Source organism: Pongo abelii, chromosome 12 (assembly GCF_028885655.2).
Source record: "Pongo abelii isolate AG06213 chromosome 12, NHGRI_mPonAbe1-v2.0_pri, whole genome shotgun sequence".
Taxonomy (NCBI): domain Eukaryota; kingdom Metazoa; phylum Chordata; class Mammalia; order Primates; family Hominidae; genus Pongo; species Pongo abelii.
In genome coordinates this window covers 71,851,662-71,995,840 of record NC_071997.2, presented here as the reverse complement: position 1 = coordinate 71,995,840, position 144,179 = coordinate 71,851,662, and the positions used below count along the sequence as shown (strand labels likewise).

Below are 144,179 nucleotides of genomic sequence, written 5' to 3'. Positions count from 1 at the left end.
CTTAACCTTGGCAAAATAAACTTTCTAATGCAAATCAAAACCACGATGAGATACCATCTCACACCAGTTAGAATGGCGATCATTAAAAAGTCAGGAAACAACAGGTGCTGGAGAGGATGTAGAGAAATAGGAACACTTTTACACTGTCGGTGGGACTGTAAACTAGTTCAACCATTGTGGAAGTCAGTGTGGCGATTCCTCAGGGATCTAGAACTAGAAATACCATTTGACCCAGACATCCCAATACTGGGTATATACCCAAAGGATTATAAAACATGCTGCTATAAAGACACATGCACACGTATGTTTATTGCGGCACTATTCACAATAGCAAAGACTTGGAACCAACCCAAATGTCCAACAATGATAGACTGGATTAAGAAAATGTGGCACATATACACCATGGAATACTATGCAGCCATAAAAAATGATGAGTTCATGTCCTTTGTAGGGACATGGATGAAACTGGAAACCATCATTCTGAGCAAACTATCGCAAGGACAAAAAACCAAACACCGCATGTTCTCACTCATAGGTGGGAATTGAACAATGAGAACACATGGATGCAGGAAGGGGAACATCACACACCGGGGCCTGTTGTGGGGTGGGGGGAGGGGGGAGGGATAGCATTGGGAGATATACCTGATGTTAAATGACGAGTTAATGGGTGCAGCACACCAACATGGCACATGTATACATATGTAACAAACCTGCACATTGTGCACAGGTACCCTAAAACTTAAAGTATAATAAAAAAAATAAATAAACTTTCTAAATTAATTGAGACCTGTCTCAGATACTTTTTGGGTTACAAGGGTAAAAGAAGGCTGCCCCCCAAAACTATTCTTACCCAGCTTTTGTCACTGACAAACTCCTACTAGTATAATAGGGATAAGAATCATAATAACAACTACTACCATTTTTTGAGCAACTTCTTTGTGTCAGGAGCTTTGCAAACATTCTTTCAGATCCTCACCACAACCCTGGGGAAAAAAATCCACAGAGTTTAAACCACTTCGTCAATGGTAGGCAGTTAGCACATGTCAGAGCTGAGGTTGGAACAAAACTCCTCTCGCTTGTATTTGCTTATTTCTTATCTTCTAGCGGTGTGTGCCTAAACAAACTATTTTCAATAAAGTTAGAATTTATTGGTTTTGTATGCTTTTTATCCCACTTAACACATTATCATGAATATTTTTCCATGTCATTAAACATTTTTTTGAAAACACCATTTTTAAAGGCTGCATAATATTCCATTGTCAAGCAGATTTTCCCTTCCCTTATTTTTCCAGCCTTTAAGCTGTTTCCAGGTGATTTACTGTCATAAATTATGCTGTGATAAGCATCCTTGTACATACATCTGTGATCGCATCTCCGATTATTTTCTTAGGCTAGAGCACTAGAGGAAGGACTGCCAGGTCAAGTTAGAAAACACCTTTAAGTCTCCCGATGCCAGTTGCCAAATTGCTTTCCCGAAAGGTTATACCAATTCATATTCCCAAGGAGATAAACACTTAACTTTGAAAGGAAAGGGTGTTTAAAAGTGTGAGATAAGCCGGCACCTTGTTTAAAGGAACAACTCCTTGAGTTCCCCACAAAGGCCCTCTGAGAACCCCTGTGAACCATGGGCTGAGGAAACATTGTTTGGCCTTCCTGACTGGCTGGTTAAATTCCCAACGTCCCAGATGTCATTTTACTCATGGTTGTAGGAGGAGATTCAGTGGGGTAAGGGGTGAAATGGAAGCATTTGCATGATAATCAACGTGAAACTTAATAATCATGCTTTTATAAAACGTGTATGGTCCTTTCTTGAGACAGCTTTTCCAGAATTGGATGACCTTCTCCAAGGGGATAAGGATATTTTTCACTGCCAGATCTTAAGCTAGGGCATTGAAATTATTTCTATACACATACACAAAGAGAAGGAGGGAGCTGAGGTGCAAATATTTAGCCACCCAGAGAGAGGAGAAAAGACACCACTACAACTGTAATCCTCTAGATGGTACGTAAGGCCAAAGGAAGATTCAGAACAAATTTTTTTTTAATTGTTAAAATTCTCTACCCCAATTTGTTATGCATTGACATAGCCAAAGAACTATTGGCGTATTTTAACCTTTGAAAATTTCTATTTTGCTTCTGTGAATTGGAAGAGGGAGAGAGGAAAAGAGTGTTGAAAAAGACAATGGGTAAAGATGGCAATGGGAGGGAGACAGAAACAGAAGAGGGAGAAAAGGCTATTTTAATTCTCTGTAGTTACTTGGATTTTCACACCATAGGCTAGATCTTAAGAAATCAAAGTCCACTTCCCTTACAGGTCAGGTAGGGCTGGGCCAGCCTGGTATGGTTTTTAGAGGTCAAAAAGATTTCTGTATTCTGCCATTATTTGAAATGCCCTGCATCAGTCAGAGAGGCTCACTGCTGTAACAACCCCAATCTCAGAGGCCCAACACAATAAACTTTATTTCTAGTTTATATCAGTTAGATACAGGTTAGCCAGGGGGCCAGGAGTAAAGGAGGACCTGCTCCACACAGTCATTCAGGGACTCAGGGAAATGGGTATTAAACCAAGACCAGGCCATTCTCATCCATCAGATGGACAAAATTTTAAATTTTACAACAAAAATACATGTTTATATCAATTGTGTGATTCAGATAGATTTTAGGAATTATAATATGGCCTCTAAGTGTTTTGTGCCCTCAGAGAATATAGGAAACACCTCATAAGCAAAGCTAGGGGTAGAAGGAGAATGAGGTGAAAGGGAAGACACTTGAGGGAACCACTTGCTTTGCTCCCCAACTCAAAGCAGGTTTAGAAGAAAAAGGAAAATGGATCTAAGCCATTATAGGCTGTGCTTTATAAAATGAGCTCTTTTAGACTCTACGACCACTCTCAGATCCCTCCATTCAAGAATAACTCACTTAAATCAGGATATCTCAGAATCCCAGGCATGGAATATCCATGCTTATCTCTTAAAGCTCTTGTTTTCTTGTGGTCACACATTTCTTAGCAGCCAGTCAGAGCATCCATTTTGGAAGAAAAAGATTTTTTCGGAAGAAAAGTTGCTCCTTCGCAGGCATGAGGTAAGGGCTTGGGAGACTCTGTGAGAACCGAGGCAGAGGCCCAGCCGCGGTCCCACCTGACTCCTCTGAACCTTCAGCTCCCACCCTAGGACAGGTGAAGGCAGAAGGAGAAGCCTGGGGTGAGAAGGTGACTTCAGGGACATCTGGTGCAAGACAAGCTAGACCAGGTCCAAACTAGCTTCTGGGATAGGAAGTGACTTAGTTACATCATAGGGGCTGGGGGAGAAAGCATTTCATCATTTAAATTTCAGTATTTACTTAATAGGGACCCGAAGAGACTTTAAGGGAAGTCAAGTAATGGCCAAGAAAAATCAGAGTTTTCTAGAATCTTTTTATATCTCTTAGTGATGCTGTCACTTGCCCTGGCACCACCTTAACGCTAAATTGGTGGGAACTGTCCTTCTTGGGGTGGCCACCTGGCTGGTTTGCCCAGTGCTTTGCTGGTTTTAAAACTGAGAGAAGCCACCTGGTCTCAGGCATACCAGCATGGCTGCCCCCATAGATTGTCTACACAATTTTGCTGACAGCATCAACTGGGAGCTATTTTAATCAAAAAGACTCAGCCTGGCACAGTGACTCATGTCTGTAATCTCAGCACTTTGGGAAGCCGAGGTAGGTGGATCACCTGAGGTCAGGAGTTCGAGACCAGCCTGGCCAACATGGTGAAACCCCATCTCAACTAAAAATACAAAAAATTAGCTGGGCATGGTGGTGGGCGCCTGTAATCCCAGCTACTCAGGAGGCTGAGGCAGGAGAATCGCTTGAACCCAGGGGGCAGAGGTTGCAGTGAGCCGAGATCTTACCATTGTACTCCAGCTTGGGCAATGAGAGTGAAACTCTGTCAAAAAAAAAAAAAAAAAAAAAGACAAAGTATTTGGTCTGAACTACTGATCATCTCACCTAGAGGAGTCACAGTGAGGATAGGACAGGGTTGCTGTCTGTGATTCTGGCACAACGCAGCACTGTCTACTCCATGAGGAGACTGAATTTACAACTTTGGCCTCTCATCACAGACTTGGAAGGGAGCTTGGAGATTATCTAGGGTAACTATCCAGATGGCAAATAAGGAAATTGAGATGGAGAAACCTTAAGGAACTCACCTAAAGCCATGCAGCAGAACTGTCCAGGACCAAGTCTTCTTTTCTAATCTAGTGCTCTTTCCAACACATGGCATAGACCCATCACTACAGTGCCCAAGCAACCAAATTAATGGGCCTCAAGAGATAAACATGGAGATCCATCCAAAACCCTATGAGAAATGTTCCCACTAGTCACCACCAGTGGTAAAGCAGAGGATGGCAACAACAGCCACCCCCTGGGGAGATCAAATGTGATGGCTAAGAAGCCACACAATACCACTTGGAGCCACCAGATTCTTCTGGGACTCCATCCCACAACTTCCAACCTCTCCTGTCCAACTGCAGAGTGCTAAACCATCCTGTAATGTCTTTCCCTATCCCACCTTCTTGGGTTTACACAAGTCTGAAAAAGAAGGCCAAAAGAGAGGGAAGAGTGGGCATAGGATGCAGTCAGTTAGAGTCACCACAACAGCCTCCTCTGAGAATCTCTTTAAATAAAGTTTATTGGCAACTTTTGAGAAGCTGAGTTAAATACTTTGTTCAAGTTGACTTCATAGAAATGTCATTTCTGTTCTCTGAAAACCAACCTGGCATTGAGCAATGACCTCTTCAACCAATGAAGCACCTGCTTACCAATGTATTATTTTTTAAGGGAACAGAAAAGGTTTTGATCACGCACAGAAAGGAGTGCTTTGCAGCTAGTAGCATATGGCTCTTGGGAACACAGGGCTTTTAAAATCTCTGCTTTTATGACTCCTCTCATTATTATTTCATCAATTATTTCATTATTGTATCATCTGTGTCATCTGTGTAGATGTAGGTAATTTGGGTTGGTTATTGTTTAAGGAAGCATGTGGAAATTGCTATCAATGAGTAATATTTCATATTCTCACCCCTCCCAGTTCTCCTTCTGGACTTAGAGCTAGTCACTACTAAGGCAGATGAACGTGGGAGTTAGACAATGAAACCACCCTCTTCACTATTTGAGGGTTGAAAGGCCACTCCAGGTAGTTATAATTGAACCTCAAAGCAGGTGACCTTGCAAAGTTAAAGCATCTGCTCCAATTTACCTCTGCATCTCACTGCCCCCAGACACAAGTTCTGCCGCTCTTCTCTATTCACGGTTCCTGCAAATCTTTTCTGTGCTCTGAGACCCAGCTTGAGATCCTCTCAAGACATTGTGCCAAGCCTCTCCAGCTGACATATTCTCCCTTCCCTGAATTCATATAGCTCTTAAAGTAGCACTTAATTACAAAATATGTTATATTGTGCTGTGTTTGGTGATTGTCTGATTCTTCTCCTTAGAGTACACAGAGTGCCCCATGTGGAGGCAGCATGTTTGATGAGAAATGCTCAATTAATATTTCTTAAATTAATTAATTAATAAGAGCATGGATTTTTGAGTCAGAAAGACTTGATTTTACCATGTACTAGCTAGATGACCTTTATCGAGCCACTTAACTAGTTTAAGCTCCAATGTCTTTATCTGGAAAATGGCAACAATGCTACATGGCTTGGCGGAATAACTGAAATACACCTCACAGATGCTCAAGCAGAGAGCATGTTCTTTACACCTGCCAAGTGCCCACTGAGTAGACATTCATTTATTGACTGTCTAAACCAGTTTGTATTCCAGAGTCCTATTTTTCTTTTTAATAGTGTTCATTCCAAGCCATGTCTACCACATTTTTGTTATTTTCACCTATCAATTATGAAAAAGTTTTCAGGAACCAAGACCCAAGTCCCACAACCAAAAGACACAGGTAGGTCAGCATGTAGATGTGTGTTGATGTGACTTCTTATCTGAAAATAAAAATTCCCCAAACTTAATACAATTTGGGAAATGTTGTTTGAGTCACCTGCTGTGGACCTAGTATTGTTCAATTGTCATTTTCCTCGAAACACTCGGTACTGTGTCCTGCAGGTAGTAAGACATAGTGGGGGCCAGGCACGGTGGCTCACAGCTGTAATCCCAGCACTTTGGGAGGCAGAGGCGGGTGGATCATCTGAGGTCAGGTGTTCAAGACCAGCCAGGCCAACGTGTCGAAATCCTGTCTCTACTAAAAATACAAAAATTAGCTGGGCATGGTGGCACACACCAAAAATCATAGCTACTCGGGAGGCTGAGGCAGGAGAATCGCTTGAACCTGGGAGGCAGAGGTTGCAGTAAGCCGAGATCACGCCACTGCACTCAAGCTTGGGCAACAGAGTAAGACTCTGTTTCAAAAATAAAATAAAATAAAATAAAAAGACATAGTGGGCACTCCATTTGTGTTTGTAAACTGAATTATAGCCATGATTCCAAAGTATTGGGAATTTAACTGCCTAGGATGGGATGAAAATGTTTTCAAAAGGCACTTAATTCTCTGCATTCTAAACTATATTTCAACAAGCAAAACTTCCAAACAGAACCCCAAAAGATGCCCAAAGCTGCAACCAAGACAGCCCCAGGCCAAGAATTGTTAAATGGTGTCCTTTAAACTCTGCCTCATAAATACTCCGAGCCTAATGAACCAATGCTCCCAAACAGCCCCTGAACTGGTCTGCTAACCCCAATACATGTTAAATTTATGATTTCTAAACAAGATAAAAGACCTGATTGGATTTATTTTCTTTAAGAAAAAAAAAAAAAGCATTCCATTCCTGACCAAGTTGGGACCCTGCGCTGGTTTGTTTGCTGCTAGCGCCTACTGGTCAATCACTTAGACAAAACCTGCTTGTAAACTTCCCTGGCATTTTGGAAGTTGCCTCCTTCCCCTGACTGGCCTGCACCTCCTTCTCTCTCACCACAGATTGCTCATGGCCGGTGACTCCTCAGTGATTCAGGGATGCCTCCTGTGCCTCTGCCTGGTGGCTTCGTACCTGGCCACCCTGAGCAGCCGCCTCCCAGATGCCCTTCCTGGGTTCTCTTCCAGTGAGAGTTCTGTAGAGTCTAAGAGTGACCTTAGAATTGGTCGGCTCCTGCTACAGATGAGAAAACTAAGACCCAGAGAAGAGAAGAACATGAAATGAAGGAGCAAGGATTAGAGCCCGAGAGTCTTGGTCCTGAATCCAGTGCCATGCCCAGCAGCCATGTGGCCCGAAGACAACCTCAGCAGCCCCCTCCCTGAGACACTCCTGTCAGCTCACATGGGGAGTAGGAGGAGTTTGCCTTCAAGGCCTGGCCCCAACACAGCACCTGGATAGGGTCCCTGCAGCTGCCATCCTCGCTGCCAGTGCTCCTGCCATCTCCAGTCTCATCTCATCTCACTCCCCCACCTTCCGTCCTCTCAAAGTCAGAGTCCTTGCTTCAGGAACCATCAAGGTGAGATGTGCTAAATCTATCTGAGGAGAGGGGAGAAGACTAAAGACCCCTCCCAGATAATCTGAGAATAATAAAACAATGGCCTACTGAAGGAAACAGCTTAGCTATCCTGACCAGAACAGCAACCTCAAAAGAGGGCCTCTGAATTCGGAGGGGAAGGCAGGGGAGCTGGCCAGCCTCAGGAGTGGCCCAGAGGCTCCATTCATCAGTGCCATCAGCTATTGCAAGCTGAATGCAATCACGTAGAACTATGCCTCACTAGCCTGACCCAGCACTCACACTCCGCCTTTCCAAGAAACGGTCTGGCCTGAATTGCTATCACCCCTCCCCGCTCCATGGAAGGGTTAGGACCAGCTCTAGCCTGAGCACTGCAAGAGCTACCCTCCATTCCCACACTCACCCCACAACATCCAACACGCTCCTGCCTAGCCCCCAGCATGTGTCTAAACCCAGGCGTGGGCATGACCAGAAAGGACAAGATTGAAAACCCCAAGGGAAGTCTGCAGAATGAGTCACAATACCTGCATCCTAATCCATGCCTCTTCTAACCAGTTCTGTGGCCTCCAACAAACCCCCAGACTGCTCTCAGCCTCGGTTTACTTCTCTGATAAATTAGGGCTATAGCAATACCTGGGTGGCACAGAGACAAAATGAGAAAATAAAAACTCTTCAGCAAACAAAAGTATTTGTTAAAGCTGTGACTATCTCCTTGCATTGCTAGTAATAATATAGTCACTTCCTTGCCCTCCACCCAGATATTTACTCAGAATTTTCAGAGAATTCCCCAAATTTACCAAGCACCTTGTAAGAATGAGCTTCTCTTGCTGCTCAAATTCCCTTGTAGTTAATCCCAGCTTGTGCCCATCGATTTTCCTTAATAAGATTAAAGGGGAAGGTGTGACCAGGTCATCTCTCAGGACTCAGGAAACAAAACCGTTTGGTAAAAAATAAATTCCAGTCATCTGCCTCTGTCACCAGCAAATATATGCTCAATGCTACCTGAGAGCAAGTCAGTGCTGAATACTTGGCTCCTCTGCGCTGGTTTCAGAATGTAATTTCATTTCTGAAGTGCCTTTACTGTTGAGGCCAGTTCTTGAGCTTCTGGTTCTAAAGCCTGATGACGCTTTAGCCCAGTGGTTCACACCTGTACTCCAACACTTTGGGAGGCCGAGGCATGAGGATCCCTTGAGCCCAAGAGTTCGAGGCCAGCCTGGGCAACATACTGAGACCCCCATCTCTACAAAAAATTAGCCGGGTGTGGTGGCTAGCCCCAGCTACTGCGGAGGCTGAGGTGGGAGGATTGCTTGAACCCAGGAGGATGAGGCTGCAGTGAGCCACGATCATACCACTGCACTCCAGCCTGGGTGACAGAGCAAGACCCTGTCTTAAAAATAAAATAAAACAGAGCCTCATGGCAACAAACAAAACATGTGCCCATGCTCTGCTTTATCTCAGTGTTCACACCTTGCATTCCAGCCTTTTTCATCTACGGACTTTAACCTTCAGGACCGAACAGAGAGATCTACCAGCAGGGGCTGGGTTGTAGCTCTACCATCTTGTTGCTTAAAGGGAAAAAAGAGAGGAGTCCATTCTGAAAAAACAAGGAATGACCATACGACAAATTAATACAAAGTTTAGTCTTCTTGTCTCTGCCAGCCTTAGTCCCTTTTTTTTTTTGAGACTGAGGTCTCGCTCTGTCATCCAAGCTGGAGCATAGTGGCACAATCAATCATAACTCACTGCATCCTCAAAGTCTTCAGCACAAGCAAGTAGCTAAGATTACAATCACACACTACCATGCCTGGCTCCAAGTCCAAGTTTGAAAGCCAGTTTTCCACATTTCCTAACAGGCAGTATGGACAACATGAAACTTTTAGAATGATAAAAGTAGATGTCACAAACTCACAGTAAAGAGCTGGGCCCCAGAGTAGGGAGCATTTTACCTTTGTTGAGAATGTTCCCATCATTTTAAAATCCCCTATTTCTTGTACTTCTGAAGGGCTTAAAAATTATTCAAAAGTGAGAATATAATTAGAGGAAGCAGCAACCACGAAATTTGATGACTTTTCCCAATCTCCTCCTCAAAAGAAACTTTCCACTAAAGTAAATAGCTCTAAGGGCGCAGTTCATCAAGAAAGCACTCATATCAACCCCCGGCCTTAAAATAGACATAAATATTAGGTCAGTTTCACAGTCATTTATCCCACTCTGGGGATAGAACACATAAATAAATTGGAAATGGGCACTTCTCCCGCCCTAGGCATATGATCCTGCCCGGGGGCTCCAGGGCTGCTGCCATGTACTAAAAGAATGCCATCTCTTCTCTGGCTGATACTGGGACAGTTTCCCTGCAGGAGTCTCAGGCCCCAGAGAATACCTCTCTTCCCAGCACTAAGGTATGCGACCCCTTGGGCAGAGCACCACCTGGACCTCTCCCAGAGACACCTTCTTCCTTTCCATGATGTACTGTTGTGTCTTCCACACCAGCCCCTGTCTTTTACCCTTGGGCCCTCACTTCTTCCTTTGCCTCCTTTTTTGTTTTTGTTTGTTCAGTTGTTGTTTTCTATTTGGGTTTGTTTGCTTCCTTTTTTTTTTTTTCTTGAGACAGAGTCTCACTCTGTCACCCAGGCTGGACTGCAGTAGTGCAGTCTCCGCTCACTGCAACCTCCGCCTCCCAGGTTCAAGCGATTCTCATGCCTCAGCCTCCCAAGTAGCTGGGATTACAGGCATGTGCTGCCACGTCCCAGTTAATTTGGGTATTTTCAGTAGAGATGGGGTTTCACCATGTTGGCCAGGCTGGTCTTGAACCCCTGTGCTCAAGTGACCCACCTGCCTTGGCCTCCCAAAGAGCTGAGATTGCAGGCGTGAGCCACTGCGCCTGGCCTGTTTGCTTTAACTGTCTTTTTAATTGTGTTAATATATATAATGTACCATTTACCATTTTAATCATTTGTGAATATACACTTCAGTGGCATTAAGTACGTTCACAATGCTGTGTCCTCATCCCACCATCTACCTCCAACAGTTTTTCATCATCCCCAGCATAAATTCCCTACCCGTTAAACAGTAGCTCCCTTTCCCCATCCCCTCATTAATCCCTTAGTAATCTCTATTCCACTTTCTGTCTCTATGAATTTACCCAGTCTAGGTACCTCGTGAAAGTGGAATCATATAGTATTGGTCCTTTTGTATCTGGCATATCTCATTTAGCACAATGTTTTCGAGGTCCATCCATGTTGTAGCATATGTCAAAATTTCATTTATTTTTATGGCTGAATATTATTCCACTGTGTGTATAGCTCACATTTTGTTTATCCATTCATCTTTTCTTTTCTTTTCTTTTTTTTCTGAGACAGATTTTCCCTCTGTCACCCAGGCTGGAGTGCAACGGTATGATCTCAGCTCACTGCAGCCTCCGCCTCCCAGGCTCAAGTGATTCTCGTGCCTCAGCCTCCTGAGTAGCTGGGATTACAGGCATGCACCGCCACGCCCGGCTAATTTTTGTATTTTTAGTAGAGACGGGGTTTCGCCATGTTGGCCAGGCTGGTCTTGAACTCCTGGCATCAAGTGATCCGCCCGCCTCGGCCTCCTGAAGTGCTGGAATTACAGGCTTGAGCAGCCACGCTGGGCCTCATTCATCTTTTTATGGATGCTTGGGTTGTTTCTACTTTGCATTTGTTGTGACTAATACTGCTATGAACATGGGTGTATAGAAATCTGCTTAAATCCCTGATTTCCATTCTTTTGGCTATACACCTGGGAGTGGAATTTCAGGATCGTATGGTAAGTGTGTAACTTTTTGAGAAACTGCCAAACTGTTTTCCACAGTGATTCCACCATTTGACATACCCACCAGCAATGCATGCAGTCTCCATCTTCTCTACATTCTAGCTAACACTTGTTATTTTCTGTTTTTGTTTGTTTGTTTTTAATAGCCATTCTAGTAGGCATGAAGTGGTGTTTGCCTACTTTTTTGATGGAGGTGGGGGAATAGGGTGGAATTGGTCCTTAACCATCAATTAAGCTGGGGGCCTTAGACCTCTGTGAATTGGCTGTGACAATAGCTAAAGGAGGCTGCTACCTCATACTGGGAAATGTTTCCCAAGTTTGTCACTGGAGAGGGCACCGACCCAACTTATTGTCTTGGAGGGAAGAAGCAGCAAGGCAGAAGACTTGAACTTCTCAGAGAAAAAACAGTCTACAGACTTCATTTTATGCTGTCCTCACACACTACTGAAAGCTCTACCCTGGGGACCTGGCTTGACTTCTAACTAGCTGTGTTATCTCAGGAAAGCTCCCAACTGCTCTGAGTCTCAGTCTCTCAATCAGTGAAACGGAGGCAATAGCACCTGCCTGGCTGCATCACCCCACAGTGCTGCAATGAGCATCCAATGAGAGAAAGCTTGTCACCTGTGTTGCAAACTAAGTTACACAAATGCAGGGAGTAGCAGCTAGAAGAAAATGGTTGGGAATCTAAAAAGAATTAAAGCCCCCCATGAATTTCTTCTCACGCCTCCTCCAAAAGCCAGGGACTGCTTCACCCCCCGCTCCAGGGCTGCTGCTTCAGCATTTCCGGCAGCTGCTGACAGAATGTATGTTGTTTCTGATCCTCAAGCCCAGATGGAGCAAGGGCTCACCCTTCCAAAGGAAGCACTTGGAGGGATGGCTTCTCAAAGGTCACACAGGAAACTGAAGTTAAAGCCTGGATCTAAACTGTAGGAGAAACAGGAGCATTTGAATCCACACATTTCAATGTGGTAATTAGTGATCCCGCTCCCCCGACCCATCCCCAATCTTCTGCCCATCTGAGAGCATTTAGATGATCTGATGATGTAATTTGAACTTCAAAACGCTTGAGAAAAATGTCCACTTTGCTTTTTAAAAATGGAAAGAAAACAAAAGTAAGTTACTCCAGAGACCTGGATGCATGTGGCCGTTCTAGATAACACAATAAGGAAAATAAAATCCATCCTAGGAGAGGAAATTATCCCACCAAAGTTCTTCTTGGCCCTTCCAAAGGCCATTTACATCTGGGCATCTATACAGAGTTCACTCATCACCCAGGAATTACGTGAGGAGGGCTATGCTTGCTACAAGGGAAGCCACGAAGAGTAAGACAGGATCAGATGGAAAAATCAGACATTTAAATATAATGCTCCAATTAATAAAGCCCTAAGAGCCAATCTCCTTTGTATGAAATAACCTGGGTTTAAAAACAAAAAAGCAAAAAGCTTCATTGAAGAATGCAAAGTTGAGCTGTGGTCTTTGCAGCTGCCTGACTGAAATACAACCCTTGCTGAGATGCTTCCTTTCTCACTGTGATGTAAACTAGGCCCCCAGACTCCTGGCTAAGAGGGGAGACTTCAAAATGCACGCTCTGCACCCAACCCTCTGATCAGTTTTATCTGAGTGTTTCCCACACTTGCTCAGTGCACCCCAGCAAAACCAGGAGAGTTCCATGTCTTCACTCCTTGTTGAGACTTGGTGATTGATTGGCTGGTTATTCTTTAACCCATTCACACTTAAGTGTTACCTCAACCCAGCCTTTGTGGGGTAAGCATTTTCTCTCCTAATTGCGTTACAAAACGATTTTCATCTTATTAAGGAAATCCAGACCTTGGCAGTTTAGCGGGGGCAGAGTTAGTCTAAGAAGCCCTTGCAATCACTTTAGGCTCACCCAGTCTGCCTCAAGGTTAACTGAGTTTCATCATTAGGTGACCTGGGGACCCCTGTCCTCCGGCCCCTTCCCCCTCCTCCCTGCTGTCCCTAACTTTCACTCTTCAGGAGGTGGCTGGTGGCCTATTTCTGGAGAGGGTTAGGCAGGGGTAGACCACACTTATGTCCATAGCGTCCTCTTGGGCTTGAGCCAACGCCATCAGAGTAAATGTGTCTCTCAGCAAACATCTCATGTCCTCAAGGGCTGGACGTCCCTTTCCTCCCCAGCCAACATCAAGGTGACCCCTGATGTTATCTAACATAGTGTTAGTGGTATTTCATGCTTGCGCCCTATTGACCTCTGATGCATCCCTACGCTTCTTGCAATAATTTTCCCTCTAATCATAAAAGTTTAACCCCCTAAAAAGGAGGCATTTGGAAGACACTCTCTTAATTCTTCAAACCCTGCAGGCCCTAAATGGTGAATGAGGGGCTCATGCAGTGGTCAGAGGGTAGGAGTAGCACACTTCTCACAAGTTCATGTGTCTCCCTAAAACGCAGATCGTGACTCATAGGTCTGAGGAGGGAGGGGCTGCAGGTTGCCCATTTCACCTGGCTCACAGGTGACGCTCTGTGGCTCTATGGTCCACACACGATCCCACTTGAGTCTCTGGCCGGGAGCTCCCTTCACCCAGAACCCCCAGGTGAGGAAGGCTTCTGAGAGGGGGCAGAGCTGAGGGCCGGTGTCCTCATCTGTGGAGCCCATGGTGATGACCACCTGGAGACACACAGAGTGCATCCTCTCAGTGACACCCTGAGAGGGAATTTACTGACTCAAGGGTGGCAGGAAGGCCACTAATTACCCAGCAGGCTGTTTGTAACACCCAGGGAAAGAGGAACTGACCTTTTTCTCATGGGGAAGTGCGTCTTCTCCTCTCCAAACCACAGGCTCACAAGCAGACCAGCTCAAGTGAAGTTCCTGCAATGACCACTGGGTGTGGGCCTGCTTTTCCGGCCCCTGCTGAGAGGGGTCCCTGAGAGAGGTCCACGAGCCACGCAGGGCCACCATTCTCCTGCCCTGGTTTGGAATCCCAGCCTCCCCCACCCAGAGCCCACTCGCCTCCAGCACACGGACGCTGTGCCTCCCAGCCTAAGCCAGGAAAGAAAGCTGTGTACGCTGACACTTAAATTAGAGCCTCGCAATTATCTCTCAATCCCGGTTTGCCCTGTGCTGCTTTATCACTGTTTTTTATAGCTAAAGTTACTCGCCCTCGTTTTAAGTACATTGTGCATAAGGCATAGGCCAACTTCTGATATATTCCCACAAGCAAAATTAAATACCAGTAACATGTGTTTTAGTGAATTGGGTCCCTCAATTTGCATCTTATAATAAGGATGTTATCATACTGGTTTATGGCTGAGCTCTTTAGTTTTTATCTCTCTGGGGCTAGATTCCCCCTCATGAGTTCAATATAAGTCTATGAACTAATACAATTTTTAAAACACTTTTCTTTTGTGTTAACATTAACACCCTTATGAGTGAAAGGGTTTTACTCCCCAAAGTGTACAGAATGTTTGCATTCACTGGAGGATGTGGTGGGATATTAGCCCTCAGTGATAGCTGTGGTTGCTCATAAGTGAAAGGAGTTGAGTCTGTAATCCGGTCTGCCACTGCGAAGAAGCCTTTTTCACCTCTTTGCAATGAGACATAATCTCTGGTGTGTTCATTCCCTTACATTTAGATTAATTATAAAACATTGTCACCAGAATATTAAAGTAATGTTTAATACACAGAAGGGAATAAGGTATTCTGGAAAATGCATAATTTCCCTATGATGATTTTGCCACTTGCATGCAATATGATCTTTTGATTGCCAGCTATAGAAATATTGTGACTAAGCTTTCACTAGCTTTTTATTTTTGCAACCATCCTGTCATAGCACTTTGAAAACTGTAAGCTTGGCCCATCAAAAAAAAAAAAAAAAAAAAAAAAACAAAACTAAGAGTGCCCATGCTAAAGAGTTCTGTCAGCTTGGTTCCAAAGAAAGGAGATGATAGGAGAGGGTGAGCCTTGTACGGGCAGCACCTTCCACTTCAGCAAGCCTAACACAGCTGGGTGGTGGAGAAAGGATGGACTCTTACCCTCTGTACAGGCCCAAGACACATGCACACCCATACACACACACACACACACACACACACATCCTTTGAACACGGGAAGGTGTCAACATTCCTAAATGGAAGTCTCAAGTCCTCTCACTTGCTTCAGATTTTCCAAGCTCTACTGCAGCCATACATCCCGGAGGAATCATCTGAATCAACACCGAGTCACAGCTAGCAGAATTCTCCTTGCTGGCAGTGGCTGAAATGGGACCAACATTCCCCAGGGGGCTGCTCCTGGGGATTGATTACCTCCCTCTAGATACTGGGCTCCATCCTTGGCTGTGTTGGTTAACAACCAAGTGTCGTTACCAGCGGAGGGCTCCTGTCCTTCGAGGTCTCACTCCAGGTCTCTGAAGGCGAAACTTTTCCATGGTGATAATCATTTAAAAAATAATCACGATAATAGCAGAAGGAGCACTCCAACCCATCAGTCTTCCCAGCACACTCACTGGGCACGCCATGTTTCTGTCACGCCATGCTTCTGTCACGCCATCAAGAATGCTGGTAGAATTCTCAGTGTGTTTTAAAACTAAAATTAATTTTTAAATGTGTTTTCTGTTTATCCATGCCCCCTAATGGCAATGCACCCAACACCTATTATCTTGTTTCTGTTCTCTTCAAGGCCTCCTATGTCTCTCCGACCTCTACCCTCTGCTCTTCAAAAATATACTGGATGTGAAAAGCCCTCTCAACCCCAAAAGGCTCAAAGTCTTGTAGCTTAATTACCTTTCCATTTGCAACACAGAGGCCCCTTGGGTCAGAATTCAATGTGATTTCCAGTAGGAGAGGGGATAGGTTTACTTGGCTCCAGCCCACCCCACATCTGTTCTATAGACACAAGGACCCCCTAGGCCAGGAGAGGATATATGCTAACCTTTGCTGGCCTGGCTTTCTAGCCTTTAACTTTAACTCCAGGAGAAGAGTGGGAGCCCAGAGTGAATACAGCTTCTGAGGATAAGACTACAGAAACTAGAGGATAATGACTATCAAAGATCAAGGCCAGTAATGTCATTGAGATCGTCATAGTCATTACAGATGAGGCATTTTTTTCTGTCTAGATAGATGTGTGTATACAGGTGGCACATGAATATGCATGTGCTATAAATAGATATATACACAAGGAACTATATGTGTGACTGTGCATATGTGCATACTTCCCATACATATACCATGATTCTGACTCATGGGCAAAATGGAAAAGAACGAATCTATGCAAACAGGCCCTTGGAATGCATGCTTGCATTTCCTAACCCAAGTATAGTATATATGACTTTTAGTGATTATGTTTTGCTGAGGCACGGATTAAGCCTTATGCTGACATGAAGAGGGGGTGCTTAGCTAGTGAAGGAAGTTTGTCCGCTCACAGACTTCATCTCACACAGGCCTTGCTTTCCTCCCTGTCCCCAGTCAAGGTCTATACCTCACTTTTTCATTACATTTTACTATATTTCAGTGGGAGGGGAAATATGGGGCGTACTGGTAATAGCAGAGTGTTTTCACACCTCAGGGGAACACTTCCCTGTGTGTTGAACTCCTCAGATGCCTCCCGGCCGTTCGCTTGTGACTGATCCTTAGCATGTATTTACACGCTTGCTCCTAGGCCACCGTCCTGAGGTGGGGGTGTTGCAGGGTGGGCATTGCTGAGACTTGTGACCCTGGCAGATCACAGGAGTGGAGACCACAGAGCTCTGGGAGAAACTCTAGGATGAAATAGAGAGTTTGCAACCCAGCACCAAAAAGGAATTCTTTATATGCCCTAAATATTATGACTTAAGACACTGGACAGTCGTAGACTAGTCCTGCTTCCAGGAGAAACAGGATAGTAGGCATGGGGGAGAGAGATAGGGAAGGACACCAGATGATATGACTTATGACTGCAGTACAAAAATACCAAGTCTCTATTTTTGAAATGCAAGCTCCAAGAGAGTGAAGCCCCAGCCTGCATTGCCTTACTTTGTGCAGAGAATGCTTCTTTGGTTATGTATATACACGCTTGCTTATTCTAATCCATGCCTTTATTATGAAATTCATCTAATGTTGTGGCCAAATGGCAATAAAATAATATTATTACAGGACACGGGCCTGTACCAACAAGCATATTGCAAAGAAAAAACAATATAATGTAACTTTTACAAATAGTCAGGAGAATCAAAAAATTCTTAAATCACCGCTGGGTGGTGGCTCACGCCTGTAATCCCAGCACTTGGGGAGGCCAAGACAGGAGGATCATTTGAAGCCAGGAGTTTGAAACCAGCCTGGCAACAAAACAAGACCCTGTGTCTACAGAAAGAAAAAAATTCTTAAATCTCCCTCCAAAAAAGAAGTCGTTGTACCTCTCTGATGTGCAAAAATCTTGTAGCTGTTCCATTCTTTTTTCTGTTAGGTTTATCATTTTGCTTTGAGACATGATACTAAAGTGTTAAGTACTTAATGAGACATGAAATCGTCCTTTGTGTTGTAAAAATAGTCAATCCCTAGGAACTAACTGACCTGTTTGGGCCTCAAGGTCTTTACCTTTAGGCTGTTTGTGGTGTGGTGTGGTGTGGCGTCAACCCATAAGGAAGAACTTTTTCAAGCTTCTATAGTCTTTGATGGGTCTAGACCAGCACAAATGGGGAATTTAGATACAGCTTCAAACAACAGGGTCAATGTCTATTTGAATGTGTCAAGGATGACTATATAGTTTAACCCAAGTACTGTATGCACAGCAGTATCCTTCTTCAATGAAACAACAAACACCTTCCAGGATCGGCCTTCTACTGGTCTCTTGGCTTGTTTTGAATTCCTTTTCAATCTATTTCATGCCCTGCTACACTCTTCCAAAACTTTTCTATGGACATGATTTTGAATAACCATTAACTGACTATAAGATTTAAGAAAGACTAGGTGTGATGGCTCCCTCCTGTAATCCCAGCACTTTGGGAGGCTGAGGCGGGTGGATCACCTGAGGTCAGGAGTTCAAGACCAGCCTGGCCAACATGGTGAAACCCTGTCTCTACTAAAAATACAAAAAATTAGCCAGGCGTGGTGGTGGGCACCTGTAATTCCAACTACTCGGGAGGCTGAGGCAGGAGAATTGCTAGAACCTGGGAGGCAGAGGTTGCAGTGAGCCAAGATCATGCCATTGCACTCTAGCTTGGGCAACAAGAGTGAAACTCAGTCTCAAAAAAAAAAAAAAAAAAAAGATTTAAGAAAATGTTATTGACTATAAGATAAAATACAAGCCCCTTGGCCTATTGTCAAAATTGCTCCATAACATGACCCCAAATTAGTTTCCCACCTTATGTTCCACTAGCTTCGCAGACAAACCTCTTCCTGCCACACTGGTCTGGTCAGTGCCCTCCAAACACTGCAGTACTTCCTTGAACTGGTTTGTTGTCATCTTTTCTGTCTGTCTTCTAAATCCTACCCTGCCTTTGATGGCTAAAAGCCTAACGTCTCTGTGGGCCCCAGAGAAATTATCTTCCTCTGCATTCCTCCAGTTGGCATCTCTCACTTACGGATTAATCATATTGCCCTCTCCTATTGTTATGTGCTTTTATGCATATAATCTTAGCCCCCACGTAGGACCAACTGTAATCCCTTTGAGGACAGGGGTTGGATCTCGTACCTATTTATAGTTCCCCACAGTGCCTAGAGCGTGTTGCACACTGCAGGCTGGGGGAAGATATTTGCTTATGCTGATGATCTGAGAAAGATAATACTGCAAACGGGAGAAGTAAAGATTTCTTTGTCTTGTTCCATTTGGAATGAATTAGTGGCAGGTAATCAGTTAGAGGTCAGCTCAGAAGGTTAAAATAAATGGACTTATCCCCTGTTACAGGTCTCTTATCTTTACAAAGATTGTGTTCCTGTTACTAACCTCTTTCTAAATCGTTGGTGTTGTTATTCACAAGAAGGACTGGGCCAAATATGTGAGGAAACATCAATGTATACTCATCCCTACCATTTGAAAAACAAGTTTTAAGTGTGTGTACCACTGATGAAGTATGAAGAATAACATTCCCATTCATTCCAGAGTACTCAGGCCCTTTGCCTGGGACTGCTAGCTACACAGGCAAAGTGAATTCTGTATCAGCATTTTGTAAAGCCCACTATTCTCACCATACCAGCTTAACTGCAATCAGTTATTTAATAGGATTCTAATTAATTTAATTCTCCACTGGTAGCAATTTCTGATGCACAATGACTGTGCCTTTTACCTCTTTGCATCCCTTCCCCAGCACTTAACTCAGCAGGTTGCATATAGCAGGAACCTAATAAATATTTGTTGATTGAACAAATGAATGAGCCATACTGCAGATGGAGAAGACTAGAGAGTGAATTCCTCAGATATGCCTCACAAAACCATACTGGTCCTCCCAGCACCAGAAATGGACAGAAATGCAAGCACCACAGCAAGAAATGGCACCAGCCTTGCTCCATCGTCTGCAGAACCAGAGCCCTCAAAGCAAAACCACTTTGAATAGACTTCTTAATCAGTTTAATTAGCACTGTTGTTAATTTTTTAAGATGGTAAACTCAGCGTTGGCATTACAAGTGGTGACAAAATTTCAGGATGAGGTAGATACTAAGAGTCAATATGTAGAGGTTGGGAGTAAGCATTCTGGAGTTATATGACAGTAGTAGTAATACTAGTTGCAAAACCTTAGACATGTCATTTAGTCTCTCTAAGCTTCAGTAGAATGAAAATAATAATAGTACCTATCCCACACGATGATCAGGAAGAAGAAATAAGAACATGCATGGAGGCCAGGCACAGTGGCTCACGTCTGTAATCCCAGCACTTTGGGAGGCCAAGGTGGGTGGATCACCTGAGGTCAGGAGTTCGAGACCAGTCTAACCAACATGGTGAAAGCCCGTCTCTACTAAAAATACAAAAATTAGCTAGGCATGGTGGCACGTGCCTATAATCCCAGCTACTCTGGAGGCTGAGGTAGGATAATTGCTTGAACCTGGGAGGTGGAGGTTGCAGTGAGCCGAGATCGTGTCATTGGACTCCAGCCTGGGCAACAAGAGCAAAACTCCATCTCAAAAAAAAAAAAAAGAACATGCATGGAAAACCCTTATCACTGTGCCTAGAACATAGTAAATTCTCAATAAACATTGGCTGATACGATTATTTCTACTTTAACCTACATTTTCCTCTTTACCAAGCTCTGGGCAGTCTGCCAATCAAGGATGAGAAGGGTTAGGTTCTCAGTCAGAGATCACATTTCAGAAACATCTGGGCCTGGATCTCCAGGCACCCGGAGAAGTTTGGTGCTTTGCCACCCTCAGTGAGATGCCAAGGCCCTGTGGGAGAGGGCTGCCCTCCATGCTACCCTCCAGCAGGAAAAGGGGTAAAGAGGGACCCCCAACCTTAAAGTACAACCAAAGTGATAAGATGCACCCTGAGCACTGCACAAGCAACTGTGTAAAAAATGTGTGCATGATGACGGCTTTAGTTTTCGAACAAAAATCACTTGCTGCTTTTTTTCTGTGACATAAGCTTATAAAGAAAAATGGGTTTACTAGCCAAAAGCAAAGGAAAGCCCACACTTAACATGGACCACAACCCCACATCCCTGTGGCCATCAAGACTGGATGTCAACACTCCAGTCCCAAGAGGCCGGAACACATGAATGTCTCCCACTGCTGTGACTGTTGTGTGCTGCTGGGAAGTAGGAGGTAGGAAGCAGATTGTGTCCTTTCTTCTTCAGAGGGAGGAATGGGCCTTGAATGTGTCACATGCAGAGAGAGGGGACAGCAGGTGGGTCAGCATGGCAATGATAAAGCCAAGATCATAACCCTGAGCTGTGGGCTCAGAGAACAGCACCATTTACCAGTCCAAACCAAAACGCACAGGAACCCCATCCTCATCCTGCCCCCAACACATAGGCTTGTGTCAGAGGGAAAAGAAAATGTGCTCTCAGAGAAGCTGAAAAATAAAAAGAGTTCCACAAATAAGGCATATTGGCTGTAGGCAAATCCACACAAAGGACCACTTTAAAGAAAAATCTCTTGTGTTCCTGAGTTCTGAGCTTTGGGTGAGTTTCTGAAGAGGAATATTTGCATTTTGGGTTTTCCCCTTTGTGTGGTGAAGCAACAGGTAAAATCAGTCACTCTGAAATAGAAGCGTGAGCAACTCTGCAAATCTTAGAGCCCAAAGGAAGCTAATCTCTTCCTACCTCTCAACTGGCTTTCTACATATTCTAGAAGAGGGACAAATCAGCAGGGAGAGAGAAGCAGAAGGTTCAGAAATGGCAGCGGGAGTTGCCTGCTTGCATTACCATCTAAGGAAATTCAGGGAACTATCACTGGGGGGAAAAATCAGGCAAATTACTTCATCTCAGACCATCCTCAACAGGGATGTTTGATTTGCTGTTGCTCAGTGAGGCTTCCCGCTGTCTTTCTCCTATTTCAGGGAGGGCTTTGCCTGTGCAGGCTCTAAACAGCTGCTGTGCACAGCAACTGCTGCCCTACCAGGCCCCAAGATATTCAAAGTCAACCCATGTCCACTAGAAATAAATGTGAATCAAGGGGTGACTGGCAAGAAAAGAAATGGCCACAGGGGACGGGTATGGTGGCTCACGCCTGTAATCCCAGCACTTTGGGAGGCCAAGGTGGGCGAATCACCTGAGGTCAGGAGTTTGAGACCAGCCTGGCTAACATGGTGAAACTCCATTTCTACTAAAAATACAAAAAATTAGCTGGGCATGGTGGCGGGTGCCTGTAGTTCCAGCTACTCAGGAGGCTGAGGCAGGAGAATCGCTTGAACCAGGGAGGCAGAAGTTGCGGTGAGCCGAGATCACGCCACTGCACTCCAGCCTGGGAGACAGGGTGAGACTCCATCTCAAAAAAAGAAAAAGATACAGGTTATGCTATTGGTTATTTAGATTCTCTAACAGGATGTGATGTGGCATCGAAATTCAGATTCAGTGGCTGTTTCTCTCATATTTTGTCTAGAGAATGGAACAGATTGTGAGACCCACTTAAGTCATTGGAGATGAATTTGGTTTGATGAGCAGCCCTTTTAACTTTAAAAGCTGTCTCTCAGCAATTCTTGGTCTCCAGGTTTATTTCTACCATTGGAGGGGTGAATTAAAGAAGAATCCATTCAGGTTGTGACCTAAATCTTCTCCGTCATAGGAATACTATTTTAGAAACCCGTATTCCGTATGGGGCAGGCTGACATGTTCCCTGCTAGTACTGGCACTACCAAAACAAGCTTTTGGGTTTGTTCTTAAATCCTTCTGAAATGCATACTTTTCTGCTATTCCTATTTCTGAATTTAGTGGGTCACTAGGGAGAGATTTGCCACTTGAATTCCTCTGCACAGGAGCTAGGAGACTTGGGTTCCAACTCTGACTCAGCCACTAACTGTGTGGTTTCAAGCTTGACTATGATGTTTTTTTCACACTGTGATCTTAGGTACTTCGCTTAATCTTTGGGCCCTTATTATTCTGATCTCTAAAATGAGTGATTACTAGGATTCCTTTCAACTTCAGTCTATTCTTTTCTTATCTAATTTATAGAATCACAAGGAAAATTGATTCTATCATGTATATAAAAGTATTCTATAAACCTTAAATACTTCCTGGGAGCATTTTTTAAAATACAAAGCAAAAAGAAAGGCCATGTGGTTAGTAATAAGATATCCTAATTTAAACTAAGATAGAAAAACAGACAATGACTGCTTCTGGATTTTACTGGAAGTGAGAAGTTCCATGACTTAATGTAACTCCAGGGGAATGCAAACTGAAGACTACTGTCTCTCCTAGGCAGTCAGAGGAAAGTAATATAATATTGTTTCTCTGCTGGTTAGGAACTCAAGATGAACTCTTGAAGAAGGAAGGTGTGCTTGCATCACCGGTTGTTTCGGAACTTCCACCAGACTCAAAATTCCTCAAATCTGCTTCCTTCACACTGTACTCAAAAAGGAGTCAAAGCTATGTGGCATACTGTAAGAAGAGAACCAACAGCCTACAAAATACTTCCATTCTAATCCTACTATGACTTCCGGGGACACTGATTTATAAAATAAGAATTATAAAATAAGAATTTTTAAAAATAGGAATAAATATAGCCATCTTCGTCAATGTTAACCTCACTATCAAAAAAAAAAAAAATCATGTCAACGCATACAAAACCTGAAAGATATTCCTGACCACTTGAAGGGCTTGGTTTTAATCTGAATGCTCTTGGAAACTCCAAGCAAAAGTGCCCAGAAAATATGCTGCCAAGGTTTGGGGCACTCAGTTAGACCTCAGCAGATTCCAAGATTGCACTCCTTGCCTAAGAGTTTTCTTTAAATGATCACCGGTTTTTGAAACAATTATTTCTCAAACAGGCTGATATTCAACAGGCTGGATGCTGGGTGCTGCAGGGGCTCTGAGTATCTTTCTCTCCCATCATGGACCCCAAAGTCTAACAGATCTTTTTTATATAGTAGTGTAATAATCTTGCCAGGCGCGGTGGCTCACACCTGTAATCCCAGCACTTTGGGAGGCCAAGGCGGGTGGCTCATGAGGTCAGGAGTTCGAGACCAGCCTGACCAACATGGTGAATCCCCGTCTCTACTAAAAATACAAAAATTAGCCAGGTGGTACGCACCTGTAATCCCAGCCACTCTGGAGGCTGAGGCAGGAGAATCTCTTGAACCCGGGAGGTGGAGGTTGCAGTGAGCCAAGATCGTGCCATTGCACTCCAGCCTAGGCAACAGAGTGAGACTCCATCTCAACAATAATAATAATAATAATAATAATAATAATCTGAACAGACCACAAAAGGCTTGGGAAAGTAAAAACAATGCCCTGTATTTGGTCTCCTCCATCCGAGTGGCTGGGACTCTGTCCTCTAGTCTGTGCTCATGTCAGGCAACCAATTTATCTCTCTGCAATCTGAAGTTCCACTCTGCAGAGAGGACACAGTGAGAACCCCTGGCAGATTTGTGAGCCTCTTCCCTGCTTCTGCCATTCACGGATAACCATGATCTTGACTCATCACACAGAGAGATGTCTTCCCAAATTATCAATCTTGTATGGGGTTTCAAAAGTCTCGCCCTAGGCCAGGTGAGGTAGTGCAACGCCTCTAATCCCAGCACTATGGGAGGCCTAGGAGGATGGATCACGAAATCAGGAGATGGAGACCATCCTGGCTAACACAGTGAAACGCCGTATCTACTAAAAATACAAAAAAAATTAGCCGGGCGTGGTGGCACGTGCCTGTAGTCCCAGCTACTTGGGAAGCTGAGGCAGGATAATCCCTTGAACCCAGTAGGCAGAGGTTGTGGTGAGCTGAGTCCTTGCCACTGCACTCCAGCCTGGGTGACAGAGCGAGATGCTGTCTAAAAAAAAAAAAAAAAAAAAAAGGCTAGCCCTAACACAATACCATTTCCTAATAAATTCTGTAAATAAATTTTTGTTTTCTTTCAACTTTAAAAGCCATAGGAAAAGATAGTCTTTTTGTTTTGTTTGTTTTGGGGGGGGGTTCTTCTCCACAGTGAAGAGGATAAAAAGATATCCTTTATCCACTTCCATTATCCTCTTGCCCCTTAAAAATCCCATTTTTAGAGATATCCACTTATTTACAAACTGACTCTGAGAAGAAATAAAAAGTGGGGGTAGAAACACAGACCAGAAATCAAAGTGTAGTGACCACCAAGTGCTGTTACAAAGGCTGAACTTGTCTCAAGACCCAGGATTGTTGTTTCAATTCTGGCCTCCCTTTGGAAGTGGTGTCACTCTTTCTAGGCATCAGCAAGGAGTTCAGCACATTTAGGGAGGATGCCATTACAGAAACCCTAATGGTCTTATGTTTCAGCAACACATAGTCAGAGCATGGGGCAGGGAGAGGGTTTCTTTATGAAATAACTTCTTGTCTGGAAGTCCCAACTAATTGATAGGAAGTCACAAACAGGCCACTTGTGCAATCAGGGTTATTTGTCATGGAAAAGCCACAGGGGAGAGGTGATGGCAAGGAGGCCGCAACCTCCCTTTCTCAGTGCACACATCTTTTGGTAGGAAGAGGCAACTCTGCATGCCTTTACCAAAGGCCATCCTGGGTCTGTATGGGTAAGCCACACGTGTGTGTCTGTGAACATTTATGACTTATGTGCTAACACAGGAAAAGATACTCCCTTCGATCAGTTAAACAGAGTTTGGTGAAATTGGCTCTGGACAAGAAACCAGAAAACCTGGCTTCTCTGCTTTCTCTCTTACTGATGTGGCCTCTGGCAAGCCCTTAACCTTGGTGAGCCTCAGTCTCCACCTCCATAAAGTGGAAGTCAAGAGATCTGTCCCAGAGAGCAGGTGAAATAATGCACGAGACAGCACTGTATACAGTATAAGGTAGTTCACTACTGTAGAGAGTCATTGTTTATTATGAATAAGCAGGAAAGAATTCACATGCCAATTATTTGGCTGTCTTTTCACTAAGCTAGGTAATCCAGCCAGAAGGTGGACGGGTAAGATTTTCCCCACTTAGGTTCACGGCCTGCATGTGAATCTACAGGACACAGGTGTCTGAGCTCTATTATTGACAAACCTATTTTAATTTGCTATATTGTTTCTAATTCTCTTCTGGATCTCCAAGCAGTAAAAATACCAAACTGAGAAAAGTTCTGTGCAAATTAACTGGGCCAGAAAGAATTTTTACCACCTGTTTGTAGAAGTAACTTATTTGTGGCACTAATTTCTAAGGAATGGAGCATTACTGTGATTACAATTGTCTGTTCTGATGTGAACTTCTTTCCTCCTATAATTTCCCCCCTCTAAAATCTGCCTCAAATTTCCTGATGTAAGTACTAAAGAAGTTTTATGTTTGTTTGTTTGTCTGCATTAAGATATATTTCCTAAAGGTTTGGGAACCTAAAATTAGAACATTTAATAAGCAACTACTGACATTTATCACCTTCTTTAGGATTTACCGCTCACACAGTGACGTTATCTTTCCTAAGCTAAATTAAAAGACAAATTCAAATCCTGCATGGTAGCCACCAAAAGCATATATTTGAAAAACAGGATTCGGCGTTCCATATTATGCATTATTTAATGGTATGCAAATTATAAGTCAGACAGTTAGGAAAACCACACTTCAGCATTAATAAACAGCAACACTACTACTACATTAATTATGATATTGCTATGATTTATTCCCAAGTTTTGCATTTTGATTCTCCTTGAAAATGTATGCCATCTGATAAGTGGTAACCTAGTTCCCCTCCTACATCTCCTGCCCATTTCTCAAATCTGTTCCTCCTACCCACCCGATGGGTGTCTGTAGGAAACGGGTGCAGAAATACAAAATCATAAGCAGCCGCATTGTCTTATAAGCATTAAAAATTAAAGAACAAGCAAACACCACCTAAAGCTCCAACATTTATTGTGTCAATGTTAAGCACACTTTTTAAAAGACAACATAGAATGTATAGAAACAAGGGGTTGGGGACTCATGCGCATTTCCACAATACAGGTAATTAGGTTGGCTGGTTTCAGAAGGGCCAGGGCATCACTCATGACAGCGATGGTCCACGGGCCCTCTCTATGGGACTGATTCACTGTTCCAATGTGGGTCTGTTTTTTTGTTTTTACTTTTTATTAAAAAATATAAATAAAATGGCACTGCAGGCCTAGGCTGGAAGGACTCTGCAGGACTCTGTCTTCGCACAACGGCTTCTTGGAGGCTACTGTCAGAAAACATCACAAACTAGCAGGATGACAGACCACGCTGACGTCGACTGGGCGGCACGCGTCCACCCCGCCCCTGGGGGCTTCAAATTTTCTCAGAACTTAAGGGCTCTCGAGCTTCCATCCGAAAACTGCCACACATCTTGAGCTCTCTGGGTACTACGCCGAATGGGGGTGTGTGAAGAACCTAGAAAGAGGTTGGAGACAGAGGAGGGGGAAAAAAAAAGTACAGGTGTGACTTGGCCCAATGATTTTCTGTTCTCTAACTAGCTTTTTAAAAATTAGAACTTAAACCAACCACAGGTCGAGCCACTGGCATCTTAAGCATGATTTCAAACTCAGCCTCCCCTCCCCAAGTATCTCTGACCTCTGAGTGGTCTTCCCATGCCTCCCTCCCTTCCGTCCCCCCAAGGAGGACCCAGGTCCCCCCACCCCTGCCCAATTGTATGGTAGTCCTAATAAACTCGGGACACACCTGGAAGGAAACACTTGCCCTTATGACTGAGAAAACTTAGTAAGAAACAGTCCTTTGGTTGAGGAGAGCGGGAGAGGGAGGAGGGAAAGGGGACACCTTCTCAAAATAATAATAAAATTATAAAGAAACAAAAAATCAAAACTGATGTAAAAGCAGCACAACGAAAACATGAAATGTCATCAAGTTCAACGTCAAAGCAGCCAATGATTTACAAGAGGCGAACAAATCTCTGAAGAGAAAACCAGAACCCAAAAGAGTTGCTCTCAAATTGCACCAAAAACTGCCTGTAGTTTCTTTCAAACATGCAGTTTTCTTTTCTTTTTTGGAAGGGGGAAGGCAATGGTGAAGGGAAGAAGGGAGTGGTTATTTTCCTCCGGGGTTCCTCCCTTGCTGTGGACATTGACTTGAAGCAGCAGAACTGGGAGTCCGGATGTGCCGAGGAAGAGGGCTACCACTGTGGCATTCCAGGCCTCGTTGCCATGGCGACCCGAAGCAGGGGCCTGGGGCCTCCTCTCCCCTGACTTGGCGCCGCAGGAGGCCCGGGGTCTGGATCTCAGCTGCTCTCACGCATCCCACCCCTGAGCAGAGCAGCGGAGACCTGGGCTGAGGGGCATGCTGTGTCCAGGTGGGTTCTGGGGAATCCCATTCCCAGTCCAGCGCTAAGTCACTGTCGTCGAGGCCCCTTTAGCTGATATCCCAATCAAACCCCTTCATCCAACCTGCTACCAATATTCAAATTCTAATAGACAAGGTATATCATGGGCTTGTACCACGTTCACAGCTATTTAAAAGCACAGCCCCCCTATGGGTTTAGGGGCTCCCGCTTTAGAGGATACTTGGGGAAATGGCTTAATTTGCCTTTTCTACCATCCCTATGAAAGATCTGACACACGTGCTCCCTTGAAATAGTTTTTGCCACTTTACAGAAAGGAAAAACGTATTTGGATCAACCATCGAGCTGTGTTCAGCCAAGTTTAGGTTCTTAAGCACAATGACCCGTGTGAACTGGATTGGTCTCTTTCCCATTTGGAAGGGAGGAATTAATGGTATCCCATGACCATAGATGACGCTGGGAAATAGAGAGAGAGAAAGAGAGAGAGAGAGAGAAAAACAGCCCCATCCCCCTAAAGGCTGAGTCACTGGCCTCGTGCTGTATGTAGTAAATGAAACAGCGGGCTAGTGGGATAACGAGATGCCAGCAAGCAGAAGTGCAGACCGGACAACCCCTGTCCACAGTTCATAGCTATAGCAGCCCTAGAGCAAATACACATCATACCAATTCCCTCTATGTGTTCTGATGTCCATTTCTCTAACAATGGGTTCATTTATTTTCAATTGGGAAAGATGCAGGGCTTTAGGAGACAACTAGGAAAATCTGCTAGATGGCTCATGCCTTTTAAAAGTTAGCAGTCTTTTAAGAAACATTTTTCCAAGCAGGTTGAGAGAACTCTGCCAATCCCATCCTCATATCGGCAAAGTTCCCACAATTTTTTTTTATGGGAAGTTGTCTGAAAAAAAGAGAATGGGATGGGTACATTCCTGAACACACCAGGCCCAGGGACAATGGAGTAACAGAATCGTAATGAGGAACACACAGTTACAGCACAGTCATAAGAAGTCATGTTCATGTGTGTACGGAGGGGGAAAAGAGGCTTAAAACAAGAAAACACTGTATTTCCTCCCTCAGTCTCTGTGAGCAAAGTACTACAAGCAGGAGAGGATGGGGCCTGAGGCTTCTCAACTCCTTTTCAGGAAGGCCCGAAATAATCCCAGTACCTTTCAGCAAACTGTGTCTGTGAATAAACCACCTCATTTCCTTATTTCTCCAATTGGAATTATACCTAAGCCATCTCCCGCCACTTCCTTTCAAGTTCTCACTTCTAGCATTATGAATATATACAATATGTACTTATTGCATATACAAAAATAGTATTTAAATAAACAGTTCTATATCTACAGAATGCCCTGGGAAAAACTCAACTACTTCACACTTTCTGCCATGGCCAGTGCAAATGAAGAACTGTGTTCACCTCACTTCTTAGCAACCTTTGTAATGTGTTGGTTCCAGCCTTTTTGCAGGTCCTAAACAAACAGAGGATAGCAAATGGGTTCAGGAAGGAGGTAATATAGGCACTGGAAGAGTTTCTGGTTTAAAATCTGTGAGAAATAGAATTTGCTGTATTCCTGTTTATTAAGTTGTTCTCAAATGAAGATTAAAAAGAACATTTTAAGCATCAGTTCAGGTATGTAGAGAACATTCCATCAGCACGTCAAGCCTGTTACAAAAACTTACTTGAGGATTTTAAGAGACATTAATGTTCTTAGTAGTTCCTCATTTAAAAAAAAAAAAGATCATGAATTCATCTTACTATTGGAAATTTGTATGTTATTTTATATTAAGATTTTAAATTTTAGAATTCTGGATACAAAATATCATTTATAAGTGATATTCATGTTGGCTAGGTTCTCATGCTTCTATCGTTCATCAGCTTCAGAAATAATATTTTATCAGAAGGCTTCAATAAGTCAGGAGACTAAGTAACCTGAAGAACCCGTCTCCCAATAAATTTATTTAACTTTGGGACCATGTAAATCAAACATAATCTGTGATTTATCACCAGATGTTTGCACTCCTCCCCATTCCCCATTTGATTTAAGAAATTTGAACAGACAAGTATACAGTATCCACCATTAATTCTGTCTGTCAGGATGCAAAACCTAATTATGCTAAGAGCATCATATACTGAGAAATTAAAATGAATACTGTATATAAAACCTACACAGTTGCACTCATAGCTCCTAATAAAAGAGTAATAGGGACACACAGGTTTTATGGACATTTAATATGGTGGAGTCGAGGTCACCGCATCTAAAGCTGGCATGGCACTGGGGAATTATTTCTATCTGTCTTGAGCAGCATTTTGGATTCAGTTTTGGAGAAACCTAATCCAAAACACATACAGTATATCTTTTCTAAGTTCAGTGACAAACATCAAGTTCTCAAGGTACCGCACACCCACCCCACCCCAGCTCCTATGTAATATTCTCCAACATCCTTTCTCAGTGGATTCCTCTAGCCCCACTCTCTCCTTCCCACCCAAACTGGCTTTTCAGAAAACATTGACTTTCTTTATACTTTAGAAAGATAAAACTATTCTTGCCTCAGATAAAAGGCATGACATGAAAAGGCCACCTCACAGGCACTAGGGCATAAGAACTGAGCGACAAAAAATGCTACCACAAGAAGACAACAGAACGGCTTTTGTTTTGGTTTTTTACAAAAATAAGAACAATGTCGTATTCATTCATCTACACTGGGAACAGGGACACGATATCACAGAGGTATGTGTTTAGTAAAGCAAATAGATGCTGCAACATGCAGTATTTGTAAAAGTGACAACACAGATTTCTAAGGATTTTTAAAATAGACCTAACTGGCTGGTCAGAAGATAATTGAAGGGTATTCCCGCCCTTATTTGCTGTCATCCAGGAAGACCCTATCAAAACACCTAAAGTAATCTGTAGCATCTAGGGTTCCTGGGATCTCAGAACCACAAGGCAAACCACTATGCATCTCAGTAAATCAGTGGCTGATTCCAAAGATTTCACTACGTCTGGCTACACTCCTAGTGGCTGCTTTCTTTTCTTTCCTCTCTCTCTTTCTTTCTCCCTCTTTTTTAAACAAAACAAAACCAAACCTGGTGCCTTTGTTTCCAGATTTTTAGATTTGAAAAGTGGGGTTATTTTGTTATGAGAAAAGACTCTTACATGGAAACCAAAGAGCTGATTTTTTTTTAAAAAATCTTTTTTACATTATGTTCTAAGATAAAGCAAGGATGGGAGAAGAGAAAAGAACTTTTAGACAACAAGAACAGCAAAAAATTTAAAGGAAATAAAAGTTTAAGATGCTATTACCAGCAAGTTTTTTCACTTATGTTTGAATGGATTTCTGCTAAGAGATGGAGTAAGTTTTTAACATCAGACTGAAAACACCTTCCATTTCTTGAAAACTATTCTAGAACTGTAAAGCCTTGAAACTATGTCCAGGGTTTGAGATATGTCTATTTTAATATAGTAAGTACTTTATGTTCCTTTAGGATATAATACACGCATCAGAATGCCCATAGAAATAATCCTGAAAAAGACTGACTGGCCTTCTCTTAAAGCCTGTTATTTTCTTGAAAGTAATTTACAGAGTGTGTCAAATGAGGACACAAGAAGCTTACAATGTGTACTTTAATTTTTTTTATTTTTTCAATAAAGGGACAAAATGGGTGTATGAACAGGTTAATGCAGACAACTGCCAAAAAAACACAGACAGTGGTTTTTCCAATAGAACTTAACAAAGACCAGAAACAAATACAATAAAAAGCCAGGTTGTAATGACCTTTGGTCATCTAAATAAAAAAAAAATAAAAACAAAGAAAAATAAAAGATCAAATTAAGTGCCTCTGTTTTGAACAGGGCACATAAGCAATAATAAATAGTGACTCCCATAGTAAAAGATAAAATTTCAAGTTACGACAAACAGCTTTCATTACAGGAATAGAAAAGGCCAATAACAAAATATTCTGCATTGCCATTTACAAAAAAGTATTGACTAAAGCGGGCTTTCTCTTTAATATGCTTTGCATATGAAATTCTTTCCAATCTAAATATAAAGCACCATTTAGTTTTTGGCAATGAAAAAAACTGCAAAACATTGGTTTTTTTTTTTTTTTCCTTTTTTTTTCTTTCTTTCTTTTACTGCATATGAAGGTAAGATGCTGGAATGTAGGGTGATAGAAGGAAAGGGACAAAAAGCACACTACATAACAAACCAACGTTATTAGCTTGCAGTACTGCATACAGTATGGCAGCAGGAAAAAGGAACAAAAAAGGATATGTACAACCCCTATGACAGCCATTCATGTGACATTCTAGCAGGCTCCCCCAAACCGCCATTATATGGCTTCTCATCTGTAATGTCACACTTTTTTGTTTCTCTCTTTTTTTTTTTTTTGAAGCATACAAATAATTTGCACTATATTATCCTGCCAAATTAAAAAAATATACTGTGGCAGCCTGTCTTTTTTTTTCCACTACCAAAAAAGGTACATTGATACCTTTTAAGAGAACAAGCAACAGTTAAAAATACAAGCTTCAATATAAATACTATAGTGCCTAACACTAGATGAACATTTAATTCAAATACCATTCTAGAAATACAGAAAAAAGACCATAAATGTATTTTAGCATAGGAATCAACATGAGTGTGCATTTTCCTATATTTAAGTACTATATAATCTTAAACCTTTCCCCAATGTATGTTTTTTTTTTTACAACCTGAAGAGCGGTGTGTATCCAAGGCATAGAATTTCCACTACCATTTTTAAATGGATAACAAGTCTTGTAACACCACCAAGACAATGGAACCCTAAAATGCAGTTCCCCCCTAAACATAATGAAGTGTTTTTTAAAAAAATTTTTTCTTAACATTTATATTTAAAAAAGTTTTGTACAAAAAAATCCTTGCACTGTAGAAGCGAAAGCAATCATTCATTTCTATGTTAAGTGTATTCTGTTTCCATTCACAGCGCTTGCAATGTTGCGTCCAAGTAAGTAAGCTCAATAGTCAAGTAAATGGCTGGCAAAGTTTTTTTTTTTTTTAGTTTTTTAAAAATGCTCCTCAATGAGATTGTGTTCAATTTTTTTTTCAGCATTCTTGCAACTTTTCCCTTAAGTATAGACCTGTAAACTGGGAAAATTGTACAGTGCACTTAATTGTCCTATCTGAGCAGGTTTATTTTATACTCAACCTCTGTATCTCTGATTAGAGAAAAGATACAGATATCACAGGCAGAGTCAAGTGCTATTTGAACACCAACTGGGGCAGATGCTAGCTTAATAAAAAAGAAAAAATTAAAAAAATAAAAATAAAAACAATGAATCCTCTTCCATGTTAACACAAATAGCACACAGTGTATGGAAAAGAAATGAAGTACAACTTTTAGGGAGCACAGACATATATACTGCTACTCTTAAAATTCTTTTCTTTTTTTAAGAATGTCACATTTAAACGCAAGTCTTAAGAATTCATAGTTAATCATCATTGTATCAATATTAGCTTATATACCTGTTCTAGTTTTAAATGGCAAATAGTACCACGTTGTGCTAATAAATCATATTATTTTCTTCTGTTCCCCTCTGTCAAACCTTATTGTCAGCCTCTTCCTTTCAATATGGTATACAAGGTCTTAATGTTTATCATTTGATTGTCCACTTGACAACCAAGTAGATCTGGATCTATTTCTTTTGGTGCCAAAATTTTTAAAAAGACATTATTAAAGCAAATATCTTCATAAAATGAACTCCTTACTAGTGTATTTAATTGCGTTCCAGGGCTTTTGCACATTACACATTCAATTTAATCATTGTTTAAAAAAAATAAAACTTTGGGCAAAACAGCCCATTTCTTTTAAGCTCTCACCAGGAGCAAAGTAGCTTTTATACTGGTATAATCAGTTTTGTTTATAAAATTAAACTAAAGGAAAAATGATGATTAACTAGGACATAATGGGTCATATTTTTAGGTAGCCATTGTTGTGAGAAATACAATATAGAATTATATGCTAGTTCCTAAGGTTTATTACCTCACCCAATGCTGAATTAAGCTACAAGTTTATAACAAGTAGAAAGAACCATCGATGTGGTTTTAATAGATCCAAGGCACTCATATTTTAAAACCAAATGATAGAATAAACTTGTTCTGTTTTTCTGTTAATTTGTCAATTCAAGGCCTTTTTTTCTTCCTCTCCAATTGATACATTTAACCCTTTAGAGACAGACATTTAGCTCATAGAGATTTTTTTTCAGTGCTATCTATTCTGTCTATAGAGGGTTAATCCAAAGACTGTTTTTCTTCCTCACGTTATAAAATAAAACTGTACATGATATGTATTACAGAATGTATGCAGCATGGTCTTTTTTTCTCTCTCTCTCTTTTTCTCTCAGAACGGAACTGGAAACAGCAACATGTTTGCTCAGCAACGAATTAGGGACAATTTAAAATAGCCATAACATACCATACATGCTGTCTAAGTTTAAAAAAAAACATACACAACATGTAAATTATTGCACAAGAGAAAGGCTCAAAGTTTGCGTAAAATGCAATAGTATTGCCCCATACAGATCATGCATTCAAACGGTGAGAACATAAAGGAAAAAAAAAAAAGGAAAAAAAAAGAAAAAGAAAAAGAAAAAGAAAAAAAACAGGTGTGCTGGTGACAAGCACTCTCATATTCTTAGCTTCGTTACTTCTGTTTGTTTGTTTGTTTGTTTAAATCACATGGGACTAGAAAAAAATCCTACAGGGAGTGGGGCTGGAGGGCGATGGGGAAGGGGAGTGGTGAAAAAGGGGGTGTCAGGTGGGAGTGAGGGAGGGGTATTAATATACCTCTATTCAGTTTTTATATCATTATTCAACACTCGATCACTGTGCCATTTTTTCATGTGTTTCTCCAGGGTACTGTACACGCTAAAAGGCATCTTACAAATTTCACATTTGTAAACGTCCTTCCCCACCTGGCCATGCGTTTTCATGTGCCTGGTGAGCTTGCTACTCTGGGCACAGGCATAGTTGCACAGCTCGCATTTATAAGGCCTTTCGCCCGTGTGGCTTCTCCTGTGGACAGTGAGATTGCTACAGTTCTTGAAGACTTTCCCACAGTACTCACAAGTGTCGCTGCGTCTGCCCTCTTTTGAGCTGGGCCTGCCCGGGCCCGGACCACTAATATGGGGCGTGCTCCCTCCACTTCCCGTGCCGCTGCGCCCCGAGATCCCTCCGTCCAGCTCCCCGGGCGGTGTGGAGAAGCGCAAGCTCCCGTTCTCCGAGGAGTGCTCCGACGAGGAGGCAAAAGGCGATTGTCTGGAGTCTCCGAAGCTAAGGAAGGGATCTTTGAGCTGCCTGGAGGCCGCGTAGCCGGCGAGCCACTGCGAGTACACGTTCTCCGTGTTGGGCATCGCGGCCGGGGGCAGGTCGAACTCCTTCTCGAGCTTGATGCGCTTAGAGAAGGGGCTCAGCGAGCTGGGGCTGCCCAGCAGCAGCTTTTTGGACAGGCCCCCCGAGGCCGACTCGCCCGGGGAGCAGCCGCGGCCATTAACAGTGCCATCGTCTATGCGGTCCGACTCGCCGGCCACCGAGTCTTCGTCGCAAGTGTCCCTGTGGCCCTCGGCCTCGGCCAGGTGGCCGCGCTTATGCTTCTCGCCCAGGACCTGGTGGAAGGCCTCGCTGAAGTGCTGCATGGAGCTGAGCACCATGCCCTGCATGACGTCGGGCAGGGCGCGGCTCTCGTCGCCCACGCCCACGACCGCGCCCCGCGAGCTGTTCTCGTGGTGGCGCGCCGCCTCCAGGCTCAGCCCGAAGCCGTAGTCCACCCTCTCGCTCTCCGTCAGCTCCTCCTCCTCCTCTTCCTCCTCTTCTTCCTCTTCCTCGTCGTCCTCCTCTTCCTCCTCGTCCCCGTTCTCCGGGATCAGGTTGGGGTCGTTCTCGCTCTTGAACTTGGCCACCACGGACTTGAGCGCGCTGCTGGCGCTGCCCACCAAGTCGCTGGTGCCGGGTTCCGGGGAGCTGGCGGTGGAGAGACCGTCGTCGGACTTGACCGTCATGGGGGACGATTTGTGCATGTGCGTCTTCATGTGGCGCTTCAGCTTGCTGGCCTGGGTGCACGCGTGGTCGCACAGGTTGCACTTGTAGGGCTTCTCGCCCGTGTGGCTGCGCCGGTGCACCACCAGGTTGCTCTGAAATTTGAACGTCTTGCCGCAGAACTCGCATGACTTGGACTTGACCGGGGGCTGGGAGGGAGGAGGGGCGGATTGCAGAGGAGGGAGGGGGGGCGTCGCCAGGAAGGGCGGCTTGCTACCTGGCTGGAATGGTTGCAGTAACCTTTGCATAGGGCTGGGCCGGCCTGGGGACAGCGGTGGGCTAGACGTGTTCCCTGCCAGCTCTCTAAGTCTCCTAGAGAAATCCATGGCGGGAGGCTCCATAGCCATTGGATTCAACCGCAGCACCCTGTCAAAGGCACTCGGGTGATGGGTGGCCAGGGCCATCTCTTCCGCCCCCAGGCGCTCTATGCGGTGGGGGTCCAAGTGATGTCTCGGTGGTGGACTAAACAGGGGGGGAGTGGGTGGAAAGCGCCCTTCTGCCAGGCCGGAAGCCTCTCTCGATACTGATCCTGGTATTCTTAGCAGGTTAAAGGGGTTATTGTCTGCAATATGAATCCCATGGAGAGGTGGCTGGGAAGGACATTCTGCACCTAGTCCTGAAGGGATACCAACCCGCGGGGTCAGGGGACTTCCGTGTTCGCTTTCTAAGTAGATTCTTAATCCATGAGTGTTCTGTGCGTGTTGCAAGAGAAACCATGCACTGGTGAATGGCTGTTTGCAAGTTGTACATGTGTAGCTGCTGGGCTCATCTTTACCTGCAAAATAATACAACACCAACATCAATGTTTAATCACTGAGGCGGGCATCAGCAATTGCTTATTTATGTTCCACCTCCAGCCTTCCCTGCCCCCACCCCTCAACCCCAAGGCCTAAGCCCTCACTGACCTATCCCCTGTGCCTGGCACGTCTGAGCATGGGTATCCAGTAAATATTGGTCCAATCAGTCTTACTGCCATTAAACTCAGTTCTAGAAATTTTATAACCAATCCCCAAAGCAGAAAAATCCTGACCAGTTCTGGCTTGAGGATGAAGGTCCCTACATTCTAGGCACCTCAACAAATGTCTTCTAAACTTTCCAGTCCCATCAGCTGTAGTTTGGGGCAAGCCATCTCATCTCCATGTGCCTCTGTTTCCTCCTTGTTAAGTGAGAAACTTGGACAAGGTGACCCAAGGAAACTTTTTGGCTTCCTAAATCCCAGCTTTCTATTCCCCCTGGGTAGCAGGCGAACTCTCTAAATAGGCAAGCATTTCATAGAGATATCAAAAAAGGGGAAGAAGGTCAACTCACTACAATGTTCTATGGCCCTAAAGATGCTTTCAGCGTTAGCCTGAAACACATTAATTGTTGATATTGTTAAAATGAGAGGGTACTCATAAAATACTTCCATGGAAAAAAGACTAGCAACATTCTCACACCCCAGACTGTGGGAGGATCAGTGAGTCCCAATTTTGGTTCCACAACACCCCATGGGGACACCCATTTTTATCTCAAAGAATGTTTAAAAAATCTTAAAGAAAAACTTCATTCAGATTTAACGGATAGGCCGTATTCAATCTTTAGGAGTTGTCCCCTGGTCAGACAAATGCAAGTCTGGAAAAGTTAGGAGGAGTGGCTGGTGCCGACTTAAGCAGACACAGCATCCTAGTTTAAGGAACAGTTAAAACAGCCAGCACCATGACAGGCAGCAGGCTGAGAAATGCTACACTATCCTCCTCCTCATTATTTTGAGAGGCTAACAACGTGAACCAAATTATACAACATCCTGCGCCCTCGGCTGAGACTCAGCTCCAGTTGAGAAAGAAACAGAAAGATACAGTTCAGCTAGTCAACTCTGGCCAGTAGCCAAGCCGTCTGGAGAGGGGCCCTACTTAAGTCACATTATTTCCCTTGCTGAAAAGAACCCAAGAGTGGTAAATGCCACTTTGGCAAAGAAGGGCCAGCTTGACTTCACAAAATCTTTCATTTGGGGAGATGGCTAAATTAAATATATATGAGGAGATAGCTACATTAAATATATATATATATGGAATAACTAACCAACAGTTTACTAGTCAACTGCAACATTAAAAAGGGCAGAAGTAATGGTAGCCAAAGGACAAGGATGAGAAAAACAGAAACCTTCCCAGAGATTCTGAAAAAAAGCCTTAAAATATAACTGAGAAATAACAAACTTTTCTCCTTCTTTTAAAAGAAGGGCTGCAAGAGTTCTTTAAGGCCACAGCTAGTATTTGTCAGTAACTTTCTAAGAAGGAAAAAAAAAAATCTACCAGGGAGGTTAAGAGTGAGAATGAGGAATTAATCAATTATATGATGCCTCCATTTAGCAAGTCAGAAAGAAAAGCCGGCAGGGTCTTCTCAGGAGCCCCCAAACACTGGTATTCCAAAACAAGCCAGCCTCGCTCAAGCACTTGTCTAAATAATGGACTCCTGCCCTGACCTTGTAATTTACTTTACAATGCATTTATAATCCCACTCAATATATCCCACTCCTGGGTAAATCTCTTAAACAAGATTAGATGGTAAGATACCAAAATTAGGTTTCAAACATTTGTCTAATGTGGAAGGGGGAAAAAAGGCAGAAAGATTTTGAAAGAAAACGCTGACATTGGTATCACATTATCTGCCTATTTTTGTTTGCCTCCTCTCTTCAAAGGGAAATAAAAAGCTTCATTGAGAGCATTTTTATAAATTTTTTGTTGTTGTTGAACAATGACTTGGGTCCCAAATAGGCTGGAAAAGAAACTATCTGGTTCCAACTACACGATCCTCTGTGGCTTCCTCCTTGTCCTCCCTAGATCTCTGGGTGACTATCATACCCATTTAGCCTGACGATCTGAGTTGGACAAGTAAAAAGATTTGTCTGATAATGCAAGTCCTTAACACGTTCATCACTACAAATGCCTTAAAATTATATTTTACCTTATAAAAAATCGATTGAAATCCAGGACTAGACTCATAATTAGTGGTGCTGGTTTCACATGTGCCATGAATGTAGTCATTGATAAATGCCAAAATCTGTGGCATACAGCACTACATCAAGGATCTCATTTGTATCCTTTCGAAAAGGCTTAAATGAGAAAAGTCCATTTTATTTTGCTGCCCTGAGCATCCTAAACTTTTTTTCAGAGCCATTTATGTGATCATGCTACAGTATGTTAACACTGTGATGTTATCCTCCCCTCTCTCTCATACATCAGGTCAGAGAAAATGGCATTTATCTTATAATGAGCATACAACATACAGTTTTCACTATCGCATTTTAGTATTCCCATCAACTAGATATTCTAGATCATGAGGGCAGCTAGTGTAATCATAATGTCAATGAGAAGGGCTGTTACGATTGAGACTAAAGATTACATGGAGAGAGCTGCTTTGAAACTGGTAATTATTACCAGTCCACTAATAGCAAATGATGCATTACAATTTCACTATATAATCTGTATTTCACTCAGCTCATGCCGGTGTACCATATTATATTACAGTGCTCACAGATTCTAAATTCCTAAACTGCAGTCATCAATAAATGTGTTACTTGCCATAATTTGTGAAATTACTTTGTTCATAACATCTTTGATGATTTAGAAAGACTGGAATTGATTTCCTGCGTGGCAAAATTAGGGCTACATTGATTTAGTGATGTGTAAAATATAATAATATTCTTCATTTACTCTGATGAAAATCAGCTTCTCAATTTGAGAGCCTCATTGGGCATTTACGGGGATTGTTTTGATTTAGAGCAACAAACTGACACCTGGCCCCTAAGCATAGGAACTTGAGGCATCAAAAGGGTTAAAATCAGCTATTAGCCCACCTACTGGCTTTTATTTTATTTCATTTTACTTTATGGGAAGGAATGACCCCCATTTCTAGTATGTCACCAATGTGAAAAAGTCATGTGATCTAAGCCTCAAGATTCAGAAGAACAAGGAGGTCTGAGACTGGAGTCCTAGCTCTATTATTCACTAGATTGTAACTCTGGGATAGTCATTTGATTTCTCTGAGTCTTAGAATTCCTATCCGTAAAATGAGCATAAAAACAGTACCTGTAAGAATTGTTGGGAGGTTCAAATGACAGAAGTATATAAAAGCCATCTGTAAACTATCAGGTCGAACGTGAATGTGAGTTTTCATTACTACCAGGGGTGATTAATTACTGAGGGTAATGACTAACCACATTACACACCCCGAATGGCTTCCAGAGGAAGGTCCCAGTCCCGGCCTTAACCTAGGCCAAAAGGAGGCTCTAGTTAAAGAGCAGGGGTGACTGGCACACAGCAGGGCGGCCACAGGGAAGTGCTATGAGCTCTGGAAGCCGGGGGCAGCAGGTTAATGCCGCCAAGTGGAATGGGCATCAGGTTTGTTCTAGAGCTTTCTGGACCCCCACAACCCACTTCCACATACCTTGTTCTGGTCACTCCTAAATTGGTCCTGCTGGCAGGGGCACCAGCAAACTATGTACCCTCCCTTTGTGGGAAGGTGGGAGAGGACAGGGGTTCCCTATCAAGCTCAGACTTTTCTACCAGTCAAATCAAACTCCCAGCCCTCAGGAAGACCAGGCTGAAGACCGAGAACTATGTTTCCCTGGCAACAGCCCTTGGCCTCTCAACTCCACCCTCCTCTCAACTGCTCAACTCCCTTCTATCCCTTCCCTCCAAAAGTGGCTCCGTTCCCACAGCCCCATGCAGGCCCCAGATGGCCCCAGCAACAGGAGAGCTCTCCCCACCCAGCCAGCATGCAGGGACTAGAAACCATGAGCCCAACCTCCTAAACTCTCTGCAATCTGTGACCTAACCCAGGCTTAGGCCCAGCTTGGGGGAAGGGAGCAGATGAGGTGCTTTTAACCCCTGAACCACCCAGCCCTCAGGACCTGAGGGCTTATGAAATTCACACAATAACTCTTTGTTACCTAGGATTACCTAGGAGTTAACAAAAATAAACAACTGGCTTTGAATCTGGTCTCAGGGTGCATGCCCTGCTCTTCAGATACCATTTACAAGATGGGTAAGTGTCATTTCCCTCCCATCTAAAAACAGTCCCCCTTAGAGCCTTAATTCTGGCATCTTGCTCTTTGTTATTCTCTCTCCATGACCTTTTTCCTTTTCTTTTTTTTTTTTTCTTTCCACAGCAGGTTATTTTTCATTTACTTTCAAATAAAAATTAGATGTCACATTTCTTTTCTTCTTGAACCTACTTTTTTGTGTTTAGGGCGGAATCACTGCCCACCCCCTAACCTTTTAGCCATGCATGATTCATACCATGTGTTCCTACACAGAGACGCAAACTGTATTATTTTCTAAAACAGTATCTTTCAGAAAACATTTGTATAAATGGACAAATTTAAGTTTCATAAAATGGTCCCTACTATAAAAGCTCACTTGAACAAGTAAATGGTGGTGGTGGTGGTGGTGGTGATGGTGGTGGTGGTGGTGGTGGTGGTGGTGGTGGTGGTGGTGGTGGTGGTGGTGGTGGTGATGGTGGTGGTGGTGGTGATGGTACTGGTGGTGATGGTACTGGTGGTGATGGTGATGATGGTGGTGGTGGTGGTGTTAGTACTGGTGGTGATGGTGATGATGGTGGTGGTGGTGGTGTTGGTACTGGTGGTGATGGTGGTGGTGGTGGTGATGGTGATGGTGGTAATGGTACTGATGGTGATGGTGATGGTGGTGGTGGTGGTGATGGTGGTGGTGGTGGTGGTAATGGTACTGATGGTGATGTGATGGTGATGGTGGTGGTGGTGGTGGTGGTGATGGTGGTGGTGGTGGTGGTGATGGTGGTGATGATGGTGGTGATGGTGGTGGTGATGATGGTGGTGATGGTGGTGGTGGTGGTGATGGTGGTGGTGGTGATGGTGGTGGTGATGATGGTGGTGATGGTGGTGGTGATGGTGATGGTGGTGGTGATGGTGGTGATAATGGTGGTGATGGTGGTGGTGATGGTGGTGGTGATGGTGATGGTGGTGGTGATGGTGGTGGTGATGGTGGTGGTGGTGGTGGTGGTGATGGTGATGGTGGTGGTGATGGTGGTGGTGATGGTGATGGTGGTGGTGATGGTGGTGGTGATGGTGGTGGTGGTGGTGGTGGTGATGATGGTGGTGATGGTGGTGGTGATGGTGGTGGTGATGGTGATGGTGGTGGTGATGGTGGTGGTGGTGGTGGTGATGGTGGTGGTGGTGGTAATGGTACTGATGGTGATGGTGATGGTGGTGGTGGTGGTGATGGTGGTGGTGGTGGTGGTGATGGTGATGGTGGTGGTGGTGGTGATGGTGGTGGTGGTGGTGGTGATGGTGGTGATGGTGGTGGTGATGGTGGTGGTGGTGGTGGTGGTGATGGTGGTGGTGATGGTGGTGGTGGTGGTGGTGGTGGTGATGGTGATGGTGGTGATGGTGGTGGTGATGGTGGTGGTGATGGTGGTGGTGGTGATGATGGTGGTGGTGATGGTGGTGGTAATGGTACTGATGGTGATGGTGATGGTGGTGGTGGTGGTGATGGTGGTGGTGGTGGTAATGGTACTGATGGTGATGGTGGTGGTGGTGGTGGTGGTGATGGTGGTGGTGGTGATGGTGGTGGTGATGGTGGTGATGATGGTGGTGATGATGGTGGTGATGGTGGTGGTGATGGTGATGGTGGTGGTGGTGGTGATGGTGATGGTGGTGGTGGTGGTGATGGTGGTGGTGATGGTGGTGATGGTGGTGGTGATGGTGGTGGTGATGGTGGTGGTGATGGTGGTGGTGGTGGTGATGGTGATGGTGGTGATGGTGGTGATGATGGTGGTGATGATGGTGGTGATGGTGGTGGTGGTGGTGATGGTGGTGGTGATGGTGGTGGTGGTGGTGGTGATGGTGGTGGTGGTGGTGGTGATGGTGGTGGTGGTGATGGTGGTGGTGATGGTGGTGGTGGTGATGGTGGTGGTGATGGTGGTGGTGGTGGTGGTGGTGGTGATGGTGGTGGTGATGGTGGTGGTGGTGATAGTAGAGCCTTCACATTTTAACTACAATGATGTGCATTTTTCTCTAAAACCAGGAGAAAAGTAAGTCAAAATTATGTGTGGGCATGTATATATAAAATATACTATGTTCAAATACACATGTAAATACATAAGGAATATGCATTAGAATAACTCTGGAATAACCCTAAACTGACTCCTTTTGATTCTGGCCTTGGCTAAAGATGTGTGCCATGGACTATACCCAAAGTCCTAGATGAGGCCACAGGAGTGAATGTCCAGTAATAAAATGGGCTCCAGAGGCACAGGCATATTCAATCACTAGCCATGGAGCCAGACAAGACCCTGGGGAGAAGACCCACAGGGATGAGCTACTATCAGCTCCCAGCCTCCAGTGAGGAAAGAAAAAGGGGAGGGAAGAAGTCCCTCTGGGGCTGAGTGGAGTGGGGAGCGGCTGCCAAGTGAGTAATGGAATAATACATATGACAATCTATTTTGGAAGTAACTCCCTTCAGAACTTAAAAAGTAAGGGCAATTTCCAGAAATTCTCATCTCTATACACACGGACATTTGTAGAAGAAATAAGTCTCAACTTACAAATACCCTGCGGGGCATATTCTGCACTCATCCCGGGCGTGGGGATTAGAGCTCCATGTGCAGAACGAGGGGAGGAGAGGCCCCTCCAGTGCAGAAGTTTATCTGTGAAAGAAACCCAAAATCAAGCACTACAGCTACAAACAATGTGCATCATAAACCACAGGATACCACATTTCAATTCCATTAAAATAGATTACAACATCATTACAACAGCCTTGCAGATAGTTAACAGGCCCAAGGCCTGAAACAAAAGAAGAGTGGTGAGTTATTTCCCACAGTTTCTGTTTTGTTTTCAGTTTCGGTCTTTTTGACAAAAGGGAAAGGGTTTGTTTTAGGAATGGGGAGAGGTGGTCTTTGGTTCATTTGCTTGTTTGTTCGTTGTTGTTTGATTATTGTCTTGTGGAAAGAGATGTGTAAACAGCAAGGGGAAAACTGGTAATATTGTGGGTAGCCTGGAAACATGGGGGGATTTTATCTGCAAGGCTGGTTTACATGCATACATTAACTTTACTTTATAGACAAACCCAAGCAAAAAACAAAATGCTGATAGGAAATGAGTAGATTTGTGAACCGTTTTTTATGGGACAGAGTCCCACTCTGCTTTCTTTGTCCCTCTGCCTCCTCTTCCCATGCTATATTTATGATAGAGCCTTCAGTGATAGGGGAACCTTGGGCATTTCTGGACTGAGCTGGGCCATACTCTAGAATCCTGTCAACTGGAAACCTTATACAGATGTGGCTTCTCACAATACAAAGCAATGGAAGATAAAGATTAGACTTCTGGGGTCCAAATAACTTTGACCATTAAATGACAAGGAAAGAACCAGCATTCCAATAATGCCAGCACCCAGAAACCCTGACTCACCTTCACCATTTTACTGCACTTTGTTGTACTCTGGTGAAGACAAGTGACTTCTCACACTAATAAAATGAATCTAACAGTCAATGAAACATTTCTAACACTGAGATTTTTTTGAGAAGAGAAAAATTTGGTTTGTGCAATCTGGGGATTTTATGGTTTACGTGGTAAGTGCCTAGCTTTTCCAAGTCCTCCTTTAGCTAACTAACCATGTAGCTGTCCATCTTGAGACAGACTGGAGGATAGATGGTGCAGGAGACGCTCTGTGTGTTCTAGAGGTTTGGAGTTCATGATGATTGGGGAGGGTGGGACACAAGAAAAACAGACTTTGATGGTGAACAAACAGTATGTTTTCCATTAGCTTAATATTAAGAGCACTTAGAAGTGTTGTTGTTGTACTCTAGGATAGCAGGTCTCAAGTGTAAAATACATCCTGTTCTCCTTATATACAGCACACTGCCAAGCACAGCCAAGGCAGTTGGGACAAGATTTCCTTTTGCAAGGAGCCTGGTGGGTAATGATGGTGTGCTGCTGAGAAGGCTCTTACACAGACAGCATAGGCCTGCTGTTACCAGGCCTGCAGAGGGAAGCCCTGGTGGAAGCACCACCTAGCCCGAGACCATCTACAGAGACATTTCATCCTCTCTGACCCAAAACAAAATAAACACCGCAAAGTGAACCAACACAAGCAGGAAGACCGGACTTAACAAACAAGTATGTCTACATTTGACTGTTTATGTCAAGTGAATTGAGAGTGTGGCGTAAAATTACTACAGATTTTGTCATGGTATTTTTCAAGGAGAAATCTGAGAATCCATCTTTGCACTTGTTTTTGCCTCAGCCATTCACTAAGTTTGCTGCCAAAACAGACATCCTTTTCTTAGGAAACACAGGCAACCCAGGTATCTCTGTGATCCCAGCATAAAAGCAACAGGTACTTGGATCCTTGTATGGGGAGCATCAAATTTCAAATTCTCTGCCACTTACTCTGGGAAGAGACCCTGAAGTGCTTCAGCAGGCCTCCAGCAAGAAATGAGAGAACTGCTAACCTAATCCATGCTTAGCCCCTCGCATGAATCTCTGGTTGGCAAACTTGTCTACAAACCCATTAGCCCTAAACAAGCTGACTGCAGGACCAGATCTCTACAGTGTCCGGCCATGTGGCAAAGTGAGGTCTCATGTGAGTATCTGGCAGCATAGTTTGTTTTTGTTTTTGTTTTCTAAGTTGTAAAAAACCCTAGCTATCAAGTCTGTCCCTTCATTTTACAGATGGGGAAACTGAGGCCATGAGAAATTAAGTGACTTGCCCATGGCTACACTGATGGTTAACCACAATGTGAAGATTAGACTTAATCTCCTGCCTCCTGATCCAGTGGTCTTTCCTGGGAATCTGTCTCTTCCCCCGTGCTGTTCCTGCCGTGGTCTTCACTGCCCAACAAGAAGGTCCTGTTTCTACTGATGCATTAGGCAGTACTTAACAGTCTTAGGGGAGGGTCCTAACACAGCCCAGCAGTGTTACATGGGGCTTTCGAAAGGTGCCAATGAACTGACTTGGTCTCACAATTGGAAAACAAAGGCCTGCTCTGCTGCCTGGGCCGGCCTCACCTTTGCTGTGTTCACCCTCTACCTCTGCTTCCCCTGCAGAATTAGACAGCTGAAAACATTTCTATCAGCCTAAGAAGCTATTTACTTTAGAAAAAAGCACACTGTCTTTGTGAGACTCACCCCTGCATTTATCTTCCTCCAGGAAGAGGGTCAAAGCAAAGCCAACTGGGGACCCCAGCTGATTCTGCTGCTTCTTCCACTAAACACATCCATAATATTCTCTTTGGTAAGTAGAATCGACATTCCCACATGAACTGGAAATGCTAAATTGTTAATAGCCTCCCTAGGGCTTAACTTCTTGCTATGATGCCTTCAATTATTTCATCACGGCTTAGGCAAAGTAAAGTATCACAATTAAGGCTTCTGAGCATCAAACTCAAGGAGCAGCTCTGCCTTCCCAGGCCAAGGGGAGGAAAAGGAGCTGCCGCTGGTTGAGGGCCTCTTCTTTTCCCACCTTCACTTTCATTCTCCCCAGCCAGAGATGGGCTCTGGTTGCTGGCTAGGAAGTGGGTGATCTAGTTATGTCCTCTTTTTTTCTTTGTTAGTGCTCTTAGGCAAGTGATTCTCACAGTGCAGACCCAGGCCCACCCCCGATCAGCATCACCTGGGAGTTTGTTGAAAATGCAAATTCTTGGGCACCACCTCAGACTTACTGAATCAGAAATTGAGGGCGGGGAAGCAGCAGTCTATGTTGAATAAATTCTCCAGGTGATTCTCATGCGCACTCAAGTTGAATCAGCACTGCTGTCTTAGGATAAGGGAAGTATGAACGCTGGAAGCTTTGAGATTCCCTGGGCAGAGACCCACGGGCCATGAGGCTGTTTTCCCTCCTGTCCAGGACCCACCTCCTTTAGGACTGCAACAGTCAAAAACAAATTAAGCTTAGGGAATCCCTAAGGATCCTTCCATTAGGAAATTCAGGTTCCACCCTCCGTCTGTCATTGATAAGGACAGGGAAAAGGTCCAGGCTCTCCATCAGGTCCAGGGCCTTCTTAGCATGAGACAACACCCAAACCAGCTTGTGCCAGACAGATTGTGTCCTCACTGCTTCCATAAAAGCTGACATGTCGGAGAACGTAGCTGTGGCAACTGCACGGACACAGCAGGAACTGGACTCTTGTTTCCCTTTCTGGTCTCTCAAATGGGACACATTTCCCTTTTCTGACTCAATCTTTTTTCAAATGTCTTACAACTTACACTTTTCTGGTGGAAGGTGTTTCAACCTGTTCTATTGCATAAAGGTCTCTCTAGACCCAGCATTTCCACTTGGGGCCTCAGAAATGCCTTACACATTATTAGGTTGCAAAGTTTCCTTATGGCTGAATTTAAAAATAATGACTCTTATTTTTCAGGTTTCATTAAAAAATATGCAACAAACTGGGAATGGCTTTGATTTAATATTATACATTTGGTCACTTTACATTTCTACATATATTGGGTACCAACTTTTGACACAGAGCTCTAAGCCCAGTGGGATGTTCCTGGAATTTAAGTCATTAAATCAAGTTTTTTGGTTTCCTCAAGAACATCTCAAAGATTCCTTGACTATTAACATGCTCTTTGTTTCTGAAACTAATCACTGGGTGTGTAATACAGCCGCATTACTGTCTACTAATCAACAGGTAATACTGCAGATTTCCAAATGTGCCAAAACAGCTAAGCAAAAAGCATCATTCCAACACATTTAATGACTGCTTTGGGAGCCCAACTTTGACAGGTACTAAAACCACAGGACTCTCCACAGGAGTACATAGATATGTGCTATTCACTAAAATGTATGTGTGTGCGCGTGTGCAAGTGTGTGTGTATATATGTGTGTGCGCGTGTGCAAGCGTGTGTGTATATATGTGTGTGAGCGTGTGCATGCGTATGTGTGTTTGTGAGCATGTGCATGTATGTATATTGTGTGAGTGTGTGCATGCGTGTGTATGCTTGTGCATGTGTGTGTGTATATGTGTGAGCATGTGTGTGAGCATGTGCATGCATATATGTGTGTGAGCATGTCCATGTGTATGTGTATATGTGAGTGTGTGCATGTGTGCCTGTGTACGTGTGTGAATGTGTGTATATTTCCTAAACATATGTTTTTAGATAATTTCCCTGGTTTTTTTTTCAGTGAGACAGGCACAAAAGCAGTAGAGCTGTCCCACGTGGAATGGGCTATCTCGTGACACCGTGACTCCCTTTCTTTCACCCTGGGTCTTCAAAAAGAGAATGGATGACACTGTGATGAGGAGCGGTCTCTATATTGGTGACAGGCCAAAATACAGGACTACCTACAGTCCTTTCCCAGTCCATAATCCTCAAGTCCCTTAGCCCTTCCATGTAGCCACCTTCTAGACTACACTTAAAATGCATCCTGAACGTTTGTAAGGTACCCTGAAGGAACCTATTCCAGTTCTGAATCCGATTACTAGGTTCAAGCCACACAAATAACAACAGTGCAGCTAGTCTGAGCTAGAGGCTTCTTTACCTAACTGCAAAGTAAATGTCCTTTCTATTCAGCCGCATCTAGCTCTTGACCCTATGTTTACCATAGATACCAGTTCTTCTCACTTAGATTCTCTGACTTATCAGAGTATTATAGAGCAAACATTAGCTATGCCTGTGTCTTGAGTTGTGTCAATCTGTAATGAAAATGTGCCAGCTTTATCATCACTCACAGACTTCTTAATTAACCTTCTGATATTGTCAAAATCGCATCCTCTTTTGTTCTAGAAATGAGCATTTACATGTGCATTTTTTTCCTTCATTGCTTTTTTATTGGCTAAGGTTTTACCAAATCCTGATGTTCTTTAAAAAGTGTATTCTGCAAAAACAAAAGAAAGCAATAATTATAGACACTACAATATAGAATTTATTCCCTGAAACTCGCTCATGGTCCTTAGATTCCTTGATACTTCACCAGTCACTTTAATAACATCAATCACTCATTTTAAAACTCTTTTTTGATCAATGCTATCCTCTCAGAGCCTTGATTATTCAAACAACAGGTTACTAACTTCACCTTTTAAGAGTTCTCCTCCTAGGCTTTTTCTCAATAAAGGGAGGAAGTAGAGATGACATTTTGCGTGCCCCTTTATCTATAAAAATGCCAGCCACCAATCTGTCAGGCCTAAACAAAATTTTTCTGCAAGCTGTGTCTTTAACATAAGCAAAGCATATAATTCCAAAAAAAAAAAAAATCTTGCTTTTCTGAAGAGCAACTAAGCCAAAGACATTGTGTTCCATCTTTGTGTTGAAATGCAGATTTCCCACTAAAAGGCAAATCCTTCATTTCAAAAGGTTGAATAGGATGGTACTTAAAAAAAGAATTCCAGCTGGTTAAATTTAGGGTGTTAAAAAAAGTTCACTCCAATAATATTCTTTGGCTCTGGGCCCAAAGTATTTTCACTTGATCGTGAATTAGATAAATTTTTATTACACTTTAAGGTTTTGCCTTAGAATGGTGGAACTTATCTAGGAGACTGAGAGGGCAGCTGCATAAAAAGACAAATTGTCTTAGGACAATTTTTTTTGTTCGTTTAATCACATACCTCACTATGCAAAATGTGTGTTCCCAGGATAAATTCCATTCATCCTTTCTCTCATGCATTCATTCAACCTCTCATGCATTCATTCAACAAATATTTACCGAGTGCCTACAACGCCCAAAGCAATGGGCTAGCCGCTGTGGGCAGTACAAAGAAAACACAGACACAGATTTCTCCCACAGCAGGCTTCATTTAGTAGAAAAGGTAAGGCCTGCACAGAAATTGCTCTACCCCAATGCAGAAAGTGTGTCATGAGAGAGGTACGGATGAGCTGCTATGGAAATTCAAAGAAAGAGAAATTACTTCCATTTGGAAGGGAGGGAGAGAGGCTTTGGGAAAGAGGAAAACTTATGAGTTAAACCTGGAGAGCCAAGAGAAAGGATACCCTAGATAAAAATAAAAAGCAGGTAAAGATGCTCAGAGAGAAGCAAAGCCCAGGGTGGGCACAGAGTAAATGGGGCCCAATAGGTGGTTACATTCACATCAAAATATTGCACACTGATTCATCCAGTTGACAGCAGAGGATACGACCATCTAAATAAATCCTCTGAAGATTTCTGTGACATCTTCAGCTTTCACAAGTGCGTATTTTCCAATTTCACATTTTCTGAAAATAAGGGACACAACCATGTGGACTCTTGTGAAACTCCATGAAGGTTCATCTGTTCTGTTTTCCCCCCACCTCAATTGTTTCTTCCCCCAATGAGTGTGGGTGGCCCGCTAAGGCAAAATTTACTATGTTTTATTCCTCTGAGTCAGACAAACAAGTGTTGATAGCCATGTTCTTCCTTGCAATACTGCCTCCCTGGCTTAAATAATCTATTTCAGATGTCTCATTGCTAGTTTAAGATGGGCTTGTACTTGCTGACACATTTTCAACAAATGACTGTGCAAGAAACGTTGAGATTTTCCTACACTACTTTGTCTCTTCAATCATCAACTTGACCATCCCTCCAAATTCCCCTCTTTCTTCTTTTCAAAGCCATGAGGAGGATAGGGGTGCCCTTACTCCTGCTCTGAGTCCTCAGCTGAGGAACTTGTTTGTGTGTAGTGGGGGCAGGGGGAGGGGTGTAGCCTTGCCTCTATCCGAGGTATTTATCAGGTTATTTGGGACCTACTTTCAGAGATGCCGTTGCTCTATGTATTCCCACTGCCACCACTCCGCGGATTCTTTTCTTCCTTTAGGAAGCAGGGACTTGTTCCTCTGGAGAGACTGCTAGAGGAAAGTCAGGAACCTAAGTTCTGCAGCCCCAACTCTGCCACTCACCAGCTGTTTCGTGACTTTGAATAAATCCTTTCTTTCTGGCCCTAAGTGTTTCCATCTTTTAAAGGAGAAGACTGGATTAGATGGGGTGGCTTCTCTCTCCTGCCTCCCATGCCAGTCCAGGCCTCCTTCGGACCAACCAAGAGACCTACTATAGACCGTGCTAGAAGCTGGCCAGGATACACCTGTTCCCCTCATGACCTTGACCTGGATGAGGAGGGCCTTATAGGAGAGTTCGGGGCTGGGCTTGGTCCCCAGGCTAATCCTTAGGCTTAGAGAGTGAGCCTGATGATGGATTTCAACCTCCTGGGACACAGTCTTGCAAAGTTTACCTGTCTCAGCTTCAAGGAGGAAACCTAGGTGCGTCCTGAGCCAATGAGACTGAAGGTCAGAGAACCAGGAAGAAACTTCCCCAAACCCAGGCTAAATGTCAAGGGAAAAGGTCTCAGTGGCTCATGCCAGAAGTCCAGTAGCAAAGCTCGGCCTCATGCCAGAGCCTGGCACCCACTGCTCACGAAGGCACACACAGGACTCTAAGAAAAGGGAGTCCTCTCCCCGGCCACCACAAACCAGGACAGCAAAGCCCAGCACCCTGTGGTCCTTGCCCTCCCACCACACCCCAACAGCATGGAAGGTTCTTGGAAAGCCATGTGTAAAATGAATTTCTGTAAAATAAATCACATTTGCTAACCAACATAATTTCAGAGATGTTTCGTCACCCTTCTTCCAGGCTCATTGAAAATTGGCAGGGCTTCTAACATTTTACCTTTTAAGTGTGTCTTCCTTCCCCCCAACCCCCAATATCCTCTCTGTCAAGTAGTTAATGATCTGTAAACAAACACTTTAAATTCAGTGGGGGAGCTCACTATTTAAAGAAACCCTGTGGTGAAACCTTTCGAAAAGTTAACAATCTTTCTGTAATGTGAAAAATCACTCTCTAATTTATCAGTTTCCATTAATGAGATTTTTGTGTGTATTAGGCCTTCTGAAAGTGGGGCTCAACTGCTCAAACTGCCTTTGTAGTTAGAAGGGACGATAAAAGACACTGCCCTGAACATATTTCTGTCACCCGAATTGTCCAGCTTCACACAAACGTATCACAAACACCCCGATGCCTCCCTACCCCACTCGAGAAATGAAGAAAAGGATGGAAAATCATCATTTGGACACCTGGAAAGCTTTGCAAACCACACTTGCGTTTCTCCGGGGTTAAGTATTAGATACCTGAGGAAGGTGAAATACGCATTTTCAACTGAGCGTTCAGGAAGAGGCATGGGGCTGTGAAGATGGATGCAATGAGAATGACCATTTGCAAACGTTTGATTCTGATAACACCTGCCAGGGCAGAGAAGGGCTTGTCTATCAAAGCCAGCAGAACACACAACTCCCAAATTACTCTGAAGAGGCCACCCCAAGCCTTTTTATCTGCATCAACTCACAACAAATGTGCTTTATGCCTCTATATTATCATTTCGATTGGTCTTGAGAAAATACTAGAATAAGCTAAAGAAAACCAAACATGGGTGGAGGGGTAAGGGGAGGGATAGCATTAGGAGAAATACCTAATGTAGATGACGGGTTGATGGGTGCAGCAAACCACCATGGCACATGTATACCTATGTAACAAACCTGCACATTCTGCACATGTATCCCAGAACTTAGAGTAAAATAAAGAAATAAAGAAATAACCAAACATGGTGTTTCCAAGAGACTGCTGGTGTTTTGTTCGTGGGCACTGTGGAAACAGGCGCAGTGGTACTGTGAGTGACAAGGGAGTGGGGAGCCATGGTCAGCAAGTGTGGGCAGCCCCAGCGGCACTGCAGCCCGGCCAGCAGGAGGGCTTTCCTGACTTATCATCCAAGACTGGTCTGTGCACCGAGGAGGGGCCAGAAGAATGGGAAGCCCCAGGAAGGCTCTGTCAGGCCCCCCGCAAGGCCAAAAAGCCCAGAGGAGGGCAAGGCCTCCAACTCTCTAGCCCTTCTTAAGGAAGCACATCTGTCCTGGCCTTTATGGAAACCTTTTTTTTTTTTTTTTTTTTTTTTTAATCGAGACATGGTCTCACTCTGTTGCCCAGGCTGGAGTGCAGTGGTGCAATCTTGGCTCACTGCAACCTCCGCCTCCCGGGTTCAAGCAATCCTCCTGCCTCAGCTCTCAAGTAGCTGGGACTACAGGCACGCGCCACCACCACACCTGGCTAATTTTTGTATTTTTTGTAGAGATGGGATCTCACCATGTTGCCCAGGCTGGGTGGAAAGTGTTATGTTCTTCTCAAAGTACTCTGCTCACATCCTGCCCCCACAGTCGCCCTGTGGAATGAGGGAAGGTATTAGCCTCACCTCCCAGTGAGGAACTCGAAGATCTCACAAGTGTCCTGCTGTGGACAGGGAGGACAGGGCTGGGCTTCAGAACCCTGCCCACCTCCTGACGAACCCCCTCCCACCGCCACCTCAGGGCCGCGGCAGAAATGTGTCATCTGGACACTGGTCTTACAGCCCCTTTCAGGCAATCTCCTCACTTGCCTTTCTGGCACTACTGAGTGAGTGGTGTGTGGACTTCAGGGGAAGTGTGGAAGGCACTTCACAGGCCTAATACTCTGTGACAGTCTTGGCCAAGAGATTCTGAGAACCAGAACTGGCCATTCTCCAGAATTAAAACCTATTATGTCCTATGGTTAACACAGAGCTCCTCAGAAATTATGAGAACTAATTTAAGGTTTCAAAGCTCTACCAAAAAAAAAATGGTCTAGCAGGTCAGGCTCTAACATTTCTTCAGGAACAAAACTAGGCTGCCCTCTCGCCTGAGGTGAGGCTGAATGAAGGAGCGCTCTGGTGCTGCGAGGCCAGGCCTCCTCCCATGACAGCAAGTCCTTCTTTCAGAAAACAGGCCTCTGCCCAGGGCATGCTGCAGCTGCTTCTCTGCAGTGCCTCAGCACCTTCCCGCCTCCCAGGCACACAGCAGCCCAGCTCCGGCCTCAGTCCTCATCTCTCTGGCAAAGTCCCACAGAACAAAACACAGGCCTTGGCTTTGACGTGTGTTTTTTTTTTTCCCCCTCCTCCCTGGCTTTTTACCCAATTTCCTAATCCTTCATTTATACCACTGACCAATCTGGAAAGAGTTCTCTGAGCAAATCGGAGACGCCAACATATACAACCTGCCATCATTGGAGCAGCCTCAGTCCAGCCATGGGGTGGGGCACTGCCGTCTGTTCTTGGGTCTACTAATTCTGCTGATTCCATATGAGTAACATCCAATGTTCCCAGACACCTCCAAGCTCCTCCAACCAACAGCACAACATCTTCAACTCCTTTCTACACACCTAGCAGGTCCACGTGGGGACTCAGCCTATGGACACCTGGCCTCTGCGGGCACAGGGGCCACACACCACAGTGGGACCCAGGGACCATTTTTTGTTTTGAGTCTCTCTAAGACTGCTTGGAAAATGAGGTCTCTCAGGTCTAGCATTTCCACGCAGTCCCAACCATGAGGCTGACCAGAGGCCACCAATGTCAAGCTCTCTTGGGTCTACTAGGAACAGGAAAGAATAACTCTCCCTTAACAAGCCCCTCAGGCTGAAATCCTTTTGCTTCTAGGGCCTCAACCTTCTACTGCTGGGTAGAAAGCCCCCTCTGTCACCGGCCCACAGATCTCAGCCGCCATCGCATTCAAACCCTGTCAGGCAGTGGAGAGTGTGGACGGCAGGCTGACACAGTTTCAAAGAGGCCGACCAGGCAAGAACCGTCCTGTACTCCTGCCCCAGCTCTAATGCAATAAAATGTCTTTTATCAATGTAATTCAAGGCAAAGAGTCAAGGGTCTGTCACCATTTTAAAGAGGCTTATTACATGGCCACAAAAATTTGCCTCAGGCTCAAACCTGGCATGTAAGGTATCAGCGTGGGACAGGTTCTTTTGATTTGATTTTATTTTCTTACAAAATCTGAAAATGAAACGCTTCTGTCCCTCCCTTCCACCAACCGTTTTTTGATTTATGGGGAGGAGGAAAGAAATCTGAAGTTGACAGGTTGGGACAACTCCACTCAGCTTTCTCACTCAAAAGCTGCTTTTGTTAAATCATACTTTGCATTTATGGCCTGCGGCTCTTGGCTGACTTTGGCGGCTCCTCCAGTGTGGAGCAAGCTGTGGACTTCCCCGGGAGGAGGCCCCACTGAGATGACTGCCCCGCTCTGCACCAAGGACAGCGAGGGGCGGGGGAAGGTGGGGGTGGAGGGGCTGGAGGCCAGGGAGCTGGGGACATGAAGGCACTGGCTAGATAACACAAAGGCCTGCAAAGGATATGTCTCTCTTCTGAACCTGGCTCTCCACTCCATTTCTCCTGGATCCAGGTCTCCCTGTAATCAGCATGCATCTACCACTGGTTCTCCAACTAAAAGTTCAAGGCTTCTAAGAACCAAGACTCAGTGGTCTGCCTCTGACTGCCCAGCACCATGCTGGGCAAAGAAGACCCCCTCAATAAATACTTAGGATTCAAGCGCTGTGCAGTGAACTTTTCTTCCTGTTGGAGAGCCATTCTAAATGACCTGGCTGGAAGGACCAGGCCATGGAGCCAGCAGTGACCAGGGGAAACCTTCCCTAGTAAATGATTCACTAAGCAAGAAGCCTCTGGGTCAGCCTTGACCCAGGAGAGGATTACAGCCCCTTGAAAGTGGCTGCTGGTCCATCGCTTCACTGTACTATTTTGGCAATCTGTAATAGTGTATTTACTCAATGGTTGTTATGGACAATCAGGTTAATCATTCACTTTCCAAATGCTGTATAATTACACAGTTAAAAGAGCTACAGTGGATGTCAAATTTCCTTAAGTCTTCTGATGAATTGGTCTCAATTACTAGTCTGGGTCCCTTTCTTCTTCCTCTCTCAATTTGTTTTAGCAATCCTCCACATTTTCCTCTATTCTCATCCCCTACCTGCACCCCCATCTCTGTCCCAAGAGAAAGAACAGTGTGAAGTACATCCGCTTGAATAATCCTATTTTTGAACTCATAGTTCTAAATAGTTTTTGCTCCACTAAAAGGGCTTTAAAATAAGGCTAGGAAGCTAGCCCGGGAGGGGCATTACAGGCTGGCTGGAAGCCCCCAGCTGCCTCCCTGCCTCAGATGCAGGGGGAACACCTGCAGCCACCCACACCTTGTCACCCAAGTTGCACTAGATCCTGGTACAGCCCAGTGGTGGCCACAGCTCAGGGAAGAAAGAAGGCAAAGCCCTGCTGTGCTCAAGGAGATTAAGGCTTCCCAGCCCCAAAACTGGGAAGGGCCCTGGAATGGGATATCCCCTCCCCTCCCAGCACCCCATTCCCAAACCTAGCCACCCATCTCTGCTTGGGACATGCTGAAAGGCAAGAAGAGAGAAACAAGTAACACCTTGAAAACAAAAATGAAGCAGGGATCCTAGGAAAAGTAAAAACATTCAGAACCCAGGGCCTTCTCTCTGTCTCCCAAGACCTACACCAAGCCCTTCACACCTCTGCTTTGCGGCTTTAACGCACTACACCCCACCCACCGCAAGCACATACACATGCTCTCAAGAGTCAGAGGGTCACCTAGGGCTAGAACTTAAGCCACCCAGCCCACAAGCTGGCAGGTGAAGGAGGACAGGGGTCAAGGTGACACTGCTGTCCACGGCTGGCCCCTGGCTAAGAGTAACTGCAGCAGAAACAGTGTTTCTTCTCCATTTCCATGGCTCATGAATTTTTTTGCCTTTTTTTTTTTATGCTCCACCCCCTACATCTTTCTTTTCTCCACATGCCCCAGCACATACAACTCAGGGCTCCAGTGTTTTAAGGGCATTTTTTTTCCACAAGTGAGGTTAATTTTCTAACAGAACCCTAGTACATTCTATGTGATGGTGGGAGAGCCTTTTGACCATGACAGTGTCCTGGAATGAGCTCAGCATGCTCTCTGGGAAGTGAATTGGGAAAGTGAATGGGGAAAAGCCTCAACACACAAACAGCCCCACAGAAAATTCTCCAGCTCAGGAAACCCACCTAGGTATAGAGACGTTCTCCGGAACCTCTGGTCTGTTCTAGTCCTGCTGTCAAAAGAAGGGGGTTGGACTGATGTTTCCCAGCGGAGGGCTTGTTTGTCATTTTCAGACCTAACATCCAGTTCATCAAGGTCACTCCTGACTCCCAGGAAGAGAGGCAGACCTGTTAAGGGGCAGGTGGTTTGATCCACTTAGGACATTTTGGACATTTTGCATCTCTCATGATTCTATCTTGAGAGTTCAGTTTGGTTGGAGTTTAGTTTTTGAGTTTTTTGTTCGGGTTGTGGTTTCTCTTCCTCCATTAAAAAAAAAAAAAAAAAATTGGAGCTGTATTTCTGTTTCCTGTTCACGGAGCGGACAGAAGGAGGGTGTGCAGTGGAGGAGGTGTGTGGGGAGGAGGCTGATACATGGAGCAGAGCCGAGAATATCCGGAACTGGAGAAAAGTGAGAAATGGAGCTTTTTTCTTGGCTTCCAAACAGTTGTAATTTCCACTGCCACTGCTTAGTTCCTGGGCACCAGGCATACAGAGTGGGAAAGGGGCATGTGACAACTTTGCCACAAATCAGGATTTGGCATTTAAATCCACAGGAAGCAAGAATAATAGAGGGATGGCTTATTTATAGATTTGCAGATGAATGAGATAACCAAAATGCACTTCTCGTGTATGTGAAGGAGCAATTCCATTTTCAGACTTGGAAAGTTCTCCATAATTAAGTATCACCCGACCCTGAAAGCACACTGCATCCCAAGGTTAAGATCAGCTTCCTGAAAACAGGGCAGAAGACTGCTGCTTCGGTGGTAGCTCAAGAATTCTATTTTGAAGGACAGGTTAGTACCACACTACATTTAACTGGATTCAGTTCATGTGATTATACAGTGCCTTGCTTTCTAGAATATGTAATCATCTCTTTCTGATGACATTTTAAATATCCAACTAGACAAATAATTGCAGCAATAATTGATAGCAGAGTCAAGCTGGAAGATCATTGATTGGCAGAGTCCCCACTGAAACAAATCTTTCTTTCAAACATTACAGAAATGATGATGTTTAAGTCTAACTTTTGTTGATAAATGCTCAAAATCTGATTTACTGATAAAGGCACTGCAAGAAAACCTGCACTTCAGCCCATGATTACTTTGCAAGATGTTTGAGAAGAATCAGGCAGTGTGATTTATATTATTTCCCATGAATAATTGCAAGGACAGTGTGGGTAGTTGGAGGAGAATCAACACAGGCGAGAGAAGTGTTGCTCCTTAGTGCTACACTTCCTCAACAATGCTAGCCAACAATCAGGGTTTACAGCCCTTTTCCCCTCTAATATATATCCCATGGTAGAGAAATGGTCTCGACATGGGGAAGAACAGGAAAAGAAGACACACAAATAATCAGCTCCACTCAGGCCTTTGAAATGTGGTTTAAATCGATGCCTCAAACTGGGACTCAAATTCCCCTGCCCAGTGCAAAGAGCCCTGGCCAAGGTCAGAAGACTTGAGACCAGGCAAGTCCCAAGTGATCTCAGGCAAGTCCCCAGGTATAGCTGCAGTCCCTTCAGCCCCAATCTGTTTCTCTGTCCAAGGCAGAACCCAAATCAACTGCTGTCTATGTCATGTGTTTTGATTGTAATATTTAAGTTAGGGCACTGTGTTCAACAACTCAGACCCTGTAGAATGCTGCAATTGTCAGAAATAACTCAAGAGAGGATGCTCGTCTCCAGGAAACATCAAATGAATGAGTTGGCATATTAGCAGACCTGGATTACAGTAAGGAAAATCTAAAACAGAAGAGGTATCTGGATGCTTCAGCAGGCAACAAAGGAAGAATTTGGGACTGGGTCTAAGCACTCGCCCAAAGCACTAGAAGGAGGATTTCTTTTTATTTTTCTTTCCTATTTTTGTTCTTCTGGTTGTTCTTTCTTTCTTCCTTTTCTCCTTTTTTTCTTTCCTTCTTTTTCTTTCTTGGTTGCTTTTTTTTCCCCCTTTGAAACTGAACCATTATAAATGAGTTGGTCTCATAACTTCTGTTAAAAATCAGAAGCTTGTTAGATGTAATGATTATCTGCATTGTGACACTTACCGCATATGAGGGGTCTTGTCGAACAGCTTTACTCTAATTTAGAGCTCCTCTGTTAATTAGAAAGCCCTCAGATTTTCTGCAAATGCAGGTCACTATCGACAGCTCATGCTTTTGATGCTTCGTCTGTGACAGTTGTTGGGTTGCCCTTCTAGGAGCTGGCAGGGTTGTCCAGACTCTGACAGTGTCAGAAAATGCAGTCACCACGGCTGCTTCACAGGAAGTTACACACAAGGTCCGCACACAGTCAGTTTCCCTGCAGCCCAGAAGCCTGATGAAATCTGCACTCACATTCAGCTGAAAATAGCTCGAATTCCAACCCTCTCTCCCCCTGCCTCCTCTCTTCCCCTTTTCCTCCTTTCTACTTCCTTGCCTCTCTTTCTCCAACCTCTGTTTCCAGCATCTTCTTTCTCATCTTCTCTCTCTTTAGTCCTCAACAACTGGGGTCCTCTGCTGTCAAAAACAGCCACATTCACCAGAAAGGGAAGTAGGTTTTACAGATAAACCGGGTTGCTTTTCACTGAAACAGCAGTGATTGTGGAACAGAAACTCTCCCCTCCCTGCCTTTTAAATAATATTTCCTATTTTTTTGCACCGGTCAGCAGCCGCACCTGGTGAGGCTGAGGTCAAGGCTGCACTTCCAACATGGCTCACATGTTTTTTCTTAAGAGAAGGGGGACTTTGGAGGGGGGCAAAAAAAGAAGGAGAAAGAGAGGAAAGGTTAACCACTCGAGCAAAAATGCATATGGGCTGAGGTTTCCTGCCCTTATCACCATTCCAGTGTAAAACCTCAAATTATAGGAATTCTCACTTAGGAATACCTCATTATGGAATATATGTGCTGGGGGTCTGGGGAGATGGGAGAAGGGGTGTGTGTTCATGACCATGTGTGTAAACTTGTGTGCTCCAAATTTATCAAGTTCAAGCCAAAAATAAATCCTCTGTGGCACTTGTTTAGGACTTTGCAAAAAAAAAAAAAAAAAAAACCAACCAACCAAACAAACAAACAAAAAAAAATATTTAAATCAAAATAGGAAATATAAAAATGATTTGTACACCCTCACCACCACCACCAAGGCATAGCCTTGGAAGAAAAAGGCATCCCTGGCAGCCACAATTTCGCAAGTTGACCTTTTCACCAGGCCAGTGCCTAATTCCCTAAACAGGCCCCTTCTTCCTTGAGGTCCCTGCAAACAAATACAGTCGTCCAGAGTGTAATGGAAGTCTGGCCTTGGAGTTACTGGCTTATGAAATGCAATGGGATGAGTTGGGGTGAGAGGCCATAGCCCAGACTGAACGGCACAGTGACCAGGCAGGGTGGAGCAAGGCCACTCCAGCAAGAATGCCAAGGATAGCAGCAGCAGCTGCTGCTGCTGCTGCAGTGGGTTACTAGACCCAGAAGGGCCCATGCCTTTATGGCCATGTTGCTGTCATCTTGGTTCTTGGCTAGCAGACGCCAGTCCCAGGAATGTCCTCCATGCCTTTAAGCTAACTGCAAAAACAGAATGGTGTGAGCCAGGGCAGACCCCATACTCTTTTAGATTCTACCTATAAGGGAAAAATAAACCTAGACCTGGAAAATAATGTGTAAAGTGGCAAAAGCCAATCAACTCATTTAAAAAGAAAAACCCTTCATCCAACGTCACGAAGCTGCTGAATATTAGGTTCCTGGGAAGCTGTCCCAGCAACCTAGATATGAGAAACAACGCTTGCTATTCTGGGGTGAGAAGTGAAGTTGCCTTTCACTCGGGACTGTCAAACACAGTCTATAAATACCAGCAATGCCCCTTGTGAACTACGGGCTGAGCTCAACCCAGAGAAGGCAAGTGTTTCCCAAAGGTCACACAGCAATTCCAGGTCCCCCAGAAGCAGCCCTTCACCAGATGGATCCCATCATCAGATACCTCTTGGAAATATACATTGCTGCATCTGATTCTCATTTTCACCAAGAAGGCTGAGGAATGAGATTGCACATTTTAGTTTCCTTACCCAACTTTCTTTCTCCAACCTTCTGCTCTGGTTCTCCTCTCCCCCACCACACATACAAAAAAAATCTTTTTAGTATGTTTAGGGATCTATTTCCATATCTACCCAAAATCTCCAAGCCCCTTGTTCTATCAGCAGGTCAAGAGTAGAGAACTGTGACAAGCTGTTCTCCATTCTGAAATGGATTTGACTGAACAGCTGCTGAAAGGCAAGACATCCTAGGGAGACTGGTACTGTGGATTTCAGGGTCCTTGTTCTGTGGGTGGACCATGGCTCCTTTCCAGAGAATGACTTGTGATTTGTTCTCTCTCCTACACATCAAAGTGAGACACCAATCACAGCTCTACTGGCCCACCTTGCCCCACCTCCAATTTGGCAACTTTGCCTCCTTCTCACACAATGAGAAAGAATGGATAGCCAAATTCTAAGAGTTCACTTTCTGCACATATGTGTAGTTAAGTACTGAAGTGAGAAATTCAAGAAAACTATACTTAGGCACACACACACACATTTTGAGAGATAATTTCTAAAGACCTACCAATCTAAATACTGAAAGAAAATGGCTACATCAGGCCCAGAAAAGCCTTGAAATTTTCCCTGTCCACAGACCACAGCCCTGTGGTGGACATGAGATCCTCTGGCTTTGAGATGAATAATGCACAGAAATGAGCAGCATGATGGATTAGCTGGCAGATTATTACCAGACATGTGAACATGCCAACTCAACATCAGGATTGGGCCTGAAACTTCTCTCAGGAAGGCCTTGATAGCATTAGATGGTTGACAGAGGTATTACGGTGTGACAGAGTCTGAACCCACAGTCTGAGAATGACCACATCCCTTCCCAGGGAGACGTTCCCACTCAACACCCTGGGAAGACTACTGCGAATCACTCTGTCTCTCAAACCTGGCCATGGCTCAGCCCACGCCCTTTCGTGTATTCACCGTTTTTCCTGCTAACAGAAATGGAATCAGAACAAATTAATATTTAATTTTAAGATTACTATTCTATCAGAATAAAAAAGACTCAGGAGATTCAAAGCGAAGGCAAATGCCCCTCCTTTAAGTCTAACGTTGCTATTCAGGCATTTAGGAGCGCTAGGCACAGTGAGTTTCCCTGCCTCCAACCTGTGATTTGCCACAAGGCAGGAGGGGGAAGGATAGTGCAACACCCCTAAGTGTGTGAAGTTCTAACCTTTTACCCATGTAATGATCTACTTAATGTAATATTTTGTCTTTAATCAATGAAAGAGTAAGATAATTTGATATCCTATAAAACTCCCTAACCTATACTTTGCAAGTCGATTAGCCAAGCTCTTCATGCTAATGTCAGCAGAGCCCATGTTACATCTCCAGTCAGGCTTTCGGGTGTCTGCACCCCACAATGCCACACACCGAGAGTGGAAGAAGAAAATTCAGCAGGGGGAGCAGTGTAGTGGGCAGTTACGTTTTCGTCATCTGTATGGAAAGATTATCTTCCCTTGGGATCCTTCTGGAGGGCTATAAATAATAGAACATACTAATCAACATTAGATATTAAAAAATGAATACAGATTCAGATTAAGGGAAAACTAAATGATGCCTTTATAAAATCCAGAACAAAACAAAACAAAAAAAGGCATGAAAAAGAAGGCTTAGTGGATCCCCCTTAAGTTAGCCCTATTCTCTGGCAACCAAACCAGCCTTTAATGAGGGTGTTCAAAGTAACCATTTCCCACTCCCTTATTTATGAGCAGCAGAATGTAAAAAGCAAGAGGCTTAATTTTAATGCGATAATTTTCCCATCAACCATTCTATCTAAGGAAGCTGCAGAAAGGTGAAAACTGGAAATTTATGAAACTTTAATGGGAAATCTGGATAAGAATTTGGTCTAAATATATGAAGAGGAACATGGACAGCTGGCACAAACACAAAATGCAAGTACTGCAACTCCAGCTCCCTGATAACATCTGCCACTAAAGGTTTACTGACTTGGTTTTCCCAACTCTAGAATGGAGCCCTCATCTAAACCTGGGGAAGCAATATATGAACAATTAGATATTAAATGCTTATAGATCCCTCTCTGTGCTATTACTTTTGACCTGGGTTTTAAAAACACAGTAACACTTACAATTTATTCTCATTATATAGAAACATCTAAATTATCCTGGAAGAGTTTGTCTCACGGGCTGTTCAAAGAGTGTTTCTTCCTTTCCTTCTAGGAACGTGAGGAGTGAATCTGACTATTTCATCAAAGCCTGTAAAAGATACCTGAGTCATGATTTTAACTGAACAATGTCTCCAAGAATTCAAACTGTGAGAGGGGGAAGAAGACCGTCTCTTTGGTGTAGTGGGAATCGCCACTGTGTCCTCTCTGGTTCCTCTCCTCTGTCCTTGGCAATCCAGTTACAATTTGACAGCATTTAAAGATGACAGTACTTGAGATAATAGGACAATGCCATAAAAGGATTACAGCAAATGTGAAAGAAAGGACACACGTAGGTACTGTCATTTCGGTAATGTCATCTATGATCAGTTTTTGTTTCATTTTTTGCTGACACAGAAGTCAGTACTACTTATACAATTCACTGGAAACCCTGTTATGGCTGTAAATAGTTTGCTTCCCCCAGTGAAAGAAAATACTTATTGTACTGCAGGGGAATTCGGTAAAACTTTCTAGTTTTGCTTAACATGAAAATAATAACAAAAAATTTCAAATCAGTATCAATAGCCAAAGATCCAAAAACAGCCTAAAGCCACTGCTACCCAAAACAATTTTTGTTTGTTTGTTTGTTTGTTGTTTTTTGTTTTTGAGATGGAGTTTCACTGTTGCCCGGGCTGGAGTGCAATGGCGTAATCTCGGCTCACCGCAACCTCCGCCTCCCGGGTTCAAGTGATTCTCCTGCCTCAGCCTCCCGAGTAGCTGGGATTACAGGCATGCACCACCATACCCAGCTAATTTCTGTATTTTTGGTAGAGATGGGGTTTCTCCATGTCGGTCAGGCTGGTCTCAAACTCCCGACCTTAGGTGATCCACCCACCTCGGCCTCCCAAAGTGCTGGGGTTACAGGCATAAGCCACCATGCCCAGCCATACCCAAAACAAATTTATCTTCAAAGAAAAAAAATTCTGTGTGTTCTAAATAATAGGTAGTCAAAACATTTCTAAAGGAGATCTTAGACCCCAATTAAACTGTTGCTTTAGAGCTTGGGGAAAATAAAGTGGAAACACCTAACTAAATTCACACTGTGAGAGCCATTCAACACTAGCCCACCTGCCAATGTGGTCTTTGTCAGTCACTTACACTATTTCTCATTCCATTTCTTTTATGTCATTTTGCCCACAACATATCCAAATTCATATAGTAGAAGCATTTGGAACCCAGTGCTACTCTGCTTCCTAACTAATTTCTGCCGCTGGAACTTTGTTCCTAGAGCCACCAAGTCTCCTAGAAGCCCTTATTTCTTGGCAGTGAACACACAGCTGCCCTGCCTGCCATTAAAATAGCTGCCTCATCATCCAGGATGACAAAGAGCCACACTGTGTGCCAAGTGACCAGCCACAAACAAAAGCTTGTTTGACCAGCACCTGTCTCTGAAGAAAATTCTCAGTAGAAGAGGAAACACCTGAGGGGAGCTGAAAAGAAAGTCTGACATTTGAAATTCTAACAGAGGTTCGTTCCCCTCTAGGACACTCTGGGTCATTAGCGTCTCTGCTTTCCTTGTTCCCTGGCTCATCTCCTGAGCCCCGGGCCCTTCTCCTTTCCAACTGTCTATTTACTAACCACTTTTATCAGCCCCTTTCTCACCCCATCCAAAAATGTTTACTCAAATTCAGGATAGCTTAATAACCCCCAAAGCAGGAGGACACTATTAAAGAGAGATCACAGGGACATGAATTTTGATGCCTGCCTTATTTTGTCACATATCATCTAAATGATAAATGCTATGATGAAACACCATCCATGCCCTGAGTATCCCAACATGGATGGACTGGAGGAGAGGGACAAGGGACCAATACAGACCCTGATGGGCCCTTGATTCTGAACTTCATTCCTGCCCACTCCCCATCTGCAATGGGGGCAAAGGCAAAAGGAAAACTTTCCAAGATTGAAACAGTCCTCTATATTAGTAACAGACCCATGTGCTAGGCTCCTACAATATCTGGTTCCATTCTGCTAGTGAAAGGAAACCCTACAGTCAACCACCTCCATCCTCTAGAACATATAAGTCAACAGGGGAGAACTCGGCATGAAGGGTATTACAGAGAATTTCAACAACTCATCCACCCCCTTTGCAGAGTCCTCACTTAACATCCCCTAGCATGCTGCCTTTGTCTTCTGATCAGAGTATTTCAGCAGCCCTCTATGATCTATAGGATGTGGTCTAACTCCTTAAGCCATCATTCCAGAGCTCCACAATCCAACTCCAATTTTCTATTCCAGTCTTAGTTTCCTGTACCCATCAATGAAAATATTCTGCCCAAGTAAAAATCCCTTCCGTTCTCATTTCCTTCCTGGCTTTTCTTCTTGTTCTCTTACCTCCTGGAATCCTGCTCATACTTCAAGGCCTCACTGAAGGTCTACCTAGTCACCTTAGCAAGAAGAAGAATCAATCTCATCCTTCTCCAACCTCATAGAGCACTCATCCCATGCACCACCCCCTGACTCATATCTAGGCCTTACATTGCTGGTTAACTGTCTATGCTTCTAATTAATTCCATGTGTTCCCAATGAGTTTCTTAAGTGCAGGGACTCTTTCTCCTACTTGCTTCTATCATATTTGAAAGTACCAGCACAGCATGTGACATGATATTCATATATCCTAGGAATTCAACAAATAGCATATAAATGACTGATTTACCTTCCTAAAAGGGAAGTTATTTTTCCAAATATCATTTCTGTTCAAAATGGTAATTTTAACCTTCTTAGCACCCACAAACAGTTCCCTTCTGATATCTACTTGAACTTTCAGATAAAAAAAAAAAAAGCAAGTTGCAGTAACATGTTATGCTACACAAAGATTAGCATGAATATCCACCCTCTTTAAACAGCCACCCCACACCGTGGAGAAGAGCAAATGTGAAGTTTATGTGCCAACCAGACTGTGTGCCAGGTTGGTAAAGTCTGACAGAGTTACCAAAAAATAACAACATCTTCTATATGTGAAGCCCAACTACGTGGTTGTGCAACTCTATAGCTGACTTTCAACCATGGTCATCTGCAAAGAAGTTAGTCTCAGCCACCTGCGCATCCTCAATGCAAAAAGCTAAGTTCTAAAAACATATTGTTAATGCTCTTTTAAATGCAGCACTACTGAAAAGGACCTCATTTTGATGCCAGAGGGCAGCAAACATGGACACTCTTGGCCCCCTTCAGCTATTAAGATGGTAAAAGAAAGTCCTAACTATCATTTGAAATGCTCCCGGCCAGGCGCAGTGGCTCACACCTGTAATCCCAGCACTTTGGGAGGCTGAGGCAGGTGGATCACCTGAGGTCAGGAGTTCAAGATCAGCCTGGGCAACACGGTGAAACCCCGTCTCTACTAAAAATACAAAATTAGCCGAGCGTGGTGACACATGCCTGTAATCCCAGCTACTCGGGAGGCTGAGGCAGGAGAATCGCTTGAACCTGGGAGGCGGAGGATGCAGTGAGCTGAGATCGTGCCATTGTACTCCAGCCTAGGCAACAAGAGTAAATCTCCGTCTCACCAAAAATAGAAAAAAGAAAAAAAAAAAAAAAAAAAAAGAAATGCTCCCCCCAGTTCTCCAGGCTGGGCTGACTGTACACATCAAAACACCCTAGGCATCATCACTCCATGTTGACAGCCAAAACCTGGCGTGTGGCCAGGTAGGACCCAACACTACACAGGCACAGACGTTTTCCATGTTAAGAACCCAAATCTATACAGTCCTTAGCACCCAAATAGGTTCAGAAAAGGCAGTCCACACAAATCTGCCAAATAAATGAATGAAGTTCAGATATTGCATTTATGCTAAATACCTTGGAAATTGAGAAGGAATCTGGAGAGGAAGATGGATGTAAGAAAAACAAAAACCTTCACTTTACAGGAATTCACCACAGGAGATGCTACACCGTTAGCATCTCCACTTAAGGAGAAGATATACTGATGAATAAGACTGAGTTGGTGACAGGCGCAGTGGCTCTCGCCTGTAATCCCAGCACTTTGGGAGGTCAAGGCAGGAGGATCACTGGAGCCCAGGAGTTCAAGGCCAGCCTGGGCAACAGGGAGAAACTCCATCTCTACAAAATTACCCGGGCCTGGTGGCATGCGCCTGCAGTCCCAGCTACTCAGGAGGCTGAGGTGACAGGATGGCTTGAGCCTAGGAGATCAAGGCTGCAGTGAGCTATGAACATGCCACTACACTCTAGCCTAGGCAACACAGCGAGACCCTGTCTCAAAAACAAACAAACAAACAAACAAACAAAAGACAACTAATTGGGCTAATGTTTAGAATAAATGTATTTCTAGGGAAGAAAAAAAGTTAGTTGGGTACTCCCTCCCCTTTTTACTTTTTGAAGCCTGCTGGAATTCTAGGAAAACAGATTTCCTCCCCTCGCTCTCTCCTTCCTCACATACTCACCAGTACTCATGCGCTTTTCAGACCCACATGCTCTGCTTATGGTGGATAACCCCATCTCAGTGGGCCTCTCTCTCTCTCTCTCTCTCTCTCTCTCTGTCATTACTAACTTCTATAAAATCTCAGAATCCAAAGGGCATTCTCATTTCCCTGAAATGTACTTTGGTGCTACCCTGAAAGATGGCTAGAGTCTTGAGGAGACCCAAACAGTTAAAGGTTACAGACAGACTTGGTTCCACTCCAGTGGTGGGTGTTTTGTTTTGTTTCACTTTAGCTTTATTAAGGTATAATTTACATACAACAGAAGTCATTCATTTTAAGTGTACAGTTGGATTCAATTTGCCAGTTGTATACAGCTGTGTGGCCTCCACCAAAATCAAGATACAGAACACGTCCACCAGTCTAGAAAGCCCCCTCATGCCCCTTTGCTGTCAATCCCCTCCCCTAACCCTCTGACCCCTTCCTTCTAACCACTGAACCCCCACCTACCACTACAGTGTTGAGAATTCTAGAATTTGGTACAAATGGACTCATACAGGATATCGTCTTTTGTGTTTAATTTCTTTCACAGAGCAGAATGATTCTGGGATTCATCCATGGTGTGGAGTGTGTTACTCTTTCATTCTTCTACTGTTGAGTTGTATTCCACCATAGGGCTGTTTATCCATTCACCTATTGGTTGCCATGTGGGTTGTGACCACTGTTTGGAAGGAGAGGGCTCTGCACTCTCCTTTCAAGAAAAAAGGCTCTATCTGCCAGCCCACTGCTTTCCAGGAATGGGGAAAGGGAGCAGGAGAACCTGTGGAAAAGAGGACAATGGATTTCCAGAAGAAATTCCAAGCCAGGGGCTAACCGTGGACCTGAGCACAGCAGAGCCACACAGACGTCTCGGAAAACGGTTCTATGGAAGCACAAGACACATGGCAGTGAGAGTCCTGAGAAGTCCAGGAAAAGATGCAGCTTCCAACACATTCCCAAATATGGTGTTCAGAGTCCTAAGAGCCCCCACTAGCTCAGAAATGGGCTTAGTTGACCTCCCCCATTAGCAGCATAGAGAGTCCAGGGGATGACTTCTACCTTGTCAAAGGCCTTGGGAAGAAAGACAGCATCAAGGTCTCACACAACACTCCAGGGAGGCAGCTGCTGCCCAGTGCTGTGGACAGCAAAGCATCGGTGCAGGAAATTAAGATTCCCCCTGCCTCCCCCTCCCCCATCGTCATCAGCTCAGCCAGCGAAGGGCTGGGGGACCAGAGGTGAACAGGAAGCAGAAGGACCCCTGGGGGAGACAGGGCCTCCAGCGGGACCAGAGCTGAGTGGCCCCACTCAGTGGGGGAAGCTGATTAAAGGAAGGTACGGGGAGTGGAGGGGAAGTCAACAAAAGACAGGACAGCCATCTTAGACAACAATGCAAGGGGGAGAAACTGAAGAAAACAGAGCAGAGACCACTACTGGCAGTAAACAGAGAGAAAGTGAAGCCCCATAGGTGAGGTACACCTACATTACTTAAGACACCTGAGCACATTCTTACGCATGGGGCAATAAATACATCCTTGAGCTACACAGGCTAAGCAAGAGTGAGAGAGGGTGATGCTGACAGGCCACGTGGGAGAGTGGGAAGACGTGGGCTGGGAGCTGGGAGTTTGGCTTCTCATCTGTGCATAGCCTCTAAACTGGGCAGTGACCATGGCCTGGTCACCTCCCCACTCTGGACCTGGGTTGCCCCTCTGTAAACAAGGAGGTTGTAATAAATTATCTCCAATACCCTAATGTCTTATAAATCTTGTGCAATTTTTGCTGAGATGGGAGTATGGGCAGAGAAAAGTGGAAACGGCCCAGAGCTCAGTAAGATGAGATATCAAAGGGGAGGAAAAGTGTTCATTCCATCTCCCTAATCTCCAATTGGCAAAGCCAGACTTGGGGCAATACAGACTGGTTCTGTGATGACAAATAACTCCTAGCTCATTCCTAATGATTTATCACCAAATGTTCTTTCTTCAGCTGGAATTTTAAAAATGGACTCATCCGTAAAATAGGAATAATAATAGTATCTGCTTCACAGGGTTTGTATGAAAATAAAATAAGTGTGTATTTGTAAAGTTCCTAGAGCAGAGTAAGTGCTCTGAGCTTGTGAACTAAAACGCATGCCTCCTGGTATTTATTTGTCACACCTCAGCAGAAACAAAGTTATCAGGCCCTTTCCCGAATTCCTAGTTTGGGTCAGAAGAGAAGGGAAGAGGGAGAGGAAAAAGGAAAAGAATATGATGTCAGGGGGAGGCAAGTCAGTTGGAAACACAGATCCTAACACAGTAAGCTGGTACTTGATAGGTGCCTATATGTGATGGATGGGTGGACAGTGCGACAGATGAAAAATGGAGAATTATGAGGAGGAGAGAGTGCAGACAGGGGAAGCTTCACCTCCTTCACAATTTTGGGAGTCCACAAGGCATGGCATACAAATTATTTCATTCCCATTAAGAAATAAAATCCAATTCTCCATCACCAACAGAGCCTTCCGAAAGAGGCCCCCCTGGGCAAACGGCCACCGATGGAGAAGTCTGCCAGTCCTCTTCCACCCCACCCACGCCCCCACCCTAATCAGAGGCCAAACCCTTCCTGGCGCCTGTGATAAAAGCAACTGTTAGCTTGCACTAGACTAGCTTCAAAGTTGTATTGACCCTGGTGTGTTATGTCTAAGAGTAGATGCCATATCTCTTTTCTGGCCAATGTTATTACCTGTATGGACTTTGCACTGGAATCAGCTATCTGCTCTTACTTATGCACACCTGGGGCATAGAGCCAGCCCTGTATCTCTTTTCAGCTGTCTCACTACAGATAACTCCCAAGTCCTGTCTAGCAGCCTTCCTTATCACAGGGATAGCACCCAAGGTCCATCAGTACCTCAGAGCAGAACCCCCTATAAACTAGTCTGGTTTGCCCATGGGGGACAGTCAGGCTGTTTTCTGGGGTGGGGTGCAGGCATTCTCTGCCTGTTGTGATGCTTACACATAATGTCATAACAGACACATGTATGTGTTGTGATCCCTGCGGTTTGAGAGTTTGGAGCTTCCCTAAAAGTCAAAATGTTCTCAATGGGCCCTCAATCAGCACATACACACAAAAGGTACCTGGGAAACCGTAATTCTTTTCCTGCTCAGAGACAGGCAATTCAATACCCCTTCCCCCAACCCAAAACCCTTGCCACCATGGGAGTCTGGGGCAGAGAAGGCACAGTGAAGTCAAACTGTAATTCCAGGCTCTAAATGGTGCTGTCATTTTTCTGAGAGTCTCTAAATTACAAGGGTGTTTTCATTATTCTTAGCATATTTTTTAAAACACCTAAGAAACATACTGCAGCTCTGGAAAAGAGAACAAACAAAAGAGAAGGGGTCCAGAGGTCACCCGCATATGTGAAAAGTCAATTGATAATGAAGCCTTTAGGATAACCAGAGGGGAGATGATTGAAAGCAATGCACCTGTGCAGGAAATGGATTAGGGAAACAGGGAAATCCCAGAAAACCAGAACCGGGAACGTTCTGGAAGTCAGAAAAACAAATCATGACTTAAGCAATGGAAGTCCAATACACGTTTACAGAATGCCTTGTCCCACAAGGCAACACAGGCTACCACAGATGGGGGACAGGGTGGGAGTGGACCATCCTAGTGGTGTTACTGAGGGGCAAAGGGATAGCCCTATGAGGCAAGTGTCCAGGGCAGAACTGGAGCTTTGTGAAACCATTTCCCAGGCAGAGACAGAGCACTAGGCTGGTGCTGCCAGTCTGACAATAAGTCTGCCATTGTCCTCTGGTCAGCTCTGGACACACAGCAAAAGTGAATTCAGAGTAGCCTGAAGCAGGAGAGAGGGAAGAGAGGAGGATAACACCCATCTTCCACTTTGCCGCAGGTTCGAGGCAAGGATTTGAGCCAGCTACCCCTTCTGGAAGAGACTGGTGAGTACATCTCTCCTGTCTTGTACAACCCTCTCTCCTCACCGACATTCTCTCCCAGCAGCCAGCAGGGGCCTGGGCCATTTGTGGAACGCAAGCCCTGACCACACAGACTTACTTACGTGCCAGGACAGCCACCAGGTAGCCTTTCCCACTCTGGGTTCCATTGTGAGTGCTCTCTCTCTCTCTTTTTCTCTCACTATGTTCCCAGGAGGAGTCTTACATCAACCCCTTCCTCAAATCTCCCTCACTGGATGCCACAGTCATAGGCCTGAAAAGCAGCATGAAAACTGAATTTTTGTAAAGCGGGACCCATTTCCCCATGGACAGTCATAAGAGATGAGTGAACACAACTTAGCACTTAATTTCTGTCTTCATGATTACTTCACGATAAATCTGGATTCCAAAGGGACTATAGGCTCTCACATGGAAGGAAGCAAGATCTCTACTCCTCCCGCAGTGTTGAGTGGACAGGGAGTACGCCGCAGACACCTGTCGGCCAACCAATTCTAATTCCCTTTAGCTAGCATCCCCTAAGCTAGAGCTAGAGCTAGAGCTATTTCCTTGCAGCCTTCCTTTTCTCTAGCAAAGTCCTTCCAAGCAGTAGTTAATGACCTGTAAAAACACTTAATGAGCTAGAGAAACATTCCATTGAAAGGAATACCACTGTGCATCCTTTTGTAAAGAGGGGGGAAAAATCTTTTGTAAAACGAAGCATCGCCTTTAACTGCTCTGTTTGATCAAGTCAGATTTTTCAGAATATGAATAGCTAGTATTCAAGCATATATGAACTGTCTTTAAGTTAATCAATCCCTAGAAACTAGCCCTCCGGTTAGCAGGCCAAGGATATATGAGAGTGCTTTGAAGTCTAGACTCAAACTGCCGCTCCTGAATTGAATTAGAACATTCCAGGTAGACAGATTCATGGCCCTTAACATCAGGAATCAGCTAGAAACTCAATGGGCTCTTACCAGTCACTAACTACGTCAGTGCCATATCCTATAATGGTGATGATAATGACCATTGTGATGATAATAATAATAATAGCTTCCACTAGATGGAACTTTGCACCTTCCAGAGCAATTTAACATCCTTTACTTTTTTTGGAAGGCCTTCAGGACCAGCCTCCTACTCTTCCTTTTCTCTGAACTATCACCTTACTATAGGCACATATTTCCCCCAAAGGACTCAGTGGCCTCTTTTGTCTCATTTCTCCCTTTGCTGATGATCCAGTAGAGAAATGATCAAAAGGATCCTGCACATTGTCCTAAATGAAACCAAACTTCCTCTGCAGGATGGAAGTGACCCAGGTGATAGAAGGGGGAGCCTGGACCCACCGCTTCATTGGCCGAGGATGACCCCATAAAGGTCAGGGTGTTGCAGAGATTGCTATGCACAAAATCCAAGGGGCCCATGGAGGTGCGGAGATGAGGGACCCACCTGGCAGTCCCTCAAGAGCAGGGGTCTTGTCTTTGGGGGAGGACATCACTCTGAGCAGGGCTGGCGTGAGTCAAAAGTCTGGGAGAAGGGAGGTGTGGAGGGGATAACTGGGTCAGACCCCAAGCACGAAGGGCCTCTATGTAGACGGGTGTGTGGCTCCTTAAGGCAACCCAGCAGCCCTGGGCACAGAAGTGGTGCGTGGAGATAATGCCAACAGTGATAACCAGCAGGGCCTGTCAGAAGAGGCCCTGGACACTGAAGGCTGGGCACAGCCTTGGGGACTGCTCACAGGACATGCAGCAGTGTGTGCCGACAACTCCCCATCGCGACCCCTATCAGTGCCGACCAAGCACACAAGATGCACACCCAGGCTGGGCTGGACAGAGGGGTCCCACAAGTTCACAGGGTGTGCCCTGAGAAGGTAGGGAGCTCACAGCCTCCAAGCATTGCATCATCCTGGTACCAGGAAGGCAACGGGCTGCCCCATACCCACTTCCCTTCCTAGAATTGGCCTGGGACATTCATCATTTAGCCACCTCTGGCACCTGCATTTGTTTTTCAAATTTTAATAGCAAATAGGCTTAGTGTGCTGGGCATAGCTGAGCAGAGGTGATCTGACCCCTCTATCTACTCACGTAAGATCAGTAAAGAGAAGGAAGCAGGCAGATGAGGTGACAAGGGGAGAAACCAGTGAGGTCATCTATAGGTCCAAGTTCGTCGAAACCCACACCATTGTCAGCCAGACTGCCAATTCTCTGAGGAGATAGAGACTTGTTGCTTAAGGAAGCCTCTTTGATGGATGTACTAATATGTATGTACCTTATACATACATTTGAATTACCTGTAAATCTTGATCAAACTCAGATGACTGTCCAACTCATCCAGAAACTACGTTTGTCTAATAGAACAGGAAGCAGGTGGTGGTGGTGGTGGTGGGTGGTGGTGGGGGCATTGATGAGAGGCAGGGCCAGTGTTTCTTCTCCATTTTCCATTCCACTGATTCTGTCCCCACATAGGCATCCAAAGGGAAGAATGCTACAGCTACAGTCCATTTCCCGCTGGCTTTTCTGGGAGATCAACCTACAATGTGTTCCCCAGTATTCAGGTTTCTGGACTGCCATTATCTTCTCTGGTCTCGGGGCCCAAGCCAAAGAGCTGGAGAATAGCATCTGGCCACAGAAACTAAGGCCTGGTAGAGCAAGACAGCCACGTGCAAGGTGAGCGGATATTGCCCTTCCATCACCCCCACAAAGCCGCAGGGGTGTGACGCCCCTGCCCAGCCATACCCTTCTGGGCCACAGTGCTGGAGGCTGAAGTCAAAGCCCATGGTGCCTTATTCCTTCAGGAGCAATACTACTAGGAAAGGTTGCACATTCTGTAACTCCTCTAAGTGATATTTCTTCCCAGGGGCAAAAAAGGAAATTAGCCCCATTTTATAGATAAAGAGCCTGAGGCCCAGTGGGCTGATTGACTTGTCCGGGGCCACCTAGCCAGCAGGTGAAAAGACTCATGTGTAGCTGGCTTTAGAGTCCAAGCTCCTTCAACGTCCCACATTCTCAAGAGAGTGTTTGCCACAGGCCAGGGCTAGCAAAGAGACCCCTCCAACCCCTCATACCTCCCCACCAGCCCCATGCAGGTGTTAGTGAGGCCCAGGAACATGAAGCTCCCCGGACCAAAGGGGTGGACAGCACTGAAGGAAACCTCTCAACCTTGAGTGGAGAGGCTGCTGTGAAACAGCTCTGGGCAGCACCTGGGCCAGCATGTGGAAGGAGACATGTTCCTAAGCTGCCTGGTACCCTGCCATCTCTCTTCTCTTCCTCCTAATCCATAAGCACCAGACCTCAAGCCCCATGTGCAGCTCCAGAAGCTGCTAGACCTCAAGCAGGACTAAGATTCAGAGAGAGCAGCCACCGACCTGGCTCCTCCCAGGCAGGCCAGCCCAGGTGAGCCCCTCCAGCCAGGCACCCACACCACTGCCAGGCTGTTTACTCTTAGCTGGTGTTTGTCTCCTGTCTGCTCTACTGTAGCTCCCTCCCTCCTCTCCTCCTTTCGGTCCTCTGCCCAGGCCTGCCTGAGGCTGCCTGCCAGTGAGATTGCATGTCAGGGCTATGCCCTGGGCACTGAGGGCTGGGGTGCCCAGACGCCTGCAGCTGTGCCCTGGATGGAAAACCAGCAGCCTGCAAAGGTGTGGGGGCAGCACAGGAGCTGTGTGTGAGAGGGGTGGTCTTGAGAGTGAAACCGGCCAAGTCTAGCCCAGGCGGAGAGGGGACAGGGGGCAGGTAGGGATAGGGCAGGTGAGGTTCCCGGGGCCAGTTCCCCCATTATGCACTGCCTGTGCTCCCCCGCCCCCATGAACCGTGCCTCTGTGGGCTGACAGATGTGCCTTCAGAGAAGGGCAGGGAGCAGCTGGGGGCCTGGCCAGAGCAATCATCCCAGCAGGAACTTACATCAGAGTAGGCAGCCTACCCAAGAGCCAGGGAAGGAAGGAGGGCCCCTGAGAAAAAATGGCGAAGAACGGAAGGGACTACGTGTACTGATGGGATAAACCAGACACCCCACACTTCCCAACCCCGCAGGACAGGGTTCAGAGCCAGGCTGGTGGCTGCTACATAGAGACAGCACCCTCCACCAGTTAAGGTATAAGACAAGGTATAAGGCTGATGGGCTGTAGGCATCAAACCTGGAACTCAGAGTCGGGGCACCTCACTTCAAGCCTTGATGGATAGGTAAGAATAACACTCAGGCTCCCAAGTTAGACAGATGAGCTGGATTCTTCATTTACCACCAATTTCCTGGCTGTGTGCCTGAGAGCAGCTCTTTAACCTCTCCAAGCCTCAGTTTCTGCACTGGTGAAATGTGCATGATGACATTGTATGGCCAACCTGGAGTCGTTGATGGAACTGGTTAAAAGAGTGTCTGTGAAGCAAGCCTAGCTGGGTGGGCTTGCAAGCATTTCTGGGTCGCTGCATTCTCCTTTGTAAAATGGGAGAACGCTGAACTGCACAGCCGACCTCATGGTTGACTCACTCAACAACAGAGGTCTCCACAGGAGCCCTGCCCACATGAGACATCTTTGGCACATCTTCTGAAACAAGACCTGTTTCTAGAAAGTTGTTGGTAAACATCTAATTTTGCACTTATTTATAGTATTGTTTCAGAAACACTACCTTCATTCTGCTTTGATTCAATGGCAGCCAATTTCATTCATTTGGTCCAAAAGCTACTTGCCAGAACAAAATGGAATAAGCCTCATTCCCTGCCCTCAAGGAGCTCGCAGTCCAGTGGCTCTGTCTTTAATATCTATAAGAGCACAGGTAAGTGTCACAGGAAGCCATGGTCCTTTGGGGGAAATGAAGAATGCTCTTGTAATATGATTAAATCACTTCCAAATACTTTACCTGGTTGGTAAGTTCTCTTTCAGGTGTTTCCCTGAGTGGCAAGAGGGAAAGGCCTTTTGCAAGTACTTACGCCGCTTTTTTTTTTTTTTTTTTTTTTTTGAGACGGAGTTTCGCTCTTGTTGCCCAGGCTAGGGTGCAATGGTGTGATCTCGGCTCACCACAACCTCTGCCTCCTGGATTCAAGCAATTCTCCTCCCTCAGCCTCCTGAGTAGCTGGGATTACAGGCATGCACCACCATGCCTAGCTAAGTTTGTATTTTTAGTAGAGATGAGGTTTCTCCATGTTGGTCAGGCTGGTCTCGAACTCCCAACCTCAGGTGATACACCCACCTCGACCTCCCAAAGTGCTGGAATTACAGGTGTGAGCCACTGCGCCCAGCCTTACACTGCTTTCTTAATTACAGCAGTGTGCTCATCTCACATAAAAATGTAAGAGGGGAAAACAGGAAGATGCATTCTGAGAAGTTATATCAGCCCCTCTGCCTCTCTACATTCCAAAACGGCCTTTTATTCTAATTATTTTACTAGTGAATTATGGAATAAAGTAGTATCATGTTTCTTTCTACACAACTTGTGTTGCACTAGGTGAAATCGCAGGCTAACAGAGCTTCGGGGAGGAAAGGCCAGACCAAAAATATCCCTCACTCCACAGAGAAGCTGTACCACCAGAAGTCCTGGAAAACTGACAGGTTTGCATGTTGTAACAATGCAACTCAAGACTACCAGAATGATATAAATATTTGTATAGATACTTATCAAAGCAACAATCAGAGATCAGGTCCCTCCAAATGAGCTTACAGTTTATTATCCTGCTTTGTAAAAGTTGGTGAAACAAAACGATGGACAGCAGATTTGCTGAGCTCTAAAGTCAGGGAGTAGGTAAACAGTGCGAACATGTCAGCTCCCTCCTGGCTCTCCTCTACAGTCTGTGAGCAAACGGAAAAATAAACCATCGGAAAAAGTCTCAGCCTAATAAAACTGCAGAGACAGAATAACTTCTTCATCGGATTCAGAAGAGTAGCAGGGGGGTTCTTGCTAGCACAGATTTGAGCTCTGCCATCACACACTTTGTACATACAATTCCGGGATCTCAGATATTGCTCCTAAAGGAAGAGCCAGCTTCCTTCTCTTATCTTCCTTCAACATCCAAAAGCAGTGTTCACACCCAATCCCATGCTTTCTAATATTAAAATATGAATTTAAGAAATACCAGTGAAAAGAGGTTTTTTAAACCAGAACTCTTTGAGTTGTAATGTTCTCGATATGTTAATAAAACTGTTTTCAATCATCATCAGAGAAAAACAAATTTACCTCTGATCATGGTAGCACAGTAGAGCAGAAAGAGCACTCATCTGGTGATTAAAAGAAATAAATTCTAGTCCTGTCACCCAGAAACTATGTGACCAGAGGAGGTACTTAATCTCTAAGAGAATCAAGTCTCGAGTGGGTAAAATGAGCTGGGGAAGGAGTGAACCAGTGAGAAAGAACACTGGTCTGTCTGGGGCTCCCAGAAGACACAGCCAGACTTCTTTCTTGCTCTTGTCCAAACACCTCCTTGTCTTTTAAGGCCTGGGCTATCTAGGGGGATGGCTACTGGCTTGGAGCAAACCCAACATGTCTGTCATCTTAATACACATGGAATGTGTTGAAATGAAGGTGTCTGTGTGGAAGGGACAGACCCAGATCCACTCTGCATTTGTCCTGGCAATGGGAGCAGGAATGAGTCCACCTTCTCCAAACCTGGTCACTCTTAGTCCCAAGAGGGAGAAGCCACATCACCCTTGATCATGTTAGCCCCATTCTGCTGCCTCAGGAGGCTCTGAGCAGGTGGAAAGTCAGAATGGGGTCCAACCAGGAGACCCAAGACAGAAAAGGCAGGTGGCTGCAAAGGAGCCTCACTTCTCCAGGGATTGTGACTTTTCATTAAAAACCCTTACCCATGCCACCCACCGCAACCCAGACAGGCATTCCAGGAGCCAGACATCTCCCTGGAAGACAGTAGGCTATTGCTTCCTCTGAGCACTGCAACAATTTTCTCTGGACCCTCTCCTCCACCTATTCCCAGGATAGGGCATAACCCTCCCTCCTATCCATTAGATTGCCCAAATCTGGGAAAAGAATTTGTGGTGCTCAGGTCTGAGTGCAGACCAAGCTCCCAATACCAGTGGCTATCTCAGGCTTACAAAGCCTTGGTGGTTTCCACACCCAGCAGTTCCTACCCGGGACTGAGAAGCCCTCAGCAAACACCCAGATGGCCCTTGTTCACCCTCCTGGAAACCTATAGCTGCCAGGGAAATGTGACATTTTGTGAGGACTAATTTTAACCCGCCTAGAAGATCTAGGGGCCAAGATGCAACCCTAAAGCCCACTGCAAGGGACGATATTCTGGATCTTTTGTCAAAGCTTGATTATTTTAATAAAATTTTTATATTAGACAGTAATTCACATTCATCTAAACCTCCTGAAAATTGGTTATTGGCTGCTTCATTGATTCTAGAAAAAAAAGAAAGCAAGAAATGCAGGAAAGGAACGAGGGGGCAGAGAGGGAATGAAAGACACTGAGTGTTAAGGCCCAACCCAGCCAAAACCCCACCTGCTAGAAGCCTGCTGAAAGCCTACATGGCTTCGAGTGGCACATTCTGAGAACTCTGAAGAGTACCATTCAGCCGACACTGCCCCCATGACACAGGGCACTGGTCTCCTCTTTGACTCACACTTGCCTGGCAGGACTCCCCAGACAAAACAGAGATGCTCAGCTAGGCACAAGAGAGCAGGCCCCAGGGCTCATGCTGCACTGTGGTTTCCGCAGCAATTCCAGAACTGCTGCCTACCGGCACGCATGCAGGATCAATGATGAAGATGCAGTACCTTCTGGGTCTGCCTGGGTCCACCCTTCCTTTCTTAGTCACTGCGGGGTTTCACCCACCCCAGCCACCCACTGAAAAGGCAGAGGAGGCCACCCATCCGAATGCTAGGATATGACACACTTGAACCTTCCTCCTGGCCAGCCTGCTCTCCCAAAGAAGGAATAACAGAACAAAAAAGTCAACCTCTGACTACTTCTGGTTTGTAAATTTATATCTATGTTCTTCTTGAAGTGGGAGCTCAGCATCGGGACACCCAGGAAAAATAATCTCCAAGGCAAAAAGCAAATAGAAGAATGAGTCTGCTGAAACAGCCAACTCTGTCTCTGTCTCCCCCAAGCCCTCCTAGTCAGAACCTTCTCTCAGCATTTCAGCAGGTACTGCTCACCTGGAAATACAGCTGATGTATTTACTGAGAAGCTTCTTCAAGCTTTCTACTGGTGCTTAGGGACAATGCCAATCAAGTCTTGAAATTATATAGAGAGGTGGAATATCAGGTACATATCTGTCCCCGAAAATGCTTAAACGATCAAATTGATTCGTATCACATGCCTCCCCTACCAGTGAGCACCCACCACTAGCTTCGTTGCTCCAAACTATTAAAACAGAGCTTCTCCCAAAAAAACAGCCTTCTGCAAGCCGCAACTTCCCTACCCTGTGTGCAGGCTGTGGAAGCGTGGGGTGGACCCAGAGGCGTAAGGAGTTCTGGATCAGAATCCCTAGTCTACCCCTGCGGCTGCGTGAGACCAGACGTGCCATTTAACCTCTCTAAGCTTCAACTACCCCTTCTCCTGCCTCTTCACAGGGTTACTCATGAGGTGAGGCTCAATTTGACAATACCCCTCAACAGGCTTACTCAAAAAAAAAATGTGATTTTATCTCTATCCTCATTATTAACAGCACAATGGACATTCGAAAGGGATGGGCCCAATTTTTCATAAGCCAAAAAAGCTAGAGGATTGGAGAGAAGAGAAGGGACAGATACTCAGAAACGGCTTCAAGGGTGTTCTTTGGCACCCCATTCTTCCAGATTGTTCCAAATGCCTGCTGCAGTAATAACAGCCCCAAAAGAACACACCACTTTGTCAGGACTTGTAGGTGAAATGTGTTGGAGCAGCTGTCAGCTTGGGGAAAATCACTCATCAGGTAGTCAGCCGAGTGAGGCTGCCTTCAGCTGGACAAACACTGCATCCACATGGGGAACGAGCGGGTGCTTTCCTGTCCTTCCCTTAGGGGCCAAACCAGCCCTCTTTTACCTTCTTGTCCAACCCAGTGGGCCTCTCTCCCTCAAATGCACACCTCCTTCTCTTTCCTCCAGCTCCCTAAGGTCTTGTTCAGGGCACAGACAGCTCTTCAGGCTGCCAGAGCAAGAGTTAGGAAATAACGACCCCTCCACATGCATTCCCACCTCCCGGAGGCAGGGGACACAGCCGGCCACTCTGTGACGAGAGTGGGTAACCTCTCTACCTGGGTCTATCATTTTAGAATAAGCCATTCATGGCTGACTCTTAAATGGGAAGGGCCAATTACAGATATCTCTGAGAACAACTCTACCTGAGGGAGGGGGAAATACCTCCCAAAACAACGGTGGGCAGAAAAATCTGCATCCCGTAAATACCCAGAAGCAATAGCAGCCCCACCTGGTTCATCTACCTGATGCTGTGGAGATGGCATGGTGGCATTTGGTAAATAACCCATATAGGGCTTTGCAGGGTATGGGACACCACACTAGGCTTTGCAGCCTGGGTGAAACCAGATGGTGCGAGAAGACAGTGAATCACTCATAGGCAAGAGATGTTAGCACACCTAAAAATCCCCTTTTCCCAGCCATCCTTTGACACCCACCATAGAAATCACAGAGAGGTCGGAAAGAACACCTGGGCCCAAAATAGCTTGTCGTGTTAGCCAAATGCCAGCACTCCCACTTTGTCTGAGGGCATGGAGGGGAGGCAGCTGGCCAGCGGCTAGGGCTCTGGCCTCCTCATTTAATTCTCTCTGCATCAGAGGAAGAGTCACCTTCACAGGCCAGCTGTGGTCTGACTTGCCACATCTAATGCCACGAGGCCCTGCCAGCAGCCTCCATTCTGGTCTATCAAACCCCTGGAAACCTTGAGACAGTGTTCCTCAGATCCAGGACAGAGCTGGCTCAGGACGCCACATGGGTCAACCCGAGCGCACCAATCCTCAGACCCTCCAAGGTGACAAAGACCTCACTAGACTGTATCTCATTTTTCCAGCCTCAGTGAGCCAGCCCAAGCTGGCATGCTGAGTCCAGGAAAGCCCTGGCTATACAAAACACAGCCCCCACGCGCCTTTGTGCATGGCTGCTTAGAGGGCTAATGATAAAGGCAGCTCACTAAGGAAACGACCGTGCCCAGCAGTCTCCTAAATGGCGAAGGCAGCATTTACCACTGATGACAGCCCCCCGCATGTTTCCTTCTAAACGCCTGATATATATCCATTTTTCTGTCAGTAACCTCAAATAATGCCTATAATGCTGAGATTTATACATGGGTACTTATAAATGTGATTTCATTATAGCCTCTGCAAAACTACCTTTCCACCCAAACATTCAATTAATGTAATTAAATTGCTACCTGATGGCATTATCTAATTTAACTTGGGATCCAAACTATTGAAAAGCATGTGCCTTTTAACACCCTGACTGGTAAGGCATGTGATGAACAGAGCTATAAACATGTTGGCGTAACTGAGCTGTTTAAAAATAAATTAGCAAACTATAAAAATAAACAGTAACATACATATGTAGTCAATTATGAACTAACTCTAATTTTTGTTCTGAAATACTGTCTTTGACCTTAGTCATAAACAAGCACTATTAAAAAAACATAATATCCCAACAGACAGAGGGCCAAGGATTAAATGCTCTTCCAGCTCTGCAGAATGCAAAGCAAGACAAGGAAGGAAGGGAAGGGAAGGAAGGAAGGAAGGAAGGGAAGGGAAGGAAGGAAGGAAAGAAGAAAGGAAGGAAGGAAGGAAGGGATGGAGGGAGGGAGGGAGGGAAGGGAGGGCCCTTGCCTTTCTTGAAAAGCTAGAAAACTGTGTCCAAAACCTACAAAGACTGCTGTGCTCTTGTTGACTTGAAGCTGCTTCCATTCAAGCCAGAAAAGTTAAAACCTGGTGAAGTGCTTTTACATTTTCAGATGTTTTGGAGTCTCTCAAGAAATGAGGACAGGCAAGGGAAGAACTGTTTCCACATGCAGCTGTTTCAACAGCTCACTGTCTGCATAACAGAGTCTCTTACACAGGGCTGCCTCCGCACCTGAGCTGAGCTCGCTGTCCTAAGTCGGCTACTGCTTCTAAGTCCCCAGCTTTTCTAAGACATATGGCAGAAATGTGGAAATTGTCTTCCAAATAGCACAAGACAGAAAGCGGGTGGGGTGGGGGGCGACGGGTGCGGGGAGAAGGGAAGAAGTAAAAACAAGCTGTTGAAACTGTATACAGGACACGTTTTCACACTAATCCAATGCTCCTGTAACAAAGGACAGCATACTATGGGATAATTACTATGGCTTATTATTACAGTTTCTAAAGCAAAAGAACAAAAAAAAATTCACAAAAGACATATTACACACGCAGATTTCTAAAGCTTTAAAATCATGTGGTCTTCGGTGTTGGTTCCTATGGGGTTATGGATAATGCCCTAACTGAGCACGACAGATGCAAACACAAAAAAGAAATCACAATAAACCTGAAATTCTCCCATGTCATGGTGCTTACTGACCTTTCTTTCACAAACAAAAGTAGTTGAGCAACAGCTAAGTAGTTATTCATCTCAAAGAACCAACCTAAAATGCTGATAGGCCCAGCACTGTCTACCCCCACCCCCAAATAGCAACAACAACAACAACAAATTACACAAATAAAAACTAGAAGGAAGCTCAAACTCATCCACATTTGGTTCAGAACACAGGGAAGGCCTGATGTGAAAGAGGAGACAGAGAAGCTTCCTGGGTGTGCAGAATTACACCCCAGGCCACACTCCCTGCAGGGGCCACAGGAGCAAGCACTGCAGCCGGGTCCCCGAGTCTGACTTTTACCCAAACAGGGGGTTGCCAGTTGCTGCGAGACAAATATCCCTAGCACATTACCTAGTTGGCAAAGGAATGCAACTGGGAGGTTCTGGAACAGCACAGTGTGGAACTGCACTGGACTTTTCCTGTTCTGAAGAGGACTATGCTTTCCTCCAGGATGTAAAGCATTTGGCAGGCAAAGGACAAAACTTACCTCAGGTACTACGGCAAACTGGCCAAAGAGAAGCGTTGCTAGGAGAATGGACACGGCAGGAAACAGCCTCAGCTTGGCCCAGGAAGAAGCTGGCGCTCAGCTACAGGGGCCGTGGGAATAGCTGGAGGCCTGTGCATTTCCCTGAGGGTCTCCTTGGCGACAGGGCTGGACCTTTGCACTCGCAGCCTGGACTCTTCTCTGAGCTCCCCCTTGGGTTACCTATGATTCCAGAAGAGTTTGTTCTACATGTAGCAAAGCCAGCACCACACAGGGGACAGAGGGAAACCTAAGGCCTACCTTGAGGGATGTTAAACTTATGCTCTAACCACCGCTACTTAAGGTGTCTTTTGAATCCTGAGGACCAAGGAGCTCTCATATGACAAGGAACCTGTCACTGGTTCTTCTGTGATTGCTAAAGCCTAGAGGACCTCCTCCAAAGAAAAGTGGCTCAGACAGAAACACTGACTCTTATTTCTCATCAGACTCCGAAATCACAGGCTTCTGGTCTAAAGATTCAAGCTGAGAAACAAGAAAGCAATTTGTTTGATTCAGGCCCTTGCAAATTACCCCCCAATAATTTACTTGGTCTCAGCTTTGGCTGGCTTGGATGTTATGAGGATTCCAAGAATTTTTTAACTTTTCCATTAGAGGGCTCTGCACTCTCCTTTCAAGGAAAAAGGCTCTATCTGCCAGCCCACTTCTTTCCAGGAATGGGGAAAGGGAGGAGGAGAACCTGTGAAAAAGAGGACAATGGATTTCCAGAAGAAATTCCAAGCCAGGGGCTAACCGTGGACCTGAGCACAGCAGAGCCACACAGACGTCTCAGAAAACGGTTCTGTGGAAGCACAAGACACATGGCAGTGAGAGTCCTGAGAAGTCCAGGAAAAGATGCAGCTTCCAACCCATTCCCAAATATCACCAATTAACAGCAGCCCGATGGTCTACCTGAGATCTGAGAAAACAAACAAAGGGAAAGAAATGCAAAAAACAAAGTGCATCTTTCTGGATCAAAAGATCAAGTTGTCTTTGGTAGCTAAAGAACAACAGAGAAGGAAAAAGAACAAAAAGATTAGGAGGAGGAGAAAAACACCTGGCCTTCCCTAAAGAACTTGACTTAAATAATCTCGGCTATAGGCAGTCAACTGGGGCTCTCCAAACAGCCACAATCAGGGGGCTACTCTCTTTCCCCTTACGATCTTCCTGAACAGGGCAGTAGTCTAGCATCCACTGAAGTCCTGAAGTGGGGAAGGATCCCCAGACACACCCATCCTCTGAGCACCTCCACAGCCTTTCTGGCCCATCCCAATAAACAGCAATTCTATTCTCCCAGTCACCGAGCCACACATTTTGGGGTCCATCTTGACTCCTCTCTTCCTTTCATACAACCCATCCCACCACTCAGCAAATCCTGCTGCTTTTACCTTCAAAATATGTCCAGAATCCAGCCCCTTCTCAAGTCCCCACCACCCTGGTCCACGCCACCATCACTTGCCTAGAATTTGCCTTCTGACAGCTTCTGCCTCACTTTCCCATGCTTAAGTCTCAAAATGCAGCCAAAGCGACTCTCTGGAAGCCTAAGTCATATGACATCACTCCTCCAGTGGCTTCCATCTCCCTTGGAGTCAGAGCCAAAAATCCCTGCTCTACGTCCTTCAAGGAGCCAGCTGGTCTCCTCTCCTCCTCCTGCACTCTTTCCACTCTGATCTCAGGGCCCCTCACTCCTCCTCCAGTAGCCAGGTGTATTACACACAAGGTCTCTGCTCTCTACACACTCTTCCTGGAACCATCTTCTCAAAATTCGCATGGCCAACTTCCTCACTTCTTTGGAGCGTTTGCCTCTCAGTGGGCCTTCCCTAATCGTCCTATTTAAAAGCCTGGCCACCATGCACCCCTTACCCCTCTTCTCCACCTTATTTTTGTGCAGGCAGTTTGATCTTCTTTTGCCATACTATATAATTCACATATTTATTGGTGCACCTTCTGTCTCTCCCCAGCTAGAAAGGGGGTGCCACAAGACCAGGGAGTTTTTAAGGCTTTCTACGCCTAACACCAAGAACCGTTCCCAGCATGTGGCAGGTGTTCAAAATATTTGTTGAAAAATGAATGAGTGAAACTTCACAATTCCAAACTGCCAGGAGGCCACTCAATGCCATATCTATAAAACTGTCAGGCAGCCCAACCTGGGGGCACTTTGGCTTTGGATCTGGGGTTTGAGCCAAATTCCATTTTCCCCACAGGCCCTGAGACCAGAGGGAAGAGCTTTTGCATTATAATGTAAATGGAGGGGTTGAGCTGGTTTGGGGGAACCCTTGACAGGAGCCAGTTAAAACCAAACGAGAGTCTTTCCTAAGGCTTAGGTGGAGCCTCTAGAAAGAGTGGGCTCAGAGCCTGGGGAAAAGCCAACCACCAGCAGTTCCTCAGAGCTCTTCCCACTGGGGCTGTGCAGCCAACTGCATTTCCAGGCACACTGAGATGCCCATACTCATATCGAATACTGTGCAGGGGCACTGGCCAGGCACAAATCCCAGCTGCCTCCACGGCATTACTCTCCCTCCATTCTTGCTTTCAGATTCTCCCTCCTCCTGCCAGGGGCACTGGGGAGGGCAGGAGAGAAGGAGGCCATGGTAAGGGGACAAATCCCTTCTACCTGAGAGCTCGGGATGCAGCCAGAAAAGCTAAAATACCCTTTCCCACCCTAGCATACATTTTGACAGGTGAATAAGTGCTCCCCAGTAGGCAATAACAAGGAGAAGTCTGAATTAAAAGAACTTGCCAATTTGGGAAGTAATGTCATTCTATGTGACTCCACTCTATTCTGTTACCAATAAAACACTTAAAGATGCTATTCATGCAGACATAAAGTGCTAATGGCCGCTTGTTAACATGTTTCATAATGCTAATATTTCCCTCTGATTTCTGACAATTCTTTTTTTTCTTTCTTCTTTTTTGGGGCTATTTTAAGTTAACAGAGCGCTAATCTGATTCAAAACTGAAGACTCAAAGAGCTACACTCTACATAACTGCACTATTAATGACAACCATTGCTTTACATGTTGCACCATTTCATGAAAACAATCATCACTCAGTCAACGTATTTTCCAAACCATAGAAAAGCTGAAATAAGTTGAAAATGCAGTAGGCAAAGAAGCAGCTAGTCATGTAAGACACTAAGGGGCAGGAGAGTCATTAATTCTTCTCCAAGCTTTCAGCACTCTGTTTCTATGAAGGCAAGGGTTGGGGGGAGCTTTTTTCTTTCAAATAAATCAGTAAAATGATGAGATGCTTCCTCTGCTATGCCCAGTGGCCCCAGCACACTCACTAAGGTATCCTCCCAGCAATGTAGGTGTTCAAAGGCAAAAGAAAGGGAACCAGCTCATGGCATAATACTTGTTCGGCCAAAGACATGGTAATGCTTCCCATGAAATACAAGTGTCACTCCAAAATGAATATGTGTGCAGCCACCTGGGCTTGCAACTTAATTCAAACAACTTGGAAGGCTAAGAAGCACTGGAGCTGGGGAGCTGCAAAGGGACCCCTGTGCTCACCACCCCTGGAGAGCTGTCAGAGAGGAAGCCTGCTTTCCTCAGACGTTTTAAAGGAAGCCACCTAGAACCCCACCTATCACTGTGGAACTGCTCACGGTGGCTGCCCGATGCGCTGATGTGGAAATCAGAATCATTCATTTGGGTTTGTGGCTGAGCTGTGCTAGGTAACTGGGTGGCCTTGGCAAGTCACTTCATCTCCCTTGGACTGTGTCCTTGAGCTTTCCTGGCTACACATCTTGCTCTCAGGTATGAAGAATCTGTCTCCTTCTACCTGCCCCTGTGCCACACAAACTCGCCTCTCAAATGAGAAAGGCAGCTTTGAGAGAGGATGCTTGCCTTCCCGGCTACCCTCCCAACCCAGAACCTATCACAATGCTCTGCAGAGAGTACGTGCTCAACAAATCCAATGCTAAATTGTAAAAAGTGAGACTAGATGGTATCTACCTCTCCTCTCAGCTCTAAATTATTTGGTCTAAAGAAAACTGAAGCCCCCAGCAACTTCATTTTGCATATCTAATTGGAGATTATTTCAATAATATAATTATCAAGGCATCCCTATGTTACTTTAAGTTGGTTCATAATCTGGCGACATTCACAGCCTGATGAAGACTGTTTATTCTCTTTTAGTGTCTCAAGTATGAGTCACCTCTGATGACGGATACGAGAACAAGCAGGTTTTACTACAATACACACCTAAAGTAAATGAATAAACCCAACCACTTTGCCCACCCACATGGCATCCATTTGGAGGAGACACAGAGAAAGGAGTTTCACCTCTTAGACGTCTCAGAGATTAATATTTTCTCAAAAATGAACACACAGAGCAACAGCTGACAAGTCACAGTGGACCACACCACCACCTCTGGTTACCCCCAGAGAAAGGCAGAGAAAGGACCCCCAGAACAGTCACCATTTGAGGAGAGGTTCAGGGATCATGAGGATTCACCACCCCACTGAAATCCATGGATGGTCTAGCCTGTGAGGGGTTGGGGGTGGCAAATTACTTTCTCTTTCTCATCTTTGAACGGCTCTTCCCTGGAGTCAGGATGACTCTCGCTAGGTTTCAGGTACATCCCCATCATGCCCCGGACTCCAGTCTCTGCAGCTGACACTGCTCTAAGATGCTAAATATGGGACAAGGAGGGGAAAAGGAATTCAGTCCCAGGAGTGGCACTAGAAGGAGTCCCTGCTCCCTCAGGAGCCATCTGCCGGGTGCTTCGGGAGATGCTGCCTCCACGTCCCACTTGAGGCTGTCCACAGCAGAAACCAGCGCCCAGATCCCCTCAAGCCGGCCACCCCATGGGAACCCCTTTGGCAGGTGTGGGTGCTGGGTCAGCCTCTAGCCAGAACTCCTGCTGCTTCTCTCTTTGTGGAGCAAATCTTCATGCCCTGTCTGGATCTTCCCAGTTCTGCCCTCTCTCTTCTGAATCTTCCCACCCTTCCAAGGGCCTGCTGCCTAATCCATCTCCCCACTCACACGCTAAAGTAAATGAATAAACCCAACAGCACAGACTCATCCCTGATCAGGACTGAAAAAAAGAAAAAGAAATAGCCTCCCATCACACCACTCTCTGGGAAATTAGAACTGAGTCCTAGCTCTAGCACTGGGCACAGCTGGGTCAGCACCTACAAAGGGTCCTATGCAGTGAACACCTTGCAATCTGAAGGGCAGCTGCTCTCTCTTCTCAACAAGCCAGAGATTCTCTGCCTTCCAGACAGGCACCTCCATGAAATAGAAGCTGTTCCTGGCTTGTGGTGAGCAAAACTCCCTGGATTGAGTCGAGACATGGATTCTAGTTCCACTACTTTGAATTCTCTGGGTTCATGGTCCTACATCCTCAGAGAAGGACAGACTTGAGGGCAGACAGCCACAGGTGGCCTGGCATGGGCTGAGGCAGCACACAAGGACTCCGAGCCACACCAGCCATCTCCTTGAGGACTTTCCTGAGAGCACAAGCAGCTAGCAGTGCTCCAAGCACTCTCCGAGAGGCTTCCAGGCTGGGCTACCTCCACCCATGTAGTGGAAACTGGTAGCGAAGGAAGCCCAGAAGGGCCACAACTGAACTAGAAGGCTAAGGACCACAACGGCCACTGGTGGGATCGCAGTGCTGAGCCACGAGCCCTACCGGGCAACCCATTTCTGGGCAGTCCCAAGACTTGGAGAACAAGTCATCTAAAAATAGAATTAAATGGCCAGGTGCAGTGGCTCACACCTGTAATCTCAGCATTTTGGGAGGCCGAGGCATGTGGGTCACCTGAGGTCAGGAGTTCAAGACCAGCCTAGCCAACATGGTGAAACCCTATCTCTACTTAAAAAAAAAAAAAAAATCAGCCAGGTGTGATGGTATGCACCTGTAATCCCAGCTACTTGGGAGGCTGAGGCAGGAGAATCACTTGAACCTGGGAGGCGGAGGTTGCAATGAGCCAAGATTGTACCACTGCACTTCAGCCTGGGCGACAGAGTGAGACTCCATCTCAAAAAAAAAAAAAAAAAATTTAATTGGGTGGGGGAGTTTCTTAGGAAAAAAATCAGAGTTGTGCAAATAAATCTAGTTGGTCTGACTGTCTTTACAACACACTGAAAGGGTAAGGCACCATAAGAGGCTGTGAATTCCATTGATAAGAGAGGATTTCCCTACTCAAATATCAAAGGTCTTGCATACACATACACCAAAACAGAAATAAGAAAAAAAAAAGAAAAGAAAAGAGAGACAGAAAGAGAGAGAGAATCACCTTTTAAACTCATCCAAGAGCCAGTCAGAGCCACCCAAAGGAAAGCAGGCCCCAGTCCCTTCTGAACTCGGCCGTTCTCCCTCTGATGAGACAGGCTCTAGCTTGTTTCCAGAATGCCACTACCAGCTTCCCACACCTCCAGGGGACCCCCTAACCCCAAAGTGTTGCCCAGACCTAAGGATCCTCCCCCACGTGCTCCTTCCCCAACACTGGCTTCCAGGTGAGCGAGAGAGAAGCTGCAAGCAGAGTTCACTGCTTGACCATGGGGAGAAGGCCGCAAAGACACCACCAGCTATCCCAACCCCAACACTTTCACTTTTTCACTTTCTCCACAGGGAGGAATGGGGAAATAAACTTGCCCAGCCTCACACCTTCCCTGGACAGGGAGCTGTGGATCCATTCAAAGCCCGGTCTTTCTCTGTTCAATCAAGCAGCCTGAGCAAAGTACAGATTAAATACTACTATGAACCAGCATTATGTGAGGCACCAAGAAAGCACAAAAAATAAAACATGACTCCTGCCCGCCAAAAGGTTATAATTTGAGGAGGAGAAAATACACCCATGAGCCAATGTGAATACCACTGATCCCCTTTTAACTAATCCCAGAGTGACACCTCCTCCAAAGAAAGCCAAGTTGCTGACAGAGTCAGGCCTTCCTAGTTACCTAGAAAAATGGCCTGGGGAGGTCCAGCCCACTGGAAGGAGATACAGAAACAAGCACTCCATAAATATCTGTGGGACCCAGCTACCTCTCTGAAACACAGCCCAGTGCTGTCAGGCAGGGAGAAAGTGGTGGTGGGTGGCGGACAGAGATGTGAGCGGACTGACACAGACACGGGGGCTTCCAAATGACTCTTGATCACCCAACTTTCCAGCTTCCCCATTTCTGCCCCTGACTTGAGTTCCCAGGCCACTCAACCCACTGTGAGGTCTTACTGTGGGGATTACCGAGTCACCACCAGGCTGCGCAGAATAGGAAGTGAACAAGTCAATTCGAGAAAGATCCAATCAGGGAGTATTCTCTGGGCACCGCTGAGCCAACACCCATGGAGGGGTCCTGGAATACAAATACCCTGGAGTCTGAAGGGCGGTGGCTCCTCTTCTCACCACTTCAATTATGTCTTCATTGAACTGGGGTATGAAAAAGGGAAGCAGGGATTGAAAATCTAGCCTTGTGGCCATAAGCCTGTGATGACTCATGACACCTTTGTGTGCTCTAAGATGCTTTCCCATGTCTGTAATGCTTTTCATATCATCCTACACACTCACTGTCACCTCTCCTCACCCCAGCACACAGAAAAGATGTGCTTATTATGTGCACTTAGGTTTTGTTGTACTATTAAACACAATGACCCACTCCTATTATTATAACACAGGTTTTGCTGGAAACTCGAAAAAGACTTGGCTCTGCTGGCTCACAGGGAATCTGGGCTCCGCTCTTCCAAAACCTTTGTTCTCCAGATGTCAGCGCAAAGTTATGAACAGCTCTCCCCCGAGCTAACTTACCGAGCAGTAAGTGAGGCAAGAAAGGCCACTCACTATATTTCTCAGCCTCCATGAAGTTGTCACTGGGAGAGGAGCCAAGAGGGAGGGGGCACCTTCGGAGACAAGATCGTAACTCACTGTCATCCGGGGAAGTGGAGAGGAAGTCAGGGAACTTGTGTCAGGAGTGGAGAGCTAAGCTCAATATGGACAAGGACAGAGAGGGGCACCTGGGATGGGAGAAATGTGGCATCAGGACAACTGGGAGTGAAAGTTTAACTGCCCTCAAAGATGGTTGACAAAGATCTAGCATTCCTAGTGGACACCAAGCTGAGCATGAGTCATCAATGAAGCACTGGTTTTTTAAAAAGCAAGCAGGACATAAGAGTGCAGACATAAGACTAAAGAATGTGGAAAACACTAAGATATCTTGCCATTGGACTCTGTAGTTATCAGACTAATGTTTGAGTAAAAGAGCTGGAAAACCAGCAGATTCTAAAGAGAGGCACAGAAACAATAAATGGGTTACAAGATAATAGATCCATGAGTTCAGGTTCAGGAAAGAGATTATTTAGGAAGAAGTAGTGGCAGAGAATGGAATGAAGAATGTAAAATATGAAGCATTTCAGCCCAAAGCTGGTGATGAGATACTTTGGAATGAAGAGGAAATGGGTTTAAAATGAAGCGTAAGGGATCGAAGGTAGACAAAAGGAAGGATTTCCTGCGATTGAGAGGTGTCTTTAAAAATAGAACTAGGGTGGTGAGGAAGAGGTTGGGCTGGCCAATTCTGGAGGGCCATCTGCCCCTGAGAGGGTACACGTTCCTTCACCACCCCAACTCCATCTACTCCATTATCTCCAATGATCTGGATAAAAAAGCCAAGCTATTCCCTGGGCACACCATGTAAATCCCAGAAGGGCCACACTTTGGGAGCCCTAGAAGGAAAGGTGGTAGAAAGACCAGCCCCGAAACAGGGCAGAGAAAACAGGGAAAGGAACAAGGCAAGATGAAAGGGCAAAGGACCATTCTCTGCAACAGCACAGGTGATTGGGTGGTGGTTTTGTTGCTTGGGTTTTACCATGGGCTCCCCAGGTTAGCACTGCCACAAAAGCACCAGGCTCTTCAACAAAGCTCCAGTTAAGAAAAGCATTCCAGCCATCACCCATAAAAGTGTGGGTGCAAGTTCCTCTGCAAAGCACATGCGGGCCACCTCTGGCTCCTGCTGGCCATGGACAGGCCGTGTGCGATTAGTACAGTCAGCCAGGAATGAAAGTGGGAAGCCCCAGGCTCTGGGCCAAGTCTACCACTGCCTAGCAAGTAGCCTCTGGCACTCACTCCCCTCTTAGCCTCAACCTTTCTCATCTGTAAAATGACAGGGTTAATGATATGACTTCACAAGTCTATGTCTACGTAGAAGATGCTCAATAAGTATTAACTTTGCCTTTCCACAAAGGAAACTATCTATGCTCAAAGAGCTGTACTTTCTTCTGTGATTCCTCAGATACTCTTGTCGACTAGAGGAACAAGAACCTTACTCTAAAACCCAATTTTAGGGGAGGAGAGAAAAATTTTTAAAGACTTTAAATTAATTACTGAAGGCCAGGGGCATTTGCTTATGCCTATAATCCCAGAAATTTGGAAGGCCACAGAGGGAAGATAGCTTGAAGCTAGGAGTTCAAGACCAGCCTGGGCAACACAGCAAGACCCTGTCTCTACAAAAAGCTTAATAAATAAAATAAAATAATTGCTGAGATTTAGCTATCTTTTTAAAGAAAATATAAAATTTGGCCCAGTTTTTTATCCATCAAACCTAGACCTAAAATCATCTTGTCTCATTCCCTCTGTCAACGTCTGCTGAGCTCTCATAATGCATAAAACATCATAGATAAAGGAGTCACAGGATTAGACCTACCGTTCCATACCAGTGTGTTACAGCCTGTCATGAAGCAGACTCAGAGAATTTGGCTACTACTTAGTACTAACATTTAATTTAGTTTTAAGATGTCTGCGTTAGAGCAGATTCAGGATTATGCCTGTAAGATGACATTCCAACTCACCTGCATTTAAATATGAATAAAGAGTGAGCAGAAGGGACCAGGTAAAAATGGCACGTGGGAGGGCATCGCACATGTGAATTTTAGCTTCCCACACGCAAAGGCATGGGGGGACAAGGCAGGAAGCATTGCTCTAGATCTGAGAATCACCACACACCAGAGAGGGCATGGGAGGTGACACACAAACCCAGCAGAGAACGTTGAGAAAGAGTTTTAAGAGGCTACTCATCATTAGAGTTCACTTAAAAGTCCATCCAGAATCAGAATGTGGGATGGGGTGCCCCAAGGCATTCCTAGGGGCCGGGAGTGGATTTTAAGGACTCATCAATTACTGTTCAAGTTCAAGTCAAGCTGGATGGACACCATCCACACGGTGCTGCTCGATGGGCAAAGATCAAGAGGCAATCGTTCACCGCCAGCCGTATTTCCTGGGGCTGCTTGTCACTGACATTCTGTCATTCAAGGTGGGTCCTGAAGCCACAGTAAGCACCAAATCTGCTCCCTACAATCCACAGCAAAAGGAGAGTTCCTTCTTTATAACAGCGATGGCGCACATCTCTCAACTCTTGAGAGAAAATGAAGAGAAGTGGGATTTTTCAATCCTGATACCAGCAGGAAACAGGGAGTCTCTGGTAGGTAATACCAAACCAAGAAGCTTCTTTTCTCCCAAGTACACCAGGAACCCCTTTCAAATACAGGTGCTACAAAAAAAGAAGTAGGTGTGAAAGCGGGGCAAGAAAGGGAACCTGAGGACTATGCATGCTCTGTCTATGGGTATCAACACCTTTAAGGCATTTTGCGGTCTTTTTGATTCTATAACCTCCATATTGAGAGACATAAAACACAGAACATTACACCTGTTAGGTGCTGGGCCCTGAACTATCTCCAGGCAGCTGAAAGTCAGTACATCAGCTTTTTAATGACGTGAAAGTTAAAGATTAAAAACATGTTGGAACGCTTACTTTATGCAGTGCCAAAAATGTGTCTATAACCTGTAAGGAGAGATGGGTGTGGAACATCGTAGGAAAAAGGTGACTGCACTCATGCTGCAGAGAAAAAATAAGGTCCTCACTTGCCTGCCTGCCTGCCTGCCTGCCTGCCTTCTTTCCTTACAAGAGAAATCTCTCCTGAAATCTGACATGCTTTGCAACAGCAGTAAGTTGACCACTGGAGAAAGTGAGGCTGGAACCACTGGAATCTTGTAGATTTCTGGGGCCAGTTCTGTTCTGACACATGCAGTTGGGAGCCACTGGTTTAGGAATTCACGTGGGCATGGGACTGTGCTTATTCAGAAAGGGCTCCCGGTCACATCCTGTATTCTCCTGAATTACTCCAACGACAATAAAAACTCAGTGAAGACAAAGAGATCGTTTTCATAGGGCATTGTCATTAGCCAATCCATAACTTAGGAATTCATGGCTATGCTTGGATAATTCTCTCTAGACTTGGAGTGTTAAGAGTTTGCACCTAGTTATTCTCCCCTCTCTCTGGCAGGAGAATCATGTCACTGGCAAGCAATTATTGTATCCTCTTCAAATAATTCGGCCTAAATTTTCATTTATTCCTGTATATTTATGCACAAATGTGTGTATGATGTAGTATTACGGCTTCTTTTTCTGAAAATTGAAAAATTCAGAAAGCCAAAGATAATAGAATATACCTTGCGTGGCACATCCTTTAGGTAGGAATCAAAAATAATTGCAAAATTATTTATGCAGGAGTATTAAAATTTTCCTCAAAAGTTCCCAGGCAAATGGGTGCCTCTTTAATTTTCACCCTTACAATAAACTCTTCTGCAGGTTTTGTTTATTTTGAGGAAACATTTCACTTTTTTTTTCAAGACATGAGGTGTGAATGATGCAAAACAGTATTTGGATATGTAAACTGAATTATTTGCATAATGCATTACTAATCAGTGAGTATAAATTCTGGAGTCTGAGGACCTGAAATCAAGTGCCACCAAATTTTTTAAAATCTAGATTATAAAAGTAAAGAGCATCACCCTTCGGTGGGATAATGTACACATTTGCGTACACATTTGCATTCCGTTTATAAGAAGGAGAAATTATCCTCACAGAGTTTTCTGAGGAAAATTAAATAAGTGGCCTTTGATGTAAACTGCTTTGCTCTGACTCAACACTATGAGGCATACATAAGGTCCTAAATTCATAGGCACAACCACAGAAGCACCAAGGAGAGTGAAGATATTTGCATCAAAAAGAGCAGACAGTCCCCCACCCCCACCCCATGTTGGTCGCCTACGGAACCTACAGGAATCTGAAGGGGCAGCCAGACATTCTGCCTATACCACCCATCAGATCAGCCACCAACCGAACCAAAAGCCACCCATGCCCTTCTCCAGTGGGTTCCCACCGGTGTTTTCATGCAAGCTTAGCCCCTTCTTTGCAGAAAAAAAGATACTGATGTGCCAACAGTAGAAGGAAGAAAAAATTATTCCAGCTCTGTACACAACCTTTGTCAACCCAGCATGATAAAACCAAGTCTGGGAAACTATTTGTCTAAACAAACACTTTTTGGAAAGGGATGAAATGGAGAGGAAAGGAAAAGGAAGTGTAGCCTAGTGGTCAGCACACACACACACACACACACACACACACACACACACACACACACACACAAATCCTTGAGGGTGCCAGGTTACATTTCTACAACAGCTGCCTTCCATTGTCTACTGCCAGTGAAGCCAAACCAGCTTAAAATTTAATTTAATCTGCTGTAAACCCAAGTATCAGGCACTTAGATAGCAGCTAAAAGCGCCACTCTCAGATAACTGAGCGACACTTGCTAATAATAGCCTCTGTGTGAAGCGAGAGAGAGCGGACATTTTGTAAAACCAGAGGGACCTGGGCCTGGGTCTGGGAATGGTGTGATGTGGTTAGGCCAGTCTCAGCTTCCAGGCAGCAGATACGGCAGAGACGAGGCCCACCATGGCTCCCATGTGTCGGGCTGCACGAAGCCCACCAGTGACCTAGCTTTCAAGTCACACAGCGACAGTCCTGGCTTTTGCTAACTAGAAGGACAAAATGCCCCTTTCCAGCTCTGCAATTGCCACTCTGCTCCCTTTCATCTTTCATCTTGTGCCCCAGTCCTCCCTTAAAGGGAAGGCTGCTTAACCCTTGACGTGTTCTTTGTCCCCTTCTTTCTGAGAGTGTGGTCAATCTCCTCTCAGGCAAATCATCTTTCTCTAACAGCCAGGGCTCAAATGGCCAAAGAAAGGTCCCAAAGCCCTGTCTTCATAACACTATCAGCCAAGTGAGCACGTCCCAGCTGCTTCTTCCTGACCCCCACCACGAGGCACAGAGGCACCTGTGCTGAAACTCAAGTAAACGCCACATCTGACTCTGCCTCATGCACTGAAAAAGCCAAGGGATCTCTGTTCTTCCAGGAGAATGGGGGACAGTGCACAGTACAGACCCTGAAATGACCCCTTCACAGTGAACTTCCCAGATACAAGACTTCAGCTCACAGGTACTTTCTTGCCCACAGGACACTTTTCCCCTTGCGACCTCTGAGCCAAACCCTTGGTGAAGAAACAACACCGACTAAACAAGGCCATACTGCTCTCTACCAGTCAGGCAATACCTTTATTTTCTGGAAAAATCTCAAATACTACAAAAGTAGAGAGAACGTTATAAATCAGTCCCCAAGTCCACATCTTCCAGCTCCAACCACCACAGCTCACAGTCGTTCTTATCATCTGTAAACCTATCGCCTCCCTAGCCCATTTTATTATTTAAGTTGATCCCAGACATCATATCATTTCATCAGTAAACACCTCTGTATGTATTTTTTAAACATAAGAACTCTTTTTTTCTTTTAAATACAACCGCAAAACCATTATCACACCTAAAAATAATAAAGTGACAAATAAAGTCCCGCATTACCAAATAGGGGAGTTACTTTAAACTCAGAAATACTTCTTTCCATCTGGGTCATGTTTTGGAGGATCCCTTCCAGTGAGGTTCAAGACTGAAGCTGCCAAGAAAAGCTTCAGAGAATCACACTCTCTAAAAAGGGGCTTGTGTAAAGCCACCTTGCATGTCAGCCCAAGCTCCTGCCCCTTGCAGTCCTTTGCCCTATTCAGGGCTGAATGCACCCTCTGAGAGTCTCTGTGACAGTCTTCCCACATTGACTGCCCCACAGGCCCCGAGTCTCCCTCACTCCCCACCATGTGGCCCATCACCACATCCAACAAGCAGGTGCACTCCCAGCGTTCAGAACTGGAATTCATTTGTCTTGGAAGAAAGTGTTCTCCTGGATGGTTCTGCACAGAATTCATTCACAGAGCATGTCTTGGATATACAGCTGACTAGATATGTCAGTTATGTTCCAAATGGGTTTTCACAGGTCAAGGTTCTGCAGGCAAGAGCAAATACTATTTTTAGACAGGATAAGGTCACAATGCTTTTAGAGACAGTGAGGTCTACAATAAAACCTATTGATCAGCCTCTGGAACTAGTGCTCCAGAGAGACACAGAGATTGAAACAAAAATTGCCTGGCCGTTTTCTCTGTAGACTCTGTGGGTAAAAGCCTGTTGGACTTAATATCTTTCAGGATATAAAATAAGTAAGAAGTAACTGTGTACAGATTACTGAAGTCCATTTAACCAGATGCAGAGGCAGGTCACAGAAAATACACTCATGGCAGAACTGTAAAGAAGGGAGATTTCAAGGCAACACATGTTGCAACCTAGAGAAAGAATAAACACCAGTCTTCACAACTCAGGGGAGGCACAAAGGACAGCCTGCCATCCAGGATTCCTGCTTGGGACTGTTGCTCCTAAATTTGCCACTGTGATCCTCAATCCAGCGCTATGTGAACAGACTTGCAGATAAATAGTATGGAAATAATTTGCTTAAGTCAGATTTTGATGAAAAGTGGTTTCTACATGGACAGCTTTCAAAAATGTCTATATTGATTTGATGGAATCATGGTGAATTCTAAAGAATTTCCTATTCTCTCTCTCTCCCTTTCTACACACACACACAGGCACACAACTATATATATATTCATACACGCATATACGTATGTATATATGTAGTATGTACATATGTATGTGTGTATATAGATGCATATGTATATATGCTTTATCTTATGATGACCGTGTTGATGTGTTTGGGGATTTTTTTTTCAAAAAGAAATAATAAGCCTTTTATAAGTGTACCACACAAGACTCCAGTAAGCAAAATCATTCATTGCCAGGCAAAACTTGAGAAATAAATTTAGAAATCATACAAGCACACAGGAGCTCAATCAAGTAAATGAATCAAGGCACAGAAAGTCACTGGAAAATTATTTAACTAGCCCAAACGTTCAAGAATTGACCAAGGTTTTAGCAGTAAACCCTAAATAATTTATTTAAGCCAAATAGGAGCTTTAAGCACAGACATTAATGTAATGGACTATCCCATCTTAAACTTCAGCCAGAGATCTAAAACTTTGAAGTCAATTATGTTCCCATAAATACCTGTCCATTATCAGGGGTGCTTTACTGTTTTAGAGACTCGGGACCACAGGAACTAGTGTGAAAACTGGAGGGTATCTTCATTTATCATCCGCTCCCATCTCGCAAACAAAATATGCCATGGTAAATATAATCCATATATCACATTGTGACACAGCTGACCCCATTAGTGAGCCAAGACTATCCTAGTGGCAGCTTCCTATCATACATTAACAATACAACGGGTGATACATTTGCACAACACAATAAGGGGTGGGGGAGAAGAGAGAACATCGGGCTATGAAATCCTAAACTTCATGTCTGAATACATAATTTTGTCACCTATCTCTGGCATGAATGTTATCATGCTTTTATTTCAGGTAATAACGGAAGGGGAAAGTAGAGCCTCTGGGGGGCTGCCATTCATTTGGCCTGTTATTTGCTTTTGGGTTGGGTTAGGGCTAAATTTTATGTTCCTTGTTTTTGTTTTTTTTTCTTTTTTCTTGTTTTTTAAGATTTTATTTTTTTACCAGAGATAGAAGAGCATGCAAAATCGGAAACAGCTGATTACCAGTGCCCTTACAGATCATGCCTATTAAAAATCCGCAAAACATTATAAATTAAAGAGGCAGTAATTTAAATAAATTACTTTTTTATTGAAGCTATAGATCTCAAGAGTGCCTGTGTCCTACAAGGAACACATATTTCACAACTGATTCATTTGCCCCTTACTCTGAGCACATGGGATAATAAAAGAAAGTTTTAGATCATCATTATCCAAAGGATAACTTTGAATGCCCTTTTTCAGCATGCTTCTGAAAACATCATTTCATATCTCATTCAATGCCACATATAAATGGTATTTGCTGGACAGTGTGGAAAACAGAAACATCCGTGCTAAAAGCCAATGGTAAACACCAAGTTTAAAAAATGGATTGCAAAGATCGCATGTCCCAGAACAGGCCATATGCTTTTACCTACATGATGAATAAAAAAAGAACACTTTCCCTCAATTTATGCTGTCTTCAACACTAACAGAGGGAGAGTTCTTCTAAACATGTTGCATCGGATGCCTTTAACAAGCAAAAATTCCTAACTCCAGGGACTCAGCATATGTAGGCTATGTCCATACAGAGAAACCAGCTTTTGGGAGGAGGAAGGAGGAAAATATCACTGAATTCAGTCAGTTAATTGAATTTAAAATACCTGGTTGTTTGAATTCAACTATTTCTTTTTCAAAAACGTACTTCTATTTTGATGTAGTTACATTTGCCCAAAAAAGCAAACTTGGAGAAAATACACATTACATTCTTTGGAGTTTTTCAAAAAAAAAAACAGCTTGCAACAATTAAAAGATGGAGAAATCTTGTAAGGCTGGAAACTTCTGTGAATTATCACCATTCCATTATACTGCACTTCAATTTTGCTTCCAGCAATTTGAAAGATGCCTTTAAGCTTTCTGTTGGGGAATCACGAATCCAAGCCTTAATCTCCACCATAGCTTCCATCTTTGAGGCAAATCAAGAAAATAATATTCTGCTGTCTTTGCAGGTGAGCCCCATTCAGCAACTAGATTCCAAAAAATAGCAGGGAGAAAACTGGTCAGTGGTATTCATACTATGCTAGAACATCATGGGGACTTAGAGACCCACCCAGTCCAAACTATCTATTTTACCTACTTTACAAGACAAGGAAACAAATGCTAACAGGTGAAGGGAGCCCAAAATCTCACAGCATGACACAATTAGGGTCAGAACCCAGGTGTCCTGGTTTTCAGATCAGTGTCTCTCTGTTAACACTAAAAGTCAAAGTTTGGTTCTGGAAAATCTGTTATGCCCAAAAGACCTTAAATGCCTTCCCCCCAAACCAGTCTTGGTAATTTCTCCATGGCTTTCACAGAAGGGTAAATGTCTAGTTGGAAGGCCTTTACTAATTTTTATGTTATCTTCTTCCTTCATTTGTGTTTGGTAATCAAAAATAGTTTATCATAACGCTCTCAATTGGGAGGTCTTCATACTACAGGCAGATACTGTTATTTTCTGGTAGAGGATGGCAGCAGGGCTGGGAAAAAAGAATGTGGTTTTTTTTTTCTAACCACAGTAGGTTTTTTCTATAACAATGATTTCACTTTCTAGATATAAAACAGGCATGGTTTCTCTCACCCTGAACTTCTGCAAAATCTAGATTTGATCAAATTCAGAAACTGGTGATTTGATCAAATTCAGAATCCCATATTTTGGGATGATGTGTTCTAGCAGAAAGCTATTGGTTGGCTATATTTTGCTCTTTCTTCCCCAAAAGATTTTTAAATAGTTTTCATTTTTAAAAGGATTTCAACTTCAGATTGTGCCCATGCCAAAGTCTCTATACATCTAATCAATAAATAAATAAAGCAAACAAAACTGCATATGTTTATCCTTTGCCATTTGGGAAGTGTACATTAATTACTGCAGATTGTCTCCTATGCATCTCCCCCCACCCCCTCTGCATCGCAGACAGCAGTGCTCAAAAGGGTCCACAAAATAAAAACGTATCGGGTAATTAAATGGATATTTATAATTAGAATTTAATAATTTGCATCAGGGACAAATGAGCTCTGATTTTAATCTGCAGTGCATTTAGATTAGCCCAAAGATAGTGTAATTTGATGGTTTATAGGCCTCCTCTCGGATTATGAAACAATACCAAGCCTTCAAGTGCAGTGTGTCTATGTCAGGAGTGTGTTAAAGAAGAAGATGCAATGAAAATGTTTGACAACGTGAAAGCAGCCATAAATTACATGACAACTGTGTAAAAGTCATGATGAAACAAATAAAGGGCTGACCTATAATGCGTCTGATTCATTGTGACACACACAACTCCCTGCGCTAATCTCTGCCCAGCCAACGCATTCTTAAGCGGGGAACTACTTAGCACCAGGAACGTTGTAAATTATCACTAGTCAACAGCATTGATTTTTAGTCGACATTTCAATCAGGTTGAAGTAGAAATACTACCCGGCTCATCCAACAGCCTCTTAACCAGTCCACTGCCCCTCTGAGGTCTCCTGGGTTATGGCTTTGTTAAATTTCCATTGCTCTCACCATTCGATATTTATTGTAGCTTTGCCACATCCAGGCACTTGGCCTGAAGGGTCACCGGCCTGCCTCTTGGGATATCAAATTTGTGCTTACCTAACGAAGGCAGAAACAGAAACAGAAAAAGAAACAAAAGGCCATCATCAGAGATGTGGCCTGATTTTCACTGATTTTCAAGGGAAGAGAAGGAAAACTAGGGGGTGCGAGCAAGGGAAATAAGAAGGGTTCTAAAGCCATGATACACCTTTTATCATTTCAGCTTTATCATTTCAGTCTAGGAGACCCAGCAAATAAAACCAAGAGCTTCTCTTCCAGAGTGACAAGGGAGAACCACTACACTCTTGACCCAAGGGTATGTAGAGACAATGAAGAGGGCCAAGAAGGGGTGAGGGGGAAGGGCTTGCATGACCTCCATTGAGGACGTCCATGCCCCGGGACAGAGTGCGAAGTAAAAGTGAAGCTTTGGAGCTCTTGACCCACATGGATTCTCAGCGGCCACCTCCATCCCATCTCAAACTCAGAAGACAACCTGGATGTGAGCGACAACTTCTTTGTGATGGATCTGAACAGCCTCCCTTGGTTCTAGCAGGACTTACCAAGTGAGCAGAGCTCCCATCCGATACTCGCCAGTGCTGAGGCCAACTCTTCCACTCCTCCCACGGGGCCTCCGCACGCAGTAGGTGCTTCTCAACTACCAAATGATTCTGAAATTCTATCAGTGGAGGTCTATGTTAGCCTGGCCAATTTGAAAGGATGGAGAATACAGGAAAACAGTGACATTTGGTTTTGGAATACATTGTGTAATCCATCTGCAACGAACCTCAGGTCTTGCTTCAGCAAATATTAATAGTGTCAGGGCAGCCTGTGGAGTGACTGGGAGAGGCCACCACGCAGCTGAAAACTTGCCTCTGGGGAAGCCACATGCGGATCATATGGAGCTGTTGACTGCAGTTTCCATTCAAAACTTCCCTCAAGTTTCCAGCATGCCTTCCGGACTTGCTTTACCACAGCCTTGTTCAGCCAGAAATGAAAACCTCCTCGAAGCAGATTATGACCCCCCAGAACCCATCGTCCTCAGAAGCACCACTGCCACGCACACTCACACACTCAGTCTCTCCCTCCCTGTATAATTCTGATTCTCCCCAGCCTTTGAAGGTACGATCTGAGAATTGAATGCCACAGAGACAACACACAGAACTGCTGCAGGCCAAGCCTCACCACTCCTTAAAAGTCTTAGCTTGGCTTCTCATTCAGCCCACTGCAGTCTCCTGACTAAGCCACACACAAACAGTAAAACCTCCTCCCTCTGTTTCTCAGGACCCTCACTCGATTTCGGGCTCATTCTGGACAGATGGGGAAATGACTACTTGCAAAGCAGGATTCCTTACATCGCAACTTTTCCCAACAGCTCCGTGCTCCTTCAATATGACCAGAACTGGAGGGGAACATTCTTCTCTTTCCCAGAAGATTGAAAAACTTGACCACAGAACCCATGGGAGGGACAACTGTCCAGCACCAGAGCTTCCTGCCCAGTTGTTGCCTGGCACCACTGAAGAAAGCTGCACACGTACTGAGGAGGTAGCAGAGGGTGGCGGCCGCAGGCCAAAGGATTGAACAACTGTGGACCCTCAGGGAAGTCATTTAACCCTTGATGAACCCCAATTTCCTCCTCTACCAAATGAGGCTAATGGGAGTGTTTCCTTTCCGAGGTTGTTGTGGGATGGAATATCAATGTGTCAGACATATGGTAATGACAACAGCAATTCTGGAGGTGCAGCCCCCGGAGCAAGTAATGTCTGTGCTTTCCCTCATTTACTTCTCACATGGACTCTATAAGGTAAGGGACCTTGAGTTGTCTCCATTTCAGAGAGGTGAAATGATTCCCTCAGACTCTCTCAACCAGCTAGCGGTAACATAGAAATCTGAACCCAGAGTAACTGTGTCACACAACCAGGCACAAGCCTCTCGTAAGGCAGCACACATCTATGGGGAGAGGGGACTCCCACCCACTGAGGGAGCTGCCACCAGAAACATAATGAAACCCTGAGCTCTTTAGAGCCCCACCTGCCCTGCTCTTCTCTCATCCCAACCTGATCACCCCATAATGGTGGAACTACATTGAGACCCCAGGAGCACACAGTTCCAAGCCATGAGTCATAACCGTAACAGTAATGAGCTTTTGTGACATGTTTTACCATGTGCCCAGCACTGAGCCCAGTGCCCCCACGTGCTCTCATAGGATGCTCAAAGGCCCTATGAAGCGAGCCCCATGATTCCCCCTACTTTACAGATTGAGGAAGCGGAGGCTTAGGGGATGAAATCTGCCCAAGGTTGCACAACTAGAAATGGTATTACTTCTTTACCCTCAGCCTAAACCATTTTATTTCGTGTAATCAAAGAGAAGAAGAAAAGAAAGGAGATACATCATATGTTAAGGGCATATTTCCCCTCTTTCAGTCCCTCCTCCCTTTCTTACCAGCTCAGGTTACAAAGACACCTAGGTGGGAGAGAAGACTGTCTCTAAGGGCTTGGCTGAGTTGGGGGGGTTATCCACGGGATAAACCCAGAGGCCCCCAAATTTTCCCAGTTTTTATTTGCTACTAGAAAAGGAAAAGGAAATCCCGCCTCCCTTATGAGGCCTCAGCCAGGGGAAGTAAACGTGATTTTATCACATTTTATATAGATGTGCACAATGGTGCCTTTTCAAGTCTATGATGGGAAAAATATTTTTTATTGTGTGAATATCATTTCAGACAGGTCCCCAAACCACTTGAAAGCCCTGGTGTCCCCTAGGTGGGATTCTGTGAACCCAGCTTTAGCCCCAGCAGCTCCTCTGGTGGGAACTAGAACGTGCCTCCTGCCAGTTAGTAACAGGGAAATTCAATTACTTCGCCACTTGTGGCAGGAGGGCAAAGACTGCACATTAAAAGAGCTAAAAATGTCAGGAAGTTATTGGGATGATGACTCTTGCTTGCCAACATTCATATATGAATGCATAATGTCACAATAAACTAAAAAACACAGGAAGAGGCCAAGAAGATAAGAAAATCGAGAACAAAACAAGCCCAAACACATGGGTTTGCCATCGGTCCTGCCCAGGAAAGGCTGCGCCTCTAACAAGGGCACCTTCTCCCCACCCCCGGCCTTTCTTGAGCCTTCCTTGAGCCTTCCTTGCATATTATCATTCTCAGCCACCGACAGCTTAATGCACAGGCCCCTTCCAACAGTTAAACTTCAGCCATTTTAAAAAAAAAAAAAGAGTTTCCACTGATTTACTGATTTCTTACCTGCACACGCAGGCACGCCGGCCACGCCCCACCCCACTGCACCACGAGCTCTCACACCTGGTCGCCTGAACACAACCAAACCCTTCCCATCTGGCCCTCGGGTTACTGGCGTTATCACAACTCTTTTTTTCCCAACGGCAAGCCAGGAAAGATGATAGAACCCGCATGTGTAGCCAAAAGACTGGCCTCAACTGGTTCAGAGGAGGGAAAAAATTGAGCTGTGCGTCTCTTTATTTTTTTTATTTTTTATTTTTTGCCTTTAGCCAAAAGACCAGGGAGCATTTGATGTACAGTCAGCAGGTATTTAAAAAAGAAAGAAAGAAAAAGGAAAAAAAAAACACTGAAAAGGCTTGGCTGCACTGGGGCCCTGACACGCTCTCATCTAAAGCCTGGCCCTCGGCCAAGTTCATCTGTTAATGGACAACCACAACCAGGGCCTGCACCTCCCCCACCTCCCACTACCCCTCCCGAGTCTTCTCTGTTCTCCTACCTCTTTCGAGCTCCTAAAAACTAGACATCGATTATGTCTGCGCTTTTCCCTTTCTATTCAAGATAAACAAAGTGCTTCAAGTTCAGGGCGCACCCTGGGACCCCTGACAAAACAATCTATCATTCTGTCTGCTAAACCAGTCTGGCTACACCACGGCCAGGGAGAGTAGTAACGCTCCCAATGTACAATTTTCCCTTTGTGCTCCTTCCCTCTTGCCACTAACCTCTTTTCTTTACCACCTTCTCCGGAGCAGATGGGCTTGACCACTTTGCTTAAGCCCCTCCTGGCAACCTCAGAAATTAGAGAAAAAAAAAAAGAGCTCCTGGCTACCCCACTCCGGTCCAGGTTTTTCTCCTCCCTCTGTGTTGCCCGACGGTCCTGCACACAGACACAAATCCCGTTGGACCCACACAATCTTTTCGACCCTCTCACACTGACACTAAACCAGAAAATAAATTAAATACTGGGACTGCCTCCTTTGCGTTCTGCAAGAATATTTTAAGTGAGTTTTGTTTTAAATCATATCCATTAATTTACCCTGACTTGCAATTAAATGCAAGTACACTTTTTACAACCAGTACGGAATGTATTAATTATAACTACAAATGGTCAAATAAGAGCACGGTCCCTCCAAAAAATATTAATAAAATACATAATAAATAATATTTAAGTCTTTAATCCATCTTGAATTGATTTTTGTATAAGGTGTAAGGAAGGGATCCAGTTTCAGCTTTCTACATATGGCTAGCCAGTTTTCCCAGCACCATTTATTAAATAGGGAATCCTTTCCCCATTTCTTGTTTTTGTCAGACTTAAATGTTAGACCTAACATTTGACTTAAATGTTAGACCTAAAACCATAAAAACCCTAGAAGAAAACCTAGGTATTACCATTCAGGACATAGGCATGGGCAAGGACTTCATGTCTAAAACACCAAAAGCAATGGCAACAAAAGCCAAAATTGACAAATGGGATCTAATTAAACTCAAGAGCTTCTGCACAGCAAAAGAAACTACCATCAGAGTGAACAGGCAACCTACAAAATGGGAGAAAATTTTCGCAACCTACTCATCTGACAAAGGGCTAATATCCAGAATCTACAATGAACTCCAACAAATTTACAAGAAAAAAACAAACAACCCCATCAAAAAGTGGGCGAAGGACATGAACAGACACTTCTCAAAAGAAGACATTTATGCAGCCAAAAAACACATGAAAAAATGCTCACCATCACTGGCCATCAGAGAAATGCAAATCAAAACCACAATGAGATACCATCTCACACCAGTTAGAATGGCAATCATTAAAAAGTCAGGAAACAACAGGTGCTGGAGAGGATGTGGAGAAATAGGAACACTTTTACACTGTTGGTGGGACTGTAAACTAGTTCAACCCTTGTGGAAGTCAGTGTGGCGATTCCTCAGGGATCTAGAACTAGAAATTCCATTCGACCCAGCCATCCCATTACTGGGTATATACCCAAAGGACTATAAATCATGCTGCTATAAAGACACATGCACACGTATGTTTATTGCGGCATTATTCACAATAGCAAAGACTTGGAACCAACCCAAATGTCCAACAATGATAGACTGGATTAAGAAAATGTGGCACATATACACCATGGAATACTATGCAGCCATAAAAAATGATGAGTTCACGTCCTTTGTAGGGACATGGATGAAATTGGAAATCATCATTCTCAGTAAACTATCGCAAGAACAAAAAACCAAACACCGCATATTCTCACTCATAGGTGGGAATTGAACAATGAGAACACATGGACACAGGAAGGGGAACATCACACTTTGGGGACTGTTGTGGGGTGGGGGGAGGGGGGAGGGATAGCATTGGGAGATATACCTAATGCTAGATGACGAGTTGGTGGGTGCAGCGCACCAGCATGGCACATGTATACATATGTAACTTACCTGCACATTGCGCACATGTACCATAAAACCTAAAGTATAATAATAATAATAATAATAATAAAAGAAAAAGAAAAAAAAAAAAAAAAAAAAAAAAAAAAAAAAAAAAAAAAAAAAAAAAAAAAAAAAATAAATAATATTAATGAAACAAAAATAGATTCATAAGCCTTGGCCAGGGCTTTTATTATTTCATGCAAGGGGAAAGTCCAGCCAATGAAACTTGCTCCATACACTTTGGCAGGACTCAGACCAACCACTACCATTAAACTCAAGAGCGTGTTTTGGCAGTGCCCTGGCACTGGGGGGCCCTGTGCAGGCACCACCAGGAGACGCTGACCCCAGTACCCAAGGCAGGGTCCATAACGTCTTACTCAGCCTTCCCATGTGGTCGGGAAGTTACCCACAGGCTGCTTCCCTCTTCCTAATCACCCCCTCCGCCGGCCGCAGCTGTTCTGTCAGTGTCCACCCTGCCCCTCAAAGGACAAATGAAATCCCCCAGACCCAGTGGGAAATAAGCCCACCTAAATGAAGGACTCAAGACTAGGGCACCATGAGCATCTGGGTTAAGGCTCGGAATCCTGCACCAGCGTTGGAAGCTGCCTTTGTTCCCGCCACACCGCCGGGCCCCTGCTAACCTGTCTCCACAACACTCAGCCTCACGCCTCACCCCAGCACTCCCTGCCTCTGCCCCTCCCCCCAAATCCAACACACCCACCGCACAATCGAATCTAATTAAGATCAGGAAGAAATTTGCATTTTCTTTTCACTGTACCCCCAGTAATCACAGAAGTTCTTCAAATTTTGAGAATTTTGTTCCTCTGCTAATTATTTCCCTCATTTTGCATTTCAAGGCACAAAGACAGTCTATCTCACTGGTGGTCTATGAATAGTTTGAAGTTTTGAGCATCAGAAGGTGGTTGTTGCTTTTTGGTTTTTGGGTTTTTTTTTTCCTTTTAAAACTATTCTGTCATTTCCAGTTTTGTAAAAAGGTTTTGTTTTGTTTTGCTTTGTTTTTTGTTTTTTTGTTTTTCTTTTTTTGGTGGTGGTGGCGTTAATGTTTCTTCAGAAAGACAGCTTCTGGGCCATTCTGGGTATTATGATTTGGTTTCCCCCTTACAATAGTTTACTCTCTGCCTGGTTTACTGATTTACAGAAACTTGGTATGTGAATGGCGAAAAAGAAAAAAAAGGAAAGAAAGAAAGAAAATTCCTTGGCATAAGTATATGTTTGCTGATCAAATTTCAGATCATGTGTTGTTCATTATTATGACTTTACTTGAAAAACAGTTTGCCACAGTGAGATGGATTCACTTATATGCTTTCTACCCCTCCACTCCCTTTAAGTACTTCGAAAAACAGTACAATTTTTTTAAAGGTACATTTAAAGCATTAACTGGTTTGGATTAAAACAATATTTCACCGTCTGTAAATTCCCTGAAAATACATTTTCAAAAGACTTATGCAAAGCCACACGATTTTGAAGGAGCTGATGAGATTGTCCCACCAACAAAATTTAATGGTGACTTAAGAAATTCTAATACTTTTCATTTACTTCCTGTAGAATTATTTGTGTACTTGACATTTATACAGTTTCTCCATTATATAACAATCTACCCTGGGTACACTAGATTATGCCAATCTATTAGAATGAAATTCGTACTCCATATAAGCAGAAGTTTCCAGTCGCTTTTGACTTACCATTATGTTTCAATGTAAAGTGTTATTATAGCAGAGTATAAAGCACAGCTCCTCCATGCTCACGTTTTTAACTCTAATACTGTAATCTTTCTTGCTGCTTCTAGGGCTGTGTCAGTGTTTACATTCCTGGAAGTTAAATAAACCGACATGGCAAAACTCCTGGATAGACTGAATAATAAGGCTTGTGATGACTAAATTGTTTACTTTTTACCTTGTTAGGGATCCCTTTCTTGTAAAGTTTGGGGGGGAGAGGGAGGAGAGAAAGAGAGAAGGAATGAAGGGGGTGATGCAAGATAGAAGGAGAGAGATTTATACGCTGGCTTCCATATGTCACAAAGACCTTCCTATCCACAGCCAATGCGACTGAAGCAGCATGCATAAGTTAGTGTTGCTTGTTTTGTTTTCTTAAATACCAGGTCAGCTGAATACCCCTTTCTCCACTGCCCACTCAGCTCCATATAAAGTATGAAGATTTTTTTTTGACCATTTTCAAATAGCAAATTATCCATTAGATTTCATCATATCTTAGTAAAGCAATTACATCAAGAAAATGATAGTGCGTGTGGAATCAATTATGCATGCAGTTGGCCGGAGACCAAAGGCTGTGAAGTCGGAGAGGGCAGAATCGCTCGACACACACAAATAAAAAGCCCCTGGATCTCACAGATGGACCCCATCAGTTCATCTTACTGCCTAAAAAGTTCATGCACTTAATAATTTATTTGTGTTCTGGATACTGTTTCCCAGCTGAATATTAACAACTTTAAACTGAAGCATGCTTTTAGCATGGTATGGATGGAAGTCACGGTAGGGCAGTGCTAGGTCCCTCGGAGGTTAAAATTGTAGTTATGTTTCTTACACACTGTTCATTTTCCATCACAATTTATTTTCTTTCATTAAACATTCCTTTTAATCAGAATATCAGTTACAGTGTTCTGATTCTGCTTGTTAACCAGTGATAAACTCATAAACCAAAGATGAACATCAATAATACAGCACAGGTTATTCAACAGCAAAGGCAAACACCAAAATCACAGGCTCTCAGAAATCGGAAACCGTTAGTTAGCACCTTGTTTTCACCACCAGGGCACTCGTATACCTTGAGGGAGACACTGGGAGCCCAGGGAGCCTGGAGACCAGGATATACTTTGGTGATGAGGGGAGGACACATTGTAGCTCAGAGCAGCAGCTGAATGAGAAAACTTACTTGATCTAAAAGATAAAAGAGTCAGCCAAACCCAGGCCCAAGTCCTTTAGGTGCCAGCCATCTATCTAAAGAAGAAACCTAAAGCATTGTTAGAAAGGTTTGTAGTTCTGTAGCCTTCCCTCTTCCAAAGGAGGAACCTGATGTCTTAATACACTAGAATAGCCAAGGCTTCCTGCCATCAAACTGCTAACAATAAAACTGCCCTGCAACGTTCATGGGGAACAGAAACAGGCAATACATATTTCTCTATGTATCTGGAAGTGCCTCAATCATATACTTAAATTTTACAGTCTTCTCCCCAAATGAGAACGATTTCCAGCCAACACGTTCACAAACTGTACTTAACGTTAAAAGAAAACGGATAAAACATATGTAATTACTCAAGGTTAGACTTCTAATTCCTCAATTCACTAAAGGAAACTTGGCAAGAAGATGCATCATTTTGCTCCTTTCTACTGGGGCATCTGAGGAGGAGAGCCACTGAGGCAGCTAATACACAAAACATGATCAAAAGTGATTAACAACAGCTTCATATGCAAATTGCATTAATGAAGGAGTGCAAAGTCATCATGTAAATTAAATATGTCAAATCTCTTGGTGAACTTTCAATCTTGAGAAGAAAAAACACTGCTTTAATTTTTTTACATCATCAATTTTGCAAGATTGAAAATCTAAGAATCTTGGTGCTATAAACAATTTTCACCTTTTTTTTCTCCTTCAGCAGGCTGACAGGCCAGCCTGATGTGCACCGAATGTACATGTTAATAGGCCAATCAAAAATGCAAAACAATTCGCAATTACTGGAAGGACCTAATGGTCATTAGAATTTACAACTAGGTAATGAACTGAAGTCTGCCCACACCATGCATATTCATAAAGCAATTTAGCCTTTGAAGATTAAAGAAGTGCTTAAAATTCAAATGAGCTTTAGCAAATTATCAGTAAGATTCATCCAAAAAGCAAAGGGTTTTTCTTCCTATGATTTCCTCATTTTTTTAATGCAAAATTGTTATATCTTCCAGACTGAGCTTAAACTAAACATAGAGCTTCTAGTCAAGCCAAAGGGGCTAAGAGACAAACAGAGGCTGCAAACATCGTCACGGACTTTGTTCATAAAACTAAGCCCTTAAGAGCCAAACCTATCTCTAAACATGGTAATTTATCAAAAACAGCCCAGAGTCGCTCATAGGCAATACTGCATAGTCCTCCAACAGAACAGATTAACTCGAGTCCCTCCACCCTCCCAAAAAGCCTTTTCCCCCTCAAGTTGTCTCTCCTGTGTAAACATCCACTGTGGTATAAAAACAGCTTTTTCATTGGCTTGGAGTGGCATTAATTTTAGAAGTTTCTGCTTCCAAAGGGAAACCAGCAAGAAAGGAGAGGCACAGGAGGGAGAGGAGCAAGGTCTGGTTTACTTCTGAGGAGTGCAAATCCTGTTGCTTGAGATTTGCCTTTCTGATTTCCTCCATTCAGCACCAGCCGCATTTAATCCATGGTGAACGGGTCATGCAGACATCAGCTGACATTCAGAAAGTTGTGGTGTCCACCCACCACCACCATCCCACCCCAGTTATTAGATAGTATCGTGGGAACCTGGATTTTCAGGCTTTCCAATTACTAGTCTGGAGAAGAATCCTTTGCTTGAATGCTAACTCACACCTTGCTAACCTCCTGACATTTAAAAAATTCTAGTGACAGAATTCCCAATGAACTCCTCCTCTTCCTCCCAACCCCAACCTCTCCAACCCAGGTGAAAGCAAGAAAGTATATGTTAAGTCCTATCTCAGCTGATGTGCAAGTCAGACTGAGAATAACAGCTTCGAAAGGCCACGTGTCCGAGCTTACCGCTCCACTGCTAGACCCAAAAGCTCTCTGCTGTGGGGATTTCATTTGAACTGCTATCGAAGAATATTCCAAGAACCTCTCTCCGCACCCTTCTCCCCCTCTCTCCCCCAGTCTCAGACTTTCTCCTAGAGTTGATCTTACCAGAAATGTGGATATTATCAAGGAAATGGGAAAGAGAAGGGAGAAAAGTCTCAGGTACTACTCCCTGATTTCTTAACTCTCTTATCCTTGGGCCCTGCTCAGAAATGTGCTACATTTTAACATTTATTAGAAAGGATAGGATGCAGAGCTGCATGGAACCCACATCCACAACCATCTGTATGAGCCACAGGTCCACAGTCCTGACCAATTCCGTTTGACACTAATGTTACTCTACATGAGTAGAGTTCAATGACTGTTGATATGGGATGTGACAGGGCAAATCAGAATTAGATTAAGAACAAAAGTTTAGAAACCGATGCTACACTACACAGTAAATGGGACTTGAAGGCCAAATTTCCCCTAACTGCCTTCAAGTGATTTTCCCTATTAGAGCGTTTGCCTGCCACCCCCCTGCTGGCAACACCGCAATCACATCAGAAAGTAAAGTGGAATGCATATAGGAAGCCTTGAGATATTCCTCTTTAAATACAATACCTATATACTTAATATAGAGCAATTAACTTCTGGTCAGGAGTGTGCAGGCAGCAGGCTGCCCCAAGCAGATAGGAGGGGAGGGGGGCCCAGAGCTGGGACAAGCACAAAAGACAGGTCCAACAACAATGCCTGCTGTCAGCAGCTGAATTATTTTTATACAGGAATTTTTATCTCTATTGTACAAACAAGTACGTGTCTGTGCTGACTTGTTAAGCAATCCACTTGTATGTAGAATAAGGTTTTTTTTCTTTCTTGCTACCAGTCACACAGCTCCAAGATCAGAAGAAATACATAGTCTTTGAAGCTGCTCAAATGTTTTAGTTAAAAGGACAGCAGTTGTTTTCAAAGATCCAAGAGTATCTTTATCAGAATTAAATTTTTCCTTATTGATTTTTTCCCCTTAACATAACAAAAACATAACATGAGAAGGTTACGATTTATTATTAAAATTTTTTTCAGCCTTTAAATCTTTCTTCAGTAGCCAATGTTCACTTTTAAATGTAAAGGAACAATTTTTTTTTTAAATATTAGGGTGTGATGGAGTAGGAGAGAGAAACTCGTGAGATTTAAGATTTAACATTGGTTAATGCATTGTTTTAACTGGAAACTGAAAGGATAGGGGCAGGGGAGTTAAAATGGGGAGTAAATGGTTCACTGAGGGGTTCCCCCAAATGTAAATAAATCATAAAATCATGGTATATCTTGAGTTGGTGAAGGAGAATACTTCAGGTTTGGTTCTCTTAGTTTTTTGAGGTTTGTTTTTGTTTGGGGAGGTGCAGGGATTGGCCAAATATTAAAACTCTATATTTAAAACGTACAGGATCAGACTTGGCACACAGTGCTTTGTGCTCCAACATAAGAATCCAAGCTACACCTTATTTCCCTAAAAATTAACAGATGTGATTTCCTTGCAGCTTTTTTATGCATCATTACATGTTAAGAAAATGAACAACTGATGAATATAAATTTAAATGCCCTGATGCTTAGCAAAAAGCTTCCTTGTGTTTTTTAGAAAATTCAAAAAGCAAATAGAAAGGCGAGGTAGGTATGCAACAGCACTGGTTTTCTTTTTGAAGGCACCCTTGCAGGTTTCACAATAATTCCATTCTTTATTTTAATGGGAGTTTTTAATCAGTGGATTCGCCTCTGTCTAAAACTAAAATCAAATTGTAGGTGCAATTGTTTGTCGGCAATGCTAACAACAGTGAGAATACAAACAAAAACTCACTGTGAGTGACCAAAGGTCCCCAGGTATCCCCTTCATCAACATATCTGCTCCAGGTTCCCACTGGGAATTCCCTGGCGGAGACCGATTCAGTTCTGAATAACATGCTGCCATCCCTATCTGGAAAAGGGTGTGCAAGGTGCCTTCTCGCCTCTTTTACAGGAAGTTTAAGCCTGATCATCTCACCTTTAGGTATATATAATTTGTTGTTTAGCACTCTGAGAACTTGGTATTTTATCTACCTAAAGAGATCAAAAAGGGCAGAAGATGGAGCGAGCTGAGGCTCAGCCTAGCTCTGGTGCACACGTCAATCGTGCACTGCGTGTTGCCTTAGAGGAGCAACCTGTGCAGGTAAATCTTCCAGCAGCATTGCATCAGATCCACTCACATCAGTCTCCAGGGTGAACCAAGAGATGACACTTCAGTTCCCTGTCTGCAAACTTCTAATTCGCCAGTTCTTGGCAGCTTATTTTTCCAAGTGTTTTGTTTCAGGAAACGTGTATTTTTCTTTATACGTTTTGTGGATCTACCACAACTGCTTCTGACAGCTGTTGATTCTGTTAAAGGAACACATTATAAAAATCTTCTTTAAAACCTCAAGCGATGTGGACTCAAAAATATAATGGGGAAATATTTTAACGGAATTCCAGTTGAAAGTTGTTTTTTAAAAAAAGTACAAATGAAGGTACAGAAGTCCTTTAGATCAGTACTAGATTTAAACTGAATGTCTCTCTGTGTGTGTGTGTGTGTGTGTGTGTGTGTGTTTAATGGGGAAAGAGGGGTGTTGCAAATCACCACAAATATTTACACTGTACTCCCTTTGTTCAAATCACATACTTTTAACGGGAAAAGCTGGAACTGTGGCTATTTAAAATCTTAAATATTCAAACGCCTGTAATTAACCATATGAAACAAATTATGTTGCATTTCTCCATACCAGCACATGCAAAAAAATTCTGCTGGTGAATTGGGAGGTGGCAGAGTTGGGGAGACAACTCCAAGAGAAGAAAAGGATGATGTTTTCATTTCGCTATAGATCAAAGGAGAACAAGAATGGAAACTGTGGCATATCGAGCATTTTTCCATTGCTGTCTTTCACACTGGGCTATCTAAGTTTATACAGTTCCCCAGACTAGCTGCATATTAAGCTTGCTGTGTACAGCTTTATTATGGTGCGGTGGTGGAAGAAGCATTAATATTCCAGCTCCGCATCTGACAGGGCATTTACATGCGCCCATCTGAGCAGCACCTGAGAGCTCCTCCAAGGTGCAGTAACTGTGCGCCTATTGTAAAGGCAAATGAAGCTCACCTATTCCCTGCTGGGATCAGAAGTGACCTCACCACCCCCCATGCCTCAAATCCTTCCCTTGCCAACCTAACTCAATGCCATTGCAGAATGACGAATGAGCTCAGAAATAGACCCCAAGTTACTAACCCTGCTAAGAACAGCAAAAGCCTTTGCTGCAATGTTTTAAAAATGCATAGGGAGTGCAGCTGGCCAGTAAAAAGCAGGGAGACAAATTCCAATGAACCCAATATGGAATATGTTACATTTTAAAACTGATTAGAAATACAGTCTGATGTTTACTGGCTTCAAATTGAGTTTGGCATCAAGTATACTGGCTTTAATAATGCTGGCACTTTTAAAATTATTATTATTTTAAATCTGCCTTTGGTCTCTAGGAGCACATGTAGAGAGCTAAAGAATTCTTATTTGTCAGGTTACATTTCCTGGAAATTAAGTTTGTGACAGAAAATGACTCCAGTAGCAATAATATGGTTCGTGCTCAAATTAATTAGGTCATGTTGTAAAAACCAGGTGGCAAATTACAAAGGTAAATTTACTGATATTGGCCAGTGCTCTATACCCTGGTTGTAAAGGGGAGAAGCTGTTTAAGGATGCCCATTTACCTAGGTAGGAGAAAAGAACCAAGGAGGGAGGGAGACAACGGTCAATTTCCTATTTGTATTACAAGTAAAAATAGTAGTCATTATCCATTAAATTATATAGTCTGAACATATTTTATGAACTTTATTAATGTCATCCAAATTGACACATAACATAAAAACCTGCTTGATTTGAAATAATGTTAAAAGTGGGCTCTAAGTTAGAATCTTTTTTTTTTAATCCTTGAAATAACAACACTGCTGACATAGCCATGACCCAAATGAAATCTGAACAAGCAGAAAGGTACTAAAGATGCCTGGTGATTAAATCTCATGCTAAAAAAGTGGCAAGGTGCCAGGCTGGGTCCAGCTTGATGCTAAGTGCTTTTTATTGCACAAAGCTGGTACTACTGTATGTAAAAACAGACTTGGGCTTGGGGTAAATTTTGTCAAATGACTTCTTTGTGCAATAAAGGGTGTGAACAGACCAACCAAAGTAGATTAAATTAACATCCAGTGACGCAATCTTGGTGCATCTCCCTAGCTGTGCTTTCTACTTCAGTTAAATTTAATATTTCCCCCCAAAAGAAAGCCAAACTTTCTTGCTTTCTTACTGACCAGCACGCAAAGCCACCATTCACCTATTCTCCTTTATTAAACACTTTCATTGAGAAATCACAAAAATCTAAAAAATGTTTCCCTAGGATTTGCATGTTTTTTCTGTACCCCAATTTAGTACTCCCACATTAGCCAAACTACATGGAAGCTGCAGTGTGAAATTAATGATTTTCCAGGACTCTAAAAGGTGCCATTAATATGCATCCAACTCGCCTCCTCCCTGAGCTGAAGGTTGCCTGTCCTGACCCTGCCTGCATGTTTCTACACCCAGTTGCATTTTCCAGCCCATGTGCAGCTCCACAATTAAATGCCACATTCACTAAGAGAAAGGTGTGCAAAACATATTTCAGATCCTTTATAGTAAAGGCACAACTTGCAACACAACAAGGAATGGGGTGATTTAAGAAATTACAGCACTGGTTTTGTGTGTGTGTGTGTGTGTGTGTGTGTGTGTGTGTGTGTGTTTTAAGCTTTCACAGAATAAACACAGAGAACAGGAGGGAAACTTTGTCCCCCTCTGCTCCTGTTCTTGAAGTGAATACATATTTGTGTTTCCAATAAAAGGCCATTTTTACATTAACTGTCTGTAACAGCAGGAGACAGAAAAACTAACACAATCTCCACATCACACACAGGATGATCTTCATATCACGTGGACCTATCCTCAAAACATTATTTATAAAAGATGACTAGGAAAATGCACAATGCATCTTTTCTGTGTCACCACAAGGGTAATGTCTGAAGAAGTTTGGGATCTTTAGGATCTTCTACATTTTAGATATTTTTTTTCCTTTTGGCTTTCCTTAGTAAGTTTAGCAGCCATGCGGGCCACTGTGTTTAATTAAGCTTTCAAAAGTCCTGACAATGCCAACAATTGTAGGACACTTCTGCGGCTCAATCATGCAATCACTGTGACAGTTCTGTTTACAATTTGTCTTAGAAAGAGTTTCTCTGACATTGTACTTTGACAAAACATCCAAGCTGCCAGTTCACAACCTTTCTCTGTCTTATTTACAAATACAGCTTGTATATAGGACTCCCAGTTTCATGAACATGAGTCTTTGGATAGTGGCCTTACAAACATAGGCTCTCTATGAAAATCCTAGGTACTTATTAGGAAACAATATTCTCTACTCTCTGGATTCTGAAGGTAAGTAAAATGTTCACCAGTATATTGTTTTTGTGGTAGTGGTGTTTTTTTGTTTTAACTGCCATGCTGAAAATTCACTTCAGAGGTCAGTCGTTTTTATTCAGAATCACATAAATAAAGAGAAAAGAAAAATAAGTAGTCATAATAGCATACTATAATTTATAGTCTCATTTACAATTACACCATAAGGTACACAAATACGTCCTCCAGTTCAGTCTGAGCTAGGAGAGAATCAGAATGGATACAAAAAGAAAAGGTAAGTTCATTTTCTAAATTCTGAAAAGCATATTGTATTTGATTTACTTTTAAGAGCATGCTAATAATGTATTTCCATTTTGAATTAGTATATCTCCCTTCTTTAGAGTATCTTTCTGATATATCATTATCTAAATACCAGCTATACTGTCTAGGCAAATAATTTTAAATACCCTGATATAAATGTCTATGTTCATGATTTTAAAGAGAAAAAATGTTATATATCAACAGGAGCAGACTTTACTACATTTTATAGGACTTGTCATATTTTTTCTCTAGTCTCTCAAAAAGCTAACTTTATAACAGCCCAAACCTAATTTAAAGATTCCTATGTGCAATAAGCCAAAACCTCAAATCTGACATGATGGGATAATGTTTGGGTCTTTTCTATAAGGGAACAGCAGTTTCACATTCAGTAATCTTCCATGAATATTTCCCCCATCATAAAATATGAGACTAAAAAAAAAAGAAAACAAAACAAAACAAAACAAAACCCCTATTGAAAGCTCTGACTGCAAGTCAAAGGCTGCTGATATCTGAGGGTGGATATTTGACACACGTATTGATGAACTGGGCCCACACAACATAAGCTGCTAATTCCCAGCTAAATTAATACTACTTCAATGATCTCAATGGATCACAATCCCACAATATTTTGAATATTTAAATAAAATGAAAAAAGCAACATGATTAACATCTATGTGTACAGCTCATATGTGTACGTGGATGAAGTGGGGGAGCACATACCCATCTATTCACCAGGTAAAAAGAATCCTCTAAAAAATACTCAGTTTGGGCCAGGCGCGGTCGCTCAAGCCTGTAATCCCAGCACTTTGGGAGGCCAAGGCAGGCGGATCACCTGAGGTCAGGAGTTCAAGACCAGCCTGGCCAACATGGTGAAACCGTCTCTACTAAAAATACAAAAAACTAGCTGGGCGTAGTGGCACACGCCTGTAATCCCAGCTACTTGGGAGGCTGAGGCAGGAGAATCGCTTGAACCCAGGAGACAGAGGTTGCAGTGAGCCTAAATCATGCCACTGCACTGCAGCCTGGGCAACAAGAGCAAAACTCCGTCTAAAAAAAAAAAAAAAAAAAAAAAAACACTCAGCTTGGAGAGGCCTGAGTACAGTGAAAATGCATACCATTTTACTCAAGATTTAAAGAACTCTGCCTTATTCTCCTATCTGAAAGTCCCAAATTCTAAGCTTTATTTATCTTAGGAAGAAGATCTGTCACTGTTTTATTCTTGCTTCCTGCCTATAAAATGGTACAGGCTCACAGTGAACTCAGATCCAACTTACATCACTTTAATAAAGCCTTTCCTACCCAGCACGCTTAAATGACTACCTTTTATGTGGTTGCCAAACATATTCTTCTAGAGATTCATCAATATATCTCTTTCCTTAATACAAGGCATTGCTTCTCCTTTCTTTTTGTGACACAATTCAAATATCTACTGAATGATTACTGTTATTGTTTCCTTCCTCATCATAAAAAGAAAAGCAGACTTGGAATTGTGCAGACGTGCTTTAGAGAAATGGGCTGGGGGTACACACACAGCCGTCTTCCAGAACTTCGCTTCAGGGGCACCTGAGGGCCAGAGCATCGGAATTTATGTGCAGTGGTAGAATGTTAATTTCACCATAGGAAACTCTTAATTCATTACTGTGAATTATGAGAAGTCGTGATTCTAGTTACTGACATCTCACTTTGAGATGTGACCACACTATTTATGTTCAGCCAGTTCCAGAGTGGGAACAGGTGATTAAACACAATGAAAGAAATCAAGACTTTGTAATTATTCATGCATGAAAGGTTTACCTCACCTGGGTCGCAGCACTTGTTGTGCACCCACTGAATATTTTAGACATCTTAGAGAGCTTTTCATCTCAGTTAAATGATTGATTATTAGCGCTATAAAATATATTTTAAATTTGCTTTTGGTTTTGGCTTCTCTAGGCTCTGCTATTATACTTGTTCTTTAAAAAAATAATAACAGAACCTTTAGACAACCAGGGAGTTCAAGCAAATATCTTTTATTTCCCTACATAGATTCACAGCTATAGCAGTAAAAGCCTTAACTATATGTAAGGCCTTCCCCCCGGCATTTAGATTCCTCCTCTAAATACAGAGGCACAGAATTTTTGAGCTGGTTAATCTGAGACTGAATAACCTATTTGGGACCTCAGTAAGAAGTGTGGTTTTAATTCTTGCTTGACAGACACTGTGTTTTGTCTTTTAAACGAGCAGCTCGATATGTAAATACGATGTTACATCACGCAAGTGTTACTCCATATTTGGTGATTTAGCAAGGCTTTGGATCTCCGAAGACGACAAATCCCCTTCCGCCTGCTCTTGCTTCATTAATCATGCCTTACGCTTCTGTTCATTTTCCTTCCAGTCACAAGACAACACATGGAAATGGTCATTCCCACATCCTACTGGGGGGTAGGGGAGATAAAATCTTCACCTACATGTCACATAAGGTAAATGTGGTGGATTCAAGAAATACACTCTACAAATGCAGCTTCCCTAGCAGCAGATTTCCCATTTCACTAAAGGGAAAGTATCTGAGTGTTATCACAGAAAGCATTAAAAAAAGAAAGAAAATGCCACGTTTGGTTTTAATGATCAAATTCTAGAGGGGGAGAGGAGAAATAATATGACATTTAATCCCCTCTGGACCACTGACCTATTATGGTTCAACTTTGTGGTCAAACTAGGTCGGAGAGACAAGTTCCAGTGAATCAATTCCTGATATGCACTACCTTTCCTAAAACTGAACAAACCTCTTGCCTTTCGGGAGCTGGGTGGTAGGTAGATGGAAGAAAGCGATCCACCAACAGGCATGGCATGTCGGTCATCACAGAATCTGCATTGACTTTTGTCTAACATGCTCAATCAAAAAATGTTTTGAGGGTCACTATATAGTGTTGCTGTTTATCACTTAGAGCAGGGAATTTAAGTCCCACTGCTAGCCTTTAATTCCTTTTCCCTTGAGCTGCCGAGAAACCCACACACCTAGCTGCCTCCCTGCTAAAATTAACCGAAGGAGGGAGGGCTGTTGAATACGTGTGTGTATTTTTCCAAGAAAATTTTTACATTGTGTTATAGCAGAAACAGTGGAGTCTGGACTGGACATTTGTAAGGGTGACATGTGGCTGTGTAAACCACAAACAAAATCAAGATACATCTGTCAAAACCACATCAGAGACAAGAGAGAGCACAGAGAAGCATTTATCATTTAGCTGAGGAGGCAGGCTGCAGGGAGCAGCCGTTCCTGTCAAACCAACCTTTTGAAATTTCCAACATGCCCTTAAACTTTTCGAGTAAGCATGTCTGTGCGCTTCAGCAACTGCCCTCTCTACTCTGGCCTGGCCAGTCGAAAATGGCATCTTAAAGTCAAGGTCATGGTGTCATCCCACCACAGGGCTGTGTTTAATTACAGCCCCATCTGGGCTGACAGCCAATATGGATCCAAGGCTAGCCCTGAAGCTCAGTTAACTCTTTCCACCTCCTCCAACTACCCTGCCAGCCCACTCTACTTCAGGGAAGCCTTGAGAACGAGCTGAACCCCTAAGGAGGCCTGGCCAGATGTTCTGAGTCAAACAAGTCATTGGCTGAACTGCAAATGCCTATATGGCCACTTTGCCTCTGACACGTCACCAAGGCTGGAAATGGACAATGGAAGCTGGACTAGGTGTAGTAAAGCTCAATACTTCAAAATGAGAAGGTGGGGATACGGAAGAAAAGAAATCCAAAATCGACAGATCCAGAGAGAAGGTGTCTGATGTGTGTACTTATCCTGCCTACATCTGATTCAGTGAGGTGGAAAATATTTATTTTTCTGTGTTCTGGATGTAAGCAACAGAAATGATTATTTTAACATTACAGGGCTGTCATGGACAGTCACATAGAGTAATAGAGAAAGCACTTCACAACTCCTTACTACTTGGCTACAGCACCTCTGAAAATGAAAAGAAAACATGCAAACAGCTTTTCTCCTTGCTTCTCATTTACCTGCTATGTGTTCCTGTTTGGGGCAAATTCCTCTAGATGACGTTGATAAACAATCGTCATCCTCTGGCGTGACCTGGATGCCAACCTCCACGGGATTGGATGCTTTTTTCATCTCGATTGGTGAAGGGGAAGGTGGCTTATCCACAGCTTTTTCTAAGCAGAGGCTGCCATTGCATTGTTTCCGTTTGTGCTCGATAAAAATAAGAATGTCCCCCAATGGGAAGTTCATCTGGCACTGCCCACAGGTGAGGAGGTCATGATCCCCTTCTGGAGCTCCCAACGGGCCGTGGTCTGGTTCATCATCTGTAAGAATGGCTTCAAGAGGTTCGGCTGTGGTTGGAGAAACAAAAGCACAATTATTAGAGTGCCAGAGAGGAGAGAAAGGGGGAAAAGCACATCTCAACCCCATGCCATCCCACCACATCATGTAAAGTGTTTCTAGGCTTCTCTATATAATACCCAGAAAATGTGAGCATACAAAATGTACAAGGATGTGAAGGTTATCAACCAGAGAGCAAATTTGTCAATGAGGCAAATCATCACATATGTAAAGAAAACAGTCTTCCTTGCATAACTCCAGAGAACACACACACATATACACATGCACACACACACAGCAACAAATTGTCTGGTTTGTAAGTTTAGAAAGAATGCTACTTAAATAGTTAACACAGGGAACATAAAGAAAGCTTAAATAATAACTACAAGAAAAACTGGTTAAAAAAAAAGTGGATAGAAACCAAATTTGTTTCCTTTTTCCTATACACCAAGTTGTCCATTGTGCCAAAGAATGAAAGGAGAGGTGAATAAACACACACACCCTTTGTGTGTGAATGTATATACTCCTAAGTAAACAGACATGGCTTCATAAATTAGAAAGCTACTATGTCACACGAAAAATGTGCCACATTTACACTGCTGTAATAAGAAAACGACTGCATGCATCTATGAAACGGATCTAAATAATAATCATGTTGCAGCATAATTCACAGTGCCAAAAACCTTTCTGCTCTCACTCTCAGCAGTGCCACGAAATCAAAGAAATACCAAATTCATGGGCAGTATTTCTCAGACACATTAGCTAAATGGGATACTTTTGAGTACTTAAGAAAATAAGCCAATTAGTCATTTTTTTTTTATTCTGAGAAATGGAATGCCTAAAATATCCTAAACATGTTTGCACTTGGTGGCATCTATGATATAAAAATCAGAATGGTCAAGCAAACACCACATTTCAGAGCAAGGCTGAGAAGTCCTTTCTTTAGACTTGAAATACTTTGCCTAATGTTGTCAAAGTTGACTAATTTTCTGAATGAGCTCCAAAATGCTTCATTATGAGACTATTTCTGCACACATAATCACCAGCGGATGGTATAACAAGGTAGACATGTCTTTCTTTCCTGTTTGCTTTTTTTTTAACTTTGTACTAAAATACTCCAGCATCTACTTTACCAGCTTCTATCATTTTTTAAGCTTCCAAAGGGGAAAAGACAGTTGGTAAGTCTCTGCTTGTGAAATCTTATGCTTGCTCTATCAAAAAAAAAAAAAAAAAAAAAAAAAAAATCACAAAATACAAAACACATCCAGGATGCTGCCAGTTAATAAAACTGAAGCAGAAAATGTACAAGTCTTAAACAGTTAATCAGTCTGACCTTCTTTAGCAAGCTGCCAATTTCACATTTAATGAACTTAAAGCCACAGAGAATCAAAAAATAGATTTTAATTTGAGTGTAGAATATTGGAACAGATTTTGATAAAGTGCAAAAATCCAGTGAACTCAGGTTAAATTTATTTCAACCCTACCCAGGCTGAATATTGAGGGGGAAGATCTGGAGTAACTCCCAGATGTGCTAGGTGAAATAATATTGAGAGAGCCCTGCCTAGCTGCACCTGTGCTCAAGTAGGACATCTCATAATTTCTAGCCTCTGGTACTCCTCCTAATTTAACATAAGGTCACCACACGAATATGAAGGTTATATTCCTACTAATAAAGACAGTAAAGTAAGCACTTATGTTTCTTTGCCCAACATACTGGCCAAAAGATAAATACAGAATACATACACATACTTTTCAAATAAAAGAAGACAAACGGAAGTGCCTCTGCATTGTGCCTTTATGTCATTCTTCTCCTACATTTGCTTCCATTTTGACCAAGTGAGGAATAGGGAACTCATTCTCAAAATATTCCTGTTGTCTGAATTAAGGATTTTAAGTACACATTGATAAATGTGGCTTTTTTGTTTAGCATTAGCTACAAGTTCTGAGGTTTACAGACTGAAGGAAGACTCAGGAAAATATCCTATTTTATCAAACTTGGTAGTACATAGAACCTTTGCAAAAAAATTTTTTTATTTCCACCGTTAAGATTCTTTTTTTTTTTTTTTTTTTTGTTCCCAAGGTCTGACACATTTCTAAAAGTGGGAATATTATTTAGGTGCAAAAGGAAATATTCTCCTAGGTATCAAATAGTTAAAGGTAATGTGGTTCAAAACAGACTTGGTTAAAGTCTTCTAAATGTAGTGACTGAACTGATTTACAATCAAAACGGGGAAATGAAGTGGTAATTCAGAGGTTGCTGATTACACCTCCACATTTCACCTAATTAATTTTATAGGAGGCAAAGTTCTTGAAAATAACAAGATGATCAAATGTACAGATATAAAACCTGTAACCTCAACATTTTCTATGCTCTTAACGTAAATTATTGCTAATTAACAAGAATTATATCCTAATGTATGAAATACGTTTAACATCGGTCTCCTTGCAAAACATTTGGCTAGTGGTGTTCAGAGAAATACCAAAACGTGTTTTTATCATTGCTGCTATATTATTAAAAATCAGACAAAGTGGGACACAAAGAAAATATGAAAATACAATTCTCATGGTGTAGTCTACTGATTTGCATTGACATCTTTTCTCAGTGGCAATCAACATTTCCTTTCTGGGCATCTGATAATTTCTCTGCATTTTAATGCAAATTCCCCTTTCCCTAAAAACCTTCCTAACCCTCAGCCATTTACCCCCTCCCTCAATTCAACTCCATCCTCCTTCGCCCCAACAATACCAACATTTCTAAGCTCCGGCCTAAACTCCGGCTACAAAGCAGGGAGTCCTCGATTGAAGTGGAAGGGAGTGGGCAAATAATCATAATAATTAGCCGCGAATTCTCTCTACGAGGGGAGGAAGAAATAGAAAATAAAATGCTTCTACGTTCAAACAGCAACACAGCCTAGAACGTCTCAATGTCTCAGTGACAGACTGAGATCTCTTTCCTGTCTGTGTAGTTGCAAAAGAATAAATTTAAGAGAAAAAAATAATCCTTATAGGAAATGTTGGTAAGGAGCGAGCAAAACGAGAGCTGCCGGGGAGCGGAGGGGGAGGGGGAAAGGAAGATGTGTCTTCAAGTTTGCTTTCCAAGTCCTTCTTGATTGTCTTAACAGGGTAAAGAAGCAAACGGAGGCTGAAATTCAGAGAGGAAAAGCAAAGAAACAAAAGCAAACCCGGGGGCTACAGGCCCGAGGCAGGGGCCCCGGCAGGGGTGGACCGTGCAGAAAGTGAAGTTGGGCGCGGGGACTCTGAGGCACAAAGCGAGCAGCGTGCTGGCTGCAGGCTCCCGCCGCGCTTGCTGCGAACACGTGCAGCAGCGGCCGCGGGGCCTTGGGGCCGGGGGCCCGGGGGCCCGGAGGCGGAGGGCAGCCAGGGGCCCTGACTGCTGCCTCCATGCCCGTCCAGCTCGGCCGCAGGGTGACGGTTCCCTGGGCCTGCCAGTTGGTGAAAAAGGAAGTGAGGTTTGGAAAACCCGGCTGGTTAACCTGGTGCAGTCTCAGTATCTCCGCACACACCTCAAGCGCGGGTCCTGAAATTCATTCTGTGTTCACAAGCTTACACTTTTTACTTTGGGGGATCTCTGCAAATGCATTTCCCCCGCAATTCTGGGCACTGGGTGTGCGCGGCGGCGGCTGCGGTTATTCATTATTAATGACGCTGCTTGCCCGCATCATTATGATGATAACTATTACTATTGTTGTGATTCCGAGCTCCGAGGCGAGAGGGGGGGTGTCGAGCTGCAGAGCCGCCCAGCAAGCCAGCCGAGGCCACCGAGGTCTGTGCTTTGCATGGGGGTGAGGGGGTGGAAGAAGTGAGCCTGGAGACCAAGTGCAAACTTGCCATATCCCCCTCTTCGGCCATGCCCTGAAGCCCTAGAGCGCGCACTCCCGGTTCCTCCCTACCAAAAATGCCGGCCCCGAAAGAAAGCGAAAACTGCACCCTGCTCCGAGCCCGGCGCGCGCTGGTCCCAGCTCGCGCACGGGGGTGTCGGCCGCGCGCCCGGTCGCTTCTCCGCGGCCCCGGCCAGAAGCATTTTTAAAGTCAAAATGAAGAACAAAGACATACGGGGTGATGGGGGAGAGAAAGGGAATTCTGCCTAACCGTTCTTTCCCCCCACCCCCACCCTCGCAAAGCTCGTTCCTCCCCGGACGAGAATCGCCGGGCAGGAGGTGGGGGAGGCTCTGGTACAGGTTCAAGTTCGCTGAGCTTTCTTGATCTTGTTCTGCCTCCTAGCGACCGAATGGCTCATTCAGCCCACATAGCAGAGGCGGGGGGCGGGGGGGTGGTCCTGAGGACCGGGACGGCTCCTGCCCCCTCTGAGCACCCAGAAAATGAGGAGAGAAAGAAGTGACCCCCTCACCCCCTCCCAAATTGGCCCTTTAACCCCGGGACAGGAGGAGGGGGTACTAACCCTCCCAGCCTAGAGTGTCCCAAGATGGACCCAGGAGGGAGAGGGGTAGGAGGGAGCAGCCTGGACTGCGCGCCCCGGTCTGTCCTTTGAGCCCCCACTGCATCCTTCCGAAGAAGGGCCTGACTTTCCCGAGTCCTGCGAACACTGCCCTTCCTTCCCGCCGGTACCTGGCCGGGCTGTAACTTCACACCGCCGCGCGCCGCGTCTGATCCGTATCCGGCGCGGCCGGGGGAGTTGGGGGCGGGGGAGAGCGGCGAGGGAGGGATGCGAGGGGGTGGGGAGAGGGAGGGCCCCGCAACGTGCCGGGGTGGGGGAGCTTCCGAAGTGTGTGACAAGTTCCAGGGCCCAGTGAAAAATTCAATTCCCTGTGCGCACCCCCCTCCACCACCCCTTTAAAAAAAACACAGAACCAAGTATAGGTGGTCCTTTAAAACTGCATCAAAAATTTAAAGTAAGAATCATAAATTGAGTAGGGGGGGAATGTGGGCCCTCACGCCTTTCTTTCCCTTGCTGCCAAACTTTCCTAAGTGCCCACCGCCCGCCTTTCCAGGCGCAGTCAGCCGGAGACAGCCACCACCACCAGCTCTTATATAGACTCACAAGAACCTCAGACCAAGCCAGGCCTGGGGAAGAGGGCAAGACCCAAAGGGTGGAGTGCTCGGGGTCCCAGGATCCAGCGCCCTCAAAATGCACACTCAAACACACTTCTCCCCTGCCCTTCCCCGGCAACCCCGCCACCTGGCCTAGCCATGCTCGGGGCGCAGAGGGACTGGTGGCCAGACCCGGCGGGGTGGGGGGTGGGCAGGGAAAGCACGTGGTGACCTCCTCGCGGTCCCGAGCTGTGGACAAGAGACGTCTGAGAGAGTACCCAGGGCGGAGGGGAGGGGAGGCGCAGAACGCGCTTTTACGGTTGCTTTGCAAAATAAAAATGCTTTGCAAAGCCGAGTTTCACCCAGCCGATTTCGCAGTCTGGGAGGTCGAGAAGAGGTCTGGGCATTGTGCTGGGGGCGGACCAGGACCGCGGGCCAGGCTGGCGCGGAGTCACTGCGTGGCCTGCCGCCGTGCCTGGCGGGTGGGCGCCGGGCGCCGGGTGGGCGATCCGGGGCTGGGCTGGGGCGCGGCGAGGTCGGGCAAGGCCCGGGCGAGGCCAGGCCGCCGCCGCCGCCTGCTCCGGGGCTGCCGCGCCGCGCTCGGTCCTCTGTCTGTTTGTTGGCAGGAGGCTCCCGCACACGCGGTGCTTGTAAACATTCAGACACGAGATTTTTCCCAATCAAAATCCACTTCCACTTTTTTTGAAAATCTTCCAAAAAATAGTAAGAGGAGGGAGTTCCTCTCTCCCTCTCCGTGCCGTCGGCGCCCTAAGTTTGCAACTGAAGGGGTTTTGGGGAACAGGGTGATTGTAAATTTTTTTCTAGATGAGAGATTGTGAGATTTTTGCAGGGGGGCTGGTGGGGGAGTCAAAGAGAAGGCCGTCACAGAAAAGGGTTGGCAGAGCGTTTGGCTTCGGTTTGGGGGCAAGAAATTGTACATTCTCTTGCCTTGTTTTATTTATTTTATTTTTATGTATTTATTTATTTATGTGCCAGTCTTCTCCTTGCTGCCTCTGAGGTTCGGTCGGGAGGGGAGGGCAGCGGCAACCCAGGCGGCAGCAGTCCGGGCTCCCTCCCTCCCTCTCCCGCGTGCCCCCGGCCGCCTCCTCCCCCGGCCCTGGCTCCTGCCCTTCGGCGGCGGCGGCGGCGGCGGCGGCGCGGGAGGGCAAGCGCGAGGAGCCGGCACAAAAGGCAGCGGGACAAACACCCACCTCTGGCCGGAACAAAAGGCGGCAGTGCCGGCCGCGTCTCCCGTTCTTCCCGGTCCCACGGCTCTCCCGGTCGCCGCGGCCCCTCTCCCGACTCGGCGGACTCAGGAGCGCCAGGGGCCCCTTTCCACAGTGCCACTTTCTCACTATTGTGGGGATGACTACTTTCCTCCCGCTGCACACTTGACCGTGAGCGCGCTGGTGTCCAAAGGCCAGTCTCACCTCTTTTCTCCCCGGGAATCGTTTTTTAGACTTGTACTCACTCACTCCCTCCCCCCCATTTTCTTACGGTGAGTGGGAAGCAACCTCCCTTTCCCCACCAGCTCCCACCCCCAGGTTTGCATGTGAGTTGTTCGCATCCTTAGCATTGTTCATTATTTTGCAAAACTGGCGGGGAGGGGGGGGTGGAATCATTGCATTCCTTTTCGAAAAGAGAAATAAAGCGGCGGAAAGGAGGAAAGAGGAGGAGTCAAATATTTGTAAAATTAAATAAAATTAAAAGGTGCGTGCTGTCTCAAAAGTGCATACACGGCAATGGTTCCAGATGGGATGAGGGTTTTTTCCCCCTTTAATCTCTTTTACCTCGACTCTCGGAGGTTTTTCTCGTGAAAAATTTAAAAATGCATGCACACACCCCTCCCTCCCCCTCGCTTTTGCTTCTAGTCCTGCGCGCTCTCGTGATTATTAATAATTATTATTACTATTATTGGGTTACTTACGCGAGAATTCCCGTTTGCTTAAGTGCTGGGGTTTGCCTTGCTTGCGGCGAGACATGGTGGGCTGCGGGGCGGGCGGGCGGCGGCGGCGGCGGCGGCGGCGGCGGCGGGCGGACGACGGCTCGGTTCACATCGGGAGAGCCGGGTTAGAAAGAAGGAGACTCCAGAGAAAATATCTTCATCAGTGCCTTTTGACATCCAAAATAAATTAGAAATAATACAAAGATGGCGCAGGGAAGATGAATTGTGGGAGAGCCGTCATGGCTTTTTTTTAAGCAAAAAAAAAAAAAAAAAAAAAAAAAAAAAAAAAAAAAAAAAAAGAGGGAGAGAGAGAGAAGAGAGATAGAGGGAGAGAGAGAGAGAGAGATGAAAAAAATGGCAAAAGCCCCCCTGAGCTGCAAGTTCAAGTGCGGACGTGACGTCCCTGCGAACTTGAACGTCAGGAGTCTGGATGGACAGAGACACACAAAACATGGGCAGGGCGAGCAGGAGAGAAGGGGAGGAGGGAAGGGGAAGCTCACACCAATGGACACACATCAGGGGCTGGACATGAAAAAGAGACCAGGACAAGCCAATGGCCAGTGCGGGGCGGGGGAGGTGCGGGGCGGGGGGCTCCGCGGACGCCAGACGCGGCCCCCGGGGGAGGGGCGGGCCGAGGGGAGGGGGCGCTGGGGCCGCGGGCTCACCAGTGGCCGCAGCGAGCGCCGCGGCGGTGGCGTGGCCGGGAGACAAGAAAGGGGTGGCAGGGGTGGGAGGAAAGGGTGGGGGGGAGCAAGACGTGCGCCCTGCTCCCCCCCACACACGCGGACTCTAAAATGAAAGATTATTCAAAAAAGAAAAAAATAGAGCGAGAGTGCACCGGGAGGCTGCAGCCCCGGGCTGGGGAAGCGCGGGCGGAGGGAAGCCAGGTAGAGTTGCTCCCGGACACCCTCCTCCGTACGCACACCCACTTCCCCTCCCCGCCGCCGCCGCGCTCGCTCCCCGCGTGTGGACGCCAGGGGCCGAAGTAAAAGCCCCGAGCCCGCGGCTGCGCTCGGGAAACTTTGCCCGAGGAGAGGACAGCAAATAAAAATCACCCGAAGTTGAGAGCTGAGCCTCCAAGTTACAGCTCCGCAGCCGGCGAGGGGAGGTGGGAGGGAGCGCACGGCATCGCAGAATCCAGCCCAAGTTTGGAGGGTTGCGGGTGCGGAAGGGCAGCGCCCGAGTCTCCAGGAGCCCGGGCGGCCTGGAAAGAGGCGACCGGGGAGAGGGAGGCGGCGCAGGCCGGGGCCCCAGGGCGCCCCCAAGGCCGAGCCAGGGACCGGGAATCTGAGCGCCCCGCCAAGCGACTGGGTCTGAATGCAACTGGAAGCGCCGAGTCCCCGGCTCCTAAGGGTCGCAGAAAGAGAGCCCGAGGAATAAAGAACGAGGAGCCAGAGTCTGGCCCCCCGGAGGGGAGCGCCGGGGGCCTGGGCAAGAGAGGCGCCGAGGCGTCCACCTCTCTGAGCGGCCGAGGACAAAGCGCGGGCAGTCCCGGGAGTCCTAGTCCCTGGGAATGTGCTCACGGCGCCGCGGGAGGTCCCCGAGCCGGGTCCCTGGGAGGGACACACCCCCTCCCACTCCAGAGCAACTGCAAAAGCACAGAGGGATGGGAAGAAAATGTTTCTTACGGGCAGAGCACAACTGTTCCTGTGCTGTTACCCAGGGAAAGAGAAAATGGGAATGGAGAGAGAGCGACAGGCTCGCAGGAGCAGCGGGGAGGCCACGGTGGTGAGATGACCGCCCCGGGTCACCACCGCGCTCCCCAGGCACCGCCGGCCAAGGCGCACACCCGGGAGCCAGCAGCCCCCTCTCGCCTTTCTGCAGACGTTCCCTGGAAATTAGGGAAGACCTGTTGGAAATAAAACCCTGTCTCTTTAATGCACACACGCACACACACGCGCGTGCTGCCGCTGTCAAAAAGCGGGCTTCACTCTGGCGTGGGATACTTTCAGTTTTACGTAAAATGTACAGCAACAGCACCCCCTGCGATTGGAAAGTTTATTCAGAAACGTGCCTGTAAAGTCCCCTGGCGCCTCCCGCCTCCCAGCCTCCCTGCCTGCCAGCACCACTCTGCAGCCGCCGCCGCCGCCGCCGGGGAGATCGCGGTCCGATTCCAAATCGGGAAGGAATTGGGGGGAGAGAATGGACTCAGGTCCCAGGGAGGTGCGGAGGGTGCAGGGTGGAGACGGGTCGCCATGGCCCGCGAGACCCTGAGCTGCAGGTGGATATGTGTGAGTGTGTCTGCAGAGCGAGGAGCCCTCCTTCCCTCTCCTCGGAGCGGTTCCACAACCCCCGTCTTCTCATCCCCCTCTTCAGTCTAAGGGGTGTCGTTTCCGTAAACTCACCCACCCGGTGGGGGGGCTTTATTGTTTTAAGCGAGGGCCCCGGGCTTGCACGCACTCACCCATCCCGCAGCCCTGCCGGCAAGCGGCTGTTTATTCCTGTTTCGTCTTAGTAAAGTTTCAAGTCTACTGTGTTAGAAAATGACTGGCTTGCCTAGCTCGGCGGAGCTTCGGACCCCTCTAAGGAAGAAAAGGAGGTTTTCATGCTCAACATTGAGGGAGATGTGGGCTGGACTGGGATTGTGTCAATGTGGTTTGTTGTTTGTTGTTGTTTCCCTCCAGTTTGTGGGGGGGGGGGAGACCTCAAATTCTGTTTAAGAAGCGGGAAGATTCACTAGAAGTTAAGCTCTGTAGCTTGTGTGTGACACCATTTCTCCTTTTCACTGAGTTCTTCAGAGCAGGTCAGCATCTCTATTCCACCACAGTCTGTTTTTTGTCTTGTTAAACCAGCCTTGGAGTCACCAAAAGAATGTCTTCTTGGGGGGTGGCGGGGAAGGACGACGTGGAGGACGGTTGGAGGGAAGGTGAAGAGAGGGAAGAAGAAAGTGCAACTGGGAGGCCTTTGAAAAATAAATAAATAAAAGAAAAGCCCCTTCAGGTAACAAGAGTGAGCCAGATTCTTTTAGAACCAGGCTTTTCAGATTTGAATATTGTTCCCACCCGTCCATAAAAGTCCATCTATGGAGAAGATATATAAATGAGCGAGTGAGTGTTGTGGAAATATATATATATATGTATGATTTATATATAATGGTGTGTATAAAGCTTTTCGGGGTTGGCTGTAGTGTAAAAAGTAATGACTTTATTACCTCTGAAAGGTTCTGTGGTTCACATTTAACAGTCTTCTGAATTACAATTCATTACACAATTGTGTGCGCTCTAACGACGGCACCCTATCAGGGCTGCTATCTGTGGTTATTTCCAATAAATAACTGGCAACATTTTATTGATTTTCCTTTTTAAAAAAAATCATAGGAAATTAAGCACTTAGTTACAAGTAGGTCTGCTATGTTATTGCACTTGTTTCAGATTCCAGGGGGTTCCTTCCGAAACCACATCTTAAAACACACATTAAAAAGCCAGTTTTGCAGCTGCTTTCCCTGAGTGCCAATGGAGAGGTAAGCAGCGACGATTCCCCGATTAACATATATTTAATTTCACCATCATAATATGCCCAGGGTGAAATGGGAAATGCCCTCCCCTCCCGCCCCTCCCCCAGCCAGATTTCACCCAGTCCAGCAAACCACGGCTGTGTGTCGGCATTTGATCCCTCCTGGTCGTCGACCCCCCTCCCCGGCCCCTGGTGCCCTCCCCTAGGGCGACACCCCCTCCCTCAGCACTGCTGGATGCTCGCTAAAGCGCCCGAAAGTGGGGGAGGGGAGGGTTTGTATGTGTGTTTAAAGAAAGATGTGTCGTTTTAAGAGATTTTAAAATATTACGTAAGTATTGATTAATGATGCAGGTGGTTTTGTGGAGGGGGTGAAAGGTCACTTTAAATGCGCACACTTGGATACACAATAAGTATATTTACCTTTCCAGAAGTGGCTTTTAGAAAGTAATAAATTATGACAACGTTAAAATTATTTTCTGGCCGTTCAGTTAACTTCGTTTGGGGCTGTAGAGCTGTTGCTGCTCCCATTGAAAGGGTAATTACGTTCCGTGGGCTCTTTCCCAAACCTTTGGTGACGACACTGCGTGTAAACTCCAGGCCAGCAGACGACCCCTCCCCTTCCCTCCTCCCCCTTTTTATCTTGCCCGCGGAGGAGACGCCCCAGGACTTCCTGCAGTATATATTCTGCCTCTGATCTCCGTACTTAATAGCCAAGTCCTAGTTTATGCTTTATAATGTGTTGACAAGTTTTCTAACAGACTTTCTGAAATAATGCCCATATATTCACGTCGGTTAGAAACCCACCGTATTTTTAGAGTTGAGTAGATCTATACCCTAATGCAGTGAGAGAGTGTAAATCATACAGGATTTCATAGTCCTTTCAGTAGTTTTCGGTATGAAGTATGAGCCGCGTGGCCTCCAGACGTAACCTTTTAGAAAAAAAGACAGTGCTTTTATTTTATGGTGTAAAGTGCTTTTAGCTCCAGGGCTCTGAACGTGAATGTGGTCAACAAACAGCTCGAAGAGGGAGACTTAATACAGTCCCAGCCCTCGGACCGAGGATCGCCTGGCGCGAGAGACTCGGGCTGAGCTGGAAGATGAAGGGTTAAAAGGTCTGTCAGGATGGAAACTACAAGAATAAAATAAAATATTCACTGTCTGCCTTTAGGGGGAAACACCTTCATAGACTCAAAGATAAATAAGTGGATGACTGAATGAATGATTAAAAATACAATCATTCCCTTCTTGATTTTTACTTTAGCCTTTTTTCTTCTTTTTATTTCTTTTCTTTTATTTTTATTTTTATTTTTTTGTTTTGTTTTTCCTAATCGGCAGGTCACAAAATAGAGAACAGGCAGTCATCTTCATAAAAATAAAACTTAGGTTTGGATTCTATGCTTGGCATAGGTTTTGTATTTTGGGTCTCAAGGATGGAAGTGCTAGGCTGTTGTTAAGACAAAGGAAAAATGAATTTTAAAATGTTGGGGATGGCTGGGCGTGGTGGCTCACACCTGTAATCCCAGCACTTTGGGAAGCCAAGGTGGGAGGATCACTTGAGGTCAGGAGTTCAAGACCAGCCTGGCCAAAAACGTGAAACCCCATCTCTACTAAAAATACAAAAAATTGCTGGGCATGGTGGTGCATGCCTGTAGTCCCAGCTACTTGGGAGGCTGAGTCAGAAGAATCGATTGAATCTGGGGGACAGAGGTTGCAGTGAGCCAAGATCACATCACTGCACTCCAGCCTGGGCAACAGCCTGTCTCAAAAAAATAATAATAAAAATGTTGGGGAGTTGCTTGTGGAAGAGGATGAGCTTCTTTTTCCTCCTCTACTCCCAGTGTGACCCAGAGGCTGGGAGGTCCCTGGAGGACAGTATGTATACCTTCTACAAACGCACAGACATCCCTCAAGGAGGCTCCTGGGAGAACCATTAGTCTGGCATCTTTCTCTCCAGGCTCCCTGGGCCTTTAGCTAGCTAGCAGTCAGCGCTTCAAATACCTGAATGAACCCATCCAAAGAAAAAGGAAAAAGAAAGAAGGAAGGAAGAAAGGAAGGAAGGAAGGAAGAAAGGAAGGAAGGAGGGAGGAAGGGAGGAAGGAAGGAGCAAGCTGAACCTGCTCTAAGTCTATACTTGCCTCTAGATGAGGCTGCTGTGTGCTAAGTCAATAATGTATGGGGAAGAGGCAGTAGTCTTACCACATAAGTAAGGGGCACCTTGGAAGAGACAAAGAGTTCTAGTTAGAACACTACTGAATGAAATGCTCAGTTTAGCTTCCTATATTGACATCAAAGACACATAGGTGCTGGGCAATGCTGCCAGTCCAATGAGTGTACTGCACTAGAGAGTTCCTAATGCAATAATCGGCACACGGTAGATGCCCAATAAATGGTCTTTGATAAATAATAAATTAATAAAGTTATTTGATAAATAATAATTTGATAAATAATAAACTAATAAATCCTATCACCACATACATGAAACCAACATAACCATCCAAATTCTATTCATTTTCCCCAAACACTAATAAGGCTTTGATCAGGCGACCCTATTCCAAGAGTGTGTTTAAACATAAAAGTGATTCCCACCAAGGATGGTGAGCTCAGAAAAGATTATCTCGAATATCAGAGCAGCTGAACAAGTAACAATACAAGATATTTCCATCATCTCCAGCAGCGTACATTATCAAATATCTTCCAAATAAGCCAGTATCAATAACCAGGTATCAAATGATTTCTTTTTTTTTAACATTGCTTTTTGGATACGTACAAATCTGCTTTCTCAAATGAGACTACTTTTAAAGGAAAAAAATACAATCAAAACAACCAAAAATAAAAGGTATTTCAAACTTGATTTTCTATGCTTCCCTACCCCATGCATCTTTTACCTTTAGCAAGGGAATAATTTTTTAATACGTGTTTTTCAAACCCAATCTTAAAAACAGCCTTCACCTATATGCCTCTCTCTCTCCCTCTCTCTCGTAAATAAAAAAAAAGCAACACACACACACACACATCTGGTCTGACATTTTGTACAGCCAGCTTCAGCCCAATGTGATTTAAAACAATGAGAGTTAAAAACCTCTTAAAATTTGGGTTTATAATGGAAACGCTGACAGACTCTTAATTATAGCAGCCCTGCCAGACACTGCTATAATGAAATAGTTGTGCTTTCATTACTATAGAGGCACTATAGTTAAGGGTCTGTCAGTGTTTCTATTATAAACCCCAAGTTTAAGAGGTTTATAACTTGGGCTATTTAAATGGCACTGGGTGGAATTCAAGTTATCAGTCCAGATGTGAAGTTTTTTTATAAAAGGCAGAATAACTCAGCTGAGGAAGCTTTTGGATCTCTCTCTCTCTCTCTCTCTCTCTCCTCTTTCTCTCTCTCTCTCCTGTTTCTCTTTCTCTCTCTCTTCTGTTTCTCTCTCTCTCTTGCTCTCTCTCCTCCCAAACATTTCAGAATGTTTTTGGTAGTTTCAGATGGTCTTATTGCCAACTTCCAGCTATGACTTCACTGTCTAAAAGGAAATTTTATAGGCAGTTAGTCCTTTATTTGGACAAGTACTTTTTGCGATTTTATAAGTTTTTATTATTTTATCCTGGAGTATGTATGTGTGGGTGTGTGTGTTCCTACATATATATAGGAACACACACAGAAAGAAACAACTTAAAAATCAAGACTATATGCCAAGGAATGTTGCGACCTCATACATATACACAGAGGTATGCATTCTGTGCTACCTTCTGATGAAAAAGTATGAACTTACCAGAAAGGAAAAATAAAGCACCTCGGATCATCTTAATCCTGTCTACCAACTGTGTGGTAAAAATAAGAATTAGTATTCACATCTTATTTCATAAAAGGTACAGCTTTCCTGGCATCACTTGGTTTGTTTGGAAGGCAATAGCATGATGCAGTCATCCTGAGCTACCCAAGGACTGTACACAAACACCATGTATTTTTCTGCTTGACTTTGATTGTTGACAGATTGATGAAGAATTTACTTTGTATAATCCGGTGGACCAGAGTTTTGAAATGTGTACTATTAACCTGGTATACCACCACCATAATATGAAACTAATGTTTATGGGTGATGATGTGGCCAATGCTGATTATGTGCATGAGGAAAACAAGGATGGTGGTGGTAATGATGATGATGGTGGCGATAGAGGTGGCGGTGGTGGCGGTGATGATACTGGTGTTGATGGTGATGGAGAAGGTAGTGTTGATGGAGTGGGGAGTGGCAGTTTCTGTAATTAACATGTCCACCAGAGGGCAGTAGAAATAGGATGAAAGATGGGGTAAGGTTAGAAGCTCTAACACATTTCTCCAAATCTTGTTGCTTTAGAAAAGCCACTCCATAAACATCAGGTGGCAGAGAAGTTAAAGTGAAGTTTTTAAATGCATGCAGCTCATGGCCCCTCCACCAAGATGTGGCCTTTGCTGGGTGTTGTTGACAGACCCTAAGGTCACTGACATCACACAGAAAGGCCCACCAAGAGCTATGCAGCAACCACATCTGCATTCAGAAATCTTTTCACTTTCAGAAGAGCAGTTCCTTTCCTCTATTCCCTCTGACTGGGATTAGACCACCAAATTAGGCCACTGAGGACCACAGGCTTTGATCGTTCTCACTTCACAATAGCTTTAGTTGGTCTCCTCTGGAATTCAATGGGTGACAAAAGGGAAGCAGTCATCAAAACATGTCACCAGGCTCAAGTTCCTTCTCTACCAGTGTCTCATAAACCCCACAATTGCCTAACTCCATAACCACTCCATCTGAATGCCAGTCATTCCCAGAGAGCACTGCACAGCCCAGACTATTCTGGTCCCTTCTCTAGAAATTAAGACATTTTTGTGTGTGATAGTCAATAGTCTTTTTTGTTTTTTTCTTGTCAAATTCAGCAAAGGGAACTTTTGTAGGAGAAAATACCTATCCCTCTGTCATCTTTCTCTGGCAGCTTAGTAGAGAATAAACAAATCTCTCTATTATCCCATTCCCAGTTTCACACAATTCGCCTGTTTTCTCTTTCTCTTAAAAAAAAAAAATCCTTGCACAATTTCAGTTATCTAAACCTCCAGATTCCTATGAAATGAAGAATCTGGTCCTAAGAATTGTTATTCTTTCCTTCTTTATGGAGCACTGCACTGTGCAAACATAAGGTGTGGTCCCTGCTTTTGAATGATTGGTTTTGTTTTGTTTTGTTTTGTTTTTTAAGGCACTAAGACACACATACACAGGCACAAGCATGTCACATAAAGTTCACCAGTCATACATGCCAAAGCCATACAAATGCACACTATTATCCTGTTTTGTATAGCCCTAGCTTCATATTACTAATTTGAGCGGTTCTAAACCTATAGCGAGGATCTATGTGAGGCAACACAGCTCTGGTCACTCTGACACCAGATTTGTACTTTCTGGAGAAAAAACTTGATTTCCCGTAAATGAGAATGGTAAATAATGAGGTCTGGTCATAGATATCTGTGATCATCTATCTCTATCACAGTTTTTATAATATTTTCAAATGGCTTAACTAGTTACTTTTGAGAAATGAGTTTTCTGTGCTACCACTTGTTTTGTAGGCAATATTATGGACTATTCCTAGCATGTATTTGTGAATGTGCCTTTTTTTTTTTTTTTTTTGAGACAGAGTCTCGCTCTTTCACCTCTGGAATGCAGTGGCATGATCTTGGCTCACTGCAACCTCTGCCTCCAGGTTCAAGCAATTCTCCCTACCTCAACCTCCTGAGTAGCTGGGATTACAGGTGCCCACCACCATGCCAGGCCAATTTTTGTATTTTTTTAGTAGAGAGGGGGTTTCACTATGTTGACCAGGCTGGCCTCGAACTACTAACCTCACGTGATCCACCCACCTCGGTCTCCCAAAGTGCTGGGATTATAGGCGTGAGCCACTGCGCCCAGCCAATTTTTTGTTTTGGTTCCCTAACACATAGTAGGCACTTAATACATTTGCTGAATCAAGGAATGAATTCCACAAATATATTTTCAGTTGCTGCTGCCAGTGAAAAAGACATGGGTATTTGCATTTGCTCACTAATAAGTACTCAATAATAGAAAATTATATTGTTTTATTTCATTTTTTACATAGTTAAGAAACATGGGCCATTTGCACTGCTATTTAACCTACATATTATAAACTCCACACCCACTTCCATCGGGGGAAACAATTACATATCTCTCTGTGTATATTTCATATAATATCTGTGTATATATGTGTGTATAATATCTTTGTATATATGTCATAAAAGCCACCACATCACCCAAGTCCTAAGTTGTTAGAGCTTACAGGGCACAGTCTCTGTCATTTTCATCTTTCTCTCCCTCAGCACAGAGTAGAACCTTAGGAAAATGTCTGGTACATGAACAAAGACTTACAAAGTAAACCACTTAGATTCCCAGGAACTTCAAAATCCTATCTACCATAGACAAAATGTCCTTTTTATTGTTCTCAATTCTCAGATTTTGAAATGCAGCAAAATATTCAAACAGCCAAATTTCAAGAGCATCATAACAGAGTAACTCTGAGAGACTAATTCTGGAGGCTGATTCTCCAGACACTACGTTCTTTAAATATCAAGACCTGTCTAGCTGGTTTTCATTTGCAACAGGCAAAGCTCACAGAGCTTTATATGGGCAACCCCCTTCCCATACACCCCCAAACAGTGATTTTTCTGGCCTGGCTCAGGGAGCAAGGGAAATATCAGTATATGCTCTTGACATATGATGAAGAAAGAAGTATGACCTTCTCTTCTCAAAATATTGAATCTTGAACTCAGAGCTTAATTAATAGGAGAAAACACAAAATTAGTGGATTTTTAAAATAAACTAAGCTTCTGACTACAAATATATTAGGGGAAAGCATATACATTATTTGAATATTAGCACATAAGGGGGTTTTACTAAAGATTATAGATCTTTTGCTCATATTGATTTAAAGGTTCTAGAAAATTTTAAATATGCTCATTTTAAAACATGTGTTATAAGAAATCAACTCTCCTTTATGGGAACATGCAGCTCTCCATTTTTTTTCTTTTATTTTAGCATAAATAAATCAAACTGAGAGGCAGCCTCAAACCAAAAAGGAACTCCTTTCTTTTTAAAAAAATTATATGATTTTAGCTTTAGTAATGTCTTCAGAATTCCAAGATGGATCGTTTCTTTCCACTGATCTTCACATTTAAGGGGCTGGATCTCTTTAAGTTAATGTGACCAAGAAAGAAATTTAAATACTGAGTCCAGACTTGTGTTTTCAGCTATTTTACCCTCAGTAAGATTGACATGATACCTGATTTGTAGTAACAACCAAAATTAATACATTTATTACAATGCTAAAAAGTTGCGCTTCAATACTTACAATTTTTAAACATTTTAGAAGGAAGAAGATTGTCACTATGGATGCTAAAAGGGACAAAAAAGCCCCTAATTTTAGTTGGTATCTTTTATTAATTGTTTTAGGAATGAGAGATTAACCAGCAGCCAGGAAACAAATATTAATCCTGAGGTACATTTTTTTCAACATAATACCAAATGCCTAAACATTGTGTGTAAACTTGCATGGAAATAATAAGATGATGGCAGTAATTATTTCAGTGAAAATTTCCCCAGCCAGAGTAACAAGCAGAGAGACCACCTAATGTTACACTGAGAGGTAGAATACAAGAACGCATAGTGCTGTGGTGACTAATGGGTGATAAGAGAATCCTTCTGCTTGCTGTTTGGGCATTTATGTCTCCAGTATTATTGATAGCACATATTATTTTTACTACATGGCGTCTTTATTATGTAAAACCTAATTGCAGGAAAAATTATTTTTATCCTCTTGATTTTCATAGGCATTTGCATAGAAAGGGTAAGATACAGAGAAGGCCGTGTCTTGTGGAATTCCACTATCACGAAGGATGTGCTGATGATTGCTAATACCAGTTCTATAAGCACCGTGTACACCGGCCATTTGAAAGAAAAGGAAATTAAGTACAATAGACTAGTGAGAAAATAAGAAAGAGGTTCTGGTGAAGATACAGGGGGTTAGCAGGATGACTCAGAATTAGAACTTCAGTCTCATCCTCCCTGAATGTTCCTGTGTCCAAGTATCGCCAACTAAAGAGTATATGAAATCTCTCACTAAACTGAAACCCCTGGTGAAACAGCACATTAACTGCACCTTGGTCCTGAGGTGGAGATAAGATTAGATTTTTCTGGGTGTAATTTCACTTATGATGCTGACTTTTGGTGGAATGGTTTTCAAGAGAGCAAGCACAGTAACAAAAATCTGGCATCCAGAACCAAACAGGCCTGAGTGTCTGGACCATGGACAGCTTCCACAAAGAGGATCGGTCAAGAAGGGCTGAAAGAAAAGGTATATCAAAGGTATCCTTGGAACTCAGAGCCAATAAAAATGAAACTATTCTCTTCTGAGACCTAATTAACTTTTATATCCAAAGGTACACTACACATTTGTTCTTTGCTTACGATGAGAACTAAAAAAAATATGTGCCATGGAACTAGGGTTTTAAATGATCTATTGGGTGGCTTTTCCTCACCTGTAAGGAATTTTCTGTTCTTTAGAGGTAGTCATGCAATGAATAAGTAAGTCTATGCTGATTTTTTTTCTCAAAACATTAAGTATTTTCCTATATCTATTTTCAAGGAATCAGGGACTTAGTCCTATAACTTCCAAAATATTCCTTTCAAATCCTAAAACAAAACAAAAACAAAAATATTCAGGAAACAAATTTCATGCTACCGGCTTTGCAAGGATTAGTCTCCTATTAGTCACTTCTCCTATATGATCCTTTTTCATGTTTTAAAGGAAGATATATATTTTTCTGTTACCTTTCCTGACTGTAAAGCAATCACAGGAACCTGCAGGAGGCACTATAAATATGCAAATTTCTGAGAGATAACTGTTTTCAGTGGTTATGCCTCCAAGTAGTAAGGGAAACAGGAAAACCGGAGCTTCCTCCTACTTTCAAGTAATTCATATGTTGGTGGTGCCCCCTGCTGCAATCACAGGTTGTCCAAGAAAGGGAGAATAAAATCCAGAAGCATTTAGATCTGGTTAATATGTGAAATAAATGCCCACTTCCCCTGCTCCAGGAACAGCCATACCTGAGTTCAGAGTTCCTCCCGTCAGCCACAATTCCATTTTAAACATTCCTCAGCCTAAAATCTGGAAATTCGCTTTTATCTCAAACCCTTTAAAGATGCATGTTACATAGAGATAGGTTTGAAAAAAAAAAAAATCTCACCAAGATCCCAAACAGCATTTTCAAAGAATGAAATGTTTTAAGAATTTCCTAGAGGTTGCCTAATGATAATAAATTCTGAATTAGAAGAATTTCCTGCCACTTACTAGGACATTAGAACAGAAAGGGAAAAGTTAGTGTTAACAGCATGTACAGCTATTACACAGCTTTAAATGGCTTTACCTATTAAAGGAAAATTTTGTGAGTCATTAGCTTATAGTGTAGACTGGACATTTTGATATTCAAAATAAAATGAAATAAAATAAATAAATGAAACAACCAAGTTAGGCACATTGAAAAACTGATGGCCATAGCTCTATAGTCACTCTATTACAGATTTTCATATTAAGATGGGCGGGGCGGGGGGTAGCTGACAGAACAGAATAATATGATACAGTTCAGACCTGTGACGGTCTATTGAATACATAATATGCATTTCTAAATTGCCTGAATATATATTCACATGACAGAATCTAATGGGTTGAGGAGGAGTCCTTGCTCTTGATCAAATCATAAAAACTGTTAAAACTTGTCTATCGCATCAAATCACACACACTTCTGTTGAAATTGGGTGGGGTTTTTTTGTCTTCTTATTTAAATTCTAAAGTTGAAATAGATAAAAGGAAATTAAACCTACCAAAAGAAACTCAGGTGTACATTAAAAACTCTAGATTCTGAGCCACCAAGGCAAGCCTTGATGAAAGACACTCAACTTTTTCTGTTAGACTCACCTCAATCTTCCCCAAGGCCCCACGCTCCCTAATTTTGCTATTTTTTAACATCAGTTTTAGGAATATAAGCTCTCTCCTAATGTAAACATCTCACCATGGCTACATACTGAAGTTTGAATTTCAACTTAGCTCTGTACTTCTTTTCCATATTCAGATCTTTACAGCTACAGCAAAGTAGAGGACTGAGGAAATTACCTATGTAATTTTAGCAATGAGCCTGCCTTCATCTGCACCATCCAGGAATCTTGCATCCTGTGTGTTGAGCTCTGACCTGAGGGCCCACAAGGAGAGAAAGGGAGAGAAACTGGTGGATGCTATTTACCAGGCAGAACTAATTAGAAATAGATCCTGATATGAACGGTACCAATCCTTTCCTTACCCAAAACTTAAACAAGCACCCATCATTCTATATGATGAGGAGAATTTTTAAACCCCTACTCCAGGTTTTACTGCCACAGAAGGTGAACTGTTAGAAAAAGAAAACCAGCATGCACAAAACAGCAGTTGGGAATGGAAGCTCCTCTTTCCCAGAACCCCTGCCATATATGCTCTGTCGCTCACCTTCTAGACACTCCGTACAACCATTCAATCTATTGAATCAAGAGACTGTTTGATCTTATCTGCATCTGTGAGCTGACTGTCAACCTGCTTAGGCTGCATATTAAATCATCTATAGTAGCTGTATCAAGCTGGGATGATCTGTTAATTCTAAATTTATTAACCCTTGGAGTGCAGTCATCATGTTTAATCTAGTGTAGCCCGCATTTATTTTACAAGACTAAATCCTTCTTTAAGATACGGCTGTGCTGTAGGTTAAAAACAGCTAATGTGGGTTTCATTATGATAATTGGGGGGAGAGACTGTCTGAAAAATGCTAGTGTGGCTACCGTAACAGGCTATGGATGTCTGATCCCAGGCACTCTCCTAGGCTGAGGTTTGCCTGTGAAATGAAATTTTCTCCAGAAACAGTTCAGTCTCTGAAAACAATGCAGAAGGAAAAAGAGGAGGGGGAAGAAGAAAGGGAAGGAGTCCTCTTAACAGATTTCCAATGGTCCAAAGCCAGAAAGACTGATTTCCAGCCAGTGTCAACCCCTAATGTAATGCCTAAGGAATAAATTTCCAAAGGCACACACCTGGAAAAAAAAAACACCTCAACAAATTCTTCCAGTAAGTCAAACTTCTGGATCAATAAGGATCACCTATTGCTGGAATGAATGATTTTTCACCTCCCCTCCCCCAAAGAAGAACTCTAAGCAATTAGAATTATAGGTAGTCCTGCTAAAGGGGGGGAGGAATATTCGTTTAATATGTTAATCTGTCTTCAGATAAAAAAAGATATCCATCTCTTCTACTTGCCCATTACTGATGTTATCAACATATTCATAGCTTT

The 144,179-nt window shown here is 44.3% G+C and overlaps 1 protein-coding gene across 20 annotated transcripts; it reads right to left on the bottom strand.

Moving 5' to 3' along the window:
- Nucleotides 1–26,629: 26,629 nt before the first annotated feature.
- Nucleotides 26,630–129,828, bottom strand: BCL11A (BCL11 transcription factor A). Of its 20 annotated transcripts, none has more exons than XM_054548141.2 (5): nt 129,317–129,824; nt 122,061–122,390; nt 43,670–43,771; nt 34,990–36,884; nt 26,630–27,138 (listed from the first exon to the last, which is right to left on the bottom strand). In XM_054548141.2, the coding sequence occupies exons 1-5, from the start codon at nt 129,369–129,371 to the stop codon at nt 27,037–27,039; spliced, it is 2,484 nt and encodes an 827-aa protein (XP_054404116.1). In that variant the 5' UTR covers nt 129,372–129,824; the 3' UTR covers nt 26,630–27,036. The 20 variants fall into 20 exon arrangements, with proteins under 20 accessions (XP_054404116.1, XP_002812057.1, XP_003775966.1 ...); XM_002812011.5 differs by having other exon boundaries at nt 35,142–36,884; nt 129,317–129,823; XM_003775918.5 differs by having other exon boundaries at nt 36,742–36,884; nt 129,317–129,806.
- Between the last annotated feature and the right edge of the window lie 14,351 nt (nt 129,829–144,179).

Excerpts from the sequence above, each read along its gene's own strand:
- BCL11A (XM_024242747.3), bottom strand. The coding sequence starts at position 129,371 with ATGTCTCGCCGCAAGCAAGGCAAACCCCAGCACTTAAGCAAACGGGAA. Across the intron at positions 122,391-129,316 it reads AAGCAAACGGGAATTCTCGC|CCGAACCTCTTGAAGCCATT; the intron begins GTAAGTAACCCA and ends CTCCAACCACAG. Across the intron at positions 36,885-43,669 it reads ATATGCCCCGCAGGGTATTT|GTAAAGATGAGCCCAGCAGC; the intron begins GTAAGTTGAGAC and ends ATTATTTTGCAG.